This window comes from Biomphalaria glabrata, chromosome 15 (assembly GCF_947242115.1).
Source record: "Biomphalaria glabrata chromosome 15, xgBioGlab47.1, whole genome shotgun sequence".
Classification (NCBI taxonomy): Eukaryota; Metazoa; Mollusca; class Gastropoda; family Planorbidae; genus Biomphalaria; species Biomphalaria glabrata.
This window is the reverse complement of record NC_074725.1, coordinates 26,714,557-26,858,735: the sequence shown is the minus strand read 5'-3', so window position 1 is coordinate 26,858,735 and position 144,179 is coordinate 26,714,557. Positions and strand designations below refer to the sequence as shown.

The 144,179-nt window shown below is 35.7% G+C and overlaps 5 protein-coding genes and 1 long non-coding RNA gene across 9 annotated transcripts in view; 2 read left to right on the top strand and 4 right to left on the bottom strand.

Annotated features, from left to right (window-relative positions):
- LOC106055592 (growth hormone-regulated TBC protein 1-like) overlaps positions 1-12,148 on the top strand; it is a 21,537-nt gene extending 9,389 nt beyond the window's left edge. For all 4 annotated transcript variants that reach the window (XM_056011840.1, XM_056011839.1, XM_056011841.1 and 1 more), the window contains 9 exons: positions 1,860-2,014; positions 2,119-2,165; positions 2,703-2,814; positions 3,297-3,424; positions 3,667-3,763; positions 5,725-5,788; positions 5,988-6,096; positions 6,740-6,925; positions 8,308-12,148. In XM_056011840.1, the coding sequence (XP_055867815.1) occupies positions 1,860-2,014; positions 2,119-2,165; positions 2,703-2,814; positions 3,297-3,424; positions 3,667-3,763; positions 5,725-5,788; positions 5,988-6,096; positions 6,740-6,925; positions 8,308-8,394 (985 nt within the window). In that variant the 3' untranslated portion in view covers positions 8,395-12,148. The remainder of the gene's footprint in view (positions 1-1,859; positions 2,015-2,118; positions 2,166-2,702; positions 2,815-3,296; positions 3,425-3,666; positions 3,764-5,724; positions 5,789-5,987; positions 6,097-6,739; positions 6,926-8,307) is intronic.
- Positions 12,149-12,345: 197 nt separating this feature from the next.
- LOC106055593 (uncharacterized) lies at positions 12,346-46,856 on the bottom strand. Its single transcript, XM_013211907.2, has 12 exons — positions 46,699-46,856; positions 43,850-43,989; positions 34,496-34,716; positions 32,718-32,884; positions 30,904-31,148; positions 29,955-30,265; positions 28,002-28,091; positions 27,250-27,376; positions 17,696-17,856; positions 15,663-15,845; positions 15,185-15,332; positions 12,346-14,160 (listed from the first exon to the last, which is right to left on the bottom strand). The coding sequence occupies exons 2-12, from the start codon at positions 43,986-43,988 to the stop codon at positions 13,799-13,801; spliced, it is 2,154 nt and encodes a 717-aa protein (XP_013067361.2). The 5' UTR covers position 43,989; positions 46,699-46,856; the 3' UTR covers positions 12,346-13,798.
- A 12,744-nt stretch (positions 46,857-59,600) lies between these two features.
- LOC106055595 (A disintegrin and metalloproteinase with thrombospondin motifs 7-like) lies at positions 59,601-107,187 on the top strand. Its single transcript, XM_056012013.1, has 6 exons — positions 59,601-59,885; positions 90,542-90,612; positions 96,264-96,455; positions 99,379-99,543; positions 100,734-100,925; positions 101,530-107,187. The coding sequence occupies exons 2-6, from the start codon at positions 90,546-90,548 to the stop codon at positions 101,610-101,612; spliced, it is 699 nt and encodes a 232-aa protein (XP_055867988.1). The 5' UTR covers positions 59,601-59,885; positions 90,542-90,545; the 3' UTR covers positions 101,613-107,187.
- Positions 107,188-107,407: 220 nt separating this feature from the next.
- On the bottom strand, positions 107,408-123,747 carry LOC106055590 (another transcription unit protein-like). Its single transcript, XM_056012012.1, has 6 exons — positions 122,320-123,747; positions 116,781-116,855; positions 113,915-114,129; positions 113,230-113,305; positions 111,807-111,926; positions 107,408-109,525 (listed from the first exon to the last, which is right to left on the bottom strand). Exons 1-6 carry the CDS (start codon positions 123,118-123,120, stop codon positions 109,448-109,450), a joined length of 1,365 nt encoding a protein of 454 aa, XP_055867987.1. The 5' UTR covers positions 123,121-123,747; the 3' UTR covers positions 107,408-109,447.
- Positions 123,748-124,662: 915 nt separating this feature from the next.
- LOC106051341 (microtubule-associated protein futsch-like) lies at positions 124,663-139,219 on the bottom strand. The gene is made up of 4 exons (XM_056012019.1): positions 131,360-139,219; positions 127,633-127,785; positions 125,219-125,297; positions 124,663-124,688 (listed from the first exon to the last, which is right to left on the bottom strand). Exons 1-4 carry the CDS (start codon positions 139,217-139,219, stop codon positions 124,663-124,665), a joined length of 8,118 nt encoding a protein of 2,705 aa, XP_055867994.1.
- Positions 139,220-139,278: 59 nt separating this feature from the next.
- Positions 139,279-143,959, bottom strand: LOC129923061 (uncharacterized). The gene is made up of 3 exons (XR_008774981.1): positions 143,763-143,959; positions 142,133-142,306; positions 139,279-139,997 (listed from the first exon to the last, which is right to left on the bottom strand). It is a non-coding gene; the product is annotated as an uncharacterized LOC129923061 (long non-coding RNA).
- Between the last annotated feature and the right edge of the window lie 220 nt (positions 143,960-144,179).

Below are 144,179 nucleotides of genomic sequence, written 5' to 3'. Positions count from 1 at the left end.
CCTTAACAAAACAATTTGATCAATTATAAGATATCAGTTAGGCCAGGTTCACATCTAACTTTACATTCACTTTCACCTATCCTTTGTTTTATCTGAATATTAAAATACAATGTTTATGCCTAAAAAATGGTCTTATTTAATTAAGACCAAATGGATTCAAATTCTCATGATAGAGAAAGCTTTGCTGTCAGTTTATTGATAGATTATCTAAGCATTGTTTATATTTTTACTTAAATCTAAATCTAGATTCTACATCTGGAAGTAGATTTAGATTCTAGACTAGATCTTAAATCAGAAGTTTGGGTTCTTTGTTATGAAAGTACCAATAAATAATGATACATTTTCACAATTGTAGCTATGGCTCAGTGGCTCATGCCATGGGGTCATCCAGCTAATGGTGCTGAAGTACAATTTTGATAATACGCTTAAGCAAAAAACGTTTTTTAATTTTTAGATATTTTATTTTAAGTTGTACAATAGAGGCATTGACTTTTCAAAAAAGTTTTTTTTTTTTTTTTTTGTTTGTTTTTTTTTTTTAATTTTTTTCTTGTTTATGAATAAGGCCTCCATACATCTAAATGAAATAAATAGGTTATTTGTGACAAAATTAAAATTTAATTAAGTCAATAAACAAAGCTTGTTGAAACATCTGATGTGTCTTATGTATATATATAATTAAACAACCATTTGAAACAAGTTGCACAACCAATGGCCTCTTGAAGCAAATGCTATTCTGTGTAGTAATGACCACACTCAATAAACTTCAAATTATAATTGTCCAACTTTGAACAAGACACATGATGCTAAATTTCCACCTTAAGTAAAGTAAACCCTGATATGTCTATTCTACTGCAGACACTGCTCTCACCCTTATGAAACTGTCAAATAATTTTCTTAGAATGTCCCAAATTGTTACAGCTCTGATGACCCTATTAACAATCCAGTAGAACTAACCTTCAGGACGGCAAAAAGGTTCTCTGAAAGCCTTCAGCATTGACTCTGTCATCTGGAAGATGGAAGCAGATGATAAAGCATCATGGCGTCACTCTCTGAAAACTGGCGAACAAATTGAGAGAAGAGAACAGCGCTGGCAGAAGAAAAGCGTCAGAGAAAAAAGCAAGGTTATTTACACTAGCTCCAGCTGGAATAACCTGCCCAGTATGCAGCCGAACATTCCGGGCTCACATAGGTCTCACCAGCCACATGAGAAGGCACAAAATCCCAGTGCAAAGCCCTCAGCCACCTGGATGATAAAAGTGGTCATCATCGAACCATAGTGGAAAAACTTTATATACAGAGCAGCTTTCAGGATTAACATGTTGTTTTTTCATGGCACAAACTACTGAAGAGGTTAGCAGCTCAGAAGCAAAATGCTGGTTTAAAGAAAAACAATAAACATTCCTTATTTATATCCTGATTATTTTTTACATATTACATTGTAAAAAATGTTTCTTTTTAAATAATAGTGTTTAATTTTAATTAATTATTTAACCTTTTTTTTATTAGTGTAGCCACAGGTTTGCAGTAAACTAAATAAACTAGGCACTAGATTTTTAAAAAATGCACAATAAAATTAATTTCCAGTCATTGAAGATATTTTAGCATAATCTACATGCCAGGGATTACATGATGCCTGACTTGCATAGTGAACATTCTTACTAATAACCATCTACCACTTCATTGCATTATTATTTTTTGTTCCAGAAACTTCTTTGCCAATGCTTTTAAAAAACCTATTCTCTTGATTCACATCTTGAATCTGAAACACAAAAAAAAAGAACAAAGCTTGTTTTAAATGAATATTTATTGATTCCTTCACATTTTATGAACAAAATCTATTTGTCTTTGCCCTTGCACAGAAAAGTTGATCCTTATGGCTTTGAAAGGACTGCAGAATTTGACTTTGAATCGTATGAGAAGTTCATGTCAACTTATCTGTCCACACTGTCAAGAAGAGCTTCCAGGTGGAAGTCAAGCTTCAAAAAGATGGACAATTTGTCCAACTCAAGAAAATGTAAATATTTTTAGGTTCTATTGGACATTATAGTTAAGTTTTTAAAATCCTGACCTACATTTCTTGTTAATCTTTTCTTTGTTAATTTTCCTTTTTTGTTTTAGTGAAACGTTTTTGTCGCAAAGGCATTCCTGGGGACTTGCGTCCAGATGTAAGTTTACTCATTGACTATTTATGTTTTAACATTTTGTATAATGCTTAAAATAGAGACATGGGTTTCATTTAAGGTAAGTAAGGATGGCTGCCTGGTCGTGCGGTTTGCACGCTGGACTGTCGTTCGTATTTATAGACGGTCGAGGGTTCAAACCCTGCCCGCTCCCATCCCACTTCGTCCTGCGGGAGGTTTGGACTAGGAAGTAAACTATCTTCAACTCTGAAGGAACATCCGAAACATTTTACAAACAAACATTAAACTGGAAGGATAAATATTTGCTTATTTATTTGACTTGAAAGTGCTTCTAGTGTAGGCATTATCTCAATTCACTACATTTGACTTAAAAGAGCTTTACAGAGATAAAAAAAAATTTATTAGACTTAAAGTGGTTTTTAAAAAGATCTGACCTGACAACTTTATGTCTAGTTTACTATAAATTGTATTTAGTTCAAAATTAATTAGTTTTTATTGCCAAAAAAAAATCACTTCTATCGTTTGAAATCTTAGAATGAAACATTTTTTATTATTTGATAGGTTTGGATGCAGATAAGTAAAGCCTCCAAAAGAATGGCTGAAGATCCACAAAAGTACACCACACTGAGAAGCCAACGCACTGACCCTGCAGTGTCTGAAAGTATTTTATTAGGTACATTTTTATTGAATGTATTATTTTTTTCTAAAGTGAAGACTTTTGCCGCAAAAATATTTCATCCAATGAAACATGGGTTACAAAAGTAATGAAAGTGATCAAATGATAATTTTTTCCTTTGAGCTATTGGCACCTTTTTTCTGTTAACTAAACTTTGTGTTTTAGTTTACAATCATAACTTAATGGATATTTTATTCTTCTGCAATGCTAACAAATGTTTCCAGGATTTCAAATCTACATTTGATTTACTGTAATCAGGGCCAAAAACATATGAATCCATCTACAGAAAGGTGTCTATCCTTACAGATCACCAAGACTTGTACTTTTCTTGAATTGCTTTTAAACTCTTCACCTATGTTGACTTTGCTTTTTATTTTCTCGGGAAGATATTGACCAGGAAAAAAACTTAATGAATTTTATTGTCACAACTTGAATAAAAAGTAAAAATAGACTTTGCTGAACCTTTTTTTTTTTTTTAGATATCCACCGAACATTTCCAGAAAATGTTTACTTTAGTGAGCTGGCTGACCCTGGGTCATTGAAAAAACCTTTACAAAATGTTCTTGAAGCCATATCCTTGAGTAATCCACACTTAGGGTACTGCCAGGTAATGATTGAAACATGAATTATTGTTATACATTAATACACCAAACACTGACTAGAGTATAGCAACACATGAACCCAACCCAACCTTGTTATTTTTACTCACATCTTTTATACATTGCTTTTCTCTTTATAACTCTAGATTTAGTGACACTGACATTACAAAGAATAAGGTATTACAAAAGGCTTTTTCAATGTTTATTTTTTCTGTCACATTGCATGAGTTGTTGAAGTGTTTATCTCCAGGGAATGAACTTTATTGCTGGTCTTTTATTGCTGGTCATGAAATCTGAGGAGAAGGCTTTTTGGTTAATGGACACTCTGATACAGACAATATTACCAGGTGAGCTTACATACAGTGTCTTTCTTAGTTGACTTATATCCCCAGTGACAATGTGAGTAATAACCACTAAGTCCTAGGATGTCTTCATTACATTACCAACCTATGTAGTTTGTCAGAATTTACTAAGTAATCAGAACTTTGAAGTATGGGAATGGTGAAAATGAGGCCTGTTAGTATCACAAGTGATGGGAGATGCATATCACGTTGGTCCATGTTCGATAGTAAAGTAGGAGCCATCTTCCTAAAGCCAATCAATTAGAGCAGAGATCAAGATCCACCTCCTCAATGCAATAAATGCCCCAACAGCCTCCTAGTGAGCCATGGAATTCATCCATAAAAGTTGAAAAGAGACAAAATGTGGCTCAAGGAGAAGAAGGATGCTAGAAATAACAGACTGAGACCATGTCACCAACAGATAAATCCTTTCCCAAGTGAGCACTCACATCATTAGTGAAGGGACCAAACAGCAGATGAGATTCACGGGACATATCCTTAGACATATCTGAGGGCACCATCTGAAAAGAGGCTGAGGCAGTGAACTATGACGGACCTCTCTGGCTAGAGCTAGCTGCCCTATGTGCCCAACTGCACAGGAGGACCTACGTAAGCAGCATCTAATAGGATCTAATATAATGAATGGATGGACATGTGAATGAAATTCCTTGAGATAGTAGAGATCAGGGTAAAGAGCTGAGGGGATCAGAAAGTCATCACACTAGTGACAAAATGAATGGACATGAGATTAAATGATAGCCAGATGTGAAGTCGAACATTAGAAACCCCATATAAATAAACAGCTTGACATCTGACACATTGAACTGATCTTCAATCCTTTCAACACATTTACTGCAAGCTTTTAGTTATCCATGCTGAAAAAGGGTGCTGCATAAGAACCAGTTTTTACAAAGCTTATATCAACTCACTCTGTCTGTCTGGCCAAAAAGTTTTAACATTTCTCCAACGCCCAATCTCGGATCAAGCTGAGATGTGCACAATTATGTATTTTACCTGATAACACATTAATCAATTTAAAAAATGAAATAATTAGTTAATTAACTATTTTGAATAAATTATTTTGGTTGGTATCTCAAACAAGGGAAAGAAAAAATACTTGACTGAAGTGGTGTTATAAGCTGAATTATCTCCCCTTTCAAAGGGAAAGAAATAGTATTTGACTGAAGTGGTGGTATAAGCTGAATTAGTCCTCTTTATAGGGTGTTGTCTGAGGCTTATTAAAAATTTAATTACATGACTGATCCAAACTTAATATAAGCTTTTTTTTTTAAAAAAAGTTTTTTTTTGTATTCCGCTTGTTTATTTTAAAGTTGCAGGTCCACACCAAATTGCGGGATGAGCTTGCATGGAAAAATACTTAAATATTTTTACTTTTAAAAATAAGGTGTACCATAAACTATTTGCAGGGCATATTAATTTGTTATCTTTGAAAAGTAAAATACTTTCCTTGCTTAATGTATCTTTGAAGGTTTCTATTAAGTGCTGAGTACGCATTGGCTTACAAATAAATATATTTTCTTTAAGGCAATCCTAAAGTTTTTGGGATATATGCAGGCATTGAGATTATACAAAATACCTTGGGCATAAATATTTTCAACATGTGTATATGTTCAAGTTAGAACTATCTTTGCTTGGGTGTTATAAAACTTAGGTGTTTGATAAACTTTGAAAGGAGCTGAATTATGGAACTATTTTTTAGCTTAATAATTTCAACTTTGTTTTGGGTTTGTAACATTTCATAAACACAAACTTTTAAAAAGGAACAAAATAATTATTTAGTAGAGTGTTTTATTTTTAAAAGTGTGTGTCTTTCAAAAAAGAAAAAAAAAAAAGTCAGGACTGTTAATGACAAATTATGCTTAGCAAGTGCTGGCAGAGTATCAAATACCAACCTTTTATTTTATTTGTTTTTATATACTAAATGAGGCCAATCTTTTATTCTCCAGACTTTTATGCTCCAGATATGATTGCTGTTAAAGCTGAACAGGATCTACTTGGGGAACTTGTCAAGTTAGTTGAACAGTATCATAGTATTTTATGTTAGTCTTTTTGTTTGTAGATTTTGGTTTTTATCTTGATGGTGATAGATCCTTTTAGATTGTTGAGCTGTTTTCAGTTTTTCATCCACATTACCATTCACATTAAACATTGTCAAATACATTTCTTCAAAAGGCTTCTCAGGTAATCAAGATACTTTTAACTTCCCCAGGTGGAAGCTTCCAGATTTACACAGTCACCTGGAAGGGCTAGGTGTGCAGTGGTGCCTGGTGGGGATGAAGTGGTTCATCTGTCTCTATGCTGACGTTATGCCTGTGGATGTAAGTCTATCAGCTAAAACTCCTAAAAGTATCTTTTTTTTAACTGGAAGAAATCCAAATATTAAAATGTAGATCTTCACAGTTAACTTGGAGAAAAAAAATTTTTTAAGGAGAAATAAATGATTTTGTGGTATAGAAACAACAGTTTAAATTTCAAACTTCTCTGTCTGTATTCTCTGAAGTCTTGTATAGTCATTTCGCCCGTATGCAAATTACCACCCCAGTGGTCAATAGTCACATGCCCAAGCTAGCTCCTCCCCCACCTCGCCACATCCATTCACCAACAACTTCAATAGAGCCGACACAGACAGCCGTAAGCCATGTATTAGACAAATAATGGTAATTTGCATACGGGCGAAATGACTGGATCAGAAGAATGTTTTTTTGGACATTCCAATGGTCTAGAGGTTAAGTTCGCTTAGTGCGTTATCGCTAGGTGGTGTTGTCGATTCCAGGATCACTGGTTTGAGCCTTGGTCTGCGCAGTCCCTTATTGGTCCCTGGTGCTTCTGTTCATTTATGTTTAATATGTATGTATCATCATTTGTTTCAGCACCTAGCTTCACTTCTATATTTACATTTTATGTTCATTTGAGACTTATGAAATCTAAAAGTACACAAGAACAAATAAATTTCTTTTACAGACAGTGCTGCGTGTTTGGGATTGCTTGTTTCTGGAAGGTTCTAAAATTCTCCTACGAGTGGCCCTGACTTTGATAACGCTGAATAAAGACCGTCTGCTCAAGTGCACCAACTTTCCCCAAGCAGTCGAAGTGTTTAAGGACATTGTCAAGGACCCAATTACTCTAGAGTGTCACACATTCATGCAGGTGATTTTACAAGAAATCATTATTTATGTCTAGAAATTAACTCAATTATTATTCAAGTTAGTCTCTATGCTTTGCTTGAAAAAAATGTAATGTAGCTAATAAAAAAATCTAGAAATGAATCTAATATGTAATCAGCCCAAATAGGCTAACCCTTCCTCCCCATCAAACCATAAAAAACAACTTAAAATCACTTCCTTTAACATAGGAACTAAATAGAAAAGAAAAGATCTGATTACATTAAGGACCACCTTATCTTTTAGAAATAGACAACTGTCTTGCAAAGGCCAATGGCGCTTTTGGCCGCCTCAGACTGAGAGTGTGGCGTAATAGGTCTCTTCACCTAGCAACAAAAATCAGTGTTTTTATAAAGCAGGGGTTCTTACTACACTCTTGTATGGCTCTGAGACGTTGGTGCTCTATCAAACGCTTCCATCAAAGGTGCCTCTGCCTAATGGTTGGCATACGCCTGCATGACTACACTACAAATAACTAGGTTCTGCCAGAGGCTGGTGTGGACAGTATAGAAGCACTAATTACCAACTTACACAACTTATGATAAGGAATAATCTCTGCTGTTTGTGCATCTATGCCAGCATATTAAGCTTGCATCACACCTATGTAATTATACCTCATTATATCCAAATTAAAGACATTTAAAGACAATCATCACAAATGCAGAGATTAGAGACTGGGTTAGTACAGCGGTTGGATCCCACAATGACCTGCTAACTATTGGAAAACAAAATGCAAACTAAAACTCTATGGCCATATTACAAGGTCTTCAAGGCTTGATAAGACCTTTCTGCATGGAACAGTACCAGGAAAAAGAAGAGGAGGCAGACAGAGAAAGAGATGGGAAGACAACATAACAGAATGGAAGGGCCTGCCATTGAAAGAGGTTTTATCCTAGGCAAAAGACAGAGGAATGGAGACAGACGGTGGACAAATCTTGTGTGGGTCCAACAGACGAAGGGAAAGGTGAAGGTGATATCAAATTCATATAAACTAAATGTTTGATATGATAGAAGACTAATGCTTTGTCTTGTTTTATAAACCAATAATATCCAGTTCAAATGTCAGGCTGGGGGGGGGGGGGTATTTTGATTTAAGATTTTAGTAAGAACCTGAGTCCATCCAACTCTAATGCGTATTATTGGACATTGTTGGAATGATTCAAGATTAGGGATCTTCCTGGTATTCGTGGCTACATATGAAGTTTGACTTTTACACCATGAACTATAAGGTTTTGAAGTGACATTAAGAACTAGAAATTACATCTAGTTATACAGTGATAGTGCGTAATTTCTGTTCAACTGTAAAGGTAGTGTATATATAATACGAAAAGCTGTTGCAGTCAATTTGTTTTGCGTGCATTTCCACAGAACATCTTTAAAGTGACTGGGTCCATGCCTGGGGATAAAATCAAGGCCATGAGAGAGAAATGTGTCAGGCAGGCGCTACAGTCATAAATCTCAGACAGAATGTCACCATGCAATGTCCCACCCCTAAGTCTTATATAAATTTGGAAGTATATTTGTGTTCTTTCAATTTTTTATTTTTTTTGCTTGATCTGTACTTTCAACCGCAAGTGGCCAGATTTTTATCAGGATAATTTTTAAACATGGCTTTCATTAATTTTTGTTTTATCAATATATTTTTAAAATATTTATTTGAGGATATTTCTTTCACTTCATCGGTGTTATTTAGGTTGAATGATTTTAATTTGAAATAAACAAAAATATCTGTTCTTGTTATTGTAGTAAGATTTTAAAAAATAGTTACATTAATTTGAAAAATGTAAGTCATGAGAATTACCGTAAAGTTCAGTAATAAATTTTCCATAATATTTCATTGTTAAATACATTTTTTACTGAAATAGTAGTTAATAGAAAATTTTGTTATTTAAATTTATTTAAAAGTTGTACTTAAAACAAATTTACATGCTTAAAAAAAACAATCATATAATTTAATCTTGCTAATAAATAAATAGCTAATTAAAAGGTTGTATTCTATCATAAGTCTGTAAGAAATATATCTGCTTCAAAGTAGCAGCTTTAAATTGTTGATTTCCCACTTTTCATATTTGATAAAAGTTTTACTTTGACCAGTTTTGTGACAAGACTCAATTTGCCTGGTTGGGTCGTAAATTTGTTTGTTTAATTTCCTTTGAACTACTTTTTACATGTGAAGCATATTGAAACATTCTTAGACCAAATATATTTTTTATATTTACAAAATGTTATTTATTCCATGATCATAGCACATTATCTTAACCATGACAGTTGAAAAGCTGGAAGTATCTTAATAAGACAATATGAAGTTATTGTTTGAAACCAAAAATAATTCAGCATTTACACATTATTCCATATTTAGTTTGTTTTTAAAATGAATCGGTTATAGTTAATAATGAAAGATGTGGCATGTTTATTTAAAGCATGCTTTTGTTTTGGTTGATCCATTCCATGAGAGAACTATATTTTTTACACATTGTTTATTTCAAGTGTTCTGCTTTACCTGGAACATGATTGAACTTTTATTTGATAGATTTTTTTTTCCTTATTTATGTCATCGAGTGATTCTGTTATTTCAATATGTTTATTTTCAAGTGTATCACATAAACATTGCTCAAATCTTTATTTGCTTGTAACATTTTTGTTTACATGTTTTCCAGTATTCCATATTTTTTAAGAACATTGCCATTTATAGATCAAATTTATTTACTGTTTCGTATCATCATTCCAGTAAACCTAATCTACTACAATGTGTGAACAATAAGTTTTTATACCATTTATTAAGTTTATCAATTCTTTACCAAGCTTAGCAATTAATACATTCTAATTGAACAGTGTTGTGAATATATTTTATCCTATTCAAGTGATGGATCAGTTGTTTGTTTGTTTTTTTGTTTAAAAGCCGGCCACTGCAATCTGTTCTATGAACACAAGACATAGACTGGCAAAAAAATCTTTATCATAGATTTTAATTTAACTTCATCTTTAGAGTACATAGCCCAACAGTTTGTTTTTTTCAACCCATTAGCCCCTATTGTGATAGGATGTCTATTACGGGATTAGCCCAATGTGGTAAGGTATGTCGAGCCACTGTTATTATTTTAAAGCTTTCCTGTAGAAAGAGCTCATCATGTCTTGTTAGGAATAAGAGCTTTGACACTCTTTTTTAGTTGAAATCAGATATGTTTAGCTACTTTATGGATTTTTTAAACAAACAGGTTATTGAACTAATAGAAACGGGCAGTGAATAAAAAAATTATACCATATCTCAGCCCTATGCATATTTTTTCTAATTTTAAACTGTTCGTTTTCACTGAGCAAACTATTTTTGGTGCTTTTTTCAATATCACATCATAACTCTCTCCATATATATTTAGAGAGAGAGAGAGCTCAGTGTATCAAACATTTAAATTTGCATTTTTGATAGATAATGATTTTTTAAAAAATAGCTTTAATATAGCAGCTTTCATGATTATAGCATGCTCAATGCGCTATGGTCCAATCTCTTTTGTGTGGGGGAGGGGTATCTGCAAGAAGGTTTCCATCCTACTTTTAAGCGCTCAACAAATGCAACTCTGGATTCGAACTCGAGCCCCCTTCTTAGGTGGTCAAGCTGGAGACAAGCGGTATTCTGTACAGTTCCATTTGTGTTGTTGTTTCAGAGAGGATATGTGCAATATTTTGTCTTCTCCCTTTTATCTCTGGGGAGTGCATAGCCAAACTTTATTGTCCTAAACTGAAAGGGACTGCTTCTGCTTGTAAAGTGTTTTAGAGTTATCTGACTTGATGTGACCAAATGTACAACTCAAAAGTACAACTCTTAAAGTCAATGTAGCCTATATGAAAATAGATACAAGAGACTTGTTTAGGAATAAAAACATCTATTAATTAAAATATCTTTTGTTTATTTGATTATCCACCTGCACCTAATTGCCAATAGTTAGTGTTGGTTTTACACTACTATTACAGTGTGCTGGGTTCAGTCATCAAAAGATAAAAAATTTCCTAAATCTTTTCTATCTGCTCTTTTATTCTGACACATGACGTGTGTCACTTTAATACCCTCAGCCCATTTCCAGCTTCAGCACAGAAGCAATGACTTTGTTAAAAAAAAATCCTGTCCATACTCAGAATCTTGAAACTTCAAGTAACCCAACTTTATCTTTTGATGTTTATTATTATTACTATTCAACAAAACCAGATCATTTCTATTTGATGTTTTAGCTGATTTCATTTAACGCAAAAATAAATATAAAAAAACTGCATGATGAGCTAAATATATGTGTTTGTAGATGTTATCTTTTCTTTAGTATATATTTTTTTTTAATCTTTTTTTTTCTCCCAGTCCTCATTAAGTAGCTTCGTGTTCCTGGGTATAAGATCTTGTGTACAGCTCTTTTTGTTTCGCACATACTTTCGATTTCATTTTGATAACATCTAAAGAGAGCTCTTTGTATTTCAGATGTTTAGCTTGTTCCTCTTTTTCTATTTTCCTATTTCTATTTTCCAAACAATCTAAGACATAGTTTTCTGAGTAGTATGTTTTGTTGTTTTCTATTTCAACATGTTTTCACAATATAAAATAATATTGAAAGAGAATAGATTATATGTTGTTATTCTTGTTAGAGTATTTCAGACAACTGTTGGCCTCTATAATATCAGCAATTTTGTCAAGGTTCTTTTTTATAGAATTAATACATCTGACCATTCAAAAAATTGACATTGAAAGCCAATTTTTTTTTGTGGTGTTGACAAGACCAATCCCACTTGATTACTGTTCGGTTGTCTTGTAATGAATGTGTCCTCAATTTATGTGTACATCAGAAGGCGTAAATAATAGTTGGGTTAAAAAAAGCTTCATCTGAAGCAGATGTAATGAATGTTCCAATCATGCTCATCATTGTGGGACAACTTGAATCAATATTTTGTTCATTTTATTTTGGTGATATTAATTAACATAAGAGTATATATTTTAAATTCATATATATTTTAAATTCATATCATGTCTTTATGTGTCTCAAATAGTCAAATTGTTACTAATTATGACAGTAAATTGTTTTTTTTTTTACTAATGGTATAATGTAGGTGACAATACTCATATGTCATAAAATGATATTGACAAGCTTGTTTTTTGGTCATCAAGGAGTTATGAAAATACATATTATGTAAGCATTATTTCATCATTTTGAAATAAAATACTTGTGTTTCTTTTAATTTGTATTTTTTTTTTTATATTTTATAATAAATACATACTGCTCAAAGCATTAATAAAATATCTATTTATAACCTAAATATTAAAAAAACTCTTTCACTGCTATACAACTGTTTGGCAGCATTGACTGAGTCAGTGTGAGCATGTAATTTCTATACAAAGACATAGAGTTTTAAACAAACATGTCAACGAAACAATATAATCATGGAGTTTAATCATGAATAATCTTTAAACAGAACAAAATCTCACTTAGCTAAATTAATTAAAATTAAAACATTTTTAATAATTTCTAAAAAATTTCTTTAAAAAAATTTTTTAATACCGGTACTTTCATGTACTATTTGGTTCATTGATTAAGTAAAACAAACAAGCCCTGATTTTATTGACCACCATATAGCCAATGAATATTCACCTGTGTTAGTATTCTCTAATATTCAGTTTTCATGGAATGATAATTTCAAAAAAATAATCACCGGTAGAAGCATTAGCTGTGTGTGGGGAGTGGGTCCTGTATGCAGAGCATGCAGGGTGCGGGGTCTTGTGCATAGAGAAATGTGTTCTGAAGAGAGCATTTCAAATGTCAATACTTTCATGTTGATTTGCATGGCACTCACCAAACATTCTACCTGACATGAAATAAAAAGGAGATAGTAGGAAGCATTCACTCAAATTAGTTTTATATTTGTCTGTTTACAGTTGTACAGAATCACTCACTAGATAAGCCAAATTTATGACTATTTAGTGATTTTTGTTTGCAATATTGTTGTTAGGCCTGCTCTCACCTTTGAACTTTTTTTTTTAGCAAGAAGTGAAGGCTATAACAGTGTGAAATATTAGTACTAGTAAATTAGTAGAGTATTATCTAATTTGGTATAGTATATTTGTAAATTTCTTTGGTATTAGCAACAAACACGCTAATTTTAAAAATAAATCAATAGTTTGTATAGTGAGGTTTTTTTTAGTTATGATAGTATTTTAGAAAATATCATAGGATTAACACCATCAGGCTGTCACAAACTAATAACATTGTTTAACAGTGAACTAAATATGGTCTAAAACTTCTAGAATATTTGTAAAGATAACTTTTCATTCATTCCAAATAACATCATTGCTTAACATTTGAAAATGTGCACGCCAGTATTGTGTCTTGAAAGTTTTTATATAAAGACTGACATTAAGTCTTCAGCTTACATTCTACACATTTGTACATTTCACTACAGAATGAATTGTAAGTTTAAATTGCTTTAAGAGTCCACTTATAAGTAAAAAAATAACTGTCAAAGAGTTTGAATAGTATTTGGCTATAACTGCAACTAGTTTCTGTCAAGACACTTTGATGATTATATAATTTATACATTTACAGAGAAATCTGTTGATAAGTTTAGTATTATCTTAAATTCACAGAGATAAAGAAATCTTCTGTCAAGACTCATTGATGATTATATAGTCTACACATTTTACACATTTACAGAAACATCTGTCGATTAGGCCTAAGTTTAATATTGTCTTAAATAAATTCCTAGAGATTAAGAAATCTTCTGTCAAGACTCTTTGATAATTATATAGTTTACACATTTTACACATTTACAGTGACATCTGTCAACAGTCTAATATTGTTTTAAATTCCTAGAGGTAAAGTAATCTTCATCACTAAATGCTTTGGTAGCTGTGAGTCTCTTTAAGTAGCACTGGCTTGCATGTGGGGATAACTCCTCGCTTATACAAAGACACAAACAGCATTAGGCTTAAACTGACCACTGCTATGCAGATCATGACCACGCCCAGAGTAAACATGACTTCTGGTGAAGATTTGTAATGTGACCCAGTTCTATTTAGTCCACCTTGCTGGTCACTGAGCTGCCCTGGGCTAGAGTCTTTGGTAGGTTTCCAGTTTTGACAGCTGGGGAAATCCTCAGGCATGCTGGGCATTTGGTGAGTATTTCCTTCTTTGAGGATTAAAAACATTCCAAGCTCTGCGTGAAACTCAATATGGCAGTGAAACAGCCAAAACCCTTTTCAAAGAAAAAAAATAAATTTAATTAATGTCAAAACAAAAGCAAAGTTCCCCATTCACATTATATGGTTCATGGGGCAGACAATGTTAAGGTCATCCATTTCTATGACTAGGCTACAATTATGTGGTTAGCACATTGACCAATTGTCTTTTTTTTTTTCAAATCTTATACCAACTCTTGTTTATTTGGTAAAAAGTTTGTAAATGTTATTTCTCCCACATAGATCAAGTTAAAACTTAAAATATTATTTATTGATATAGACAATACATGAATCAATAAAAAAAAAATTAGTCAATTAATTACTGGCCACTAATTATTTTGTTTGATACCAACAAAAGAAATTAATCCTTCAGTACTCCCAGATATGATTAAATAATTACATAGGTTCCCTTAAATAATGTTATTTCTTCCACACCCATTCTCGAATCAAGTTGAAACTTAAAACAATTATGTATTGCACCTAACAAAACCTGAATCAATTGAAAAATTAACCAATAATTGAAATAATTGTTTTGTTTGATATCGAATAAGGGAAATAACTTCTAAATTCACAAGAGCTTTAGTTGTAAGTGTGGAGTTCTTTTCTTTAAATAAGCTTTGTTTTTTTTTAAAGGAATTTTTATACTTTGCTTGTTTTTAACTAGCGTCAGGTATACCCATAATTATCTTATTAATTACAGCTGATGATCGTTCAAAATATAACACATTAGAATATCCAAGAAAAATCACAGAAATTTCAAATCTTCATTATGATACTTGTGACCCCTGGTTCAAAAGCCACACACTTTATCACTCTGCCACCATGCCTATATAAATGGTTGAAACTATTTCATGCCTATGTAAATGATTTAAACTATTCTGCAAGTAATTTATACGAGCAGTGGATAAATGTAGGATTCCTTAGGATATCTGACTAAATAAAATAAAATTTCAAAGAAAATACAAATATACTGCTGATTACATGTCTCAAGCTTATATAGTCAATTTAGTAAAAAGTTATTTTAAAGAAAAAGTAAATTACCAGGGTTATCTGCCTTAAATCGAATGATTGTCACAGCTTCCTCTGGGACAGGGACGGAATCTTTGCGAGGCACTCTTGACTTCTTCCTCGGTATCAGACCTTTTTTGTCCAGTTCTTTGATCTCTTTCACGGTTATAGGTCGACCAAACTAAAAAGTAGGCAGAAATTATGTGTTATTTATAATCGGACGTGAATCTTCACTATATTTATTTTATTATTTAAGAGCAAAGTTTTGGTAAATATAACACCGCATAGCTACCTTAAACATAGGCTACACTTAAACATACGTCTTTAATGTATTTAATTGTAGCTTACTTCTAATTCTAATTTAGTAGCCATTGAGTCAAATATTTAGATCACAAATCATCATCACACCAATGTAAGAAGGGAGATTATTACAATAATTCTGCAGAAATTATTTCCCCTTATATAAATTTTAAAACTGTAATTTTATTTTGGTTTGGATAACATGACTTACTCGTTTCATTGTAGTAACGTAGAAGGAATGACCGTGCATGTGCATTGGGTGCACTAAAGTGTCTTTGTAAGACACCAGGATTAACTCAACCACGTCGCCAAGCTGATAACTTAACATGTGGGTGCACACACACAGCTCCTGGCTGCAGTCTCGTGCCATGGTGGCGTTGTTGCAAAGGAGATCCTGGCAAACAAAAGAAAGACGGTTCAGTTTTTCAAATGCAACTAGTGTTATCTAATAAATTTTATGCTTAAAGCTTGAGTAACAGATAAAGGATAAGCAGGACCATAAGCATGAATGTTTTCCGGAAAGAAGATTCAGACTAAAGTAGCAATAATACTTAAAATACGAACCCTAACTTACAAATACAACAAAGTTACAAAGACAGTTTGTGTGGAAACACAAACTCAAAATCGGCCCCCGAAGTGGTCCACCCAGGCAAGAAAAAAGGCAGGTTTCAATATTTTCAGAAGAATATCGGTATTAAATTCTAACCAGGCAGGTAAAAAGGCAGGTTTTAATATTTTCAGAAAGAACATCAGAATGAAATTCTATCAAAGGCAAATGACGGAGAAGAATGGAGAAAGAAGGTTGACAGATCCTGTGTGGTGCCCCAAAGGTCCAGCAGACCGAGGGATAGGTGAAAGTGAATGTGAAGTTAGATGTGAGCCTGGCCTAACTGATGTCTTATAATGAGTATCTAATTGTTTTGTAAAGGTTCAATCTTTTATTCAAAGCTTCAATATAAAAAACTTTTCCATAAAAAAAAAATTCCTTTGGTTTTGTGTTCCTTGCAATGTGTGTAGCTCTGCGGTTTACGCGATAATATGAAAAACTACTTATTAATTGTTGTTTTAAATTATGTCCAACTTTTTTGCATGGTAAATAGATTTTTTTTCTCTTTTAAAAAAATTGAACATATTTTTTTGTAAATGCAGTATTTAGAATGACAGAACTTACACAACTTAGCAATACAATGGTAAAAAAAAATATATTTTTTGTCCAAAAATCTAAAACCATTTGCATAAATGTGTTTAAAAATAGATTGTATGTTGCACTTCTTACTAAAAAGCCTCCAGTGTTTGTTACTATTAATAGTTAATAGTTGTAAAAATGGTGTATTTTTTAATGAATAAACTGCTTGCATAATTGATTTGAAAAATTAGTTTTTTCGCTTTCAGTAAAGAAAAAAAATAGCCGTTGTATCAGAACTTTGAATGATCTAAAATATCATTATTTCCGATTTTCATTTTCTCTTCTAGTTTCTGAGATCTAAACGGGACGGACGGTCAGACGGACAGTCAGGCCACACAAAACTAATAGCGCCTTTTCCCCATTCGGGGGCCACTAAAAACCTAATTAAATGACCATAAAGATAAAGGCACTATTCTTATTTCATGTGGCAGGTAAAATTCGTAGAAGTGCTACTTTTTTCTTATCGACATTATAGTATAGAACGGGTTGCTTGAATCAGACAAGAGCGCAATTTCATGCTTTTAGCTTTCCCAATAAGCTATGATCCTATCACTTGTCTGGACCAGTTGGAAAGGGGTAGTAGGAGAAAGAACGTGGTATTTGGGTGATCGCTTTTAAATTTATTTTTTTTTAAAGGGAACGACCTGAATTTGAGCTTGTGGGCTAAAGCCTACTCAGGCTTCTCAAGCAAACTCAGTAACCAATCTGCTAGCAAAGAGTCTATGAACATGGAAGATTGTATAAATATCTGTTTCTATTCAATGCTTGTGTTCACTAAGCCTTAGAGACAGCCTATTATAAAGGGGACTAAATCAGATTGTACCACCACTTCAGTCAAGTACTATTTCCTTCTCTTGTTTGAGATACCAAACACAAAAATCTTTTACCAAATGTTAATTAAATAATTTTTTTATTGATTCTTGTGTTGTCAGATAAAATAAATAATTGTACAAAATTTCAGCCTGATCCGAGACTGGGTGTGAGAGAAATAATGGGTACAAACTTTTGGCCAGACAGACAGAGTGAGTTTGATATAAGCTTTGTAACAAAGTACCAACCTTAGGAATACTGTCAAACTGGAACAGTGGAGGAGAAGGCGGGAAACGAGAAGAAATGTAATTCAGCTGGTGATTAAATGGCCTGACGTCTGCTTCTATTTTCCTGGAGAGTGATGGGGCGTGGGGAGGATCAAATCTGGCGTCAACAATCTCACTTGCTCCTGTTGCACAATATATAATAAATACATTTAAAAACAAGGTTACAAAAGACAGTTTGTGTGGAAAGACAAACTCAAAATCGGCCCCCGAAGTAAAATGTTTTACAAAATTCGGATAATCCTCAGAGTTGAAGATAGTTTACTTCCTAGTCCAAACCTCCCGCAGGACGACGGGGGATGGGAGCAGGCAGGGTTTGAACCTCCGATCGTCGATAAATCCAAACGACAGTCCAGCGCGCAAACCGCACGACCAGTGGTCCACCCAGTTAGGCTTCAATATTTTCAGAAAGAACATCCGAATGAAATTATATCAAAGACAAATGAGAGATAAGAATGGAGAAAAAAGGTTAACAGATCTTGTGTAGTGCCCCAACCGTCCCGCAGATTAAAGGATACGTGAAAGTGAATGTAAAGTTAGATGTGAACCTGGCCTAACTAGTTTGTGGTCTATAGGGCAGATGATGTAAAGTTCATCTGTTTTTGTGGCCTACGGTTAACGAGGGTGTCATGTAGCCAGCACAACGACCAACCGCCTTTGCTTTTCCCCAACTAATGTCAGGTACCCATTAGAGCTGGGTAGACTCAGAAGTTGAAAATCCCAGTCTTCACCAGGATTCGAACCCGGGACCCTCGGTTCGAACTAAATAAGTTAATTGTTTTGAAAAAGCTCAATCTCGTATTTTTTTTTTTTTCATGAGTGTTATCTTATCTTGTAGACATTTTCCAAAAAAATTAAACGAAACAAAGGGAAATCTGTAGTGTGATTGTATCCAATTAGTTTGTTTCCTTTTAAGCACTTGGCATTGTCATTGTCACTTTATGGTTAAAGGGGACATAATGTATTGATCTTGGTGGTAGTACGAAGAGGAAAAAGTGACTGATTTCATCCTAAGCCTCCATTCTGTCTCGTGAAATAGTATTTTAGACATATAATAATATTTAATTTTACACAACAGAACAACATCTTTTCTATAAAGTAATACAGAGAAAAAGGACTTCATTGATAAGTGGCCTCAGTATTTTTGTTTTAACAGTAACAATCTTCAACATAAATGAGTTTATTAACAAAGCTGCACAGCAACATTAACAATCTTTTAGGAAATTGACTTTGTAGCAATGCTATGTTCCCAGGTAGTAGCAAGTTATTAGGTAAGGCAAGCCAATATAGGGTTTTATACAGCTGCCCTGTATGCCTTGTGTATTTAAAAAGACTGATCAGGGAACAGGTTAATCCCTCTCACGACAATTTTTAAAGGTCTCCTTGAGATGTAAGAGGGCTACTCTAGCATCATCAAGGTGGCCCTTGGGTCTGTTAGAATCGTTCTGGGATAGTTAACCAAGCAAAGGTGCTGCTGTATCACAATTGTTCAGGGTTCTGTTAGGGTCATGTGTAAATTATTTCAGGATAGGGGTGTCGATTAAGGATTCTTTTTCTCTCATTACGAGGGGTTTAAAAAAAAATAAAAAATATTGATAAATAAATAAAAAAATAGTTAATTTGTCTTAAACTATTACATTATTCATAAAAGATTCTTGACTTTCAATAGTCTGCCCTTGTCTATATTCTTTAGGATTATTGGTTTTGGTTATTTTTGTTTCTAGTCTCTTCGCAGGCTCCATTCAGTTGCGTCTTGTTTTCTTGTTCCTTTGTTTCCCAGTATGTCTAGGATGAGGCTGCCGCTAAGATATAGACATTGTCATAGTGTTCTTGTTACGTTTCCACGGGCTTGCCGTGTTCTGTGAGTGTTGTACAGACACACTTGATGTTGACTTGTGACATGCTCTCCGATCATGTGATCAAAGAGGACGTAACCGCGAGGGAGAAATAATTCTTCAAAAGTGTTGACTTCCCTTTAAAAGACAGTTCTTTAGTGGTTTTCCATAGATAAATAAAGTTCAATTTGATTCCTATCCCGCATCTCTCAGCCCAAACTCTCTTTAACCCAGGTACATACACACTCTCACACACTCGCATAACCACTTAAACTAACTGACAACTGACATAATACCAATAGAGTAACTTTACAGATTGATTACAGTATTTAGATTTTTATCTCTGAGGTCTGACAATTTAGTCAAGGACAATAAATTATACAATAATTACAATTTCTATCTAACCAGTATAGTTATAAATTCTATGTTCAATTATTTTTCTAAATATTAACTCTAGATTATAAGGATTTAAAGATACATTGTTATTAACAACTTTATTTCTACTGTGCCACACAAGACTTCTGTATTCACTCACTATTATTAGATTAAATTTATGAATCATCTTACTTTTGATTTTAGGCAATTTATTTAAAACAATAGCTAGGTTAAGATTAACATTGGTGTTACAGTTTGCCTCTAGTAGGACTTTCATAGTGCATCTAACATTATCAAATATTTTACATTTTAAAAACATATGGCTTTCATTGTTACCATTATCTGTGTGACAGAAAACACATATGTGTACATTTCTTTTCTTACTTCCTACAGGGGTCATCCCGAAGATTAGTCTGTATGTTATTTCTCTGGCTTTGGGTGTAATGTGTTTGCTGTGTAGGTTTATAAAAGTGTCTCTGAAATCTAGTACACATAACTCTCTACTCCATTTGATCCTATTGAATAATCTTTCTTGTAACTGTTTCTTAAGTGTTGTATATGTGTCTTTTAATTTACTGTGTATTAGATGTTCATTGCCGGGGAGTATTCTTGATATGGATCTGTAAAATGGATGTGTGTTTGTACCAAAGTGGTGTGGGGTGTCATTTTTTATTGGAATTATTTTATTTAACCTTAAGCCGTAGTAGTATATTGTTAATGGAAAATTGTTTGGGTTCTTGGCTACTTGTCCTATGTATTTTAATCTAAGTGCTTGTATTTTGGTTCTGATGTCCTGTAAGTTTATCCCCCCCATCCTCTTTGTTTTGTATAAGTGTTGTGTGTTTAATGTTCCTGATAGTGCTTTTAAATATAAAATTCCTAATGATTGTGTTTATGCTTGGTATAAAAGTTGGTGGAGGTTCTGTGATGTTTGCTAAATAAACTATCTTCGGGATGACCAGGTTGTTTACTAGTATTGCTCTACCAAATATAGTAGTTGCTGTATAATGAAATCTTTTAAGTGTGTTTTTGGTTTTGTTTAAAATATTTTCCCACTGCTGTGTGTGGTAATATGTTGGGTTGCTTGTCCACGTGATGCCGCATATTTTAATTGCCTTCTCTATTTTAAGGTTAAAGGGGATGTTTAAGGGGATTTCCCACCTGCCTAATCCCATAATACAAGATTTATTTATGTTGATTTTTGACCCGCTTGCCCTCCCAAATTGAATAAACTTATCTATGATTGCGGCTATGTCTTTTTCTGAGGAGGGAAAAAGGGTGGTGTCATCAGCGTATGCTTTAACTTTCACTACGGGCGTGGGGCCTGGGATTTTTATCCCCGTGATTCCACTATCTAGCCTGATGGTTTCTAGAAGGGGTTCTAGGCAAAGGGTGTATAAAAAGGGAGAAAGGGGACACCCTTGTCTAACAGATCTTCTAATAGGGATACTGCCACTAAGGGTTTGGTTTATTATGAGTTTGCTTGTGGCATCAGTGTAAACTAGCTTTATGTATTTCTTCATTCTTCCATCTGTCTTCGTCTTGTCTAGTATTTTGAAAAGGTAATCATGGTCTATTCTGTCAAAGGCTTTTTCCTGGTCAATAGAAAAGAGGGCTGCTTTCAAGTCTTTGTCTTTACAGTAATATATAATGTCTCTTAAAAAATGGTTAAGTTCGTCGATGTTTTTGTCTGGGTTGCTACAGTATTGGTCCTGTCCTATTAAGTGTGGTATGAGGGGTTTTAGTCTTTAAAAAATCATTTTCGTCAGAAGTTTGTAGTCGGTGTTTAGAAGTGAGATCGGTCGAAAGTCGCTAGGTGAGGTGTTGTTTTCTTGTTTTTTTGGTAGAAGTGTGATATATGCTAAGTTGAAATCTCTAGGTAACTGTTCTGTCACTAACATGTCGCTGTATAGATTTAATAGTAGGGGTCCTATTTGGGGAAAAAAGGCTTTGTAAAATTCAAACGTCAGACCGTCTGGGCCAGGGGATTTGTTGTTTTGTGTTGTATCTAAAGCAGCCCTCAGTTCGTCTAGCGTAAAGGGAGCGTCTGTCTCTATCTGTTCTGTAATTGGTATTTCTTTGCAGTTCTGTAAAAATACTTTTTGTGCGTTGTCGTCCGTCTGTTCCTTGTCATACAAATTAGTAAAGTGTTTCGTAAATGTGTCTGTTATTTTGTCCAGGTCGTGTATAGTTTCTCCTTTACTATCAACAATGTTGTCAATAGTTCTGTCAATTTGAATGTTTTGTTCTGCTGATAAAAAAAGTTTGTTAGGCCCTTCGGTTATTTTTTTACTTTTGCACCTCAATTCCGCTCCTTTGTATTGATAGTTAAATAGTTCTTCTAGTTGTGTTAGTATATGTGTTTTGGCTGCTTCGTCTTCTTCGTGTGTTAGTAAATTTTTAAGTCTTTCCTCTTCTTTTTTCCTTTTTGAGTTAACTAGTGTGGCCAGTATTTGGCTTTGCTGCTTAATGGAGCTTTTAATTAGCGTCCATATTTGTGTGACTTTGAAATGGGGTGTGTTTGAGTCATGTATTATATTTTTGAGGAGGTTTGCGATTGTTTTTAAATAGAGCGGGTCATTTAGGAGGTCGTTGTTAAGTTTCCAGATCGGTGTTTTTTGTTTTTTCTTTTTTAGTTTTGGGTTCAGCAGTTCCACTAAGACTCCTTTGTGGTCTGTATATTGTAACGTCTCTACGAGATGTGTTACACTTTTTGTTTCGCACGCCCTTGGCACATACACTCTATCTATCCGTGTTTCTATTTGGTGTGCCTTGTCCCTGAACGTGGTGACCCGGCCCGTGACCTCTACTTCTCTATAGGCATCTACTAACCGGAAAGCCTTGATGACTCCCCCCAAATAGTCATGCGTTTTAATTGTTACATGAGGAGTAGGACCCTCTGTGTTTGTGTTTTGCTTGTCTAATTGGGAATCAATGTAATTTAAATCACCCCCTACTATCAAATTTTCTCCTGCGTACTGAGTGTGTAGAATGTCACTTAGCATTCCAAAAAACTCGTGTTTCTCTTTTTTTTGAGCGGGTGCATAAATGTTGACTAACGTGTATGTGTGTTTTTGTGAGCTTGTCCTAAGTATTACTATCCTCCCGCTATTGTCTTGATATGAGTGTGTGGTTGAAAACCTATTGGATGTTTGTAAAATGGCTGTCCCTCGTGGCTTTCTACCTAAACTAAAATAACCCTCCCGGAGGCCCATAAGAGAGACTGCTTTTTTGGCCTTGTACTCTAACTGTGTGTTGGTCTCTTGCAGAAAGATAAAATCTGGCTTGTATTTTCTTGTGAGGTGTGCTATGTAGGTGTGTTTATTGTTAAGCCCTCTGATGTTGAGTGTCAAAATTTTAATGTCTGCCATGAGTGTGTGAGATTGGTTTGCGTGTTTGTTATTCTATTGTGTGTGTGTGCGTTTTATCTTTAAAAGTTGCTTTGTTGTTTATGTGTTTGAATGTGTGTTAGGGTCCTCGCCCTCATCTATGACTAGCACTGACGGGGAGTCTGGAAAGTTCAGCTCGAGCTTGAACTGTTCTTCCTCTCTTTTCTCCTCCTCTACCCGGGGATCCTCGTTTAGATCCTCTGATGAGGAAGAGAGAGAGAGGGCCCTCTTTCTTGTTATTTTGGTTGGGGTGGTGGGTGCTGAACTTGCCCCTCCGGATGTTTTAATTTTTTTACTTTGCTTAGATTTGTTTTCAGGGCTGTTAGGTGGGGGGAGACCACTTGGAGTAGCTCCCATAGCTTCTATTTGTTTTTCCCCCTCCTTTGCTGCTTTCAACCATTGTGAAGCCATCTTTTTTTTGCTGTTGATCAATCTCGGATTGCTTTTTCTCTCCCTCCCCTTTAAGGGCCATGGCATAGGAGATTTTCCCTCCTACCTCCTTTGCACCTTCTGTGGAGTTTTGGTCCCGTCTGGGGTTCGCCCTATTTGGATTTGTTTTCAGGGCTGTTAGGTGGGGGGAGACCACTTGGAGTAGCTCCCATAGCTTCTATTTGTTTTTTTCCCCCTCCTTTGCTGCTTTCAACCATTGTGAAGCCATCTTTTTTTTGCTGTTGATCAATCTCGGATTGCTTTTTCTCTCCCTCCCCTTTAAGGGCCATGGCATAGGAGATTTTCCCTCCTACCTCCTTTGCACCTTCTGTGGGGTTTTGGTCCCGTCTTGGGTTCGCCCTATTTGGACACTGGTTTGACCAGTGCTGGTCCTGTCCGCAATGCCAGCACTGTTGTCTACGTCCTCGGATCGTCCTCATATCGTAATTGAATATAATGGGGGAGTTCAGTCTGTTTGCGGAGTTTGATCCAAGCCGCCCACTTATCTGAGTTGCCTAGCTTGATTGGCTCTATCTTGGAGCCTTCTTCTGCAAAGGCTCCAAAGATTTCTCCTATCTTTGATTTGTTTATGGTTGGTGCTACCCAGTGAAGGGTAACCCTGATTTTTTCGTCTTCTAAGGTACAGACATCTACCTTGAAGTCCTTATCATTCCCGAATGATTTCCCTAGTATACGGGTTCTCACTCGGGCGGATGTTGGGACCAGGAACCAGACAAAGGGGTTCTCGAAGCGATAGAGAGAACTCACTTCGTCCGGTGTTAGTTTCAGGCACTCTATTAGGCTCGCCATAGTGGCCTTAACAGCCCCTTGGCCTGACAGCTTTAGAAGCAAGGTACCTGGGGCGTGGACAAGTCCACCATCCAGGTCCTTTTTTTCAATAAAAAATGTCTTAACTGACATTTTTACAAGGGTTTATCACAAGTACAGAGACAGAAAAGAGACGATAACTACACTACAAACTACACAGTACTTTACTACACAACCCTCGCGCCGTCCACTCTAAACAGTAACACACAAAAATCCGCAGAATCACAAAAAAAACCACAGAAACACAAGTAATCCACAGAAATAAATCCTCAAGTGTTAGCTACTTAATCAATCTCGTATTCGAATCCTCAAAAAAAATAATAATAATAATAATTCCGTTATTAGAAAAAAATCTGCACAAAAATGATGTTTATAAGATTACTATTCGTCTTAAATTAGGTCTAACATATAATGCATACTAATTAGCTTTTTCTTATAAAAAAACTGCTTGCATAATTGATTTTAAAAATTAGAATTTTCGCTTTCAGGAAAAGAAAAAGTACCCGTTGTATCAGAACTTTGAATGGTCTAAAATATTGTGAAGTTGGATTTTCAATATCTCTTCTAGTTTACGAGATCTAAACGGGACGGACGGACAGACATTTCGCACAAAACTAATAGCGTCTTTTCCCCTTTCGGGGGCCGCTAAAAAGGTTGACAAATAACAATACACGTATTTGCTTTCTGGTATGTATAAAATTTTGTGTACAGATCCTATATAAACTACCAGCTCAAGGGCGTAGCCGGGAGGGGGGTGGAGGGGGTTTCGGGGTTTTCATTTCGTGACGGTTTTTTTTTCTTTTTGTTTATTGCAGGTGAGATTTTAATGTTAAAACATCAATCGCTGCAACGCAGCCAAGAGGATTAGAATTTAAAATTCTTTCTTCAATAAAATGAAAAAAATATAGCTAACGACAGTCACCAAATTAGATGAACGTAGCCATGGGGGGATTTTTTAGTTTAAAACCCCCCTTCCGAGTTTGTTTTTTTTAAATTTAAATCTTCAATCTCCAAATTCTATGAGCGTTATCTAAGTACATTTTTGAGTTACCCCCCCCTCCCCTCCAGAGAGTTTTGAGTTTAAAAACTGCATCTCCAATATTAAACTAAAGAAAACTACAGTCACCAACTTCAACGAGCGTAGCCAAAGGGGTTTTGAGTTTAAAACCCTCATCTAGATGGTTTTGAGTTTAAGACATCCCAAAATATGGTTTTGACGATAAAACATCCCTTTTAAAAAAAAAAATTCTAAACCAAACTTCAGTCACCAAATTCCTCGAACTACAGTCACTAAATTCCATGAGCGTGGCCAAAACCAATAATAAACTAAAGCAAAACTATAGTTACCGATTTCTACCAGTCGCTGAGCTCAATTAATAAAAGTAAAGTGAATAGTAGATTTGACATTTGACTTTACAATTTCATAAACGAAGAACAGCAGGATAATAATGCACTATAGACACGTCAGAATATGATTATTTTTTTTAGTATTAAATACCGGAAATAATGCTTGACGCCACTAATTCCAGGAGGAACATATTCAAGAGTACAAAAAAAACGACCGAAAGAATGAAGATTCCGAATGTAATAAATATGAATAGTTGCTGATCCCATGTGCCAGACTACCTACTAGTAGAACTATACGTAAAAAGTAAGGGTAGGCAAACCCTTCTAGACCTAGCAATCCATGTGGGGGGGGGGGGGCAGATTACGTTAAACCCATCTGTTTCTATTGCAGACAGTTAAGAATGTGACCAGCACATCAACAAACACATTTTTCTCCTAAACGTAGGTCAGGTACCATTAGAATAGGGCGCACTACAGGGCGTCTTATGAATCCGTAAAGTCAAATTCGAAGTCTAACCGGCTTTCCGACTCCAGACCCATTCGGTTCGAAAAGATTACACCCACGACTGCACGAGTTAAGTTTTGAATGCAGTGTCAAACTTTGTGCAGTTTGAGCCATGAAGACAGGTACGAATAGGATCGGAGGATTCAGCCTCCATCGTCTCATCCTGGCGCCTCCATGGAAACGTCTAGTGGTGAAACTAGATAGGCTGAGAACGGGAAGCGAACAAGGCCCCGGCAGTATACCCTGGATTGGGTGAGCTTTATCTTTTTTTATCTGTGAGCGCTTCTCTTCCCTTAAATAAAACCACGAAGGAGTCGTTTAGAGATGCGGGAGTCTTCTATTCTGCAGATGTGGCCTACCCATCGCAGCTGGGAATGCATCAGGATTGTGTGGATGCTTTGCTGGCCCGCTCTTCAAAGGACTTCTGTATCATGTATTTTTCTTGCCATTTACCATTCAGTATTTTCTATAAATATATAAATCAATACTGACCATTGGGAAGACATAGCTCTAGACCGCACCAGATGGAGAGAGACAGTGACCAAGAAAGCTATGGACAGTAAAAAAACATGGGTCTCAACTCAGGAAGGAGCTTGACAATACGAAAAATGGCCAGCTCCTCTACCACCGAAGCAAAAGCCACCTTAACCTGCGATATTTGTAAACGGGACTGTCTGTCAAAAATAGGGCTCCACAGCCACATGAGAAAGTGTGCTCAGAGATGAACCATAGTCGTTCTACGACTGAAGGAAGCCAACCAACCTTGATTTTCTATAAATATATAAATATTCAGACATGATAAATACTCACCAATGGAGATATAAAATTGTTTGTCTGGTTTTGCAGTGAGCACATCATTGTTTTGATTGTCCGGCAACGCGTTCATTTCTACGATGTCATAACTTTTCTGTGTAGGTCCACCTCTCATATTTAAAACCTGCAAAGACATTTGTAGACCTATTTATCTTAACAATAGTCAAGACAAAAAATATATTTTATGTTTTAAAAAGCTATACATGCGGTATTTCCCGTAGTATGCAGCCCCAGATGTGACCTACATATTTTGCCACAACTAGGTCAAGCATAACCATTGTCCGCAGGTGGTCGATTTAGATTTTCTTTTCGTCGTCTGCGTTTGTCCTCGGCAGCAGATTTTCTTTTGTTCTCAAATGTGTATCCCGCGGCCTTTGTGAGTGACCTCCAGCTGTCTCGTTCTGAGGCAGCATACAACCTGGTGCTCTCTTCTGTTTGCTAAGGCAAGTTGGCGCCTAAGCTGTTCTTTAAAGCGTTTCTGTGGGGCAAGTAGGTTACGTCGACCACCTTTTAGCTCACTAAAAAGACTGCTTTTGGCAAAAGTTCGTCCCCCATACGGGATACGTGCCCTGCCGAGCGTAACTGTCGGACCATAAGAGGGTAGAGGGACTTCTTACATACATGCTAAATAAACTTTACGTTGGCATACATTTATAAAGATGTCGAAGATACGAAGTGGTAAAAAGATCTGACACGATGCTGCAAGAAAGAAATGTTTCTTTACAGGAAAGAAAGGAATGCCAACTAACCCTTTTTGCCTTCAGTTCAATGGTGTTATTGAATGTTGCTTCTTCTTGTGGTGTGTCAAGTTGAGCTCGTTCATACTTGAGCACTGCTGCCTGAAATAAGAATCAATAAAATTAATTTTTTAAAATTAGATCTTGCATAGCCCTCGACACAAAAATCAAAGTGATGCGCTCCCTGATCATGCCACATTTGTATATGCTTTTGAGTTCTGGACCCTGACTGCAGAGAAGAAGATCCTTGCAATGGAACTATAGCAAAGTAATATTCTAATTTTATTAGAGCAACACAATTACTAAAATCACTAAACTTAGAGTCACTTCAGGACAGAAGAATATCAATTAAAGTATTTAAAATACATAAAACATAATTTACTAATAGAAAAAAAAAACCTAATGAAATACTCAGGAAGACACAAAGATAGAGGCACATTCCTTATTCTATGCGCTAGAACAAATTCTTATACGTGCACTTTCTTCCGTAGTGCCTTTAGAGAATGGAATGGGTTGCCTGAATAATAATGCGTAGGACGTTATTAACTTCTTTTTTTTTTTTAAGTAACGTCTGTAATATATAAGATCAGATAAGATGCAACATAAAGATCTTAGGTATCCCACTTATAGACCGCATCACAAATGTAGAGATTAGAGACAGAGTGCAACAGCGTTTGGGCCCCACGATGACATGCTAACTTTTGTCACGTATCGATTTAAATAAACCACATGTTAACTATTGTCACGTATCGATTTAAATAAACCACATGTTAACTATTGTCACGTATCGATTTAAATAAACCACATGTTAACTTTTGTCACGTATCGATTTAAATAAACCACATGTTAACTTTTGTCACGTATCGATTTAAATAAACCACATGTTAACTTTTGTCACGTATCGATTTAAATAAACCACATGTTAACTTTTGTCACGTATCGATTTAAATAAACCACCTGTTAACTTTTGTCACGTATCGATTTAAATAAACCACATGTTAACTTTTGTCACGTATCGATTTAAATAAACCAAAGTCTAGTTTAAAATACTTAACATATTTATGCCCAGTATCGCACTTGTATTTTATTAGATCTAATATTAATCTGAATATATTTTTTATTGAGCTTTGAAAGAAGATATTTATTTGATGCAGTCTATTTTGTATATTCTGTACATACAGTGATTCTTTGTTGTTGAATTAAAGTTCTGTATTTGATTTAAAAGGATCTACGTTTATTGAATCTCTAAGATAGCATTTAGATCTTGAGATATACATCTACAGAATCCCCGGCACCGTGCCGGCACGTCACAGTAACTTCTTGTAACGTCTTGTAACGTCTTGTAACGTCTTGTAACGTCTGACATCTCAAGAAAAGATCTACAACATTAGCAACATCGACGAATTAGCACATCTCAACAATCTTTAACAAGAATACTGTGACAACTATTGTAAAATCAAAAACAAAAAAAAACGCAAAATAAAACTGCTAAGACCTTCCTTCAGGGAACAGTACCAGGAGAAAGAAGATTAGGCAGACAGAGAAAGCGATGGGAAGAAAAATAAAAAAGAATGATCGGCCCTGCCATTGAGAGAGGTTCTATCCAAGGCAAAAGACAGAGAGGATTGGAGAAAGACGGTCGAAAGATCTTGTGTGGTGCCCCCAAAGGTCCAACAGACTAAGAGAGAGGTCAAGGTGAAGGGTCATTTCTAAGTCGCTCAAGATTTATCTGTATTCGTCTTTTTTTCCTCTGCCATCATTATTTTCAATGAAGTTTTACGTTGTATTATTAGGTTAAACCGAATTAATATCATTAATTCTTGATATAATCTCCATGGTTTTCATATTTCCACAGGGGGCACCACGAGTATACTATTCTGCTTAAAACCTCAGCTTTTGATCAAGAAATCCAGGGCTACATCTAGATCTAACTAAAATAGAAATATTATTATTAATGATTGGCACCTGAAAAACGTCCGTTGCTAGACATCGACCATGACCTTTAAATCTTATCCAAAAGACTTCTGTCACATTCTCTTTGGCCTGTAAAATGAAGTCAAATCTTTCGCCGCCATAGATCATGAGAGCGTCTACCTCAATGGGCTCAAAGTTCTCCCCATCGGAGGCAATGACTAGCATCGGGTGGTCATCGATGGTCACAAATATTGGACAGTTCAGGACACCATTGTACACCATTCGAAACCTAAACCTTTTACCAGGCTGGACTTGGAATTCTGGGTAGGGTAAGTGAACATTGTTGTTTGTCTTTCCCAAACCTGAAAACAGTATCCAAGAAAAAAGTTAGATTGTCTTAGAGTCTTGGAGGAAACCAAAATGACATTACGTTATGTAGAAGAAATTACGGAATTGAAAAAGCAACTGCTAATTGGACAAATTTTGATTTGGTAGATGAAATACTTGAGCTTTAAACGCCAAATAGTTATTTTCCTTAACTCATTTACGGAACCGGAAATTCCAAATCCCAGTATTCTTGGGAATTGAGCTGGAAGGTAAAGGCTACGGCTCGGTGCTCGGCTACCATGCCTAATTCCTAATTGTATAAGCATTTTTTTATAACAATTGTTTTTTGTAGATTTTTTAAAATATGGACTTTGATAGAGTTAAGTAGTCTATTAGTTTGTGCTTTATTAAAGTTTTTTTTTTCAAGAAATCGTCTAATGTGACGTTATCTCACATTGTTATACTAGAGAATTGTTTTGAATCTGGAGATTCAGCAGCGGTATTGTACAAGAAGATGTGCTGTATTCTATGTGAATACACAGGGCCAGCCGTGATCTAAATATTTTGCCACGTCTGACATAGACAAAGATGTTATTAATTTAATGTTTCTTTTGATCTACATAGGCCATTTTTATTAGTATCATAGAATAAAGTGTCCATGAAAGATGCCTACCATTAACCAGGATGCTGTGAATATCAGTTGTGTGTCCACCGTGGAAATCCTGGGCGTATGACTCTCCGGACATTCTCTTTGTCCAGTCGGTCAGTATGATATAGTGTTCGTACAAATCCTCATCATACAGGTGTCGGTGAGGATCTTTGGGATCACGGACCACCAGGCCTCCAAACAGACCTTCCGCTCTCTGCATTGAGGAATGGGAGTGCCAGAAGTGTGTGCCGGAATCTAAGGCCAAGAAACTGAAAAATTATAAATTGTGACAAAAAAAAAACGCAAACTAGAGACTGTATTTATTAATATTAAAATCTTATAATGAAAACCTGTTTCTTACAAGATAATACAAAATATTTATAGGAGAAATGTGAATTTTTTTCATATGCTAAATTTAACTTCTAACCGATGACAGTTTCAGAATTGTAACACGAGGGCGTGTTTCCAGCCTTATAGTTTGCACCCTTTGGAAACGTCCGTGAATAAGACATGTGTCTGAGAGGAATGAATTATGACCCCGCCCCCCAATGTCTTCACTAGCAAGTACATTTTGTAAAAAAATGTGTATTATGATTGCTGTCTTTGTAACATCTCAATGACCCAAATTACAGTCAACAAAAATTAATAGAATCAAAGAGCTTTCTAATGCTCGTATGCTACATTAAAAAATTGGCAGAATAAAACCTTAAACGCGTGTTTTTTTTGTTTTTTTTTAAATGAAGAGTTTTAATGAAAGTAACTCTCATCTCTTTTTTTTATCGTATTAATTGAGTTGGCGGCCCCGCATGAATTAAAAAAATATTTTCGCATAATGTAATAATAAATCATTTAAAAGGTTGCTATGGTGATTGTGTAGAGTGTAGACAGCAAAGAGATTCAGTGACATTCAATTGACTTGAAGCGAGCCTATCTCTTCTTTTCCAAATCATGTAAAAACCCCATGAGTAGCTTTCACATATATATATATGTATAGTTAAAAAGTACATCTTATACCTACATTTTGATAAACATTTATAAAATGGACGTCGCTCCAATAGTGTCTGTTATGGTAAGTATGAAAGTGTATATTTAAAACATGATAATGTGCTAAAAATATATGAATAAGCACCAAACATCTTTTATTACAAAGACAAGGCGTGTTAATTTAAAAGAAATGAAATTTAACATGCAGAGCAGCACATGGTTTCACTTTCTTTGTCTTGACCTTTGAGTGGGTTAGTTAACGTATTAAAACATCCCATATTCTTTGACTACACAACGCTGACCAGACGTCTGTCTAGCTGTGCGGGTATATCTCCAGAGGTAGAGATGAACAACTCCTACCCCCTTTTATTTGTTTAGTCCATCACATTGAGTTCATTGATAGACAGGTGACCACAAGTCAAATACAATTGAGTAAGCTTGATGTCAGCATATTGACCAATAAAGCAGTCTTAGTCTTGGTCTTATAATATTTATCAATAAACAAGTTACAAAGATTAGTTTGTAGTATCTGTTAAATAAAGCTGATCAACTTTAATTGATCAGCGATAGATAAAGTGACAATAAAGTGAAAATAAAAGTAAAATAAAAAGGATAAGAAAGGAATGCTATTAAGAAGTTTTGCAAAATGCTCAATATATAGTTATTTACTAGACGGTATCCGGCTCCGGCCGAATATCTCATTTTACTATCCGACCATGCCCGGCTCCGGCCAAATATAAAACAAATGCTATCCGGTGCTCCCCAAATATATATTTACACACGCTCCAATGCCGGAAACATTATTGCCAGGATATATAATGATGAGCTTTAGTATTGGAATGGACTAGACTTACTTGTATTTCATGGTTGACCAGCTGTGTATCGGACACTGGGTAATTAGATTGGTACCATCCATGTGTGGTGTTCCATGCTGCCTCATGCCATGCCAGTGGATGCTGGTTCCTTCTCCCAGCCCCATGCGATTATCAACGACAACTTCAACTTGGTCTCCTTTGCACACCTGGAGAACACATTACCAAATGCACACTAATCAAACATGATATGATGTCTGATACAAACTGATCATTTTGTTACTAGATCTAAAATGATGATGTGCCGACCAAAGACTTATATCTTAACTGGTCAACTATTGATTTTTTTATTTAATCATTTTAATGTCATCTAAATCGATACTGAAAAATAAAATGGCCATTCACTTTTCTTTTTCACCCCGCTTGCCTGGTCCAGCTTCATGCTTCTACGCCCATACTACATACAACATCAGTCATACGTTGCTGCGTAGGTTTAAACAAACAACAATTTTGTCTTCATCAGATGTGGAAAAATATGTAAGTCGCAAATGTTTTTTTCGTCATCATGTGAGATACTGTACTCATCATTCATCTTCGGAATCGTAGAAATCGCCATTTTCTTTGATTTTACTTGAACACTTTGAATAAGAGAACACTTTCAAGTCAGAGAACACTTGAAGTCATGGTACACTTTGAAGCCAGAGAACACTTTGAATAAGAGAACACTTTTAAGTCAGAAAACACTTTGAGTCAGAGAACACTTTCAAGTCAGAAAACACTTGAAGCCAGAGAACACTTGAAGTCATGGTACACTTTGAAGCCAGAGAACACTTTCAAGTCAGAGAACACTTGAAGCCAGAGAACACTTTCAAGTCAGAGAACACTTTCAAGTCAGAGAACACTTTCAAGTCAGAAAACACTTTCAAGTCAGAGAACACTTTCAAGTCAGAGAACACTTTCAAGTCAGAAAACACTTTCAAGTCAGAAAACACTTTCAAGTCAGAGAACACTTTCAAGTCAGAGAACACTTGAAGTCATGGTACACTTTGAAGCCAGAGAACACTTTCAAGTCAGAGAACACTTTCAAGTCAGAAAACACTTGAAGCCAGAGAACACTTTCAAGTCAGAGAACACTTGAAGTCATGGTACACTTTGAAGCCAGAGAACACTTTCAAGTCAGAGAACACTTTCAAGTCAGAGAACACTTGAAGTCATGGTACACTTTGAAGCCAGAGAACACTTTGGGTCACAGAACACTTTCAAGTCAGAGAACACTTTGAATAAGAGAACACTTTGAAGCCAGAGAACACTTTAAGAAGACCTATCATAGTTTGAAATATTTATTTGTTAAATAGCCAAAAACCTTATCGAGCGTGGTAACTGAGTTTTTAATCGCATGGCTTTCAAACCGATAGTGGGTCCCGTAAGTTAGTTGGGGAAAAATAAAGGCGGTTGGTCGTTGTGCTGGCCACTTGACACCCTCGTCAACCGTAGGCCACAGACACAGATGACCATTACATCGTCTGCCCTTTGGACCACAAAGTCTGAAAGGGGAACTTTTTTTTTTAACCGATCGGTCTCAAGTTTGTATCCAGGAGAAGACTGAAATTTTGAGCTTCGGGATATTTAGGACACCCCTGAGTACCCAACTCTAATGGGTACCTGATAAAGAAATGGCGGAGGGTTATTGTGACAGTTACCTGCTACACCTCTGGTTTGTGAGACATGATGCCCGCGGAAGCACACAGGACGCTTTTATTTCGTCTTTATCCTTAAATTATTATTGAAAATATTTTTAAGATGTTTTTATTGATACTTACAAAAATGTTAGGACCAGGTATCATTCGGTTAGCTGTGAGAATCCCCCTCACTGTACCATCAGCAGGCACACACTGTGGAAGTGAGCAGTGGCTCTTGTTCTGTGGACATCCATAGCATGCAGTGGACATTGAGGCGTAGAGCTCAAGGAGAAAGTAGTACCGGCAGGTCATAGAAGGCGCTCCATTCTCGCATGGTCGTCTGCAGGAATGATTCCTGTAATCTGTTTGGTAATATTTAGACTTCTTGACACAAATATTTCTTATTTTAACCCTTAAAACGCGTGTGGTAGTTTAGCCTCTATACATCAGAATTGTAATTCCATTTCATTGTAAGACAGCTCATCGCTTAAAGGGTTAAAGATGAAAGACAATTACGTTCCATGATCGACATGAATTCAAATAATTTTTGTAAACGAGTGATCATTTTTACCAAGTTTATATCAACTCAATCTCTCTGTCTGTCTTTCTGACTGTCTGGTAGAAAGTTTGAACATGTTTTTCTCCCCTTTCCCCTATGCCGTTATGAGACTCATCAAAAATAAAAGAAACCGACTAGAAATTGTTGCTTGTGGAGATTTGGGGTTACTAATTACAAACATAGAGCCGATCTTAAATGCACTTACAAAATCCTATTCAACTCATTAAAGTCAAAATTTTTTTCAAATGTATATTTTAAACGAAATTTATAATCTCAATAAACAATCCTTTAACATTTTTTTTAATTTTACATTTTTGGATTTAGGGGTCCGTGGGTAATGACTATATCAAGGGGTCCCCGGATAAAAAGTTTGTGAACCACTGCTCTAGTCTAGAAGAAATAAAAAAAAGTGGAACATAATCTTTATCAAGCAACAATACACATTACTATCCATATTCAATGATGATCAACATAAGTAGGCTTAACATAAAGCTTCAAACTTATGAACTGAACAGACTGATAAGTTAACCCTGAAACAAATCTCCTCTAATTATACGTTTTGAAGCCGAAAGTTCTCGTAGCAGTAAGTAGCTTACTATAATGAAACTTGATGAACAAGTGGTATAATTGATACAAAAGATGGTCTGGCAGAGACAGAAGAAGAGCTGGCTGACTCGGTGACGCGCATAGACAAGACTTCCGCAGCTGATGGCATGCAAATCAATGACGAAAAGCCACACATTATGATCAATAGCCAAACAGGGCTTAAAAATGGACATCAGTTTTAGAGGCGAAAAGCTAGCGTAGGTCAGAAGTTTTTAATAACTCATCATTTCAAACGAAGGAACCAAACCTGAACTACTGGCCAGAATTGCAAAGTTCAGAGCATCACTCATCATTTCAAACGAAGGAAACAAAACTTAACTACTGGCCAGAATTACAAAGTTCAGAGCATCACTCATCATTTCAAACGAAGGAAACAAAACTTAACTACTGGCCAGAATTGCACAGTTCAGAGCATCACTCATCATTTCAAACGAAGGAAACAAAACTTAACTACTGGCCAGAATTGCACAGTTCAGAGCATCACTCATCATTTCAAACGAAGGAAACAAAACTTAACTACTGGCCAGAATTGCACAGTTCAGAGCATCACTCATCATTTCAAACGAAGGAAACAAAACTTAACTACTGGCCAGAATTGCAAAGTTCAGAGCATCACTCATCATTTCAAACGAAGGAAACAAAACTTAACTACTGGCCAGAATTGCAAAGTTCAGCGCATCACTCATCATTTCAAACGAAGGAAACAAAACTTAACTACTGGCCAGAATTGCACAGTTCAGAGCATCACTCATCATTTCAAACGAAGGAAACAAAACTTAACTACTGGTCAGAATTGCACAGTTCAGAGCATCACTCATCATTTCAAACGAAGGAAACAAAACTTAACTACTGGCCAGAATTGCAAAGTTCAGAGCATCACTCATCATTTCAAACGAAGGAAACAAAACTTAACTACTGGCCAGAATTGCACAGTTCAGAGCATCACTCATCATTTCAAACGAAGGAAACAAAACTAAACTACTGGCCAGAATTGCACAGTTCAGAGCATCACTCATCATTTCAAACGAAGGAAACAAAACTTAACTACTGGCCAGAATTGCACAGTTCAGAGCATCACTCATCATTTCAAACGAAGGAAACAAAACTTAACTACTGGCCAGAATTGCAAAGTTCAGAGCATCACTCATCATTTCAAACGAAGGAAACAAAACTTAACTACTGGCCAGAATTGCAAAGTTCAGAGCATCACTCATCATTTCAAACGAAGGAAACAAAACTTAACTACTGGCCAGAATTGCACAGTTCAGAGCATCACTCATCATTTCAAACGAAGGAAACAAAACTTAACTACTGGCCAGAATTGCATAGTTCAGAGCATCACTCATCATTTCAAACGAAGGAAACAAAACTTAACTACTGGCCAGAATTGCACAGTTCAGAGCATCACTCATCATTTCAAACGAAGGAAACAAAACTTAACTACTGGCCAGAATTGCATAGTTCAGAGCATCACTCATCATTTCAAACGAAGGAAACAAAACTTAACTACTGGCCAGAATTGCACAGTTCAGAGCATCACTCATCATTTCAAACGAAGGAAACAAAACTTAACTACTGGCCAGAATTGCAAAGTTCAGAGCATCACTCATCATTTCAAACGAAGGAAACAAAACTTAACTACTGGCCAGAATTGCAAAGTTCAGAGCATCACTCATCATTTCAAACGAAGGAAACAAAACTTAACTACTGGCCAGAATTGCAAAGTTCAGAGCATCACTCATCATTTCAAACGAAGGAAACAAAACTTAACTACTGGCCAGAATTGCACAGTTCAGAGCATCACTCATCATTTCAAACGAAGGAAACAAAACTTAACTACTGGCCAGAATTGCAAAGTTCAGAGCATCACTCATCATTTCAAACGAAGGAAACAAAACTTAACTACTGGCCAGAATTGCAAAGTTCAGAGCATCACTCATCATTTCAAACGAAGGAAACAAAACTTAACTACTGGCCAGAATTGCACAGTTCAGAGCATCACTCATCATTTCAAACGAAGGAAACAAAACTTAACTACTGGCCAGAATTGCATAGTTCAGAGCATCACTCATCATTTCAAACGAAGGAAACAAAACTTAACTACTGGCCAGAATTGCACAGTTCAGAGCATCACTCATCATTTCAAACGAAGGAAACAAAACTTAACTACTGGCCAGAATTGCATAGTTCAGAGCATCACTCATCATTTCAAACGAAGGAAACAAAACTTAACTACTGGCCAGAATTGCACAGTTCAGAGCATCACTCATCATTTCAAACGAAGGAAACAAAACTTAACTACTGGCCAGAATTGCACAGTTCAGAGCATCACTCATCATTTCAAACGAAGGAAACAAAACTTAACTACTGGTCAGAATTGCACAGTTCAGAGCATCACTCATCATTTCAAACGAAGGAAACAAAACTTAACTACTGGCCAGAATTGCAAAGTTCATAGCATCACTCATCATTTCAAACGAAGGAAACAAAACTTAACTACTGGCCAGAATTGCACAGTTCAGAGCATCACTCATCATTTCAAACGAAGGAAACAAAACTTAACTACTGGCCAGAATTGCAAAGTTCAGAGCATCACTCATCATTTCAAACGAAGGAAACAAAACTTAACTACTGGCCAGAATTGCACAGTTCAGAGCATCACTCATCATTTCAAACGAAGGAAACAAAACTTAACTACTGGCCAGAATTGCATAGTTCAGAGCATCACTCATCATTTCAAACGAAGGAAACAAAACTTAACTACTGGCCAGAATTGCACAGTTCAGAGCATCACTCATCATTTCAAACGAAGGAAACAAAACTTAACTACTGGCCAGAATTGCATAGTTCAGAGCATCACTCATCATTTCAAACGAAGGAAACAAAACTTAACTACTGGCCAGAATTGCACAGTTCAGAGCATCACTCATCATTTCAAACGAAGGAAACAAAACTTAACTACTGGCCAGAATTGCAAAGTTCAGAGCATCACTCATCATTTCAAACGAAGGAAACAAAACTTAACTACTGGCCAGAATTGCAAAGTTCAGAGCATCACTCATCATTTCAAATGAAGGAAACAAAACTTAACTACTGGCCAGAATTGCAAAGTTCAGAGCATCACTCATCATTTCAAACGAAGGAAACAAAACTTAACTACTGGCCAGAATTGCACAGTTCAGAGCATCACTCATCATTTCAAACGAAGGAAACAAAACTTAACTACTGGCCAGAATTGCAAAGTTCAGAGCATCACTCATCATTTCAAACGAAGGAAACAAAACTTAACTACTGGCCAGAATTGCAAAGTTCAGAGCATCACTCATCATTTCAAACGAAGGAAACAAAACTTAACTACTGGCCAGAATTGCACAGTTCAGAGCATCACTCATCATTTCAAACGAAGGAAACAAAACTTAACTACTGGCCAGAATTGCAAAGTTCAGAGCATCACTCATCATTTCAAACGAAGGAAACAAAACTTAACTACTGGCCAGAATTGCACAGTTCAGAGCATCACTCATCATTTCAAACGAAGGAAACAAAACTTAACTACTTGCCAGAATTGCATAGTTCAGAGCATCACTCATCATTTCAAACGAAGGAAACAAAACTTAACTACTGGCCAGAATTGCACAGTTCAGAGCATCACTCATCATTTCAAACGAAGGAAACAAAACTTAACTACTGGCCAGAATTGCACAGTTCAGAGCATCACTCATCATTTCAAACGAAGGAAACAAAACTTAACTACTGGTCAGAATTGCACAGTTCAGAGCATCACTCATCATTTCAAACGAAGGAAACAAAACTTAACTACTGGCCAGAATTGCAAAGTTCAGAGCAGCACTCATCATTTCAAACGAAGGAAACAAAACTTAACTACTGGCCAGAATTGCACAGTTCAGAGCATCACTCATCATTTCAAACGAAGGAAACAAAACTTAACTACTGGCCAGAATTGCAAAGTTCAGAGCATCACTCATCATTTCAAACGAAGGAAACAAAACTTAACTACTGGCCAGAATTGCAAAGTTCAGAGCATCACTCATCATTTCAAACGAAGGAAACAAAACTTAACTACTGGCCAGAATTGCAAAGTTCAGAGCATCACTCATCATTTCAAACGAAGGAAACAAAACTTAACTACTGGCCAGAATTGCAAAGTTCAGAGCATCACTCATCATTTCAAACGAAGGAAACAAAACTTAACTACTGGCCAGAATTGCAAAGTTCAGAGCATCACTCATCATTTCAAACGATGGAAACAAAACTTAACTACTGGCCAGAATTGCAAAGTTCAGAGCATCACTCATCATTTCAAACGAAGGAAACAAAACTTAACTACTGGCCAGAATTGCAAAGTTCAGAGCATCACTCATCATTTCAAACGAAGGAAACAAAACTTAACTACTGGCCAGAATTGCACAGTTCAGAGCATCACTCATCATTTCAAACGAAGGAAACAAAACTTAACTACTGGCCAGAATTGCATAGTTCAGAGCATCACTCATCATTTCAAACGAAGGAAACAAAACTTAACTACTGGCCAGAATTGCACAGTTCAGAGCATCACTCATCATTTCAAACGAAGGAAACAAAACTTAACTACTGGCCAGAATTGCACAGTTCAGAGCATCACTCATCATTTCAAACGAAGGAAACAAAACTTAACTACTGGCCAGAATTGCACAGTTCAGAGCATCACTTGCAAATCTCAAAACAAGTAGGAAAAACAAAGCCATTGTCTCGAAACTAAAATCAGGCTGATGCACTTCTTGGTCATGGCCACCTTGTTAGTTGCTTAAGAATCTTGGACGCTGACTGAAGAACTAGAGAAAAGGATTCTACCAAAGGAATTTAGATGGATCCACAAATGAGGAGATTCGGAACAATGGCAATCGGACCCCACGATGACCTGCTGACCACTATCAAAAAACGCATAATTAAACTTCATGGTCATATCACAAGGTCCCCATGACTTGCAAATATCTTCCTACAGGGAACAGTACCAGGAAAAAGAAGAAGAGGCAGACAGAGAATGCGATGTGTAAGACAATATCAAAGAGTGAACGGGCCTGTCACTGAAAGAGATTCTGTTCAAGGTAAAAGATAAAGAGAAATGGAAAAGGCGATCGATAGATTAAGTGGTGAACCAACAATTCAACCGACTAAGGGTGATAGGCGAAGGATAGGCATATAGATGGGTCTTCATAGAATCAGTATATCTCCTGGTTATGCGTGGCCTCCATTCCTTCTCAGCTGGTATAGCACCATACAATCAAGTTATTTAGCAGATTTTGGTGTTTGGTTGTTGTTGTTTTTTTTTGGTCAGTGTCCAAATTTTACATGCATACAATGTCTTTTGTATATAGTTTTTTTTTCCTCAATGTTTCGCTTGTCCGCTGCTACAGAATGTCCTGTTACATGCTGATATTCTTCCTTTATGTCTAGAAATAGGTCATTTCTAGAAATAATCATTCTTCCTAGATTTGACAGTCTCTTCATTTTGAAATACATATTGATATAATCGCAATCGTTTTATATTCTCCTCGGTCTGATCACCTGATGTCTTTATAACATAATTAGTTCTACTGCCATTTACTATATTATATTTTAGTCAAGATGCTTCTTCAAGTTCTGTAAGAGCACTAGAAATGTTATCGGCATAAGCATGGTATTGTAGAATTGAATAGTGCCATTGTTTTGTAAAGGACTCTTTCTATCTTTAAATAGTTTGGAATTGTTCCCCTTGATTTCTATTTAATGCCCCTTTATTTTGTTTTATTATTGAACAATATCTGTATTGTAACGTCAATCGTAGTCCGTGCGTTAGGACAAAAACTTAATACGTTTTATTATAAAGAAATAGGAAAAAAACGCATCAACAAATAGAAAAACCATTCCGCTAATAGAAATACACTGTACAGTATTAACAAATAGGAAATTTTCAAAAAATCACTGATAGAGAATAGATACATCGATAAAATGCCTATAGGTCTAGCCACTAGCGGATCCAGAACTTTGGAGTGGGGGGGGGGGGGGGCGATTTTTTTCCAAACCCTAACCCTAACGCCCAGTAAACCCTAACCCTACGCATAAACGTGCATACAGCGCGCGCGCGCACACACACATACACACGCACACACATATATATATATATATATATATATATATATATATATATATATATATATATATATATATATATATATATATATATATATATATATATATATATATATATATATATATATATATATATATAATATGAGAATAAAAAATCAGCATTTCTCAACCTTCGGCGAAAACCAAAACAACTGGGGCAGCGCTATAAGGTTCTCTGGTGAAGTTCGGGGCGAAGCCCCGACGCCACAAGCGTTTTCTTGCTTTTTTCACTGCAGAAACGCATTCTCCTGACAAGTACAGCTCATTATTCATCAATGGAGTTCGGGGCGAAGCCCCGACGCCATAAGCGTTTTCTTGCTTTTTTGACTGCAGATACGCATTCTCCTGACAAGTACAGCTCATTCTTCACAATGTAGTTCGGGGCGAAGCCCCGACGCCAAAAGCGTTTTCTTGCTTTTTTCACTGCGGAAACGCATTCTCCTGACATCTACAACTCATTACCCATAAATGAAGTTCGGGGCGAAGCCCCGACGCCAAAAGCGTTTTCTTGCATTCTTCTCTGCAGAAACGTATTCTCCTGACATCTACAACTCATTACTCATAAATGGAGTTCAGGGCGAAGCCCCGACGCCAAAAGCGTTTTCTTGCATTCTTCACTGCAGAAACGCATTCTCCTGACCTGAAGCTCATTATTCATACTATTAAAAAACGACCTTTCGAATAATGTTGTACTTGAAAAATATTCTAATTTGAATTTATAGACCCATAATACATTGCAAATAAAACCGATTTGTTCCTTGAAAAGATAGGATACCCCACGTATTTAGATTTTTGCTTTGAGGATCGCCGCCGAAAAAAACTTATTCGATAAATAGTATTCAAGAAAACTCCAGCATAAATTGTGAGTTATAGTCCCAAATTTATTTAGCTAGAAAAATATCAGATTGAGTAAAGGTTGGGAAAAGGCGACTATGAAAACGTTATTTGAGTCTAGAACTCATCTCAATCATGACTCTTATACTGAAAAATTTCGTTTGAATTCTAACTTTTCCAATGCAAAGTCTTTCTTAAAATACTTATGATAACTTCATGTGAAATTACAAAAACTCTGTCTGGAAACGGGAATGGCGGTAGAGTGAAAACGATTAGTCCTCGCTCCTTTACTAATTTCTGCTAAAGATTGCATTTGGCATTAAAGAATAGGTATGGGGCGACTCGATATAAGAATTTAATTTATAGTATATATAAATTATATTAGTGACAGATTTTTTTATTTTTGTAATTTCTTAACTATAATACAAAAAGAAAAAGTATTGATTTGTCCGATGGGGGAAATGCGATTGCGTGTATCGCCCCTCCCACCTGGTACAACCCTTTTTCATTTAAATTTTCTAATGATACAATTTGAGATTAGAGTGTGGTACGACATATTTACAATGGGTCACATATCAATACGTAGTTTATATTATATAGATATTCAACTAATTTTATTCACAAACTTTGATTCTCCACAAAAATAGGACCGCCCCCCCCCAGCACTCAGAGGGCTAGAGTGGGGAGGGCAGTACTTGCAATCGCCCCCCCCCCCTCACCCCACCGAATCGGCCAAAATACCAGAAGGGGAGCGACATAATATAAAATTTATATATTAATTCAACTAATTTTGTTCACAAACTATGATTTCTCAATAAAAACGGACCGCCCCCCCACTCAAAGGGTTTAGGTGGGAAGGGCAGAAGAGGTATTCGTCCCCTCCCCCCACCAATCGGCAAACAGGGAACGACATAATATAAAGATCGGTTAAAATATCAATAACAAGTTACAAGGATATAGATATTTAATTGATTTTGTTAGCAGGCTGTGATTTCTACCAATAAATTGGACCGCCCCCCCCACTCGAAAGTTAAGGGGGGGGGGGCGGGATTGATACCATCGCCCCCTCCCGACCCCACCAAATCGGCCAAGATACTAGAGGGGGGGGCGAAATAATCTAAAAATAGGTTGAAATATAAATAATTAGTATATATTTTTAACATAAGTAATAAATTCGTATACAAATTGTGTGAATCCTATACTAAAGTTCGTCCGCCCCCCCCCCGGCGGGGGGGGGGGGGTCGGCCGAGTAGGGGGGGGGCGATCGCCCCTACCGCCCCCCCCCCTGGATCCGCCAGTGGGTCTAGCATTAAAAGTAAGTTACAAACCATAAATGTCGTAGGGGTTCCGTTTTTGATGGTCCGGGTCATCGTCAATGTTGAAATACACTGCTACAGCCACTGACCCCAGCACCAGGGTCAGGTAGAGGCTAGCCTGCATCTTCTGTATAGACATGGTCTTGGCCATCCTAGTAAATTAACATTATTACATCCCTTTAATTATATACAGTGGGTAATATACATCAATAATTTGAATTTAATTTTACATTTACTGCCAACTTTTAGTTATCCATGTTGAAAATTGGTGCTGTGTAACAACCATTTTTTTTTTATAAAGCTTATATCAACTCAATCTCTCTGTCTGGTAAAAAGTTTGTACACGTTATTTCTTCCACACCCAATCTCGGATCTAAAATTTTGCACAATTATTTAAAATTACTTGACAACACAAGAATTACCAAAAAAAAAAAAAAATTCGTTAATTAACTATTGGTAATTAATTATTTTGTTTGGTATCTCGAACAAGTGAAAGAAATTGTACTTGACAGATGTGTTGGTATAAGCTGAATTGGTTGTTGTATACTTTGTAGAGAGAAAAGTTTGAAACTAACAATAGATAACTATGAAACCTTCTATTTTTATAAGCACTTCCATGGCACAGTGGTTAGTGAATTAGCTTGAGGAGCCTGAGGAGGCTTTAGCCCTCGCGTTCGCATTCAGGTCGTTCAAATATGTATCGGGGATCGCGAGTTCGAATCCTGGTGAAGACTGGTATATTTAATTTTGGGATCTCTTGGCGCCTCTGAGTCCACTCAGCTCTAATGGGTTCCTGGCATTAATTGGGTAAAATTAAAGGCGGTTGGTCGTTGTTTGGCCACATGACACAGTCGTTAACCTTGGGCCACAGAAACAGATATACCTTTACATCATCAGCCCCATAGATCACAAGGTCTGAAAGGGGAACTTTACTTTCACTTTGCTGCGCTTAAGATTTTTTTAAAGTACTTTTTATGTTTTTTTTTTTGTTTTGTTTTTTTGTTTGTTTAGTTTCTGCATTATACCACCATTTTTTTTGTTTCACTTGGCCTTCTTTTTCTCTCTTACTGAGTGCCTAAAGCAGCGCGGAAAAATCTTCTCCCAGATACTCCCTCCCCCACCGTCCACCTGAGATTGGGCATGCTATAAGCATGGAAGTAACGCTATATAAAAGCTATATTTGTTTTCTTACTGAATTGAATTGTTAACAGAGCGTAAATGAGATCAAAGTGTAAAGTAAAAATAAAAAGTTCGCTTTTAAAAGATATAACATAGCCGTTGCACCAGAACTTTGCAGGATTTTTAAATTATTGATCATTCGGTCCATGTATTTGTTTTTAATACATTCTGTTTCTCTACAGATGTTCGGGTTAATTGTAGGCCCTAAATGTGTTTTCAGCGTCTGTGTGTGTGTGGTGCAGTAGTAATATAAATGTATTAACGTATATTAAATGTTTGTATAGTATTATGGGCTTGAATACGTTTATTATGACTATCTCGCACTACACGCAACGCTTGTTTCCTTTGTCTTTGTTAAGCCTCTAAATGTCGTCTGCTCGTGTGCGCATGCGCCTTGTTGTACACTTTTTTCTCTTTACCAAAGGGAAATAATCTCTACTTTACGCGTGGTTCTTTCTGGGGCACGGGTTTTCAGTTCAGTGCCTCGCAAGTTGATCTGACGGTATTGTTGAAGACATAGTGACCTAGCGTGGCCCGACGAGGGATAGAGTGTTATTAGATCTAGGCTCTGTGGAAAAGTTTATGTTCACAATGTGTGTAGGCTAATGTATACATCTACAATCTGTAGTCAATTACAAATTCTTTAAAGCAATAGTGAAATAATTTATTGTCGCAATTATACCAATGATGGTAATAGACAGTACAAAATATTACATAGGCCTACATAGTCAGTTGGATGGATGGACAGATAGATAGATAGATAGATAGATAGATAGATAGATAGATAGATAGATAGATAGATAGATAGATAGATAGATAGATAGATGGATAGATAGATAGATATATGGATAGATAGATAGATAGATCGATGGATAGATAGATAGATAGATAGATAGATAGATAGAGAGATAGATAGAGAGATAGATAGATATATGGATAGATAGATAGATCGATGGATAGATAGATAGATAGATAGATACCCACTAGGCACGACGGGGAACAACTAAATACTAATTAACTTCATCAATGCAAATATTCTTCGAATGCTAAAAATAAAACCATTCTATGTGGTCGGTATTTAACAACTACAAAACCTCAAGATCTTTTACCGAGCTGAACTCGTCGATATAAATATGGATTGCTGCATGGTTGTGCGGTATGCGCGCTGGACTGTCGTTCGGACTTCTCGATGGTCCCGAGTTCAAACTGTGCCCGCTGCCATCCCCCGTCGTCCTGCGGGAGGTTTGGACTAGGAAGTAGATTATCTTCAACTCTGATAAACATCCGAAACATGTAAAACATTTTTACAAACATAAACAAACAATAGATTAAATTAAAATTTATGAAAGACAGAAATATCAATCTCCAACTCGTGTCATGGGCCGCATCTAAAAAAAAAGATTTTTGTTTTTATTCCAAAGAAATCGATTCTCGTAAGATTCATTTTATACATCGATAGAAGTCGCAAGGAGTGACGGATGTGACCCGCAAGCAAGAACAAGTTTATATAAGCTTTAATTTTGTATAGGTGATAAAAGACCTATGATAGATTAAGATAACTTCCCTTATCTTTTATATTTGTATAAGTTACAGACAATCCTACAAAATAAGACAATGTGTATCCATAATACAGACTATTTTACTCTCTCTGTTTAATTAGCATCCTAATTAGTCAGACTTACCATACCAACGAAAGGAACAATTAAGTTAATATTCACATTAGAAATAAGAAACATAACGTTTCACTTTCAACCAGATCTAGTATTATATTTTTTTCTCTGCTATCCATCAACTAGGTCATCTGACTCGAATCACGTGGGTATGAAAAACGGCTGCTGACGCCCTGGTTACTCCCGCCTCCCTGACCTCATTCCCGCTTTTGAATATCCCCCCCCCACCTCAAACCTCCAGCGCGCCCATGTCTGGATCTCGGCATGATAGGACGGGACTTGATGTAATATGTAAAATCGTCTTAAAAAAACAAACAAACAAAGAACTAAGAACTTATGCATATAAGTGCAGAACACATTTGTTAAGAGTGCATATAAACAGACCAGCAAAACTCACGACTGTAAATTTGGATGTAACATTTTTTTTACAACGGCCGTGTCTATGTTAGACATACCCTACTAGGGAAGTGGATGTTCATACAAATTTAACTTATTTGAAGACGGTATATAATAAGCAAAATGTTACTTTTCAGAGACTGCAGACAGAAGAGTACAAGGTTTTCTCTTGTAAGACTGAAGATGGAGAATTATTTGAAACTTTCTTTTCTAAGAGTGCACATTAATTGGACACTCATTGAGACAAGGGGACGCAAGCTCGACCCAAACTGGACACTCACTGAGACAAGGGAACGCAAGCTCGACCCAAACAAGACACTCACTAAGGCAAGGGGACACAAGCTCGACCCAAACAAGACACTCACTAAGGCAAGGGGACACAAGCTCGACCCAAACTGGACACTCACTAAGGCAAGGGGACACAAGCTCGACCCAAACTGGACACTCACTAAGGCAAGGGGACACAAGCTCGACCCAAACAAGACACTCACTAAGGCAAGGGGACACAAGCTCGACCCAAACTGGACACTCACTAAGGCAAGGGGACACAAGCTTGACCCAAACTGGACACTCACTGAAACAAAGGGATGCAAAGTCGATCCAAACTTGACACTCACTGAGACAAGAGGACGCAAGCTTGACCCAAACTGGACACTCACTGAGACAAGGGGAAGCAAGCTCGACCCAAACTGGACACTCACTGAGACAAGGGGACGCAAGCTTGACCCAAACTGGACACTCACTGAGACAAGAGGACGCAAGCTTGACCCAAACTGGACACTCACTGAGACAAGGGGACGCAAGCTCGACCCAAACTGGACACTCACTGAGACAAGGGGACGCAAGCTTGACCCAAACTGGACACTCACTGAGACAAGGGGACGCAAGCTTGACCCAAACTGGACACTCAGGGGGTACTGGGGTAATTCGATTTATCTGTTTAAAAGACAAAAAAAAATATTTTTCATTGTAATTATATTTCCCTATTTGAATTGTAACCAAAAGTAAAAACGTTGTTATAAATTATAAACAATTTTTTAAAATAATAATTTAAGGAAAAGACGTTTTGGTGAGAGACGTCTCAAACATGATCGACTCCAAAACTTTTTTTATTTTATTACGGTACTATGGAAGTAGACATTATTTTAAATATTTAGATCTTCTAGACTCCTTATGTCATAATTAAAGGTGGGAATCGAACCCGAACTAGAACCTCATAATTGAACCGAACCGAAACTTTGAAACTGCTCGGCAAAAACCGAACGAACACATCATATCTCAACCGAGATTTGCATCTCTAAAATACACTTCACATTTTTTCCAGTACCAACACGATGGTAGTGTACCGCTAATACAATACTTATATATTTTGTCCTGTGGCATTTTTTGCGTCTCGAGAGACCCTTAGCAACTTCTTTTGTGACCAAAGAGGCCAATCCTTGATACACAGCTGCGGTCACAGGTTGGGCATATGTAATCACCAGGCGCCGTTGCATTTTTAACCCTTCTTTCGACTACTGTTGTGTATGCATCTGCAATCCGCCAAGCGTCCTCTTGCGTTCTTCACTGCCTGAAACGCATTCTCCTGATATCCAATCCACAGCTCATTATTCATCTTATTTAAAAAGGCAGGATCCACAATTATTACGCATATTTATCGTAATATTATATTAATGTAAAGCGAGACCTCTTGTAAAGGGCTTTTTTGGTCAGAATAAGACGCCAACAGAACGAGGGTTAAACGCTCTTGAGATATTCGACTGTTTTGACGCACGCAAAATATCTAATTTTTTAAGAACACTTTGAATAATGTTTTTACTTTTAAAAATTATGATGTAAATTTGTAGGCCCTAAGTACATTCCAAACACAACATATGCGTTCCTTGAAAAGAAAACTTACTCCACAGATTTAGATTAAGGCTTTAAGATCGCCGAAGAAAAAATTGTCTTTGAAAAATAATAGTTAAAAAAAAAAGGTCTACAAGTTATTAATTTAGTTCACTACGCCTGTTTGTAACTTCGTTTTGTTAATTAAAGAACAATAATATAACGCTCTGGGAGAAAAAAAATTATTCGGAACACGGAGAAGAAATCAGGTAGAATAGTTTGATTCGAATCAATTTTTTAACTTTTTTTTTAATTTTAGGATTTAAGTATAAAATTGTGAGTTATGGTCTCAAAGCTATTTGTACAATGGGAAAATCTCAGATTGAGTAAAGGCAACTAGAGAAAAATATTTGGTTTCAGAACTCATCTCAATTTTTACTCTTCTTATTAAATCTCAGATTGAGTAAAGGCAACTAGAGAAAAATATTTGGTTTCAGAACTCATCTCAATTTTTACTCTTCTTATTAAAAATTTCTTATGAATTCTAAATTTACAAAAGCATATTCTTTTAAATTCATGCGCAATTCCATAGACTCTGTCGCCATATTTAACTTTTCTGTTTACAAACGTCATGTTTTCGTCGGGGGATGGTAGAGTGGTAAACATTATCATGTAAAAGACAGTAAGAGTTCTCTCTCCTTTTTATAATTATTGCTAAAGATTGCATTTTGACATTAAAGAATATGGGTTGGGGCGACTCGACATAAGAATGTTATTTATATTAGCATATATAACTTTTTTTTGTTGGTCAAAAATTTTGTAATTTCGTAACTATAATACAAAAGAAAAAGTATTGGTCTGCCCAGTGGGGATGGGTGACTACATCTTTACCCCTACCACCTGGTATAAACCTTTCATTTTAAATTTACTAATAATTTAATTTGAGATTAGAATGTGGTGTGACATAATATACAAATGGGCTCAAATATCAATAAGTAGCTTATATTATAAAGATTCACCACTAATTTTGTTCACACATTATGAATTCTGCTTAAATCTATAGTGGGGAGGGCAATAGATGCAATCGCCCCCTCCCCACCGCCACAAAAGCGGCAAAGAAACCTGAGATGAACTCCAATTGAAAAAAACAGAGCAGGAAGGGCTCAGTCCTCCCATAGTGCTCTGGCAAGAAACTGGGCCGTTCGGCGTAATGCCTCGTAGCTACCATACAAGTCGTGTGACTTCTCAGATACGTCCCCCTACGAGCTGGGGACACTCGTACAAGACGTGCGACACTGTTTCGACGCTCTCTCCACAGTGACGGCATCGGGAGTCAAAGTTTGGACGAAACCGGGCAAAATATGCCCTAATAGGACAGTGTTCCGTCCTGCACTGCGCCATAATTGTCTTCTCTGACCTCCTCAGTCGCCACCATGGATCGTCGCGATCTGGTTTTCCTCTGGAGGAAAAAAGTAAAAGTAAATTTCCCCTTTCAGTCCTTGTGGTCTATAGGCCATCTGTTTCTGTAGCCTTCGGTTAAAGAGGTGTCATGTGGCCAGCACAACGACCAACCGCTTTTACTTTTTTTCAAACTAATGCCACGTACCCATTAGAGTGGACTCAGAGGCTCCCGAAGATCCCGAAATTAAAAATCCCAGTCTTCTCCGGGATTCGAACCCGGGACATCCTGTTTGGAAGCCAATCGCTTTACCGCTCAGCCACCGCGCCTCCCGTAGGAAGAAAAAGTGCCAAAAGAAAAACGGCTAATTCTTCTACCAAACCAAATGCAGCCCTTAACCTGCGTTACAAGTGGACGTGAGTGTCTCTTTAGGATACGGCTGTACAGTCACATGATAATTCTTCTACGAGATGAACCAGTCATTACGACTGAAGGACGCCAAAAATAGTCGAAAGTTGCAGGACCAGCCTGAGGTACGGGCAAACTAGGCTACTGCCTAGGGACTCCGATTGGGGGTGGGGGACCTCGCACAGGTCTGGAAATAATTTTTTATACAGAAGAAATCGCGAAACTTGAGCCCAATGTTGCTGTTGGAGTCACTAAGTTTTTGATACATCGCATAATTTTATTTTCGCTGTTTATTTTTTTTTTTATTTTTTTTATTTCATTTAAGGGCCACCAAATTCACTTGGCCTAGAGCCTCCAATTATCTAAGGCAGGTCCTGGCAGTTGTGGTTGTCGTAAGATAGGCCTACTTTTATACTGTCAAAATGGTGGTACATATATAGGCCTATCTATTTAATTTGTTTAGTTTAATTTATTAAAACTGATTTTTTTTTTCGTCACGTGATGAAATCCAGTTCAGGTCACGAGATAAAGTTAGGTCATGTTCATTGCTTAATTCTTGAACTGAACCATCTATTCTAGTGCATGGAAACACCCACACGTGCACATAGGCCTACTCATGCACACCCGTGCACAAACCTCACCAACGTATTCCCTAAGCACACACACCCATTGTCAACCATCTACATATGCACCTTAAGTTCTTAACACACACACATCTACTCCTTTTTTTTTTTCAAGATGTTCTTGTAATTTATCAAGGTTTTAATCCCGCGGCATGCGCATTACTACCACGTGATGTAAGCCACGAACATATATGTGTGTATCCCAACCTATCCGCTTCGTTTCATCCCCCACCCCCTCCTTTTTTTCCGCCATCGCTATTTCAAGCCAGGGACGCAAACCACGTGATGCGTGTCCCACAGCACCGAGTTTTATACAATCTCTGCCCCATATAATGCCAATTTAAAAACAAATACACCACTTAAGGCACTTGGCAGCTAAATCTGAGTAGCCTATTCTAAATTTAACAAAATCATAAGGTAAACTACATGATACTCCAAGAAAAAAACAACATAAAAAATACTTTAAAAAAAAAAAAAACAAGCTTAGGCCTATATAAGCGTAGTTGTATCAAATAGTTTGGATCAGTCATGTAATTGGATTTTTAATAGATCTAGAATCTAGACCAGTGGTTCCCAAACTTTTTTGTCTCGTAGACCCCTTGCCATGGTTTCTGATTTTTGGTAAAACCCAGCTCAGCTAATATTGCATTTTTGCAAATTCATCAACATTTTTAAAACTAATTTCTAAATGTAGTGAGTCTCAGAGTGAAAAAGTAATTTAAAGCTGCATTTGAAGTAAATACAGATGTCATTTTTATTGATAAAATTTAAATTTAAACCAAATAAAACAACAAAATATATATTTCTTGAATCATCGAACACACTGGAAGTGTTTGTTTTTTGTAGGCTCATCATCCGTTGCTACGGATATTATGTTTCATATAGAAATGTGTTGTTATATAAATTAGTCTTTGAAACATTAAATATTAATTAATTAATTTGCTTTAGGGATTCTTGTAAACTTTTTCACAAAGATCAGTTTCTCTTGTATTTCTTGATCTTTCATGTGTGGCTCAAATATTGGGTCCGAAGAACTGTTTTCACTAACAGGAGAAGTGGCGAAGGTGAGTAACTAGCACCAAAACCAGTAAGCCTTGGACAGGCGGGACTCATTATAGCCTTGGCTTTCTACCCCCTATGCAGAAGGATATCTGAATTAAAAACCTCTGCTGTCTTGCAACTATAAACATGGGTTTTGTGAGTCAACCCTGGGGAAAAATAAGGAGCCAGCAACCCTTGGGCAGTTTGCAGCAAACAGCGCTACATCCTGTCAGGGCCTGCTAGACCGCTGATCCCAAACTGTTTATGTCGTTTGAAAAGAATTACATAAGAAGCTTTTAAGACTAAGACTGCTTTATTGATCCTTACGGAAATTTGTTGTGATTACAAGGACTCTTTTCTCATATAAAGACAACACCGATGTTCCCTTGAACTGTATTGTTGCAAGAAATTCGTTTAATAATATCAGATGTAGGTTTGTTTAAGACAGTTTTTAAAACTATTTCAACGGCAGGTAAAATTAATGTTTTACCTAAAGTATTTTCCGTATTTGGCTATAAATAAAGAGATATTGTAAGTCGTTTACAAACCATCATCTTTTCTTTATGATGTCGAAGAGAGATTTTGTGGGTCTATTCTGAGCTTATCTTTTTCAAACTTTTATCTTGTTATCAGGGTGGCATCGTCTCAAATGATCCTCCAGTGTAATTAGTTTCATATCGTCATAAAAAGGCACTTAGGCAACCGCTTGTTTGACAAGGAAAGAATGAATCCCAATTTTAAATAATCATCGGTGTACAATATACATTTCTTTTTGTTAAACATAACTTACATGTAGGCAAAATTAAGATATTTAAATAAGTATTAAAATTAAATACAAACATTTTTCGTTTGAATAGCAGGATAAATATTTAAAAGATTAACTAAGGTACAGATCATAGGCCTATATCAGTTTAGGAAACAATTACATTAATGGGAGTGAAAATGTAAGTCACAAATGAAATGAAATGAAATCCATTATCGTAGACCCCCATGGACATCTCATAGACCCCCAATTTATTTTTTCACTTTCGTAGACCCCTTGGAAGTCTTCGTGGACCCCTGGGGGTCTATATAGACCACTTTGGGAATCACTGATCTAGACTAACAACAATAAATCTGTGCGATTAAGAAATATTTTTATCCATTTTTTAGCGCAATTTCATGCTTTTCGCTTTTTCAATACGCTATGATCCTATCACTTAACTGGACCATTTGGTAAAAAGGCGGGGGGGGGGGGGGGGGGTAGAAAGAAAGAAATATATGGGTGGATTTTACAGTAATTGCTATTACAAATTTAATTAAAATGACTGACATAAACTAATTGATACAATTACACTTGGCATAAGCCTTTTTTAAAAGTATTTTTAAAAATGACTTTCTTGGTTTATTCCTAAAAACAAAAAGGGAAATAAAAAGGAAGCGGGATAGGCCTAAGGATTGAGAAATAAAAGTGACGGAATAGGATTACATCAGGTTATAGGATACACACCACTCTCTGAGAATCTGAATAAATCATTTACATAATGTAACAATATAAAAAAAATATTTGGAAGTAGTTTTTTTTAAAGGGAATTTTTTCTTATGACGATGACAATAAGACGAATGTTCAAAGATAAAAAAAAAAAACAGTCAAACATTTTATTCAGATACGAAGACCCAGTAATGATCAACATATTTACCTAACGCCATTCTCTGCTGAGGAGTTTGTCTTAGTTTACTATACAAGGAGAAATTTAAATTGCACCATTTCTTTTCTGATATATTTGTTTCTGCTTTACAAAGAAAACATTACAATAAAAAATGTGCAAATAGGGCTATAGGCACAGAACAAGTTTCAAATTATTTGTAGGATCGAATATTATCTTGAATTAAGAAGGAACGTCTGAAATGTACACAATTTATAAGATAAGATAGTATTGAGTGTTAGTAAAATGTTTTACATATTTCGGATGTTCCTTCAGAGTTGAAGATAGTTTACTTCCTAGTCCAAACCTCCCTCAGGACGACGGGGGATGGGAGCGGGCAGGTTTTGAACCCGGGACCATCGATAAATCCAAACGACAATCCAGCGCACAAACCGCACGACCAGGCAGCCACCCAGTGTAAGCCTACTCGGTCATTTAAGTATGTACAATTATCATTGAAAAAATTTTTGGACAATAATTTCGTGACACAAGGGACAGAATGCATTGTCTTGTATAAATAAGCACAGAGGTTAACGTTCGTCCAACATACCATCAATCTCAACAAGAAGACTAAGTAAAGTGCGAAATTTTATATAGAAATCTAGGTGCACTCTAGACTCTAGATGTATGTGTTGAGACTTGAGAGAGCTCTTGCACATGCAGATAACAAACCTAAGTCAACTTTTGCATTATCTTAAGGCAAAGTTTCCCAGCACTCGTTTTTTTTTTAGTCTTGTGTCTGTCCATGACCTTTTTTTCTTCTTGCTGTCAAGAATGAACTCCACAGCCCCACCCTCTTCACATTTTTTTTTCTCACGTGCTTTTTTGTTGGGTCAAAAAGTACAGTGGTGGGTATTTGGTGAATACAGTACTTTGGTAGAGTGGTAGGTATTTGGTGAGTACAGTACTTTGAAATAGTAAAGAGTATTTTGTGAATACAGTGCAATGGTAGAGTGGTAGGTATTAGGTGAGTACAGTACTTTGGTAGAGTGGTAGGTATTTGGAGAGTACAGTACTTTAGTAGAGTGGTAGGTATTTGGTGAGTACAGTACTTTAGTAGAGTGGTAGGTATTTGGTGAGTACAGTACTTTAGTAGAGTGGTAGGTATTTGGTGAGTACAGTACTTTGGTAGAGTGGTAGGTATTTGGTGAGTACAGTACTTTTGGTAGAGTAGTAGGTATTTGGTGAGTACAGTACTTTAGTAGAGTGGTAGGTATTTGGTGAGTACAGTACTTTAGTAGAGTATTGTCGAGTAGCGTGAGTTTCCTTTCTTCTATAATATGTTTTTGTAGTCTACTACTGTCAATACAACAACAGATATAACAGTAATAAACTACAGCTACCGGCCGTTATAAAGAGACAATTGGGAGGAGGGGGGGGGGTAAGTGAGAGACATGGACATTCTTTTTCTCTTACATAGCTGCCTACAAATCTCATAAGCTGCTCGACCTATGAGACTCACGCATTCTGAGACACTGCGCGAGTCATTACGTGTTTTTCCCTCTCAAATGTGGAAACGAATCACAACTATTTAAACAAAAGAAATAACTCCGTCAACACGCTACAAGTCTAGTCCTGGTAGCACATGTAGACATTAAAAATGTTGGAATGCGAGCCGAGCAGTTAAATATATACATCCCTAGCGGCTAGTCCCTACATGTCCTTGACACGCAACCTAACGTCTTGAAGAAAAGATAAAAAAAAAAGTTTCACTGTCTCGTGACTTTCGTCTCTTTATATATATCTTTATTCTTAATGAGGCAATTTGTTTGAAATTTTGTGCATTGAGACATGCATTATAACTATACAAAGTACACCTTTACACTAGTTACAATCAAACGTAACATGAAAAATGTTTACATCGGCAGATATTCAATCCTATTGAATGATCTGATTGCCAGGGGAACAAAGGATTTTTTAAATATTTTTTTTTGTAAAAGGTTATTTCGTATCTCCTTTATGACGAAAAATTCTCAAAATCCTGGCCTATATTTTTTTTTTAGCCTTCCTACGAATGTTTCTCTCGAACAGATGCCCGAATGGAGTTTGCTACCAATGACTTTATTAGCAACATTGATGATTTTCTGCAGTTTATTTTAATGTTCAGCTTGTCTTATCAGGCAGTGATATTGAAACTTAAAAATACTGCAGATGTGAACCTGGTAAAACATTGACAACGTCTTTTCGCTAAAAGTAAAAAAAGGACATTTCCCATGAATGTTTACAGGAACAAGAAAAACATTTTAAAAAAATACTTTAAAAAAAATCACTTTAAAAAATACTTTTCAAAAAGCTGATATTAAGTGTAATTGTATCAATTACTTTGGGTCAGTCATGAAATTAATTTGTAATAGATCTAGACAAACAATAATAAATATGTGCGCTTAGAAATGCTTTGTACCAATTGTTTTTGTTTCGCTTAACTCCATGCTTTTGGCCTTCTCACTACGCTATGATCCTATCACTTGTCTGGACCAGTTGGGGAAGGGTAGGGGGAGAAAGAAGGGGGTATCTGGGTGATTGCTTTTTAAATGTATATTTATAAAAAAATAAAACGATCTGAATTCGAACTCGAGTGATAAGGCCTCATCAGCCTTCTTTAGTCGAAATGTGAACCATGACCACTGTGCCAGGGAAGTACTTATGAAAATGGAAGCATTTATAGTTACCTATTTTTAGTTTCAAACTTGTATCTCTACAAAGTATAAAGTGGATTCATTCAGCTTATACCACTATATCAGTCAAGCACAATTCCTTTCCCTTGTTTTTAAATTGATTCTTCTGTTGTCAGATAAAAGAAATAATTGTGTGTGAGCTTGCGCTCCCAGAGCTAGTTTTATATTCAATTTTAGCTATTTTTTAAATGTATTTTTGTTGTATAGGTTAGAGCTATTTTAATATATATTTTATTTTTATAGATTAGTGTCAGATTTTATAATTGTACTTCCGCATATTTATATAGGTTAGTGCGGGATAGTATAAAAGGGATGTACTACATGCTGTCTTAAAACAGTTTAGTGTACATTTGACCAGTGGTCAGTACCATATCTGTCTGCGTGACAGCTTAAGATCTTTGTGGTCTGTCGTCTAATTCTATTTTTATTCCTGTACCTGGGACGGCCTGCTATTGTTACTGCTTTTAGCTGCTGCAATTACTCTGCTGAAATAGCTGCTGCTTATAACTGCTGTTGTAGATCTATTCTAATTCTAGGGAATCTAGTGTTATTTTGTTTCTGCTATTGATAGTTTTTTTAATGTTTCTGACTGTAGATCTATTCTAGATCAAATTCTAGGGAAGCTAGTGTTATTTTGTTTCTGTAGTGTTGCCTTATTAGTGGTTTAGTTATAAGTTATAGTCTGTTTCTTGCTTTAGCTAGTTAGTAATTAGTTTAGTCTAGTTAGTAAGGTACTAAGACGAAGGTGTTCTTGTTTTAGTGTTAGAGTTAGGGGTTGGTTGTAGTAGTAGGATATTGTAGATCTAGACTACTTTATTGTAGTGTGTTTGTCGATCTAGGTCTAGGATAGTAGTTGTAGTGATTTAGTTAGATAGTTGGTTTGGTTAGTTTGTTAGTGTTTGTAGTGGTGTAGATTTAGAGGGTTTTAGTTAGTTGATGGGTTCAGTTGGGGAGTCCTGTGTTGCTACCCATTTAGCCTAGCCACTTCCTCTAATGGCCGTTTCCACGCGGGCGCCACGATGAGGCAGGGCAACGTGCCCGCGGATTCTAGATCTTGATCTAGTGACAGAGTTTGTTTGTTTTTCCCCTTGTTGAAGCATGCAAGGGAGATGATAAGAAATATGTTGAAAAGGTCTACAGAGTTTCTTCCCTTATAAGCTCTGACCATGTAATTATATTCTTATCTTATAAATTACCGGCGTTACTTCAAAGGAGAAGATAATTAGTCCTAGGCTTATCCAGTTGTCAATCTAGTCATACATGTTAATCTAAAACCAGTGGCGTAGCTAGGGTGGGGAATGAGGGGGGAGAATTTGAAAATTCCCCCGGGCCCCCACTTGAGGGGGGGCCCCAAATGAGTGTTGTTTTACATTAAAAATTAAATATTACGCAAAATGCAGGGGCTTCCAGAGAGGTCAAACCCCACACCCCCTGGCCCCCTAACGATGGAAAACTTCTAGCTACGCCCCTGTCTAAAAATCTGCTAAGTCGGTGTTTACCTGGCTTTTTCAGGCAACTCATTCTAGTATCACTAGAGAAGAATGAGCACTTATATATATTTGTCCTAGCTTATGGAGTAAGAAATGTGCCTTTATCTTTGTGTCTTTCAGAGTACTTTTATTAGGTCTTGTTTTTGTATTTCAAAATGATGGTTCAGTGTTTAACATATTATCGCTACACTATTTTTTAGTCTTCTGTCCTGAAGCGCATCTACATTTTGTGATTTTTTAATGATGTTACACTAATTTAATGTGAATATTCATTTGCTATAATATAGGCCTAAATCTCACACGACTCAATTAGCAATTGATTAAATTGTTTGATATCAAAATAAGGGGAATAAGTGGTACTTAATGAGAGATGTAGATGCAAATATAGACTTATCCCCCTTATTATGTTTTGTCACTATATGTTCCTCACTTCCCATTCTCGGATGTAGTTGAAATTTCTCATAACTAGGCCTACTCGTAATCGACGACAATATTCGAATCAATAAAAAAAAAATCAAATTGCAGTAATTAATTAATCTTGAATTTAATACCAATACATAGCGTTTTTTTCCCTTAAATAAGATTTGTTTTTAAAAGAGTATTCTTTTTTTCTTTTGCTTTTTTCCCCACACAAATTTGTCAATAAAAATGAAAGGTGGACTACTACCAATCTAGTCCCATTGGGTTGATTAATTAAAGCAATCGACTGATAACCTCCCCTTGTCCTCTAAAATAAAATATAATAATGATATTATTATTATTGTTTGAAAAACGAACTAATATTCATTCTCTGTAACTGCCAGGGTCGAGCTTTGTTAAAGAGAAACAAAATTCATTGTAGTCCCTTAAACAGTGTTCACTTTCTGACGATGTGGCAGGTCTGCAGAAGTACCGCCCTCTGACAGGCAGGGAGAATCTTCTTAGGGATATAAAGGGCCTTGAAGGTATCTGCGAAGTGATGGAAATAACGTGTACAATTTGTAAAAAGGTACAAGACCAGTTGGCAGTAGGTAATTTTTCTGACACTTGTCCCAAGAATTATTGATAAAGTATATAGAAATTTAGATTAATATATTAAACGTGCATATAAGCTGCATGTTTTGGTGGGTATTATAGCTAAAGTAATTCTTTTTTTTTTTTAAGTTATTTATTTTTATTATTATTAAATCTACATCCTTTTTTTTTTCCAAATATTTTTTATTCCTAATTACATTATTATCTCCTGCAGGTTTGGTGGTTATTTTCATATATTAATTTTAAAAAATCAACTTGAAGATTTATATTTCAATAGTAAACTGTTCAAGATTTTGTCAAATATGACCTTTTGAAACACCGTATTTATATCTTTCTTGACGGACTGCTTGCGTAGTGGTGTACAGTGTCAACAATCACAGCTGCTTTACTCGGCACACGGCAGAGTCGACAAGAGTTACACCACCGAGTTACACATTGTTGTATGCATCAGTGTCCTGGTACATTCCAATAGATCTATTTACTGCCACCAAGGAGTAGACCTAGTCGTTTGTGTACCGATAGCCAGCACAAAGATAACAAAACAACACACCGATCGACCGTGTTCGTGTGCTCAACTAGGCTTTTCAATTTTCAGACTTGTTAGAGGATGCAAATTTGATACGAAATTTTCCTTAAAAAGGGTAAATATTGTAGCTCTAATAGTATAGATCTAAAATCTATCTAGATCTAGTATTACTAGATCTATAAGATAAGTAGATATATGCTATAGTATAGTTTTAAGTTTAGGCTATAAGCCTATATTACTGATTTAAATTTAGTGATTAGAGTTAGAGTTGATCAGAGTCATTATGATTAACTCATGATTTAGTATTTAGATCTAGAATTTAAAGAGTATTTTAGAGTCAAGAGTATTTTAGAGTCTAGATAGATCTAGAGTCTAGACTCTAGAATTAGAATCAATCATTAGATGATTAATTTAGACTTTAGACCATATCATGACATGATAATAGAGATATTATTTATATTATTATTTTAATATTATAATAATTAGATCTAAATTATAATTACAGAAATAGATTTAGAATAGAATAATACCCTACTAATAATAATGATCAACAATACTCAATACAGATCTAATACTGTAATACTAACTAATAGATCTTAGCTAGATCTATAAAACTACTTTTAACTAGTTTACTATTTATTATTTAATATTAATAATGTTTAATATTATTCTTTCTAGTACAGATAAATATATATCTAGAATCTAGACTAGAATCACTAGATCTACTAGTAAAGACTAATGTACTATACTCTAGTTGTCTTGACCTAGGCAAACTAGTCCTAGACCTAGTCTAAAAATGTTTGTTTTACATGTTGATGTTTTGTATGTTCCTTTAGTTAGTAGGCTTTAGACACTTAAAAGTGTGGAAGATAGTGTTACAAATGAACAGTGATAGGTAGAGGTCAACGTATGACCCCGGCGAGATGACACAGCAGCTAGTGTTCCCTGGAATCTACATGTACAAACAAAGACAGGATGTGACATGTCCACACGTGTTGTTCCAGGGGACGAACAGATCTAAGTAGGGGGACAGTTACTAATGAACAGTGACAGATAAAGGTCACTACGTGTGACCCCGACTTGATGACACTGCAGCGAGTGTTTTCTGGAATCTACGTGTATAAATAAAGACAGGATGTGACGTTTCCTGACATGTTATTCCAGAGGATACTAGGAGTGTTTGTGCAACTTTGGAGAAGCGATTAGGGACTCTATATAAGCCTGAAAGTTAATGTGAAAGTCAGTCGTATGGAGTCGTGAGTGAGCCGTTACAGTCGATACAGACTATGTAAGACGTGTGCGGCTCTGTGGAAGAGAAATGTGTACGACTCGATGCAAGTTAACTAGGGTAGAGTTAACTGGAGTGGACTACTGTCGTTAAAGTCTATACAGCGAACTACAGTGGACTTGAGCCGTTACAGTCGATACAGTCGATGTAAGACGTGTGCGGCTCTGATTCGGTAGACTTGAGTACGACTTGGTTCAGTTTTGGAGACCTGGAGCGACACTGGGAAGTGTGTCGTTGGTCTGTTCTGTGGAATACGGCTCGATGCAAGTTGAGAAGAGAGGAATTGCAACGAAGTGAAGAGATGCAGTGCAACGAAGTATAGCTAACTGTAAACTGACAGATATTGTACAGTCTTCTACGCTACATGTTACAGTAATGTTAGAGTTAATAGTCATTAAAGTTATAATTACAGCTCGACTCCAAACAAAGCAAATTAAAGTCACTACCATCCAAGCTTATGCCCCTACAGAGGATGCAGAAGATACCATCAAAGATCAGTTCTATAATCAACTACAAACCACTCTTGATGAAACACCTACTCACGACCTAATTCTACTGATGGGAGATTTTAATGCCAAAATCAATCCCAACCGAACTGGCTTTGAATATGTAATGGGACCATATGGCTCTGCAGAAAACATCAGTGATAATGGCGAGCGTTTGATTTCTCTCTGCGCATCCAACAGCCTTTCAATTGGAAACACATATTTTAAGCACAAACAAATACACAAAAAAACATGGCGATCACCAAATGGGGAAACCTTCAACGAGATAGATTACATTTGCATCTCCAAACGATGGAGGTCATCTCTGTTAGACGTGCGGACCCGCAGAGGAGCTGATATCGGCTCAGACCACTACCTTGTCAGTGGCAAATGTAAGCTCCGATTGAAACGCCAACCAAAACGAGCCACACGACCCCGCCCATTTAATGTAGAGAAGCTTAAAGACGGCAATACTGCAGCACAGTTCCAATTGAAACTAACGAACCGCTTTGAGGCTCTTGCAGATATATTGACCCTTGAAGAAGAGTGGGCCAACTTCAAAGATACCACTATTGGGTGCGCAGAAGAAGTTATCGGAAGGAGGCGAGGTTCATACAAGGAACGGTGGATACAAGACAGAACATGGAAATTGATAGATGAGAGGAAAGAGGCCAAACGTAGACGAGATCAGAAAAATGAAACACAGGATCGCAGCCTAGCGGAAGAAGCCTATAGGGAAGCAGATCTGAAAGTAAAGAGAAGCTGTCGGCAAGATAAACGGGACTGGATTGAGCAGAAAGGACAAGAGGCACAAGCAGCTGCAAGCAGAAATGACACAAAAACCCTCCATCGTATTGTCCGAGATCTCACTGGAGCAAAGAGTGGACATGGGGCACCAATAAAAGACAAGCAAGGCAAAACTTTGTTAACGAAAGAAGAACAGGATGCAAGATGGGTAGAGCACTTTAAAGAGACCCTTAACCAACTGTCGCCAGACATAACTTACATATTCAAGGACCCCTCTCCAGACAATGATCTCAAGGTCAAGACAGACCCAATAACTGCTGAGGAGGTTACCATGGCCATTGCAGTGCTAAATAATAACAAAGCACCAGGACTAGACATGATATCAGCAGAAATGCTAAAATATGGGGGACAGTGCATTGTTAACAGAATGACTGATCTCTTAAATCTCTGTTGGCGAACTTCAAAAGTCCCAGAGGACTGGCAAAAGGGAGTGATTGTAAAGCTTCCAAAAAAGGGCAACTTGGCAGACTGTAACAACTGGAGGGGCATTACTCTCCTCTCTGTCCCAGGCAAAGTTTTCAGCACTGTTTTGTTGAGACGGCTTCAACAGTCTGTAGATGAAAGGCTCAGAGAAGAACAAGCAGGTTTCCGAAGAGGCAGATCATGTACAGAGCAGATTTTCGTTTTACGAAATATCATAGAACAAAGTTTTGAGTACCAACAACGGCTAACGATCAGTTTCGTGGACTTCAAAAAAGCGTTTGATAGTGTCCACCGAGAATCACTATGGAAAATAGTTAGAGAATACGGTATACCAGAAAAATTCGTCCAGATCCTACGACACCTTTACAGTCAGTCTAGTTGCTGCATTAAAACAGAAGAGGGAACAACAGAGTTTTTTACAATCGAGACAGGTGTGAGACAGGGGTGCATCTTATCTCCCTTCCTTTTCCTCCTAGCCATCGACTACATAATGAGGAGAGCAATGAACCAGACTGCCTTTGGTATTCCATGGCATGAACAACTCCGATTGACGGACTTGGACTTTGCTGATGATGTTGCACTACTCGGGGCTACAAATAAATGCATTCAAGAAATGACGGAGAGCCTAGACAGAGAGGCACCCAAAATTGGCCTCCGCATAAACTTGGATAAGACTAAAATTATGCGAGTGGGATATAAGGCAAAGGGTGTCCCCGTCAGACTTGGCGAGTCAAAGCTTGAAGAGCTGGACAAGTTCACGTACCTTGGCAGCATCATAACAAATGATGGAGACGCTTACCATGATGTAGCGTGCCGAATAGGAAAGGCAGGGAGCATTTTCCAAAGGCTGCAGCCTATTTGGACTAGCCAAGCCATTGGACTCGAGACAAAAATACACCTTCTCAACACAATCGTCATTCCAACTGCTACATATGCATGTGAGACGTGGAAGTCATCTGTCAAAATTGAGAAAAGACTAAATGTGGCTCAACAGAGATGGCTGAGACGGATTTTAAGAGTCAGATACACAGACCGGATCTCAAACAAGGAAATCCTTTGCCGAACTGGGAGTCGAACACTTAGTGAGGTTGTGACTGAGCGTCGCATGAGGTTTGCGGGACATGTTCTACGTCAAAATGAATTACGCACACCAAGAGTTGCGATAACATGGAAGCCAAAACGAGGAAAGCGCAAACAGGGACGTCCTCGTATTACCTGGCGACACACCTTCATGGAGGACCTCAGAACAGTGGACACCAGATGGGAAGAGGCTTCAGACATTGCCAGTGACAGATCATTATGGAGACAGCTTGCCGCCCAATGCGCCGAACGGCGCGGGAGGACCTAAGTCTAAGTAAGTCTAAAGTTATATGAAGCTGAAAGTTGAGTCGTCAAGTTCTTTGCAGTGTTTTTATTTGTGTGTCTACTAGTACATTTAGCCAGAAGATTCAGAAATACGTAACAATAATCTAATTCCTAATCCAAACCTCATGCAGGATGACAGGGGGAGGGATGGCAGCAGGCAGGGTATGAATCCGGGACCATTGAGATGACAGAAGGACAGTCCAGTGGGCATAACGCACGACCTGGCAGCCTCCTAGTGTATAGATCTAATCTAATCTGCTAGCTAGATGAGTTGATCTATCAAAGATTCAAGGTCTAAAACATACCTAGAGCTATGGTGCACACACTCATCTAATCATCTGTCCCCTGACTGCACTTTATAGGCAGGTCTTTTGCAGCTGGGGGTATCTCAGTTTAAAATTAGTGTTAATAATTTGTGAACATATAGTGAAGACACAGAAATATAGATCTACACTAAGTTGGCTTCTAAATGTTTGGACTTATTCTGACTGATGGCGAAGCTTAGAAATTAGATCTAGACATGATCTAGATTTCTAGACCCTTATCTGAAGATCAATAATTATTTTATCATGGTGTAAAGCCTCACATGTAACAACTTCATTCACTTTAAAAAAGACTTACACATTTAAAAGAGTTTTTACATTGAAAGAAAATATTAAGCTGGATTTAATTTTTTTTTAAATATATATTCACTTAAAGTCTTTAATAGATTGAATACAACTCTAATTTGCTATAATTTAATGAGTTAGTAAATTTAGACATCTTGAAGAAAATGCTAGATAACTTGAGATTCAAGATTAAAGAGATAAGATAGTCCAATGCTCAGATGTGTATGTGAATATCATTATGTGCATAGTAAAATGGTTTAGTCTTTGTGCTTGCTAAATTACACATCCATAACTGTTGGTCCCATAAATAATGAAGTTTTATATCATCTGCCCCATAATCTGTGGTGTTTCAAAGGGAACTAACTTCTCAGTGTTTAAGTCATAGACATAAATAAATATAGACTGGCCGATAATTTGTGACTTGCAATTTTTTGTACTTTATCATACAGCATTTATGAGCAGTATAAAAATTAAGTATTCATATCTATTTCAGCCACACACCTATATATATTGTAAATAAGGAGGCAGTGTAGTTTTGTTTAATCTCTAAGAATGAAGATCATGCAATTTTTCATTATTAGAAATCCGAATACAATAGATATACATGTTTTCAAGTTACATGAAGTTACTTCCTTCGGCCAGTCTATATTTATTGATGTCTATGGTTTAAGTATTTTATATGCTTGAAACACGTTACTATCATTTATATTACTGTTGTAGAATATCTAATAAAAAAGAATGCATATAAATAATGTTTTATATATATGAAAGTGAAGCAGGATAAAATTTATAAAAAAGGTTGAAATTATTTTTTTCTATGCCTACCTTCCAATATAGATAAGATAAGATAATTTTATTGGTCCAAACAAATAGAAAGACTTTAAAGTTATGGGCTGCTACCATGCTAAGAGCTAAAACTTTTGTTATATTTAATGAATATGGTTGATTCATTCTTCTACGAGTTTAGAGTTATCAACAGCTGAAGTCTTGTTGAATTAGCTTTAGTAGTTTTCAAGATATCTTGACATGAACATTACCTTTTTTTTATATATATATAATTTTAGCTATAAAAAAATTTCTCAAACTTCATCACATAATAAGGAAATACTATGTTTTGTTTCTTGTTATTTACTTAATAAACAAGTATGTTAAATTTTAAAACATACAATTTCTTTAATTCGGGGGGGGGGGGGTACCGGTCGTTGACTTGTAGCACCAAACTGCGGGTAGACAACTAAGCAGTTGTAGGTGTAATATATCTTAACAAATAAAAATTCTAATAACTTCCTTGTGAACAAGACTAAATAGAACTTTATTTGTAATGTAGTCGAAATCAACTTGTAATAAAATGAAATAATTGTAGTTGTAGACTTTGGTAAAAATATTTCGTAACAAGATCTAACTCACTACAATAACACAACCTTTCAGTCTCACGTCGTCTGTCCTAGCTATCAAATGGCGACAGTGCCACCTGTGTTGCATCATTCGCAACCAATCGCTAACCTCTTCCCACCGTCACCATAGAAACACACACACCATAAAAAAGCGTGTCCTCACAAACCCCTTCATAGAACGTTTTTGCGTTGATAAAACTAAAACTTTTTAAATAATGTTCAATTTTCGTTTATTTTTATTTTTTTTAGCTCTGTTTTAGAAGATCACAAGCATAAAGTGATTGTATCATTAATTTGACTGTTCAATGTGTTACAGTTCGATTTATCCTACACCAGTTCCCTAAGTTCTGATTTGACACTTTGCACTAATTCCAATTTCCCTACACACATGTTCAAACCAATCCTAACAAAACACGCGCGTGTCAAAATCTCCGAGATAACCATCACTGTGATCAGACGAATGAATCACACTTGAAGAGGCTAGGCCTTGAATAACACGATTCGATATTTCGTTGACATTCATTCGTGTGCCATTTTGTTTTGGGGGGTTTCCGGTTGTCTCCTTCTAGATCTAGGACATCATGTGCTGTCTCCCTTATTTTTCCTCTTCTCTGAGTGCGCTATCAAAGTTTAAGTTGATTGTTGCGCGCTGTTCACGCAACTCAGTAGTTAGATCAAATCGTCCTGGACTAATGTACCATTAGGACCTATTCAAGCTCAATCGATACGAAACATGCCAGCAATTTTATTAGGATATCCCACTCTCCCCCCTTTTTTAAACATAATCTTTCCTGATATCCCCCCACCCTCTCCGACGTAAATGAATCACAATGAATGGGTCATCATTACCGAGCTAAACTCTTTGATGCATTGCCTTTGTTCTATATTCAACAGTCCTGTGGAAATGTAATAGAAAATGCTTCAAACGAGAAGAAAGGATGGATAGAATAGTTTGACGGATGTAACAGAAGGAATAGAATTTATTCCTAGTCTCTTTTGTGTTCAAACTAAAATAAAAAAATATTTATTAACTCCCTTCACCCATTTGAAAACAACAACAAAACAACCGAATACTTCGAAAACTTTAAACAAAAGTTGAAGTACCCACCCCCCTTTACCAAAGTACACACACACACACACATTGACAATATTTTCTTCTTTACAGCTTTGATCTATTACTGAAATTTGATTCTAGTTCTTTCAAAAGGTCCCCAGGGTCTGGCAGTTTGAGAGTGTCTTTGGGAAAGTACCTTCAAACAGACATAATTTATGCATAGTGCTAAAAATAGCCAAGAAAATTAATAAATGAGTATCCTGGCATATTCTTCAATCCTAGAGAAGCTTATGTAGTCAGGGTAGATAACTAAGAGAAGATAATAAGAGTGGTCAGTCCAAATAGTTTCCTACAACGTCTACTGTCTACTGTTGTGAATCTACTATTGAAATTAAATTTTATTTTGTATGCTTATAATTTTGCCATTATTTCACATTGAGGATTAAAAGTGATGTATTTCCTAAAGAGGAGGCGCTTCGGCTGAGCGGTAAAAGCGCTCGGCATCTGATACAGGGGGTCTCGGGATCGAATCCTGGGTGAAGGCTGAGAGTTTTAATTTCGGGATCTTTGGGCGTCTGAGTTCACCCAGCTCTAATGGGTACCTGACTTTGTTGGGGAAAAGTAAAGGTTGGTTGGTCGTTGTGCTGGCCACATGACACCCTCGTTAACCGTGAGCCACAGAAACAGATGACCTTTACATCATCTGCCCTATAGATCGCAAGGTCTGAAATGGGAACTGTACTTACTTCTATTTCCTAAAGACTAAGACTAAGACTGCTTTATTGATCCTTACGGAAATTTGTTGTGATTACAAGGACTCGTTTCTCATATAAAGACAACACAACAGAAACATACACATAAATACAACAGACACAACGTAAAGAGTTCATTCAGCGACTACACACAGGTATCTTGGTGCATTCCATGTTCCCTGATCAATGAGTGGCGGCGATAGAGTCTGACCGAGTGAGGTACGAACGAGTTTTTGTACCGCTCCGTTCTTGTTTTGATTGACAGATCAAAAGAAGATTTCAGTTATTTCTCCACTCGTAACTCGGGCAACATGGAGGAATTTCGGGTCCTTTGGACAATACGAAGACGTTTTAAGTCACACAATCCCATCATTACAATCATCAATCACTGCACACGTAATGAGACAGTATTGACCGCATTGTGAACTGAACAAAATGGAATACTTAATGTCGTGTCTGCTGGCCGTACGAAACTCGAAACCGCACCAACAGGCCATTACCCTAAGCCTAGTGAATACAAGCTACGGCCCGTATGCCATTTCCGGACCTTTAGGCAGTGCTTTCCTGCCCATTGAGACGCATGCCGATAGTGCAAACTAAAGCCACAGAGGTTTAGTTCCGTTAAACTTTGATATTTATCTCCATGATCCTACTAGCGACGCGTGTGTGGGAAATATACAAGGTTGGCAGGCCGAAAAGGTTTGGTCACCAGCAGGGCCGGCCTTAGGCCACTGCAACCTATGCAGCCGCAGTGGGCCGTGTACTGTCATGGACCCCGCGCTTATTCTAGGTGTCAATTTTTTAATAAAACCATTATTACTTTTTTCAAGAAGTTCTTGGAAATATCTTGAAATTTGCAAAATATACGAAAAAAGTCCTGGTAATTTCTTGAAAACTCTTAAAATTCTCCTGAAAAATAAACACAATTGTCATTTTGGGGTGTCATTCAAAATGGCAAACGCCAATCCTACACGCGATAAGAAAAAAGGCATTGCCAACTTTCATTGAATAAAAGTTTAATGCCTAATTGTCTAATATAAAAACTTAATTTTCACTTAATACCGTATCCCTGCCCAGACGTGGCCTCGCGCAATTCGTTTCGCATAGGGCCCCGCAATAGTTAGGGCCTGGTCACGAGTTCTCCAAGTTTCTCCATGCTTGCTATATTCGTCTACGTTGCAATAAAGAGCTACCCGTTTCTCGATACAAGGGCGTTGGGTTGTAGCTACAGTCTGCTAGTCCAACTAGGTGACCAGACACCTCATCATACGAGACATTTCATCATTGCAACATTTTCATCATTATAGCAAATCATCAATTAGGGTTAAGGTTAGGGTTAGGGTTAACTTGCTTAGTATGTTAATGACTTAATTACACCTACATGTACTTATGTTTGCACAATGCACTTTATGCAATGATGAAATGTTATGGTGATGGAATGTTTCAATGATGAAATGTTATGGTGATGGAATGTTTCAATCATGAAATGTTATGGTGATGGAATGTTTCAATGATGAAATGTTATGGTGATGGAATGTTTCAATGATGAAATGTTATGGTGATGGAATGTTTCAATGATGAAATGTTATGGTGATGGAATGGTTCAATGATGAAATGTTATGGTGATGGAATGGTTCAATGATGAAATGTTATGGTGATGGAATGTTTCAATGATGAAATGTTATGGTGATGGAATGTTTCTATGATGGAATGTTTCAATGATGAAATGTTATGGTGATGGAATGGTCCAATGATGAAATGTTATGGTGATGGAATGTTTCAATGATGAAATGTTATGGTGATGGAATGGTCCAATGATGAAATGTTATGGTGATGGAATGTTTCAATGATGAAATGTTATGATGATGGAATGTTTCAATGATGAAATGTTGCAATGATGAAATGTCAGGGAACCGTCCAACTAAACCGCTGTAAGTGTTATTATATTCTTAATGCAGGACCTAAGGTAAATACGTTTCCTATTAGAAGCTAAATGTTCATTTCTCATCCAAATGTTTGTTCTGGTATCAAGCTGAGGCAGAGCTAGTTATCGATTGTACATGGCAAAAAGGCAAACAAAATCGTGTCTCTACGCCAAGAGTGTACAAACAAGTTTCATTTTTTTGTGATGACATTTTCTTCGTCTTTCAGAGACAATGTTTTCATTTGTTCTCAACCTTTTGCCCCTTCAAATCACATCTTGAGTAGGCTTTTTTATTTCCGCCAAGCCATTTTATAAGTCCCTCCTCGTTTCTTCTTCCCTCTCTCTCCCACTCTCTCTCTCTCCTCCCTCTCTCTCCCCTCTCTCCCCCCTCTCTCTCTCTCCCTCTCTTTCTCCTCCCTCTAACCCCCCCCCTTCTCTCTCTCTCTCTCTCTCTCACTACTTCTTCCTTTTACCACCACCTCATGAAAATCGATATCTTTCTCTTTCAGTCTCTCTCTCTCTCTCTGAGTTTAACACTCTTCCTCCTTAAAAACCAACCTCTCTCTCTCTCTCGCTTTCTCTTCTTCGGCTACTTCCCCACCTTCCCCTATTATATTCTCTCTTGAAGTCCTTTCCTCTCACTCTTTACTTCTCTGTCAGAGGAAGAAGAGAAAGGGAGATATATAGAGAGAGGATTAAGCGCTGACAATCTCCCTCTCTCTTCTTCCTCCCCTCTCGGTCCATCCTTCTATCTCTCTTTCTCTCTACCTCCATCCTTCTATCTCTCTACCTCCATCTCTTCCTCCACTCTCCCTCCCTCTCCCTTTTTCTCCCTCTCTCCATCGTTTCCTCCCTCCCTCTCCCTCCTTCCCCCCTTCTCCCTATATTCCTCTCCTCCTCTCTCCCTCTCCCATATCTCTCACTCCCCCTCCCCCTCACTGTGTTGACTTTCTCGCACACGAACAAAACTCGTAGAAAAGAAATGTCTCGTATTTTCTAGAAATTTCTTCTCCTTCTCCCGGATCCATGGTATCAAGGTGGAAATAACTCTGCTAGATGATGTCAACACATTCTAATTAATTTAAAAAAACAAACACAAACAACCTTTTTTTTTAATGTTTGTATTTCAAAAGGCCGACCTTTTTCTCTTTCTGCCCGGATAGAGTGTGACCTTTAGCTCGGGCAAACTTGATTGCACAATGGTGAACTTGAGAACCATTAAACTTGTAGAGACTTTAATTTTGAAACTCTAGCCTGAAGACATTTTTTTTTGTTCGAAATATTTGACATAGAAATGTCATCTGCTCAATGAAGCTCGTCTGCCAACTCCCAAGTTCCCGCCTATTTCCCCAATTCATTTTTTAAAGGTTAGTATTGTAGGGCAAGGTCGCATTGTGTAGCGGACAAAGGTCTTATAACGTACTTAGGTCAAGTAACGGGCTTGATCTATCTCGCTGACCCACTGTGCTTGATACTGACTGCCGTTTAATAAGTCGATATTAGTTTCGTCCTTAAGGGTCTCGGTCTGTTATCACGCTAGGTTTGCAGATTGCACATATAGACATTTTTTTCTAACTAGACACGTGCAGATGTGAAATTAATAAAAATCACGTGACACTTTATTGACACGAAGCTGGAGAGTTCACACTGTTTAAGAAAAAAAAGTAAAAGTTCCCCTTTCAGACCTTGTGGTCTAAAGATCATCTGTTTCTGTGGCTTAAGGTTAACGAGGGTGTCATGTGGGCAGCACAACGACCAACCGCCTTTACGTTTCCCCAACTAATGTCTGGTACCCATTGGAGCTGGGTGGACTCAGAGGCGCCTGAAGATCTTGAAATTAAATATCCCAGTCATCACCAGGCTTCGAACCCGGGACCCTGGTTCGTAAGGCCGAGCGCTTTACCGCTCATTCACCGCCTCCCACACAGGTTCAACTATAAATACCAGTATCTACTAAAAACAACAACAACCTAACCCTATTTTTTATTTCATAGCGGACGGCTGAGGAGGATAAAACCGCTGTTGTGATTGAGATGTCTGTCTATCTGTCGTGTAATGATTTCAAAAAGTAATAGTACTATTAAAATCTGTTCCATCATCGCCTCTATCGTGCTTGATGTAGATGCGACGTCTGCTTGAAAGGATGGCAGGATGTGACGTAATACAAAGTTCCGTTTTCTGCGTCTACACAAAAGTCGTAGTTATGTAGTTAAGACAGGGAGTAACAGGGGCGTGGTGCCCGAGTGCTTGGTTTCTGAAGCAAGGGGTCTCTAGTTCGAATCCCAGTAAAGACTGTCATTTTGAGCTTTGGTATTTCTAGGATGCCCCTGAGCCCACCCAACTCTAATAGATACTTGACATACGTTTGGGTAGTAGTCGGTTGGTTGTTGTGTTGGCCACATGACACCATTGTTACATCACCTGCTTCAATAATAGTCTGAAATGGATACCTTGATTGACGTGTATTTTATAATAACACTATATTTGTATATTCACTAGGAACTTGGTCTTACCATTGAGCATTACTCACAAGAAAACGTTGTTATGATAGCGAACGAAATATATTTTTTACATCACAGTCTCACTCAAAGACAACCTTGTGAATTTCACATTTAAAATGGTGGATTGTATTTAATGATTTCACTGCTCGGGGTTCTTGCCTATGTTTTTGTAGTCGGTGTCTTGATGGCACAATATTTAAATCGTGACATAATGGGTGTTTCTTTCAAATCTTTTTAGCTTTGTTATAAATGTTTTTCTCGAGTAGGGGTGCGGTTTGTTTGTCGCCAATGATTTTGCTAAGAGCATTTAGAATTTTATTTATTTTTTTATATTTTTTATCAAACTCACTGACCCATATATTTAGAACAGTGACCTTCATCATTTCATTTCTTGGAGGGGAAAAAAAATATCCTCGATGAAATGATGCAGACGTTATTGACGTCACCATGTGTATGCGATCACCAGACTGTTGATGAGCCCTTAGACACTTTCTGTGTGTGTGTGTGTTTGTGTCGTCTGCCACGTTCTTTCTTTTTTTTTCCAACGGAAGTTTGGGTTTTAATTGTTGGATTGGATCCGTTCTGTCAGAGTCTAACGAAAGATCAAATCGTTACAATCAACACGGGTCAGATTTGCCTTGATATTAAATTCATATTCGTTAGCTATACGAGCCATGTAGATCTAATATCCACTATGAATTCTTGAGAACTTTTGAGATATTTCAAGGGAGGTTATTATTACAAATGTCTATGTTTACAAATAAAGCTATTTTCTCAAAATAGCATCATTGTAGATAAATATTAAAATATGAATAAAAGTCAATAAAAGAATGCTAGTCATAAAATGAAAAGGCACAAAGAAGAAGAAAAAACTGCCTCTCCGTACATTTACAACTTACAAATATAAAAATAAAGGACCTTCACCTAAATAAAAAAATGTCCTCTGATGTTAATATTAATTTAAACTTGAACATATTGTTTTATCACATTTACTAAATACATATCTATCGATATCTAAATACAGTAGTACCACTTGAATGAAGTACTTTTGACTGAAGTGAATATTAGTTAAAATTATTGGTTATTATTTTAGGTTTACATATTTGCTTAGTAAGTTTATAACGTTCAATATAAAAAATACAGGACCTTTACCTAAATAAACAATTTTCTACTGAAGCTAATATTAATTTAAACTTGTAGTTTTTATTTTTTAGTAAACATGTTTGCTTACTGTTTGAATTTTTTCATTAGGCCATCTCTTACATATTCACTAGATGCTACTGAAAGCAGAACAGTATGTTGTTAAAAGCTTGTCTTGGGAGTCAAATCAAAAATTAAGGGCGAGTTTGGTGTTTCACCCGGCTACTTAGTCCTGGCTGCGATCTACAAACCTTGCCATGTCAATCATAGACAAAACCATTGACTTCCGGTGGTCGAATTCTGTTCTACTTTTGACCCATACGCATCTTTTCGGCAGTAGATTTCTCCCTTTGGTGTCACGTGTGTATTCTGCTGCCTTTGTTAGAAATCCCCAGCTGTATCGTTTGGAATCCTCCTGCTTCCATGTGATCTACTCTATACCAGTAAAGGCATGCTGGTGCCTGAGCTGTTCTTAAAAGCTTTCGGGTAAGTGGTGGGGGGGGGGGGGATTTTACCTTCATTACGCCGTCCTCTTTTTATTCTCCGGTACGGCCACCCGGCCTACCCCTGCCCAGCCGAACCTGCCCAGACGAAAGTGATTGTTGAGAAATGAAAAAGGAAAGTAATCCAATTCGGGACTCTGGGTTCCAAACAGGGGGTCCCTCGTGCGTTTTATGCATCCTGGATGCGGATTTTGGCATGAATAGGGAAGGCAGAGGGTCCACTCGTGCCCAGTTGTCTGGAGCCCAAATAAATCTGGCGGCGGGCCTGGTCTAACTTGTGACCCTCACACAGACAAGCCATACGCATGGCTACTGGCCAATCAACAGCCATATTCTTTAATGCAAACAAACCGTCTTCTGAAATTGTTTTAGAATTTCTTCTTCTTCTGTCAGTGAGAAACTTTATACCTTTCGTGGGTCCAGTTGAACTGGATGTCTCCAGTAAGTGGGCATGTTCTGAATCTCCCATGGCAATGTGAATATAAATGTTGCGTTCACTGTGTCCCACTGTCTGGTCAGAATACATTTGTGTACATCGGATTTCTAGAAAATAATTATTAAGCTTTGCGCTTTACCCGTGTGGGAGTGCTGGTTTGTAACCCGCAACCAAGGCTATCCACTGCTGCCTGTCGGAGGCAACCTGCATTTTAGCCCATCTCACTCGTCAATTTTGTTAGCAAACATTCAAAAATACGTATATCTCATTTAAGCGTATGATTGTGTGTAAATTACCAGTAAGGTGCTGTTATAGACTCTGTGGAGGATAGTGATTTGCATAATTCTGAAGTTTAACTGAGATGCAATTTTATTTATAAATACTTTAAGTTTAAATATTACACAGCTATTTCACAATTATTATATCATTATAATTATATTAACCAATTTTTTTTCATAAACGTATAATTCCGACTTTTATGACAAATAATAAACAATATAAAAAGATGTGCGTTTTTATTACTAACCACAAAAAAGTTCCCATCATATCAGTCGTCAGAAACAGCTTTTATCGCCCTTGGCTGTTTTTTTTTTTTTTCAGTATTTGCTAAATTATGTACCAGTTATTCTTTTTGTCCCAGTCGGTCAACGCCGGTGTGTAGTTAATGCGGCAAATCACATTAAACGTACGCACCATTAAGCAGTGTTGTTTAGGGCAAAAGGTCTTTCCTGAACCCCTTAGGGCGCTCTGGCGCGACTGGAATCAGCGTGAATGAAATTGACCTTGTGATGGATCTATGAGTGTTACGAGACTGCTGCTTTCAAAGTAGGCCTTACATTTTCTTGCATATGATTTTTTTTTGCATTAATAAGTTAATGTTACATCCCAAAAGAATGACCCCTAGCAATAGGTTTACTCTTGCTAGCTAGACCATTAGCCAAATCTTTCGATTGCTTACTGGATAGACACATTAAATTGGATTGATCTATTGATTAGTTCGTAACATATTTTAAAGGCCGAGTCACTTTAGGCCAGTTATTGCCAGTATTGTGTGTGTGTCGGCGTTGATTATGACACACTGAAGACTTAGAGGATATGGGAATTACCGACTTTCTACTCACAAAACATCGACGTCGATTAATCCTTTTCGCCGCGATGATGTCTTGGTCAAGAAAATCTTGAGGCGCTTACATTGGCACCAAATGCTAAGTCAATATATGCCAGCGTTCTCTGTATCTTTTCTCTCTTAATAATGCACATTCGTAGTTGACATGCAGTACATTCTTCAGAGGAGCAACAAGTCAGTAGTTGACATGCAGTACATTCTTCAGAGGAGCAACAAGTCAGTAGTTGACATGCAGTACATTCTTCAGAGGAGCAACAAGTCAGTAGTTGACATGCAGTACATTCTTCAGAGGAGCAACAAGTCAGTAGTTGACATGCAGTACATTCTTCAGAGGAGCAACAAGTCAGTAGTTGACATGCAGTACATTCTTCAGAGGAGCAACAAGTCAGTAGTTGACATGCAGTACATTCTTCAGAGGAGCAACAAGTCAGTAGTTGGCAGGCAGTACATTCTTCAGAGGAGCAACAAGTCCATTGTCTTTCAGACTTAAGGATACCCGCTACTACAAGCATTGATATCTGTTGATATATTTTTAAATTGATTCCACAAGAGAAATGCCGAAATCACTCTGTCGTGAACAAACCTCGCAACATTGTTTTCTTACATTATTTGAAGTATTCCTTGGCCAGATCTTCTTCAGTACCCGAAGAGGTGACATCGGTCAGACCTTGAACTCGGGACATACCATACGGCCAGGCAAACATCAGTGACTCGATCGTAGCAGTAATGGCCATCCCCTTAATCCTACCCAGAGCTAACGGTTGTTGCTGAAAAGTTAGAAAACATTGTTACGGAACGCTGAGAGATGTCCCGATAGTCGCCCTTGGACAAAGACCAGAGACTTGTTAACTTCAATTAAATGAGTTACCTCATTCATTCTGTTAGATCACACTCCGCTCTCCTCGCATTCGCGTGTAAATATGCGCCCACGCACCCAACACCCAACTTTGTTTATGGGATGTTTCCATGGCAACTTGTTTTGTTTATTCACGAAAACCAATTATAAGTCTATTAAGTAAACGCCACGGTGGTATCGATTTCACAGACTACCATGCCATGGTTTACCAAAGCTGAACGCTAATATACTCTCCTATTTGTTCCTCACACACTGGACGATCCGTAGAGTAGTCGTTCACTAGCATTCCCGTCAAGCAATAGATCTCAGAATACTCTTGAAACACTGTTTCAATATGTGCTTGGACAGCAGTAATTCCCTTATATCTCTACCATTACTACATTGATTCCCTGGATACCCATTCATCTAGTAGTGGCTCCTTAGCAGAGGCGTAGTGAGCAAAACGGGGCAAGGTACATTATTGGAGCACCCCCCCCCCCTCTTTCGTGAACATCACATAGAAATATAGGCTGCGCGTGGCGCACTTGCATCGTGTCCCCTTGCCCCCCCCCTCCCCCCCCGCCCTGCTTCTTAGTTACCCTTAAACTGGATTCCTCATACATAAGTAATTCTGTCGATAGGCAGCGTAAGCAATAGTTCTTTACATTCCCATAAAGATGTGATTCTTAGACACAGTGGCGTAGCTTGGGTATTTGATGCCCTGTCCGGCAGTTCCTCCTGATTCCCTCCAAAAAAAAAGTTTTAAAATAGCGAAAAGTTTCCAATTTCGAAATAAAGTGTTGTCATTATTTAAGCATTGATATTTCGCATAGAAAGGATTTTCCAAAAAGATAATACAAGTGAATCTCACGTGCTTTCTCGCCGGCAAACTATCGATAATTTTATCGAAATCAGTTTGTTTCCCATTAGGTATTGTTCAATAGACGAAATTGACAAATTAGTGAGTCGTAAATTCGTCATCGTTGATTGTAAGTATTTCTTCATCAAAGTAAGTTTGGAAAAATTTCGCTTGCACTTAGCATCATTTAACTCAATAGCAAAAAATAAATTTGCTAATCAAGAGAATCAAGATGGCAATATTCGGGGAATGACATTTTTAAAATATAAAACTCTGAAGCTCAACAGATTCCTGTTTTGGAATTCGGAGACTTCTGGAGAACTTGCGACAATTACTTGAAGCCCCCAGACAAAATTCCATCTGAGGATTTAAAAAAGGCGACTAAAATTCATATTTATCATGACTTTGTTCTTATGGGGTTATTATTTCATGAACAATACGGTCCATGGAAGGTATTTCCATCAGTAGCTCTTTCTTATGTGTTGATAGAAAATCAATCTTCATCTTTTTTTAGCCTGGCAATTTTTTTTTGTGGTCAAAATGTCTTGGACACTCTGCATGACAATGCACCATAAAATTTAGATCCAGATTTTAGATGTTAGTTGTATTATGGGAAATTATTGAGAGATATTTGCTGTTTATACTTTCTTTATGTTTTTTTTAAATGTGTTTTCGTGGTCACTAATATTACAATAAATTCGTTTTTATTTTGTTGGGACATGTACGTTTTCGGTCTCTCAGGTTATTCCTCTCCAGGATATTCTTTGTATTGCCAATTCTCCTTTAACTCATTCGCGATGCCCACGGAGTGCCATATTCTGCTTGAAGAGAAAGCGCATTCTATAGTGAATGTCTCGGATAAACACCTCAGCTTACTCTTAAGAACAAGAAAAATAAATTAAAAAAAAAACAGTACCTAAAAAACAACATCAACAAAGCTTAAGTGTAATTGTATCAATTAGTTTTGATCAGTCATGTAATTAAGTTTGTAATAGATCTAGACCAACAACAATAAATCTGCGTGATTAGAAATATTTTTACCGATTGTTTTTGATAAGCGCTATCGCTTGCTTTTAGCTTTCTCAATTCGCTATTTTCCTATTACTTATCTGGACTAGTTGGGAAATGTGTTCGATACAAGAAATAATTGTGCGAAATTTCAACTTGAGTTTGGGTGTGGGAGAACTAACGTGTACAAAGCTTTGTACAAATTACATTCCCGTTTAAATACATATATGACGAACTATTTACAAGCATTCAGACCATTCACAGCATTAGATTAATTTTCGCTTACTGTTTAACTGTAGGTCTATGTTTCAAAATATTAGGGCCCGTTAATTTCTAGAAAGCTTTTATGAACTCACTCTGTCTGTCTGGTAAAAAGTGCGTACACGTCATTTCTCCCACAACTATTCTCGGATCAAGTTGAAACTTCGCACAATTATTCATTGGCATAGACAAGACATGAATCAATAAAATAAACAGTAACCAGTCAGTTAATTAGTTACTGGTAATTGATTATTTTATCTGATATTAACAAGATAAACTAATCCTTCAGTATTCACAAACATGGCTAAGCTTGTTGGGTTTAGTCCTCTTAAATAATTATTAACGATATTTGTCCGTCACGCATTCTCCGATCAAGTTGATAATTGAAACAATTATTTATCGTATCTAACAAAAACATGAATCTATTTAAAAAAAAAACAAAAACAATTAGTCAATTACATTATTGGTAATTATATATATATACTTTTCAGGGCGGATTTCTTCCCCTTTAATTAAATAAGCTTTGTTTTTTTTTTATTTAAAGTTTTTTTTTTAAATTCTGCTTGTTTCCCTTTTTAGTCTCTGTTCCCGCCCTTTGTCCATGGCTGTCGTCAACATTGTTCTAGAATCTGTTAACTGGATCTAGTTGTAGTAAAACAGTCTCCAACTTGAATACTTGATCTACAATAGTTCAGTTGTATCGCTTTGTAGAGTCTAGTATCGATCCATTCATCCCTCACCACTTCCCTTTCAAACAGACCTGTTGTTTTCTTCCCCCGAGTCTGACGACAAGACTCCCCCCCCCCCAGGTCGGGACTCCGTATTGTCTAAGTCTTAGACTACCGTTGGTCCATTTTCCTTTCAGGATATAATCTTGTACTATCGACACTCTAAGATTTGTCATTCTATTCAGATGAACCCATTGTTGTGGTCTTCTAGTTTGACACTCACTCTGTCTGTCTGGTACAATCCTTAGTACACGTTATTTTAACAACATCCATTCTCGGATCAAGTTGAAACTCTAAACATTTTTTTGTACCTAAACAAAACATGAATCAATAAAAAAAAAACAATTAGTTAATTAGCTATTGCTAATTAATTGTTTTGTTTGGTATCGAAAAGGGAATACGTTCTACTTATTGAGATGTAGCTGTGCATGTGGAGTTATTCCCCCTTTTTACGTTTTGTACACGTTTATTTTTCTCTGCCAGGACTACTACTGGACGTCAGGCAGCCGGTAAGGCTAGAACTCGGGACCATCTTGACCATCAAGTTGAAATTTTTCGTAATTCATTATTCATAGTCGATGACAATACATGAATCAATTTACGATCTCCATCTTCCCGCCTTTTTTAGAACCATCCAATCGGGTTTCGCGTGCGTGGAATTTCCCAGTCACTCCTTCTGTGCTACGGAATATCCGTCATTAACATGCCGCCATGATCTTGTAATCTTGTGATACAAATATTCAACCAATGAAAGAATACTAAATTGTTACTCAAAATGGCCTTCTCCGCTTCCGTTTCGTGACAGTAGGCAATACATATTTACTTGAAAAGAAAAGACTTTTCGACAGAGTCAACCCTATGAATATCAAATTTTGGAGCCTCCGTGAAAACATGTAGAAATTTCGGTTGTCTCAGTTTAGATATATATACTAGATTCTTATTTTTCAAAGACGTCATTTGTAAACTAGATTTTTACTTTTCAAAGACGTCATTTGTTAACCAGATTCTTACTTTTCAAAGACGTCATTTGTTACCTACATTTTTATTTTTCAAATAGTCATTTGTTAACTAGATTTTTACTTTTCTAAGACGTCATTTGTTAACTAGATTTTTACTTTTCAAAGACGTCATTTGTTAACTAGATTTTTACTTTTCAAAGACGTCATGTTAACTAGATTTTTACTTTTCAAAGACGTCATTTGTTAACTAGATTCATTTGTTACAAAGAACTTTGCTAGGCTATTGAATATTCTGTGGCATTTACGTCTCTAGAGGTAAGCTTTTCCCTTTGCAACTTCTTGTGTGACTAGAGAGGCCAATCCTTGATACACAGCTGCGGTCACAGGCTGGGCATCTGTAATCACCAGGCGCCGTTGCACTTTCACCCTACTTTCTACTACTGCTGTGTATGGCATCTACAATCCGAGACCCTTCCTTTATGCTCGCTCTCCATGTGGATCTATCCAGTGCTACTTTTTCCCAGCTGTTAGCGTCGATTTCAAGAGCTATGTGAATATTATAACTTTATGATTCTATGCGATGAATGAAAACTATTCTAGTTTATATGTTTAAATGTTGTTTTTAATATTTGTTACTTGGGGTTAGAGTAAGCGCTTTTTTTTTCTCCATCTCTTGAAACTGAAGTATAAGAATATGTTCCTCTTGACAAAATCCTTGACATCTCCAGTTTGCAATGGTGGTGGTGGGATGGGTGTGTGTGTGTGTGTGTACTGTTATTCCGGTCAAAACTTAAGGCATAAGCTTATCCCCTTTTAATACCCGACCCTGTGATCTCTCCGGGGGTGGGATCTTTAATTGGCGCACTTGTAGCTTTACATTTATGGAGTTTCGATCATTAGAGCAATGCTTTGATTCATAGGTGTAGATGTGTTTACAAAAGATGGGGAATCCGTTTTTAGGAATGTCCTTTATTTCATTTCTAAAATATTTTTTGTTGTTATTTCCATGTTTTGACCTTTCTAAATTCTACTAGAATTGTTTGTTTCGGGGTGTTTATCCAAGTAGGTCCTGAACTGACCTTTTCCCTCTTTTCAAGAAAGTGCCTGTGTTTTTGAGTAAAAATGTCCACCTTCCTCTCCAGAAAATCGATCATTTCTTTCAATTCTAACGAAGCAGCATTGGTCTAATTGCCCTGGCATATATCATTAACGGGCCAATTAAAGAAATTTTGGATCGAGGTGTGATCCATCCATCCTCTCCATTTTCGCCCCCCCCTCCCCTTAGGAGCGTATCCTATTGGTTGATGGGGCGCCTGTCACCACAGCCCTAACTCGGCTCACATTTTGCTTCCTTTCAAAAAACCATTACGGGCTAGAAGACAGATGCGGATGCTGGGGCTAAAGCGAACCTTTCAGAAGGTAACGATCGGTCGGGGCTCGTTAAGGGAAAACGCTAAAAATCGATTTATGTTGTATTTTTTTTCGCTTTTACAAAAATGAATGTTTTGGAAATGTATAAATGTTGTCTATGTTTATCTGTGATGGAATGCAAGGCTGTTGTCTAAGTTTTTATTTTTTTTGAGATTGATTGTGTGTCTGTAGGTTGAGTTTGTGACTAAAGTGTAGAAAGGTTTGTCTTAGCTAAAATCTTCTGAATCATAACTTTGATCGAATGTATGAATATTGTATATGTTTATATATGTTTGTATGCATAGCACTCATACATGACATGTATTAAAATATGCGGATACATAGATAAGAGATATAATTAATTGCTTACGTCAAGCTTTGTAGGGGTCACCTCAATCGTTTGTCCAATTGATGTAAAATTTATTTTGTACAGATGTGTGTACGAATGTGTGCAGATGTATGTACTGATGTTAGTACAGATGTTTAGACTGATGTGTGTTGTTTGTACCTGTACTAATGTGTCATGTCAGGATGTATGTACAGATGTGTATGCTTATTTGAGTACTGATGTTTGTACAGATGTCTGTGCCTATGTGTGTACTGGTATATGTACATGTGTGTGTGCTTATGTTTGTACTGATATGTGTACAGATGTCTGTGCATATGTTTGTACTGATGTGTGTACAAATGTGTGTGCTTATGTTTGTACTGATGTGTGTACAGATGTCTGTGCATATGTTTGTACTGATGTGTGTACAAATGTGTGTGCTTATGTTTGAACTGATGTGTGTACAGATGTGTGAATGCACCGTCCTCCAGTCGAGCAAGGTTTTATGTTCTCTGTATTATTACTGTTTATGACTGTGAAGTCTTGGGGGCCGAATGGCAAAGAGCTTGAGTTTCTTTAGCAAGGGTCTCGAGTTCGGGAGTTCCAGGACACCACGGAGTCTTCCCAAAGGTACCTGACACTCGTTGTGGAAGTACGTGTGGTTGGTCCTTGTGCTGGTCACGTGACATCGTCGGTCATCGAAACAGATGAGCTTGACATTATCTATTTAGAATAGATCGCTCAGTCTGAAGTGGGTACATGCTCGCTTCCTTCATCCATCCCATTGGCGCTACAGCCCTTGGAGGGCTCCGGCCTGCATCAGCACATCCCTTCATTCAGATCTCTCCTGAGCCTTTCGTCTCCATGCCCGAACCCCAAGTTGTTGCAGATCTGCCTCCGCATTATCAATCCATCGCATTCGGGGTCTGCCTTTGGGTCTCATGCCTTTTGGTTTTTGCATGTATACAATTTTCGCTCCTGTGTTCTCTAACGTAGTTTCAAGGTGACCTGTCCGACGTAGTCTGTTCTTTTTTTTTTTTATTTCTGTCACTATCGGTGGGTCTTCATACAACTTGATATATACTCACTTGCTTATATTTAATACGATTGTGTTGGACTTGAGTTCAAATACCCTCCCCTGAAGTTTTTCATTTAAAAGTGGTGTAATTTTTTTTTTAAATCTGCTTGCATATATAATTTTAAAAATTAGATGGTTCACTTTCGGAAAATATCATGATGTCCGATTTTTATTTTCTCTTCTAGTTCCTGAGATCTAAACGGGACGCACGGACAAACAGGCCACACAAAAGTAATGGCGTCTTTTCCCCCTTTCGGGGGCCGCTAAAAAAAAGTATGTTTGTGTGTGTGTGTGGCGGGTATTATGCCTCAAGTAGAACAGACATCTAGATGGGAACTTATCATTACTATCGAGGGTGTTGTTCTTTCATAAGTCAGTGATTCTCAAAGCGCGCTGTTGCCTCCTTTCGGTGACAATTTTTGACGGTCTTAAAAGCCTCCTATAATTATCAATTAAAAAGAGGGTTGAGTAGGCGATCTTATTTGAAACAACTTTATTTTTACTTACCCTCATTTGAAATGAATTAGCAACAGAAAACAAATAATAACATAAACTTTATTTTATGTTTGTTTTTGTTTCCTAATCAAATTTATCATAAATATGTGTGTAATCGAATATTATTCAACTTAACAAATAAGGATGTAATCGAATATTATGTAACTTTACAAATGTGCGTGTCATCGAATATTATGTAACTTTACAAATGTGCGTGTCATCGAATATTATGTAACTTTACAAATGTACGTGTCATCGAATATTATGTAACTTTACAAATGTGCGTGTCATCGAATATTATGTAACTTTACAAATGTGAGTGTCATCGAATATTATGTAACTTTATAAATGTGCGTGTCATCGAATATTATGTAACTTTACAAATGTGCGTGTCATCGAATATTATGTAACTTTACAAATGTGCGTGTCATCGAATATTATGTAACTTTACAAATGTACGTGTCATCGAATATTATGTAACTTTACAAATGTGCGTGTCATCGAATATTATGTAACTTTACAAATGTGCGTGTCATCGAATATTATGTAACTTTACAAATGTGCGTGTCATCGAATATTATGTAACTTTACAAATGTGCGTGTCATCGAATATTATGTAACTTTACAAATGTGCGTGTCATCGAATATTATGTAACTTTACAAATGTGCGTGTCATCGAATATTATGTAACTTTACAAATGTGCGTGTCATCGAATATTATGTAACTTTACAAATGTGCGTGTCATCGAATATTATGTAACTTTACAAATGTGCGTGTCATCGAATATTATGTAACTTTACAAATGTGCGTGTCATCGAATATTATGTAACTTTACAAATGTGCGTGTCATCGAATATTATGTAACTTTACAATTGTGCGTGTAATCGAATATTATGTAACCTAACTAAATAACCACAATCAAAACGTTCATGGCTTCCTCATCTATAATAATCGATATCAGCATTTTTTTAGACTCTATCTCTATCTCTTACTTAGGATGGCTGCCAGATCTTGTGGTGTGCATTCTCTGGACTGTCAATAGTCCCGGGTTTGAACCCTGCCCGCCGCCATCCCACGCCGTCCTGCGGGAGATTCGGGTTAAGATATAATCATCTTCATTTCTGAAGGAACTCCCGAAACATGTGAAACAAAACATAAACCTACTCCATATTTGATACAATACTACTTAGACTAAGCTGCTCAATTTGTTAAGTAATGATCCTTACATATGTCCGTGCACTTAACAGTTTATCACGGCCCATGTTATTGGCATTTTTAGATTAATACAAATGCTATCAAAAAAAAAAAGAGAAAATTCAGTACGCCAGTACTTAGTTTAAAAAAAAAATACAATCTCTCCTCGAGGACTTTCCATTTTATAAAAATAAGAAAAAAATGTTTATTCTTAAACCTTTATAAATGATAAAATAAAAAGAAAAAAAAAAAGAAAGGATTAATGTTGAGCTGTTTGGAATAAAGAAATATCTCCATCGCCTCGCCATTTCCCAGTAGAATTACGCGAATGGACAAGACAGCCAGGGGACACTACTCTAGATTCCGTTCGGCTCGGTTCTGCTGAATTCCCACAAAAAGGATTGCCGATGAATTAACCGTTACTGCAATTCTTAATTCGTCTCCCTGAATAAGCTTTTCACATTTTGTTTTTTCAGGCCTTGCTTATTTTTTTTTGTATCCTTTTAAAAAAAAAAAAAATAAGTGCCATTTTATCTAACTCTTTAAAGATTGCTGGAAATGATTTTGTGAAGAATCTCTTTGTATAGGCCTATTTTATTTCTCTCTCTTATTTTCTCTGTATTAGAAATTTTCAAGATAAACTAAACAATGTCAAGGACACTGAACTTCAATGTTGCCAACTAAATAAAATAGATTTTAGCTACAATTTTAACCATATCTCAGTGCGTGGCAATCCTAAAATAAAAAGGAACTGCCTAAATCAGTGTTTCCCAAACGTTTTCCTTAATGGAGCACTTCTCACATTCTTAGTATTTAGCGGGACACTTTGCTTATTTGTTTTAGAGAGGTTAACGCAAATCCTACGCGCGATAAAAAAGGCATTGTCAGCTTTCATGTAATAAAATGTAAAAATCGGACGAATTTGCACCTTAATCGTAAGTTCCAATACTTTATTTACTTTTATAGTCATAGGCATATAAATAAGCCATAGGTTGCAAAGTTCGTAAAGTAAAGTTAATTTGATCGCAATTTTGTACTTAGTAAAGAATGAATAGAATTCAAAGTCGAATTTGTTTTCTAATACCAAATCTTAATTTTCACTTATTATCCTTATTCCCACCCTGACTAGGCCCCGCAAAATCAGTTTCGCATAGGGCCCCGCAATTGTTAGGACCGGCCCTGGATACAAGAAACAAATGTTGGGATGAGATTCGTATGGAAAGTACAAGAGAGAGAGAGAGAAGGGAGAGAAGTGGCAGAGAGAGAAGAAAGAGAGAAGGAAAAAGAGAGGAAAGAGAAAAGGGAAAGAAGTGGAGGACAGAGAGAGAGAGAGGAAAGAGAGAGGAAAGAGAAAGGAGAAAGAGAGAGGAAAAAGAGAGAGAGAGAGGAAAGAGAGAAGGAAGAGAGAGAATGTAGAGAGGAAAAGGAGATAAACAGAAAGAGAGAGAGAAGGAAGAGAGAAGAAACAGAGAGAAAGAGAAAAGAGAGGTGTTGGTTTAGTTAGGCGTTGATTAAGTGCTGATGTAGTATGGCACCCTTCAGGTCCAAGTCTTGTTTTGGAGACAGACAAATAAGATCAATAGTCAGCCTCTTCATACTAGAGGATAGGACAAAGTGAGGTCGGTGTTAGAGACAGATCAATGAGTCATTTATGAGTGACTTTTCTTGTGTTGGTCTTACATCTCAGCTCCGCCTCTGGTCGGAAATTAAGTAAGCATATTATTGAGAAGCTTTAATCTCATTTCAACCATTAGGAAATAGCTTTGGAAATTCCGGTAGCTTAATAATGCAAATGGTGACAGTGTCTCAATCACAGCATCTAGGTTTATGTGTGACCTCTGACTAATCTCATCTTGATTTGTGCATCAACTCATGTTGAGAGGGAAGGGGTTACTTTACATCTTGATGTAATCCTATGATGTTGAGAGGAGTTACTGGTACATCATAGTGTCATCATCTGGTCATCATTAGATGGAGTCGATTATTAATATCATCCTCTAATGGGATCAGAAAGGGAAAATTATTATCCCATCATATCATTCTTTGATGTTGAGAAAATGTTTTTACTTAAAACATCATGATGTAATCCTCTGATGTTGAGTTACTTATTAGTACATCTTGATGTATTTCTCAGGTGTGAGTAAAATGAGTTATTTATTATTCAGCTAAACTCAAACACTGCAAACACTTCGGGAGTCTATACTCTGACAGATATTGTTACACTGCTAATCACTGGGACACTGCTGATCACTGTACTGTGACACTGCTGATCACTGTACTGTGACACTGCTGATCACTGGGACACTGCTGATCACTGGGACACTTCTGATCACTGTACTGTGACACTGCTGATCACTGGGACACTGCTGATCACTGTACTGGGACACTGCTGATCACTGTACTGTGACACTGCTGATCACTGTACTGTGACACTGCTGATCACTGGGACACTTCTGATCACTGTACTGTGACACTGCTGATCACTGGGACACTTCTGATCACTGTACTGTGACACTGCTGATCACTGGGACACTGCTGATCACTGTACTGGGACACTGCTGATCACTGTACTGTGACACTGCTGATCACTGGGACACTGCCGATCACTGTACTGGGACACTGCTGATCACTGGGACACTGCTGATCACTGTACTGTGACACTGCTGATCACTGTACTGGGACACTGCTGATCACTGTGACACTGCTGATCACTGACACTGCTGATCACTGTGACACTGCTGATCACTGTGACACTGCTGATCACTGTACTGGGACACTGCTGATCACTGTGACACTGCTGATCACTGGGACACTGCTGATCACTGGGACACTGCTGATCACTGGGACACTACTGATCAATGCGACACTGCTGATCACTCCCCTATTGCTGTTCATATGAACCCTAAAGCTGAGTGTAGAAGGATGAGCTGTTGTTAATACAATAACTTATCGATCATCCTATGCCCAGACCGTCCTATGCCCAGACCATCCTATGCCCAAACTCTCATTCTACAAGCTGAGACATGACCAATTTCTCCTTGGTAGTGAACAGAATAAAAACATGTTTTAAACTCGAATTTAATTTAACAATGCGCAGAAGATTATCATTAGACCTAGTGGCCATTGTGATTTACTTGTTTATGATGCGACTTTGTAGCTGATACTTTCTTTTATATATTACATATCTAAGATCCTCCTAATTTGGCAGGTATAATCTAGCTAGTATAAAAATATTTATGAAAAATGGTTTCTAATAGATCTAGATCTAGACTTCGACTTTATACTTTTGTTTAAAATGACACACAAACCCAAAGTTATCCATTGATCTTTGTAGCATTTGATTCATTCAATTGATCATGATCTCAACTCTAATCTTGCTCTTACAATAAAAAGTGATGTTGCGATGTAAGCCATGTTAGTTTTGATTCCCAAAGTCATGAACAAAAAAAAAAATTGAATGAATCCAACGGATTTATACCTCCTTATTTTTTCACATACCCGTACAAATACAAATTTTTCTAAATATAGGCTTCATTGTGTTGGACTTAAATCTCTAGCAATGAAGATCATAAGTTTGTTTTTGGTGAAGAGTGATTTCAAAGAATGATTAAAGACCATTTCTTTATTTTATTTTTTTTACTATCTATAAAAGATGATTTTTAAACTGAACTAATAAAAATCATCTTAATGGCCAGTCAATATAGTTCTAGGTCTATGATGCTTTTAAGTAGTAAAGACACTCATATCAAGGAAACTACCAAAGTATAAAGTGAATAATCAAAGAATAAAGTGAACTATCAAAGTATAAAGTGAACTATCAAAGTATGAAGTGAACTATCAAAGTATAAAGTGAACTATCAAAGTATGAAGTGAACAATCAAAGTATAAAGTGAACTATCAAAGTATAAAGTGAACTATCAAAGTATAAAGTAAACTATCAAAGTATAAAGTGAACTATCAAAGTATAAAGTGAACTATCAAAGTATAAAGTGAACTATCAAAGTATGAAGTGAACTATCAAAGTATAAAGTAAACTATCAAAGTATAAAGTGAACTATCAAAGTATAAAGTGAACTATCAAAGTATAAAGTGAACTATCAAAGTATGAAGTGAACTATCAAAGTATGAAGTGAACTATCAAAGTATAAAGTGAACTATCAAAGTATAAAGTGAACTATCAAAGTATAAAGTGAACTATCAAAGTATGAAGTGAACTATCAAAGTATGAAGTGAACTATCAAACTATTCCTTTACATCCTATTAAACTACAAGTAGAAGTTGAGTGATACAGCAACCTACATCTATTGAAATAGAATAGAACACAAGGAATTCGAAATGAAAGAATTATGACTCACTTTGTAAAGAGCGCAACAAAATTGCAGACAATTACAGGGGAAGCCACTTTGGGTGGAAATATTTGGGGGAAAAAAAAAGAAGGGAACAGGGATGTGGAGAATATTGATTATGTTTTAACAGGTTTTGATCTTTAACCAAAAACTGATATCCTAGAAATGTATGATCTTTGAGAAATCCCAAGTGCATGTTTTGTTTTGCTTCTTGTTTACGTTTTATTTATTTAGGCAAGTGCTGTCCAAATTGCTCTCTACAGGTCAGATCAGGGTAACTCATCTGTCTTGTAGTCCTGAAAGGCAAATAGACTTAGTTTTCCCTTTTTAATAAAACATAATTAAGTTAATAATAAGAGTATCACCCGCTATCCACTTGGATTACTTTCCCTTTCCTTCCCACACAGGCTGAAAGTCACCAGTCCTTAATATCTATGTAGGATAATATATTATGTTAAACTATGCTTCCCAAAACACATTCTAAAGATAGTCTTACTCATTAATACAGTAATAATGTAGTTATCTTCTTATATAATACAGACGCTACTTCAAAAAAGAAGATGATTACGTCCCACGCGTCATGCATTTAGTCATGCATATTAACCAATGACTTAAATTCTGCCAAGTCACTGGTTTTTCTGGCTAGCTCAGGCAACCCATTGTTATAGTAAATTAAATTCAGTAATATTGTAGTATAATATGTATAACAGTTATACTGTATTATATCCCTTTTCTAATTTTTTTTGCTCTTAATATTCACTGACATTGTCAGTTTAAAGTTATTTACGTTTGAGTGAATTTGAGCATTTTCGGCTAAATAAAAAATGGATGTCATAAAATCTATCTATAGTCTATATATTTAGAACATAGAAAAATATCTAGTAAAGTTAGTAGCAACTCTTAAGCTCTTAAGACTCTCCATAATTAAGGAATGAATGAATTATTAGAAAACAGTTATGGATCATGGACCAAGGCCTTGGACAAATACCAGGGACTTCCACTTCATTTAAATAATGAGTTATTGCAGAAAGGTTTATGGATGTTTGTTCATTCTGGTTCACTTTTATATTATATAATATTAACCGGTATAAACCGGTATATATAAATATATATATATTTAGGTAAAGGAATTTTAATAGGATGAAAAGAATTTACATTAGAAGTAATAATTATATATCAATAGAATATTATTTAAATTTGTGAAAATAGATGAAAAACTTATTTTAAATGTCAACCATCAAACAAAATTATGATTTTCATTAACTATGGTTGCAAATATAATAAAAATAATAAATTATTGACATCTTGTTGAACTAACTCTTTTGGTCCAATCAACTTTGTTATATTCAAAATGTAGGCCTCCTTACCTGTATATTGTTGCTATTGTAGTGACTAAAAAAATTGTATTTCCAAACATTTGATTGTTTCATGAAGGGTAAAACGGTTTAATCTTTGTTACAGAGAGATATGTGTGTCCAAGAGATCTGGCTCCATCTACTGTTTCAGCTGTTCTTATTTAAACTATCTTCACAAGGTATGTACCATAATGCTATGTACCACAATAATATGTACAATGTTTTTAACCACATGCTTATATACTGCATTGTTATGTACCATTATTGTATATACCACAAAATTATGTGTTAGGTTATGTAACAACAAAATTCCTATTTTACTCTCTTGACAATTTATGTACTACATTTTTATGTACCAAGATGTTATCGAACACATTGTAGTGTACCACATTTTTATAAACCACATCCGTCTATTCTTTTACATTGTCTTCCCATCTCTTTTTCTGTCTGCCTCTTCTTCTTTTTCCTGGTACTGTTCCCTGACGGAAGGTGTTTGCGAGCCATGAAGACCTTGTAATATGGCCATAGATTTTTAGGTTCCCGGTCCTTTCATCCCCGGTCACTTCATCCCCCAGTCATTTCATCACTGGTCACTTCATCTTTGGTCATTTCATCCCACGGTCATTTCATCACTGGTCACTTCATCTTTGGTCATTTCATCCCACGGTCATTTCACCCTTTGTTATTTTCATCATCTGATCATGTTATCTAACAAATAGTAAAAATCATGAAATGAGCAATATTTAATATATTCATTTTTTATGACAAAAAGTGTAACACATTAGATAAGAATAAAATTAAAATTAAATGCCATTAAAAACTATAAAAATTTTATGTATAAATATAGAGGTAATGTAAAACAGTGTTTTTGTGTTCATCTACATCAATAAGATAGATAGGCTATCGATTGTGAGTACAGAAGACGATCCATCAATTCATATTGATGAACAATGTTTGTTATTCTCTTTGCCAGTGTTGCATATTTTTTCCTTGAAATTTCTTCAGTGCCGGCGCTAGCCTGTAAAACTGATGCCTTGTGCAACTGACTTATTTCAAGGCTAAAAATTACGCGCCCATTTTCAAGAAAGAGCAATTCAAAAATAAAATAAAGTGAAACATGGTCGTACTTCCACCACACTTTGGCCTTTGATGATAAGTTATCAGCGGCATGGTCATAATTATTCTAATCTCACTTCTATCTCTCAAAAGATTTCCACTACTTGCACCAAACCTTGGCCTTTGATGATAAGTTATCAGCGGCATGGTCATAATTATTCTAATCACACTTCTATCTCTCAAAAGATTTCCACTACTTGCACCAAACCTTGGCCTTTGATGATAAGTTATCAGTGGCATGGTCATAATTATTCTAATCACACTTCTATCTCTCAAAAGATTTCCACTACTTCCACCACACTTTGGCCTTTGATGATAAGTTATCAGCTGCACGGTCATAATTATTCTAATCACTATTCTATTTCTCAAATGATTTTCACTTCTTTCACCAAACCTTGGCCTTTGATCATTACGTCATGCGCAGGATAATAATATGACATCCCCCACATCCAATAGAAGGGCTATAGCTAAGTACACACCCAGATTTACAATATAATATAAGATTTCTCATCAAGAATGCAAAGTGGAAGAGGAAACACAATAAATGCATTAGTAACCTGTCAAAAAAATATCAAAAAGCATTCAATATAATCATATTTTTATATTAGATGAAATGAGGGCTTAAAGTCAAAGCCTTAATGGCACAATTAAACAATGAAAAAAAAAATTTAATTGGGGATTAAATGACAGGGGGATGAAATGACCAGGGGATGAAATGACCGAGATGAAGTGAGGGGGGATGAAATGACCGGTCACCGATTTTTAGCTTGCATTTTTTTAGGATAGTTAGCAGGTTATTGTGGGGGTCCATTCGCTGCAGTAACCCTGTCTCTAGTCTCATGGTTTGTGATGTGGTCTTTAAAGACAGTACATTGTCACATAATATATTAACCTATAAATAATTACAACTATAAATTATTACAAAATTTTTTCCCTGCCTTTGTATTTAACACACTGAAACAAATAAGAAATACATTGTACATTAAAAACAGAAAGAAATAATATTTAGTCAAGTGCATACTGAACAATTACAACTTTCTCTTTGAATCTCAAAACACAGTCTTTATTTTTAAAATCCTTCAAATTGTAAAATTATACACTCCACTGTTGCTCTTCAGAAACCGTGTAACCAATTCATCAATTTAAAAAAAGCTAATGCTACTACTGTTGGCTTAAGAGTGTATTATTTTTATTATTAATATTTTTCATCTAATTTTAAATTCATTAAATAATGTAATTATGAAGCACAAAATGAGAGGCCAGAAAACAAATCATTTCCATTACTTTGAAGTTACTTAAAGTAAAGTTCCCATTTCAGACCTATAGGGCAGATGAAATAAAGGTCATCTATTTCTGTGGCCCACGGTTAACGAGAGTGTCATGAGGCTAGCGTAACGATCAACGGCCTTTACTTTTCCCCAACTAATGTCAGGTACTCCTAGAGCTGGGTGGACTCAGATGCACCAAAGATCTTGAAATTAAAAATCCCAGTCTTCCCAGTATTCGAATCCTGGACTCCCAGTTTGGAAGCTAAGCACTATACTGCTCAGCAACCTTGCCTCCATTTGAACTTACTTATTGCTTACAAAATGATCACATCTCATGCTGTTTCTATCAAGTTTCCAACATTTTGATAAAATAATTAATGAAAACATCAAATATAATTTTCCCATGTAGCTTGCTTAACCTCTGATGTGAACACACAAAAACATTTTCTTCAATTTAGCTATGCTGGCTTCTCGTTGCTGGGAGTTTTGTGCCGGGCAACTCCTGCTTGTGACAAAAAAGTCTCTTGGGACTCCCTCAGAGGAAATGAAATGTGATAGAATGACAGCACAAAGAACTTGAACTCTCTAGAGCATATTGGGATATTTTTGTGCTGCTGTTTAGAGAGTTAACGCCCTTTATCAATGATGTGATCTGTAGATGTTGTGGAGATAATTATTTTGGCAAGTGTGACAGTTAAACATTTTAACATGGGCCAGAGAAAGTTTGCCTAGAATGGAGTAGACAAGTGATTGAAATGTCATTGTCTAAACTTGTCAAGATGTCTCTTGTTTAATTATAAATAATAGCTAGCAATAAAAAAAAACAAACACACATTGTATTGTATCATAATGATGTTCAATGTCAATGAGTGTTGAAACACAGTGTAGTGCCATCACATTGATGCTGAAAACTCAATGATGGGGAATCATAATGATATTGAAACAGAGGTTGAAATGCAATGGTGTGTTGAACACAATGATGTTTATCCTCATCATCATCAAACTCCATTTGAGTGAGGGCTTGAGAGGCTCAAATCCTCTGTAGCAAAAGCTCTGGACAGAAACCCTGCTGTATTGCTTAGTGCATACATGTCACCATCAAGGTCGAGAAGTTTTAGTTTCCCAGACCTGTTGAGATGGAGATCCGCAAGTCTGGGGCAGTAAAAAAAAGAATATGAGACACAATTTCCTTTTCTTCCCAACAGAGGGGGCACCGCCAGTGGAAGTTTGACCATAGCCGTGAGAAATATGAGCCAACAGGACAGTGGCTGCCCTGCACTGTGCTATAATAGCTTTCTCTGGCCTGGACAGCCTCCACCATGGGCAGTGTGGTCAGCGTGCCTCAATGATGTTAAAACTCAATGTTGTTGAACCAATAATCTTGGAGCACAGCAATGTTAAAACACTGATGTTAAAACACAATGATGTGTCATCACAATGATGTTAAAACACAATGATGTGTCATCACAATGATGTTAAAACACAATGATGTGTCATCACAATGATGTTAAAACACAATGATGTGTCATCACAATGATGTTAAAACACAATGATGTGTCATCACAATGATGTTAAAACACAATGATGTGTCATCACAATGATGTTAAAACACAATGATGTGTCATCACAATGATGTTAAAACACAATGATGTGTCATCACAATGATGTTAAAACACAATGATGTGTCATCACAATGATGTTAAAACACAATGATGTGTCATCACAATGATGTTAAAACACAATGATGTGTCATCACAATGATGTTAAAACACAATGATGTGTCATCACAATGATGTTAAAACACAATGATGTGTCATCACAATGATGTTAAAACACAATGATGTGTCATCACAATGATGTTAAAACACAATGATGTGTCATCACAATGATGTTAAAACACAATGATGTGTCATCACAATGATGTTAAAACACAATGATGTGTCATCACAATGATGTTAAAACACAATGATGTGTCATCACAATGATGTTAAAACACAATGATGTGTCATCACAATGATGTTAAAACACAATGATGTGTCATCACAATGATGTTAAAACACAATGATGTGTCATCACAATGATGTTAAAACACAATGATGTGTCATCACAATGATGTGTCATCACAATGATGTTAAAACACAATGATGTTGATCACAATGCTGTTGAATCAATAATGTTGACTTACTACAGTGTTAAATTAAAACACAATGATGTGTCCTCACAATGATGTTGAAACTAAATGTTGTTGAACCAGTAATGTTGAAGCACAAATTAATTGATACAATTACACTTACTATAAGCTTTATTTTTTTAAAATTATTTTTTTTATATTTTTCTTGTTATATCAATTAATTGTTATATATACACACAAAAATAATTGGTTCGTTTATGTTTCAATGAATATTTCTCTATCAAAGTGAAACGGAGGCTAGGTTAAGAGTGCTTTGTCTCAACAGAAGTCATTTGCAGCTTTTTTATTATTTTTAAAATTTCTTTTCTTGAAATAATTGTTTGTGCATTGTATCATTGAAGGAAGGTTAGTGGATGTTAATATTTCATTAAAAAAAATATATACGTGAAAGAAATATAAATGTCTAAAATTGTTATAATCAAAGAAAATCATAAAGTAAAGTTTTAGAAAACAACTAACTTTTATTACAAAATACACTCTTTATCATCAGCTATAGGGAACAGTGGCTGAGAAGTAAAGCTCTAGGCTTCCGTACCTGGTGAAGACTGGGATTTTTAATTTCTGAATTTTTTTCTTGAGTCCACCCAGCTCTAATGGGTACCTGACATAAGTTTTGGAAAAGAAAAGGCAGTTGGTCGTTGTGCTGGCCACATGACACCCTCGTTAACCGTGGGCCACAAAATCAGATGACCTTTACATCATCATCTGCCCTATAGACTACAAGGTCTGTACTTTACTACCATCAGCTATAGGGACAAGAATTCATTAAGCATTTCACAACCACTTTGCCAAGGTTGCGACTGGTTTGGAAGTCGTGTGAAATGTTGCACCCAGCCTTTGTGGTGAATAAATATTGGCTAGCTCTATCTGTAAGATATAACAGGATGTGGGTGATTGAACGGGCAACACAATATCCTAGTGCTTCAAGTTCATTAAGACTCCAGGGTAAAATAGTTTGATTCACGCACTCTACCCAGTTCATTTGTTAGTTTAATACTTTTTGGGGTGTTCCTATAGAAACCTCTCGCAAGACGGCAAGGGATGGCAGCGGGCAGGGTTTGAACCTGAGACTATTTTGACAATATCCTGAAGTGCATACCACATGATTAGGCAGCCATCCAGATTTCAGTCTAATAACTTAATCTATGTCAGTGTCTAAGTGTAAATCTGTGACATTATCTGGTCAATATCATGCTGACAAAAAAAAATTATTTCTGTCTCACTTCAAGTTTGGAAGTTTCTTCTCTATTTTCAGCCAATGATAAGGTCAAAGGTTACTGGGGTGAGTGGGGACCATTTAGTCAATGTAGCGCCACCTGTGGACCTGGTTTCATGAAAAAGGAGAGAGTATGGATTCACGACCCAGCTGATGGTGAGAAAGCACAGGAGAAGTGGACCTCTATTGTGAATTTTGCATGTGTGGATGAAAAGTACCCAAACTGTCCAGGTAAGTACTTCACCTACATGAGAAATGAGAGTTTATACTTCCTCTCCCCTCCCTTACTTCTAGACTTTATCTCAGGGGTTTTCAACCTGTGGGTCACGACCCCTTTGGGGGTCGATTGATGATTTGCCAGGGGTCGCCTAAGACCATCGAAAATATGGATTGTTATTGTTTACTCTTCTATTGCTGTGTGTGTGTAAGGGGGGAGGGGTCACGGCAAAGTGAGGAATTGTAAAAGGGGTCGCCGAGCTTAAAAGGTTGAGAACCGCTGCTTTATCTTATCTTGTCAAAAGTTTAGCTATGAGAAGTATCCTAATGTTATTTTGTTTTTAATATTCAAGTCAGATTGCTTAGCAGAAATGTGCTTCTTGTAAAGTGATATAAATGTAGTAAACTCTAAAATTTATAAATAGGGAGCTCACAATGAAACAATAGTTACTATTTGGTCATTCATATAGCTACTACTTGTTCACTCATAGAGTTACTACTTGGTCCTTCATAGAGTTACTACTTGGTCATTCATAGAGTTACTACTTGGTCCTTCATAGAGTTACTACTTGGTCCTTCATAGAGTTACTACTTGGTCATTTATAGAGTTACTACTTGGTCATTTATAGAGTTACTACTTGGTCATTCATAGAGTTACTACTTTATCATTTATAGAGTTACTACTTGGTCATTTATAGAGTTACTACTTGGTCATTCATAGAGTTACTACTTGGTCATTGATAGAGTTACTACTTGGTCCTTCATAGAGTTACTACTTGGTTATTTATAGAGTTACTTCTTGACTTAGTTGTCATTGTTTAGTACCATAGTTTGAAAGAGACATTGGTGGCCTCTGATAGTTTTGATGACAACTGATCTTTTTGTTCTGGTTATCAGTCCCTATTACTAACTGTTTCTTGACTTCTGTTGGATGTTCAGTTCTGAACTAGTTATAACTACGAGAATACAACATCAACAAATAGAAAACATAACTACAAATTGACAAGTAGAGATGTCCAAAGTCTCTGCTTCTTGACAGAGAACTGACTTCAGGCTTTAAGCCTGAACATTGAGCCAGCATGAGTTACTACCTTTAGACTAATAAATTGTGAAGTCTGAACTGAAAATCAAAGCAAACTTCATCTCAAATATATATTTTTTTTGGCTCTTCCAAAGTGAGAACAATGAAGAGGAAGCCTATGTTACTCAGAGCCACAACCCAGTTTATTTTTGCTGGACTTTATATTTCTTAACATTCCATTGCTGTCGTCATCATTACTTTACATCCTTCTATCAAATTAATACAAACAAGGTTGTTTTTTTTTATTGCTAAGTAAGAGAATTAGTTTCATTTGCTAGTCTTTCTAATCTTTTCTTTCATTGAAGGAATTATAATTTCAAGGAAATTTGTAAAAAATTCTTTGCATCTAAATTTATGAACTTATTGAAGGCTCGCAACCACAAAACTCTACTGTCATAATTTTTTTTTTTAGAGTTTTGTTGTTCCTACTATCAATCAGATTTTCAGCCCTCAAAGCTGTGTGACATTTGCTGGTTAAGAGATGCCTCTATGGTAACACCCTGAAGAAAAACAAGTGTTGAATAGAATTCATTTAGAGTTTAATATCAAACTCAATCAAATGAAAATAATACTCCAGAAATAAATTGACATTAAAAGCAGCTTAAACAGAAATATTTTTGCAAGTTTGTCGACTGAAGTACTACAGATTATAAAGATATTCAACAAAGCTTGGTTAGTATAAAGCATTCTAGTCTTATAAGGTGCCTCCCATGAGCTCTGTAAAGATCAACTCAGGTGCCATTTTGCCCTCACTGGCATAGAGGAAAGTAGCTGGCAGTAGATGGCCCCTGAGAGAGACAGTTGGAGAGCTCTCACAAAGGCTGCTTGAGAAACATTTGAGACTCAAAGTAAGCCTTATTGAAGAAAGCCGCAGATGGAAAGAAAACTTAAATAGACCACCAGGGGACAACCGCTGCACGAGATGCGAAAAACTATGCCGGTTGCAGCTGGGTATGCATAGTCATGTGAATTACTGCACTTCTTAATCTTGGGAATCAAAAGACATTGCTATTACGGTGTTTTTAAGTATAGATTATTAATGGTAGTAACATTTTAATGCAGTTTTTCAATGTGTTCACTGCTACAGCATATTGAATATTATGCCATTTTTCTAAAGGCATGTGTGCTTGACATGCTATGGATTTATGACCCGGTGTCTATTTTGTTTTGTCTCTAATGTTTTCATGGCAAACAGCTAATTAAATTAATCAACTCCTTGACTTTTAAAATGTGTGTGTGTGTCTTTATTTTTTTATTTTAGAAAAGAATATTCAGAATTCTTGTTAGCTCATTAACTCCTTTACATGCAAGCTCCTCCATTGATGGCTGTTTTGTTTGATCTTTTAATAGAATTTTTTTTTTCCCCATTGTCCACATCATCAGACTTTGTTGTTGTTGTTTTCTCTTTTTGTTTTTTCGCCAGTGGCAGTTTGTGTTGTTTGTTTATTTGTTTCTTCAGATTTCAAGCTGATAAGGAAATTAAAATTTGCTTTTTCTAATTTACAAATGTGGAACATTAACAAGGATAATTAGGTTCTTGCTCATTCTCTCATATCTATTAACTTTAATGTATAAAATGTTTATCTTATTAGTTACAGATTATCATTTCATCATACATGTAAAGTTAAATATAATATATTTCAAATATTAAAATATTATTATGCAAATTTAACAAAGCTTGTTTAATGACATAAAGTAAAAGCATATAATTTGTTTGACATACTTCTGTACTAGCTACATTGAGATATATACTGTCTGTCACTGAGTTTGAGAAATCTTATTGTTGTAAGACCAAAATCATTCTGCAGTTTCAATCAGATTCACTTCTTAAATTTGTTTGTTGTTTTTGTTTCCTAGAGGATGGGAGGTGGACAGGTTGGACTGGCTGGAGTGCATGTACTAAAGCCTGTGGCAGTGGAATCCGAGACAGGACCAGGGAATGCTATGGCCAGCTGTACGGAGGCAAGGACTGTGACGGTGAAAACAAACAGAAAGAAGATTGTAATCCAGACCCTTGTCCTCGTAAGTCATTCATAAACTCAAGCTTGAGAAAAAAGAAAAGACAACTATTTCGCTTTGCAAATTTTTTTTTTCGGTTACATATTTTTCATTCTTGTACATCTCCTTGTCAAGTTGTAAATGGTTTGGCTTTCAAATAATGTTTTTCAACAGTGGTGAAGGTGAGACTTTTTCTTCTGGAATTAGAACAAGCTCTTAAGTCCAATGGACTTAAATTAAAGGAAATTATTGCTTTATTTTACGTTTCAGATATTATTTTTGAATTTATTAAAGATTATTTCACATTAGCCCATACCTCCTGCAGGATAGTGGGTGATCGCGGCTGGCTTGGTTCAAACCCTGGACCATCGAGATTGCATGCCATCTTACTGGCCTCTTTATTACCTAATTAACCATTAAACATAGAAACAGGTGCTGCATAGATCATTTGGTCTTTAGGAAAGCTTTTACTTTTACACTCATCTACTAGCGTACTTGTTTCTCTGGGTTCAACATACAATGTTTCACTTTAAAATGAAAGCTGCCTTATCAAACTGATTCTCTTTTCTTTGCCTTGAAATGTTGTACACAGTTATCTAATTACATTAAAAAAAAAAAAGATTCACAGACATTTAAAAGTGAGGGAGCCATATTGAAAATTCTTATAATGACTTTCTAAAGCAGTCAAGACTTTAAGAAACATATATACACAAAAATGCAAAAGATAGTCATTCTGTCAATATCCTTTTCTCAACCTAGTCTGCATTTAGGTAGCCTAAATGTTAAGATTACAATCAGACATGATTTTTTCTTGTCTCAGTCATGTTATTCTTTAGGGCCACCAATAACCCAATATTTAAATGATTACTCCTTAAGTTTAACCTTCTTGATTCTATGTTGTCTCTTAGAGCAAAGATTAGATAACTGAATTGGACCAGCTGAACACTAGCATATGTATTAATAATATTTAAAATAATATATTTTATAAATGAATGCCTGTAAATTAATAATGGCAATGTCTTTGATTCAGAAGATTAAGAATGAATGTAGTGTAAATTATAGGTAAAGATAAGCACCACTGGTATTTTCTAAATAGTTTATTTATAAAAGAAATAATTGTTATAGATACAATACAGCAATATGGATGTTAATACTGAACTATATATATTGCTAGTATTATTAAGATAACTAACATATATATTTGTTTTTAATAGCATTGCCTAAGAAATTTGACTTAATGCAATGTAAAACTGACACCAACTTTACCTGTGAGAGCAAGAAGATGTGCATACCTGTCTTTCAGAAGTGTGATGGCACTGTCCAGTGTCACGACGGCAGTGATGAGATGAAGTGTTCTTTTTCTAGAGGTCATCATGGCCATATTTATTATGATCTCCGAAGAAATGGTAAGTTAAATGTGGTCTGTTAACATTTTTTTTTTTCAGTGTTTCTGTATTTTTGTTTGCTGTCTTGAGTTTCCATGCTCTTTCTTGAAGCCATCTTGACTTTTAGGTATAAATCCATGTTCATGGTAAATTGATCGCGTAAGATATGCACAATGTCCTTGCTCCTATTACATGCTCAGTGCATTCTGGTTTCTATAACATGATCAGTGCACTCAGGTCTCCATGCTACTATTACATGCTCAGTGCACTGTAGTCCAATCTCTTTTCTGAACCCTTGAAGGAGGGAGTTACCTGGTCTCCATGCTGTCTTTAGGCGCTTAGCTCAAGTGAAATCTCCAATAAAAATAACAATTCCTAGACTCCATTGTGATTTCACTTGGTTAGGTACAGATTTATACAATTTTAGTTAGTAGAATTAGTTTCATTCTCTGCTGTCATAATTTTTTTTTAAAAAGTGAATGTTATCAAAAGGAAATTTTAAAAAATATATCAGATTCTGATAATAAAAAGAATGCTGCATAATTTAACACGACATAATTGAAGCAGTGTAACATTCTCATAGAATAGTAAAATATAAAACTTTTTTTTTTTGTCATTTCCGCAGGTGGCTCTTCTAACTTTGTCAGCATTTGGTGGAGTTGCTTTGGTCTTGTTGTTATGAAACCTTTTTTCATGTTGATATTTTGAAGGAACAAAAATATGTTAAGTGTTTTCTTACAAGTAACCTCATTGCCAGATTGAACGAAAAGCATCAAATGATCATGATAAACAGTCATACTGTGTTAACTGCAGTCTATACCACTATTTATTGTGTATAGTTTAAAAACATGAAAAGCTTAGCGCCAGCATTTTTTTTTTCTTTTGTAAAAAGAATTCTTAAAATTGTTGGTTCATGTACTTGTAGGACAAAGAGATGTTAGATTCTCATTTCCCGTGACTCAAATCCCTTTTCTGTTGTAGTTTTTGGGTGAAAAAAAAACTCAATAAGGAGAGTGGTTATGTAGTAAGGTAATGTATGTTTAAATGTCAGTTTGTGTGTCCCAACATAAAAGTCACCTTCAATTTCATGTATCTAATAATAGGATGGTGCTGCCCTAGTCTGTTGGAAGCAGGGTTTTAGTCGTGAGTTCATGTGACTCCAATGGATATATAAGTTGTGAGAGATTGATAAGCAGTAAATCATTGTGGTGGCCAAAAGGCTTAACAGTTGTCACATAAATAGGCAATCTATACTTTATCTGATATTCCAGCATATTGTGAGACAATGTAGATTGATATCTGGTTATAAAGTATAAATATTTATAACTCTTATCATCATGAGTTTTGTGTGTGTGTGTTTTTTTCTGTTTACATTCCATTGCAATCTGAGTCTTTTAGAAATTTTGCTTGTATGTCATATAATCATTATAGACTATCACAAACCTTTCTGATTTTTACAATCTGTATTGTCATCATTCAGTTCTGTCAAGATTTTGATGCCAGAATGTGCAAGAAACAAGCATTTCTTAGGGAGCTTTAGAGGTGCTGTATTTCCTTGACCTTTTTAGAACTTAGTCCAAAAAAAAAAAAAGATTTTCAGCTTCAAATAAATTGCTCTAAATACCTGTATATTATTGTATCAATAAACATATAGGTAGTGGAAATTTTTTTATTTTAAGGGACACCACTCATAAGTCTTAAAACTTGAAATCAGCTCTATGCACATTCTCACTTGAAAAGCTCATAACATTTTACCACGTTCATTTGATTTTATTTTTATTTTTGTTTATTTCCAGTGAAGTTGTTTTTTTTGTTGATTTTGTATTGTAATGACCAAATTTGTGCAAACTTTATAAGTTATTTTTTGTTTGCTTTTTTTTTTTCTCTCCCCTTTTTCATGAAGAAAACTTTTGTTTCCCCTCTGCTTGGCAACAAATGAATGCGCTCTTATTTGGAAGTAACTGACACCAAGCCTGGCAGTGTATTCTTTTTCTTTTTACCATTTGTAAGAGGCTTTTTTTGTTTTAGATATCAGCTTGTGATGATTAGAAACATTGCTTTGTGATACATTTATTGTCACATATGATGTGGATATTTGAAAACATTCCAAATATGGTTATATTTATAAGAGAAAAAAAGACAAAATAACACGAAAGCACCTCATTGAGATTCAGCTCATTAGACCATAGCTCATGCTTGCTTCCTTTGCCAGTATGTCTGTGGTGTAGCTAGTAGAAAACATACAGAGATTTTAATCTTTGCTGTATAGTAGTGTTGTTTTACAAATTTGAATTTGTGTGTCATTAAACAATTGTTTTGATTTTTATTGTGATATTTTGTGAGCCTTTTGCTTTCTGTTCAAAGTCTAACAAATGTGTTGCTGGAATCATATACTGTGCATTCTACATGTATTCTTGTACTTGTCATTTTGTCAAGTGTTTCTTTACCAAAATGTGTACTTAAAATCAAGAATTTATTACAAATATGTTTTATATTGTACATATTGATAGATCTTTAATTATTCTTTTTATTAAAAACCAAGAAAAACTCTTGTATGTTTCAGTTGTATATCACTGCAGCCCATCATTGAGACAATTCTCTAATTAATGTAGTCATTGATCTTAATGGTATGTAACATTCTTTAATTAACAAAATTGTTATTCTTTCACTGCGATGCTGTTAACAGTTTCTGTAACTATTTTATGTTACATCAATAATTTCACCAGGAGAACCAACGCCCAAACAGACTGTTTATGTTTAATTTTGAAAATGATCTAAATGTTTAGTAGTCTAGTTTTGAGTTATTGATTTATTCTTACCCGACATAAATGTTCACTGCTTTGCTTTCGAGATTTTAGTCTATATACCTACCCACACCAAGATGGCAGAAAGTCACTCTCACTTCCGTGAAAGTCACAAAGCCATCGTCAAATTAAATTCATTCAGCAAAGCGTGGCAGTGATGAGCAGGATCAAAATAAATGTAGTTTTACCATTAGTACACTTCATGTTTATCAAGTACCTGTGATAGCTTTTTGCATCAATTATCAAAACTGAAAACAATAGGTCAACTTTTGGTTGACTGAAAAAAACAGGTCAACTTTTGGTTGACTGAAAGAAAAAAAAACAGGTCAACTTTTGGTTGACTGTTCCAAAGATACAGGTGTTGTGATCTTCTAATTCCTTTTGATCCTCTTATTTTTCTATAACATCAATGTAGTTTTATTTATGTTCATAATCATTACATTTCATACTGTAATATCCTAAAATTTGTCTGTCATTCTATCCTTCAAGCCTTTACAATTGTGTGTATAATTTAGTTTTTATTTTAGTTCCATGGCAAGTCTACAACATTAGGCACTTGTTTCAGTTGCTTCAATGTTTGATTGTATATTTTGTTACTGGTATATACATAATGAACACAAAATTAAAGTGCGTGATCTCAACTCACTCAAGCCAAGTTAGCGCTTATTAAATGTTAGCCTCTGTTGAGGTCTCCGTAACGTTTTATGTACTTCATTTATTCATCAAGTTAACATGCGCACAAACTGCCCAATAAGTTTCAAAACTAGCCGCTCTATTTATTGAAGAAAAAAAAAACATTTTGTAGATGAATATTAAAACAATGGAATTTGGTTTTGGATTAATATCTCATTTCCTACATGACTCATGTTTTTTATATTTAGATTTCTTGTTAAAAGCAATGCCTAGATGTAAACTCATGTTTTTACATTCAAGTATCACTTTTTAGTAAAAATGTATAGCCAAGTCCTAAACCAAGTGACACTTAGGAATAAACAGTTATTTCTTTCTATATTAGGAATAAACAAAGTTATTTCTTACTATATTTTAAAAAATATGTTATTGGCCTCCTGCAGTCATCAAACGAATATCTCATATAGCATTTTTTCGTGTGACAGTAGAACCCTTCTGGGGAGACATTCTCATCCACATGTTGTGGTGGCATTCACTTTTAAAAATTTATTGATCTATCAAGAAAATTAATTCTTGTAAGAGTTAAAAGTTTTTTTTCTCCACTTTCACTGATACAATGCTTTGTATCCTGTCATTTTATAATGAAGTCAGGGCTGTGTATTTAAAAAGGCCATCTTTATTTTCTTTATTATTTCAAGCCTAATTAGTAAATAGAACAAACACTCCAAATTGAGAACAAAAAGTTTTGATCTTCTGAAGAATGTTTTATGATGTTTATACAATCTGCTTTCATTTTAGTTAAGATTCAATTTTTAATGAGATCAACTGCTTTGTAATTCATTATAATCTTATTTGTTCTATGCTTTGCTTTTGAATGATTTTTTAAAAAATCCTTGATGTTATGAATCACCAAACGTTTATACAAATGGCTGAATTGTGTTGAGCATGAACTTAATTTATTTACTTTTTTATTAAATTATTTGCTGGATCCCGTTTCAAAGTCTATCTTGCATACCATTGTACATACAGAATTGATGGAAGAGAAATCATTTTCAAAGCTCATTTGGTGTCAAGTTTTTTTATTTTACTTTGTTTCAAAAAATTTTTTTAATCTAGTAGAATTAAAAAAACTTTATGTGTCTAATGGCATTGTTGGTATGTGTCTGTATATTTGCTACCATGTTGTGGTTCAGAGTGTAGAGCAGTCCTCAATGCTGGCTTACTCACCAGATCACATCCTTAAAAGGTGATATTCACAATGTACAATACAGATGCTATATTTATTTCAGTAAAAATGATCACTATGTACTATGTTTATTACTAACCTTTGAAAAAATCCCATGTTAGTGTTTCCTCTACTGGTGCTTTGAATGTGTACAGCTGCTCATGAAGGAGGGAAAGGTTGATGTGATCAGTTAAAGTGCAAATATGTAACTGCACCAATCAATGCCCAGGATGTAGGTAATTAATTAAGCCTCATAAGGTCTTTGGTGGCCAAAGTAGTCGAAGCATATATTTTATTTCTATATACTTTAAGTTTTCAGTGTTTATTAGTCCACTTAGTCCAGGGGTTCTCAACCTGTGGGTCGCGACCCCCATGGGGGTCGATTGAGAATTTGCTAGGGGTCGCCTAAGACCATCGAAAAAATGGATTGTTTTTGTCTATTCTTCTATTGCTGTATGTGTGTGTGAGGGGGTTCGCGGCAGAGTGGGGGATTGTAAAAAGGGGTCGCCGAGCTTAAAAGGTTGAGAACCGCTACATTCATTTGGACATCTGTAACACAAGACTAAGACAGCTTTATTGATCCTTATTGGAAATTTGTAGTGATTACAATGAATATATATATTTATATAGTATCTTTAGTTTTTATATATGGTAGTTTTGTTTTTATATTAAAATCTGGAGTAGAGTAGCTGAGTATTGGTTAAAATCCTATCACTAATGAGGGACTACTGTAAAGTCTAACATACAACTCAGCTGTTCAATACAATTTGTAGAACAATTGTGAACTAAAAAGCAACTACTAACATACCATTCAGCTGTTCATATAATTAATAGATACTTTAAATATTCCAGCTTCGTTCAGTGTCTGCTCAGTTGACATTTGTATCTGTAGGCCTATACGTTATTTCTGATTTTATTCCCATGAACCCCTTTATTCTTTCTTTGTTCTGGTGAAGGTGCTTAGTTGATCTTTCAGAGATATTCCAAGGTAGAAAAACATATGTCTTAAAAAGTTTAAATGTGTTTTCAAAATCTTATATATAGAAACCAGTTCACTTTTCTCTTTTTAGTTACAATATTATGACTAAGGGGTTGAGCTACCTAACAAATGGACATCAAAAACCTCTTAAGTCACATGCTTTCCCAACTTTTCCATACAACTTATGACCTAATTCGAATCAAACATAGTTATCACATGACCATTTCTTTTGGTGTTTTATCCATGGTCATCACATAACCATTCATTTTGTTGAATGAGGTCCATTGTCTAGTTTAAATCCTGATGAAGATTAGGATTTTAGATTCAAGTGATCTCAGAGGACAGAAAACAAAAGACATTAATTATGTGCATTCAGAACCTTAAAGTCTTTAGAGAGAGAAAATAAGATTGTGCTCAAGCTTTTGATTCATCTGTCACATAATTTAAAGTACAGTTAAGTATAAGTCAGTTTTAACACTTTGAGAGCTAATTAAGTCTTTCAAGTTTGTTTCATAGTGAACTGAATTGAACAGCTTTTATTTAGTTTCTTGTAAGAATTTTAGATTTGATTTTGTGAAGCAAACTTTTTTTATTTTTATTTTTTCAATGAAAAAATACAATAAATTTGTTGTTTTTTTTTGGTGATTAATTGTGTTCATTGTGTGTTGTAGAGCTAATGAACATTGAAAGTGAACATCTTAAGACATTTGACTCACTTGTATTATGATGTGTTTCTCCAACCTCTTTTCTGACTAGGTTCAAGTCTTGAGATCAAAACTCTTGGTCTCGATCCAGAGCCTCTCAGTTTGACAGCCAAGCAGAATTCCCCACTCAACCACACACATCAAGACATACAAGAAATGAACTTGTTTATGAATTAATTTTAATATCATTGTCTTATTGAAATCAATAACTCCAAAACAAAATGGAAGTCAACATAGGATACTTATGTGATAGACTAGAAAAGGGTTGTAATCTAATCAAAAGTATGTGGTTCAGTCAGTAATCTTATCAAAAGTATGTGGTTCAGTCAGTCAGTAATCTAATCAAAAGTATGTGGTTCAGTCAGTCAGTAATCTAATCAAAAGTATATGGTTCAGTCAGTAATCTAATCAAAAGTATACTATGTTATGTGGTTCAGCCAATCTTTTTTCTTTTTATGACAAAAAAAAAAGCAAGACCAATTTCATGACTATATTCTATACCTATAGCACCAAAAATATAATATGATAGACCTACAGTCAGTCATAGATCTAAACAAAACTACTAGATACAAAGTTCACTTGAATCATGGCAGCATCATTGAATAAAAGCATGATATTGTTGCTAATCTTAGGAGGATGCAACCACACAGAGGATCTCAAACTTTTACAAATGAACTCAACTAAAGTGGTCATAAACTTGATATCTAGATTTTACAATGAGTCCATCAAATCTTCAGGACTGTAGATCTTAAAGATTGTAAATTGACTGTTTTGACTTCTCATTTTAAACCATCAAATCTTCAGACTGTTTGTTTGTTTTTTTAGCCTATCATTTAAATATATAAATAACAAAAATGAACTCTAAGCGATCAACTGAGGAGGAGTTTCAAAATACTTAGAAACTGTCAAGAGAGATTTGTAATTTCTTCAATGTCAATTTGTTCTGTTGACTGCTGGGAAGACATGTGGAGAAAGATGGTGACAAAGAAAACTATGGACAGCGAAAAAGCATTGGCCTCAGCCCTGGAAGAAAAGCTAGCCAAACAAAAAATGGATGGCTTCTCTATCACCAAAGCAAATGTCACCTTTGCATGCATTGTATGTGGGCAGGAGTGTCTCTCCACTATAAGGGCTCTACAGTCACATGAAAAAGTGCTCTACGAAATGAACCATAGTCAATTTAGGACAAGACCAATTACATTTTCTAAGCAGAGCTGTAAATGCAAATATGCTTTCAGCAATACCTTAACTTGGGCTTTCCTAGAATTCCTAATAGTGAACTGACTTTGTACAAAAGTCAACAGAAAAACATCAAACTCTTTTTCTTAGACCCATTGGATTAGACTTCGCTATTATACATGCCAAGACAACAAAATATAAAATGAGAGTGTCTTATGACAACAGCTCTCAGCCTGTAGTCCAAGATCATCACTATGGTGACACCATTTCCAGTGACACATCATGAAGTACTTTATGACACAGGTTGAGAACAGCTGCCCTATTTTAGGACCGATTGCAATGAAAGGTTCAAGTATTTCTACCATCAGTCTAGGGTACATTAAGAAAAGACAACCCTCAAAACTTTTGTTCCACAGCAGAAGATCTATGTCATATATGACTACTTCAGCACTTTCTTTCAAAAAAAAAAATTCATGTGTTAATGATTTTTCTAACAAAGTTAGAAGCCCTACATGATGAGAACAATGCTGAAATTCCATAGAAAGTCACAAAAATCTTAAACATTTTGTGAAAACTTTTTAATAGAACTAAACATATCTCTGTATATCTGAATCAATTTATAAATCCATGTATAAAATATAGTTGTTTAATTGACCAAGCATTAAATAAATGAAGGTAACACAGCCAAAAGAGAAAAGAAAACTTCAACAGTATGAAATACCGTCACACAAAAACATGGAATCTAACTTCATTGACATTCTATATACAATTCAGGTAGAAGTTATTTACAAGTGACACAATTATTTCTTTTTACAACATATAACGAAGTCATGTCAAAATAACAAACAAATATCTATTGTTAAAATATAATAGTTACTAATAATTTCAACAAAGGTATTTAGAATGATTTGGGTTTATCTTGACTTTGTCATTGACTCTTAAGCTAAGTTGTAAACACACACATGACTACATGCTCAAGTAACTAGATCCCTTGAATAATTGTCCACATTTGTAGAGTTCCATTACACCAAGAGATCAAATAAAAAGCCACTAACGAAACCAATCCCCAAAAAATAGTTTTCTTCATAGAAAAGGTGACTCTGAAAACAAACAAATTATTAGTGAGAATAGATTTTAATACAAATTTTTCCCCTTTTTATAATTCATATGTATGGATACAATTGTATGAATGAAATAAAGAAATAGCACTGTCTACAATAAAAAATAAAGCTAATTAATTAAAGGTCTAGAAAACCCTGTAAGAATGTTTGGAGACACATTTATCTGAGCTTGAAACTAGTTCCAGACATGCCTGCATTGCAAAATGGAAATGTGTATTTCAAGACCTGGATTGGGGAGAAATTGGAGGGGTTACGTGTATTTTTCTAAATATAAAGAAATTTACTCAGGACAGACTGAAAGCCATAAAATTATTCAAGCTCATAACACAAGAAATTCAGCAATCAGGAAAATGAACACAGCATAAGGTTATACAAGACATTCTGTAAACTTTTTGTTCAAAATAATCACACAATTAGTCTTAGCTGTAGATTTGTTGGGGAATATAAGTGTCAGAATGTTGCCATTCTTAGTCAGTAGCACCACCAGGCAATGATTTTATTGTCATAGTGCCTTGAATTGTTTTATTCCCAACTAGCCTGGCATTACCCGCGGCCTGCGGGTCTAAGTTTGTGTTTACTAATGTAGTGGATTGGATTTAGATGTATGTTAAACTTAGCTAATGATCCTTTGAAGTTATTTCTCTTTCGCTACGAAAATAAAATTAGTTTTGCGAAAATGGGTTTATCCGAAGTCAATACATTCATATCTATTAAAAACGAAAAGAGCGATAGCTTTGTTAAATGAATGGGATTATAAAGTGAACAATTAAACGAAGTAATTTTTAGTACGCGATTCATGAATGAATATAGATCTAGGCCTATTCGGCTTCGCAGCTTTTGTAAACGAATGTAGTCTCTTAAAAATAATGCTTTAGAAAACCAAATTTGAATGTTTATTTGATCAAAATATGAAATGAATGGACTATAATTAGTATTTTCATGTGTTAAAGTATAAAACTATCTGTGCGAAGAGAAGTTTTATCACCTTAGAGTTGAATTAGAGTTTTAGATCTAGGGATGGGATTATAAAGTAAACAATTAAACGAATTAATTTTTAGTAAGCGATTCATTACGGTATTGTCTAATGAAAGAATGTTTGTCAGGAAATCTGCAGTCACAGATATAACGAACTAATTAATTCAAAAAATGCTTTTGAATCACAAAATTGAAGGTTAATTTTATTATATAATGAAATCAATGGATCTTCTTTTGTATTTTCATGTGTCAAAGTAAAAAACTATCTGCGCAAAGTGTATTTCTCAAAATTAGATCTAGGTCTAAATCCTTTCGATCTTTTCTATGTCAAAATTGTAGACATGGCCTAGATCCATAAAATACTATAGCTGTAATAGAGTCGGACAACTTTATTTTTTTTTTAGGGTCTTAAGTTTGTTTTAGGGCTACAATACATACACTACGGTCTAAGTTGGTACCTAAGAAACATTCCTGCCAAGTTTTATCAAGATTGGTCAAGCGGTTTTGATGTCTATAAGTAACATACATACACCTCTCATTCTACTTTATAGTATAGATTCCAAAAGAGCAACAACAGAAAATTGGGGCACAAATCTTGTAAGGTGCCCCAATAGTCCAACAGACTAAGGGAAAGATGAAATGATAAAATGATGAAGAATAAATCTGCTTCTGACAAGTAAGACTTCTAGCAACTAGAGCTTGTTAAAATGTAGATATCTAGATCTAGTACATCACATCTTTATAGATCTAGTTTTAAATACTGATTTACTTAATTTGCAGGCCTGACATTGTAAAACACAATACACTAGATCTAGACTCTATACTCTAGATCAAGCTAGAGATCTAGATTTTTATTAAAGTCCATTGAATAATAACTAAACAATTAATAAATAATTATTCCTGATCAGTTTGAAATCACAATAACTAAAGCAAATTGACATTTTGAAAGGAACTCCAAATTAGATCAGAAAAATCTACAAAATATGTTTAAATCTTCTGGCGTTAGTGCAGGGTAAAAAAAAAAAGATACTCTCATGGTAATCAAATAATAAAAATCTGTTTCTGGGCATGGATGCTGTTAGCAATGACTTTTTAAACCAATTTTTTTTGTTGGTGTTTTGGGGCGAATGCGCAACATATTCGTATATTTTTAAGTTCATTTGCAAACTATAAATGCAAGATGCATACTAGTAGGCATCTCTGTCAAGTTCTCCTATTTCTCTCTGGTACAGACCTAAAAATGTCTAAAAAATAGATAGTATTTCATAAGAAAAAGAATGCCTACCCTGTCAAAAATGGAAGTTTTATGCCTGGATAATGCTTCCCTGGCCTTGGCTCTTGCTTTGGTGATTTCTCGATCCAGTTTGGTCCAGTTGATACTCACTATACCATTATGTTGTGCCACCTGTCAAGGAATAAAAGTGTAGAATCTACTGCTATTAAGCAAATTCTATTGCTTGAACAAAACAAATTATAATACAAATTAGTATCTCACCCAACTATTTATATTACTGTCCGGAGTAGGGGTGTGTAAGATGTAGGGGTGTGTAAGATGTGAGAGTGTGTGTGTGTTTGTTGTGAGTTGAGTTTTTAGTATGGGTTTTTCAAGGGAGGTAATAAGTGTAACCAATGGTAAGTTAGTCAGATGGAGAGCTGACTGGTCTGGGTGAGGTGTTGTTTTTTTTTTGGTTATTCTCTTCTAGAGTAAGAAGATACTAATTATACCTTCTATGTGAGTTACTTGTAATACTTGGTAATGTTATAGTTTTTGATTATACATTGTTCTCATACACTAATAATGCAATGTGTATAACCCATGAAGACTTTTGATAGAGGACATAGTCTACATGTTCTGATGGTTATTCCTTTTCTGTCATCTAAAAGATTCTAACCAGTGTTTCTCAAACTGTGGGGACAGAGCCCCCCCTCCTCCCATGTGCTGGAGTTCACAAAGGCAGCCTATTTTTATTTGTACTTGCATTGTAGTTATAAATCCATATATTGTATTATTGAAGTCAAAACACCATTATTATTCATATTAAATAATTAATTAAGTGAATTCACTTCATCATCTGAATAGGAACTTTCAGGCTGTTGTTCCTAAAAGACATCTACAACAAGATGGATTCAAATTGATGTTTGAAGCCAACATTACAATAAGTCTTCCCCAATGTGATTCTAGAGTCTTTCTTATGTCTTATGATCAAATTTTTCTGGAGTGATGTACCTTCTTTCTGATGAAATCTTTCAGTAATGGCTCACCCCACCCTCTCTAAGTTCAACTTTGACCTGCGCTCTTCTTATCTGGAGATAAAGTGTGCTGTAGAAGTCAGGTGAATGAATGAAAGAATATCAGAATGCAGGAAAAAACAAGGCAAACTTGCAGGGGAGCTTTCAACATTTCCCAAGACCTCCTAGCTGTATTGGGAAAGGCAGGTACATTTTCGTGGTCGCATGAAAAAGTTTGAGAAACACTTGGTAAAAAAAAATTATGTGTAAATAAAAAAAGAACATTTCACAGAGATTTCGATACGTTATCTATCAACTATAAAAACAAATTCCCTACTTAATGAAGGATTTAGATTGATATTGTCAGACATTACATATCAACTATATACTAACGATGGATTTAGACTACTGTGATATAATTATTTGGACATTAATCCTGATCTTAAAAAACATTTCTAATAACATAAATTTCGTCTAACCAGAATGAGAAGAAGTGTCCCAGCTAAACCTGCTGCAGCCGCCTTGCTTACTTTTTGAACCAAGAAGCCGGTCACACTGAAATCAAATTTGGGAAGTATCTTAAAAATAAACTAAAATTAAATATTTGATACACATCAGCTATGGTCTTACATCAGTAAAGTGTGATAGATATAATTTATTGCAGTGAGTGTAGAATAGTGTAGATGAACATTAATGGGAAGTTCAATATAAATATATACTTTTTGAAACAACAAAACCTGTCTAAGGGGAAAACTCCACACTTACATCTATATCACTAAAGGATGTAGAAGTTATTTCCCTTGTCCAAAATCAAACAAATAAATAATTAATTACCGATGATTAATTAATTTTTAATTGATTCATGTTTTTTTTTAGGTACAATAAATAATTGTTTTAAGCTTCAACTTGATCTGAGAATGGGTGTGGGAGAAATAATGTATACAACAATTTAAGGGGACAATACTTGACATACTTAGTCATATCTGTGAATACTGAAGGATTAATTTGCCCTGTTGGTATCAAACAAAATAATTAATAACCAGTAATTAATTGACAAATAGTTTTATCTTTTTTTTTTTTATTCATCTCTTATCAACAACAATAAATAATTGTTCAAAGTTTCAACCTGACCCAAGAAATTTAAACTATTATTTAGGTCCTTACCAACCAGCAGCAGAGCCAATGAAAAACTGTTTAGCTGCTGACTTTTTGGTCACATCTCCCAATATTCTTTCGTAGTAGACATCAAAGCTGTTTCCGGGAGCAGTCTCCACAATGACTGCTTCGGCAATTTCCTTTATTCCTGCCATATCGTCGTCAGACAGTGAAGCTGTGCTCTCTGAGGCACTTTCAGATTCCAGTTCAATAAGATACCCGAACTGTAAGGTTTAAAAAAAAGAGCATATTCATTTCCTTTTGCTGTTGGGATGTAAAATAAAATAATCTTAATTTACAGAATAATAATATTTAAGTGACTGAACGCAAGCTTCATCTACCTGCTTCTTAACATACAGCTACACTATGATGAAATCCATAAAGTGCATAGTAAGATTATGTGAACCAACTCCAGAAAGGTCAGCATTTAGTTATGAAATTTCCATCCACCTGTTTGTCATTATTCAGTCAAACAAGGATTATTTAAATTGCTGTATCACTGCGGCCTGTTGGATTAATTTTGGGCATTTGTCTATGACTTAACAAACGTGAAATTATATTTCCATATAAGTTTAAGAATTATTATTAACAAAATGCAGATTAGAAATATGGCATTTGTTTTTGCCGCTGGCAAATAGTTTTCAATACCTTTTTTTTTTTTTAAATTTAATATTGTATTACCGCACCCTATAATCTTTTTGTAGCTTTGCCATTTTTTCTTAAGGGCCAAGATAATCTCCCTTGTTTGACCTTTCAACACTTTTGCCCATTGCGTTTCTTGCTGTCTTTTTTTGTCTTTTAATTGTTAAGGAATAAAGAGTTTGGGTTTAAAATAAGAAAGGGTTATATTGTCAGTCTTTACTTGAAAGTGCAATATAGACATCAATACACATGAGCTGACAAAGGAGATCAATCTGCTTTTTTGTAACTCAGTCACCCAGTGTATGTATCTGAGCATGTAATACCAGATTTGAAAATCTTTACAAGTTACTATGCAAGTAGCCAAAAATAAAAAGCTAAAACAAACTTTGTGTTTTGAAGGTAGAAATAAAACATGAAAAACATTTAAAAAATACCTTTTAGAAAAAACTTATACGAAATGTAATTGTATAAATTAGTTTGGATCAGTCACGTAATTAAATTTGTAACAGATCTATACCAACAACAATAAATCTGTGTGATTTACAATAGTTTTACCATTTCTTTTTGTTTAGTGTTATTTCATGCTTATAGCTTTCTCAATACCAGACAGACAGACACAGTGATGAATATAAGCTTTATAAAAAACAAGTATGCAAAGCATCAATTCCAAAAGTAGCTACATTATTTGTTCAGAATCCATTGATACCAATATATCAAGAAAAATTGTCTCTATATATAATCCTTTAGACTTCTTCCTTAAAGATTCACTAAGAATACTTATATTTTTTTACAAAGCTTAAATCACCCTCACTTTGCCTGTCTGGTAAAAAGTTTGTACATGTTATTTCTCCAACACCCAATCTTGGATCAAGCTGAAATTTTGCACAATTATTAATTTTACCTGACAACACAAGAATCGATTTTTTTAAAAATTAACAAATTAGTTAATTAACTATTGGTAATAAATTATTTTGTTTGGTATCTCGAACAAGGGAAAGAAATTGTAATTGACTGAAGTGGTGCTATAAGCTGAATTAGTCCCCTGTATAGGTCTTCTGAGTGAAGACAAACCTGAAAAATAGGACGAGATAATAGAAACAATCATCATCATCATCATCATCTAACTCCATATGAGCCATGAACAGAAACCTTGCTGTCCTGCACAGTGCATACATGTCACCATACAAATCGAGAATTTTTGGTTTCCCAGACCTTTCGAGATGAAGATCAGCAAGTCTGGGGCAGTCAGAAAGAATAAGAGACATGGTTTCCTCTTTTTCCCCGCAGCGGAGGCACTGTGAATAAAAATTTGGCCATAGCCGTGAGAAATATGAGCCAACAGGACAGTGGCCTGTCCTGCACTGTGCTATAATAGCTTGCTCAGGCCTGGACACCCTCCACTACAGGGACAGTGCCCGCCAACCTCCTTGTGGTGTCCTCTGGTAACTGGAGCAAGTTTACCCCGTTGCACTCAGGGTGTTCTGAAAAGGGCTAATGTTGCGGGAGCCCCAACTTTCCTAGCAGATTCTCACACTTTCCTGGTGCAGAGCTCTGCTGATAAGGTTTGGGGAAAATGCTAAGCTCTGACATAGCCCCTGCATGCTTGTCTGGTGTAGAGACTGTGTCTGTCGGGGTCTATAGCTTATGCTGAACTGATCAGCTGCCACCCTGAGGACTAGTGAAAGGTCAAGCCATTAAAATCTGCAGCTCTAAACTGGTGGTTACAAAAAAACGTCTCCTGCCTCTCTCAACTTTCGTGGATTAAACCATGCCCACATGAGTGAGTGGCTGAATTGACTGGTCTTTGAATCGTTTTATAGTCCAAGGTTAATGTCTGGACTGTTTTCATAACTCGCTCTAAGAGGCAACGAATATCTTCTCCCCCTGGAGGAACCCATGCTTATGTCGAAAATAAATACTATAGAAACAATAGATAACTATACAATCTTTCATATTCATAAGATGTCCACTAGAAGAGTAATTACTATGTTGGCTGGCTAAGCCTGAGAAGGCTTGAGCCATGAGTTCAAATTCAGGTTGTTTCCCCTTTCTTAATTTTTATCAATGTTTTTTTTTTATTGTTGGTCTAGATCTATTACAAATTAAATTACGTGACTCATGTAAATTAATTGATACAAGTACGCTTTATATAATCTTAGTTTTAAAAAAGTTTTTTTTATATTTTCTTGTTAGATATTTATTTTATAAACCTGGAATAAGGTTATAAGGTTACCTCTTTCTCGACCTTGTCTGATTCTTTGGGTTTACTTTTCGATGGTATCCTTCTCTTGCGATCACTTCCACTGCTCTGTTTCAAAATGGAATGACAAGATGTTAACTAAAGCATCAAACCAATTTTTAAAATAAGTAAGAAGTTTCTTTTCATTTTTTTGTTAAATTTTACCTGTATCTACATCCCAAAAATGAGCAAGTTTGTGTTGAATGAGGTCGTGTGGAATGCAGGTTTGAACCCAGTGATCCCCTGCTGTGATACAATAGGAGGCGCAAAACCCCAGTGCAAATCCCTCAGCCCCTTGGATGACAAAAGTGGTAATCATCGAACCACGATGGACAAACTATGCTCTATATGAGTTAGGATGAAATAATCTTCAAATCTGAAGGAACATTAGAAACATGTCAAACAGGAAACAAAGTGAATGCATGTATGAATTTGTTTGTAGCCTTCAGTTGAAGAACATCCCATAGAACCAGACAAGGAAAGCCTGAGCATTAGCTTACGATTTTTTCTCAATGTTAACTCCAAAGCCTTTCACCTGTTTGGGTTTAGCAGCAAGGCAGCAGAGGAGAGGGTTTTTTTTTCTCCTGAGTGGGTAGCTAACCAAGGCTAAGGAACTCTTTCTGCCCAAAAAATTTCTGCTGTAGGTTGCAGGTAATTTGGTTCTTTTCAAGTCTTCTTGTATAAAACAGTTCACAACTCAAAAATGAAATGAGTTTTCAAAAGGCACTTTGCAAGCACCCTGGTGGTGCAGACACAAAGGATCATACAAGAATATTACTCTCACCATGTGGGCAAATCATGTTTATTTTTAACTGTCAGTAAATACAATTCTAGAAAAATGATAAAATCTTATATGCTGTACTTGACACATAGGCACAATTCTGGCCGAGCCATACATTGTAAATATAAACAGGTAACAGATATTTATTTTTCTTAAAGACGATGCCTCATTTATAAAGCTGATAACATTTGGTAAGAGTGATTAATCTACTCTTAATGACTAATGACATTAATGACTAATGAAGAGTAGATAAAAAGAAATGGAGAATTTTTTACCCGTCCCGAAAAATGCAGATATACTATTATTCAAATTATTCTATCGTTTTGTGGAAATATCTAATATTTCACACATTTTTTTTAAAGCCTTTCTTTGGTCATTTTATTGTTTACATTTGAATATACCATGGTATCATTTTTCTTAAGTTATTGAGTGTTAAAAAAAACTAGGACATCAAGGTTGACAGAAAAGTGTAAACAAGACACTTCTTGTAGCTTCTAAAAAAAAAAGTAAATAATGTAGGGGAGATAATAATATATATATTTTTTTGTTATTTCTAGAATCAGAAAATTTGAGAACTTTCAATTTCTGAGATTGAGGAAATGGATTAATAGGAGAGATAAACTTGTAACAGGGAGGTAATCCATTCATTGTGTTTGAAAGTTTCAAGCTTTATGTTAATTCTACTACAGTGAATTTATTCTTGAAACTAAAGTCTAAAAGTAAAGTTCTTCTTTCAGACCTTGCCATATATTAGGAAGATGATGTTTAGGTTATATGTACTTTAGACTATGGTTAAAATGAGCAGGTTGTCATGTGGCCAGCACAACAACCAAATTTCATTACTTTGCCCAAATTAAGTTAGGTACCATTGGAGTTTGTGGACTCAGGGGCACTCTAAAAATCACAAAATTTAAAATCCCAGTCTTCACTGAGATTCAAACCCAGGACCCTTGGTTCAGAAGCCAAGCCTTAACCACTCAGCCACTGCACCCCCTGAAACTAAATTCTATTGTGTGTTATTTATGATTTCAACTTTAAAATTTTAATTACTATATTGGGTCATTAGATTCAACTTCTGAAAATATCAAGATGTCTTCACCATGAGAAGTGAATACAGTTTTACAACACCAATTGGATTTTTTTTACATTTTCCTTGTTATTTCTTTGGTTATCAGATCTAAATGTAGAGGTGTGGAACAATTCCTTTTATGAGATTTTAAACTTGACTGTAAGGTTTTCTGTTATATAATAAGTCAATAGAATAAAATTGAAAGCAGTCTTTTTACTAAAGGCAAAAATACACATACACACGTTTTTAAATTTTGTTGTGCAAGAACAGAAATAAGAAACATCTTCTTTGTTACAGATTTTATTGTAAAATAAGATTTCTATAATGATAATAGAATTATATTAAGACATCTATCAGATAAATTAGCAAGGTCTAGACCAAACAAACTACACACACAAAAATTATGAAAAGTTGACTAATTGTTTTTAGTTTAGTATAGTCTCTCTTTTTTTAAATTGCTGATTAACTTTTAATCCAACTACTTTTAAACTTACTTCTAGTTTAATTTTACAATTTTGTGACAATCAAGTGACAAGGGCCCCTTAGACCCCCACACTAAGTGACAAGGGCCCCCTAAGCAGCAACATCAAGTGACAAGGCCCCTTAGACCACCACACCAAGTGACAAAGGCCCCCTAAGCAGCAACATCAAGTGACAAAGGCCCCTTAGACCACCACACCAAGTGACAAGGGCCCCCTAAGCAGCAACATCAAGTGATAAGGGTCCCCTACACTGCAATACAGTGGCGTAGCTAGAGTGGGGGGAGGAGGGGAGAGAATTTTAAGATCCCCCAAGTGGGAGCCCCCAAATGAGTGTCCGAAATTTGTTTTAATTTGTTTGTCACTGTCATGTAATATTGCATTTCATGTTGTTATACAAGTTAGTGACCCTGTTGTATGTCTTCCACATACATTATAAACACTTTACGTTCGGGGTTACTCTCAATTTCAAGGAGTAGCGCTGACTAGTGACGTGTTACTCTCAGGAAGTAACTTGGTATATAGGGTAGTTTATTTCATTATCTTTATTATTTAAGAAGAAACCTGATAAGAGCACTGAAAACAAAGGGGACCATGAACGTGTCGAAGAAAAGTAACACTATTCAGATGATTCATACAAAGATACAGCAGTCGAGGAAGTGAACATGTCTCTTGATGAGAGAAGTTCTGCTGAAGAAACTCCAGGGGAAAACCTTTTACCACAGTCAGAGAAAACATCTGAAGTAAGTGATGATGAGTCAAGTGATGTTCTTCCAAAATCACTTTCTTCAGAAGTGGAAGAAGCAGGGCCGGTCTTAGGCCACTGCAAGCTATGCGGTCGCAGTGGGCCCGGCACTTTCACAGGCCCAGTGCTAATTCTAGGTGTAATTATTAAATTGCAAAATATATATGATAAATTCCTGGAAATCTCCTGAATTTATTAAAATCTGAAAACTCATAAAAATCTCCTGAAAAATAAACAAAATTGTTATTTGTGGGTGTCATTCATTGTGGAAAACACCAATCCTATGCGCAATAAAAGAAAAAAGGTATTGTCAGCTTTCATGTAATAAAATGTAATAATGGGGCGAATTTTCACCTTAGTCAGAAGTTCCAATACTTTATTCACTTTTATAGTCACTGTCATATAATTTATATGACAGTGACCATAGGTTGCAAAGTTCGTAAAGTAAATTAAATTTGATCACTATTTTGTACTTAGTAAAGAATGAATAAAATTCAAAGTTGAATTTATTTTCTAATACAAAATATTAATTTTCATTTATTATCCTTATCCCACCCAGACTAGGCCCCGAGCAATCAGTTTCACATAGGGCTCCACAAATGTTAGGACCGGCTCTGGGAAAAGATGTAATTATGTACAAAGACTTCAGATAGATCCAGCCTGGAATTTTGTCTGAGAAACTGCAAGCAAAGATTGTGTTATAGAGTAGCTTATTTATCCAAAACAAAGAAGAACGATATTTGTTTCCGACAGAGTTCACCCAAAATAAATCACCAAGTTTGACATTATGCTTGACTAGAAAGCTTCCAATAGAAAAAATTTGCAACCAATCTTGGCTCCTCTTCTCTCCACACTTGGGATGTCCATTTTGTTTTCCATGTGTACTGTTTTCTGAGGCATCAGAAAAGACATCTAGTGCATTAATCAAACCTGGAGCTGGTTTCACCAAATGGAAGAAACCCAATAGACTGAAAGAACATAAAGAAGGAGTCCGCCACAGACAAGATCTTTTGAAGAGGAAGTTAGAAGAAGAAAAGCTTAAGGCAGAACCAGATGAACTGTCACATGTTTCATGCGCACATTTTGAAAAATCCACAGTATTGGAGAGATATTCTGAAGCATGTAGCAGCAGCCATTAAGTACTTTGCAAAAACAAACTCAAGCTTATGTTGTCACAACGAAAAACCCAATTCTGGAAACTTCCTAGCATCTTTGAAATTTCTTGCATATTTCTTGATGGGCAATAAAGTTAGGGAATCAATTGTTGGGAAAGTCAAGCAAGTTTGTTACTTTTCTCTGATGCTTGATTCAACCCCAGATGTTTCTGATCAAGCACAGGTATCAGGTAATTCATTACTTGAATGTTGATAATTTCGAAATAAAAGAGTCATTCATTGGTTACTTTGAAATTTTGAAACCTGACAGACATTTTGAAGAACTTGTTCTGAAAACTCTTAAAGACATTGGACTGGAATTTGATCTGTGCAGAGGTCAAACACCTTTGGGTTTCTTCTTGAACCAAGACACCTCTTAGAGTCTATGGATGATGACACGCTGATTAAAAACTGTGTTACCTTTTCTTGTTTGATGAAATACAAGCAAATCGCTTGTTCAATGATGTCATTGATGCACAAGCACTTTTCATCAACAAAGCAGTGCCAGAATCACTATTTGACATATTGCGGAAGCTGGCTTTGTATGGTAATGATGTGTGCTCAAACCTTCCAACCTCCATCCAAATACTGCTAACTCAGACCACTTCCATTGCGTTATGTGAGAGATCATTCTCAAAGCTTAAGTTCACCAAAAACTATCTCAGGAGCACAATAACACAAGAAAGGCTTAGCATGGCTTTAATGTCAGTGGAGTCACAACTCACAATTACTAGACAGTATCGAAGTAGATGATGTTATAGATGCCTTTGCTGCACAGAAAGCACGACATGAAGCTATATGAATTGAGATTTGTTCCTTGTGTATTATTTCGCCAATAAACAATGGTATTATTCATTAAAAGATTTTAAATGATTATTTCTTGCTAATTTTACCAACATACTGTACCAATTTGAATGTAGGCTTATGTATTTATTAAGTATATTATCTCATGTCATGATGTAGAATGTCAAAATGCAAGAAGCCCCCAAAGAGGTAATTCCCCCCGGGCCCCCAAATCCCTAGCTACGCCCCTGCTGCAATATCAAATGAGAAGCCCATTATGTACTTTTTTCAAGATCTTATGAAAAACTGTTCAATGTGTTTACTATAGCCACAAGTTTCAGTTTTGGCTTGCATTTCAATGCAATAACAAAAAACAATGATGAAAACTAAAATCTGACAGCACCAAGACCAAATAAAACACAGATATGACATATATGTATGGCCAAACGTTTGTATCCTGATCAGTTTGTACCTCAAGGGTAAATTGCAAAACACCTCTGCTAATATGAAACTAATACTAACCTGGGAACTTTGCGAAGAAAGTCCAGATGCAACAGAGCTTTTCCTGCTACCCGGGCCTGACCCCACTTTACCGCCTGAAATTTGACCACTTCCTAACTGATTCTGTCGTTGTGAGAAATCTGCACTTGCTGTGCTCTTATAGCTGTCTGTAGGGCTCTTGTTTCTGACTACAGGGTTCTTGTTTCTGACTACAGGGTTCTTGTTGCTGCCTACAGGGTTCTTGTAGCCTCCAGTGGTGCTCCTGTTGATGCCTACAGGGTTTTTGTAGCCTCCATTGGGGTTCCTGTTGATGCCTACAGGGTTTTTGTAGCCTCCATTGGGGTTCCTGTTGATGCCTACAGGGTTCTTGTGGCTGCCTACAGGGCTCTTGTTGTTGCCAGCTAGGCTCTGTTTGCGAACCGCAGGGCTCATGTTGCTGCCAGCAAGGCTCTGGTTGCGAACCGCAGGGCTCATGTTGCTGCCAGCAAGGCTCTGGTTGCGAACCGCAGGGCTCTTGTTGCTGCCAGCAAGGCTCTGTTTGCGAACCGCAGGACTCTTGTTGCTGCCAGCAAGGCTCTGTTTGCGAACCGCAGGGCTCTTGCTGCGAACCACAGGGCTCTTGCTGCGAACCACAGGGCTTTTTTTGCTGCCAATGGAACTGTTATCATTTTTTAATTTTGATTCCTCAGTTTTGTCTTCAGGTTTGGAGGTCTTTCTTCTAATCATATCATGTGCTTTTTCTAATTTTTCTTTAATAGCTTTTTTCATTTTGTGTAAAGACTGACAAAAACTTCGACTGGATTTTAGACTCTTAACAAACATCAACAATAATTCTTTTGCTTAGGGTTTCTGTTCTGAATTTTAGACTTCATTACTATTGTACTATTTATAACAGTATTAGTATTTTATTTAATAATGATAACTTGATGCATATTTTTTTTTAATGTTAAATCAATTTTTTTTGTCACTACATAAATAAAATGGAAAAAAAATAATTTTCTTCTTACTTTGTGATTTACATTAGCGAACAATAGAAAAGGCAAAAGTGAACATTTAAAGTAAAAATAGAACCCCAAACAAAACAGAGCACAAATAAATATAGGGGAGACTACTCTTTTCAGATTTACACTTGAGAATGAGTTCAATCCATCTCTCTGTTTGCAATATCAGTGGGAGAAGTGTGGCTGATCCATTTACTGGACGCATCACAAGACGCCTGCTACCCAAATATACTAAACTAACATAATCTCAAGACACATACCTGACCTCGGGATACATATGAGACTCAGGATTCAAACATGACCTAAATTTAAAAACATGACCTCAAGATACAAACAAGACCTCAGGATACAAACATGACCTCATGATACAAACATGACCTCAAGATACAAACCTGACTACAATTTATAACAATGTCTGAAAAATAAAGCTTATATCTAACGATCGAGTATTAGAATTATTATTTTTTTCGGCAGAATGAGAATTATTTTTGCTGATAAATATTTGGCCTTGTTGCTTTTGTTTATTGAATTCTTTTTTAAAGTTAGTGTTACCATGATTTAAATTGAATAAGCTTTGAAAAGATTACATTAATTATCATAAAAGAAAAGAAAACTACATCTAACTCAAAACCAAGTCATGGCAAACTTTATGAGACTTCATAATTTCATGCAAATTTATATCAAGGAAAATCGTTCTAATAAAAATGGATCTGGCCCTGGATTCTACTGAAAAATAATGTGAGTGTTTAAATATAATACTGTTCAATTTTATTCAGATCTGACCAGACCATCAATTTTAGGTAGGGTCTAAAAGAAATACAGTCGAATTAGGTTAATAATCTTATTTTGATATGTTAAATTGATGAGCTAAATAATGATGACTTATTTACAAACATTATGAATAAACAATAAATATCTCAACCGAATTAGCATTTCTCCCACTGATATAAAAAATTTGAGTAAGGTCTTTAACTACTCTCTCTTTCAAACGTAGAACATTAAAATGCAGACAGAATATCTATTATTTAAATGTATGAATAAAGGGTACCAACTTTATAGTTTTTGTGGAAATATCAAATGTTCCAAACAATTATTCTTTTTAAAAATTTTTTGTCATTACAAAGCTTATATCAACTCACTCTGTCTCTCTGTCTATCTGGTAAAAGTTTGTACACAATATTTCTCCCACATCCAATCTCAGATCAAGGTGAAATTTTGCACAATTATTTCTTGTACCTGACAAAACAAGACTCAATAAAAAAAAATTAACCAATTAGTTAATCAGCTATTGGTAATTAATTATATTCTTTGGTATCGAACAAGGGAAAAAACATATGTCACAGATATGGTGGCACATGTTGAATTAGTCCCCTTGAGTAGGCTTGATCCCTGAGTTCAAATTCAAGATGTAAAAATTTTTTTTAATGCATTTAAAAAAACAATCACGATAACATTGACACAGATAACCCATTCTTCCCCCAAGCCTCTTCACAACTGGTCCAGACAAGTGATAGGGTCACATCACATTGAGAAATCTAGAAGCACGAAATTGCACTAACCAAAAACTATTGGTAAAAATATTTCTAATTGCATAGATTTATTATTGTTAGTCTAGATCAATATTACAAATTTAATTACATGACTGATCCAAACTAAGTGTTACAAATAAACTTGATACAAGCTATGTTTTTTATTGATTTTTGTGTGTGTGTTTTTCTTTTTTTTACTGTTTATATTTCAATACATCATTTTTGTAAAACTGTTGATACTAAGACACTTAAACAGGAAGAAAAGAAGATACAAATGGAAAATTCCGCCAGAAAAGGAATATGTTCATTCCCTTTCTCCTCAAATAGCTTTGATAAAAATTGATTAGCCCAAAAATAATACAAATGATTGGTTAATGTGTGGCAACTGACCTGCGCACAACAGCCACTCTGATCTTCCAAGAGTGGAAGAAATGAATAAAGGAAACTGGCAATCAGAGGTGACTTCAGACTTGACAGGTGTAGATGAAAAACAAGAAGAACAAGAAGAGGTTCAAGTCTTAAGTTCAAGGAGATAACTTAACAATTACCCCCCCCCCCCCCCCAAACAACAAATGATTTTGGTTTTACAGTCAGATCAAAATCCTCTGCATTCAGTCAAACAATGTTTCAAACTTTCAACTATAGAAAACTGCCAGCTAGAACTAAAAAAAACAAAAAAAAAAGACACCAATGTCTGGCTGCAGAATTTGAACACAGCTTAAAGTAATCATGTTTCTCAAATTAAAAAAAAAAATTCAATATAAACGAAGGAAAGAGTTGGTCCCCTTATTTATTGTGTCTGCATTTTTTTGTCTTTTAAATAACCAAATCTTAATTTTTTTTTCTAAGAATAGAGAAAAATAAATAAAAAAACTGTTGAAAATCTGAAGACGTAAACAAAAAACAGTGTTTCTCAATCTACGATCACTAAAGTTTTGAAAACTAACAATTTTTTAAACACAGCATTAACACATTCAAGAGCCCAATTTTCAGTGGCTATTTTCTCAATCTACGATCACTAAAGTTTTAAAAACTAACAATTTTTTACACATAGCATTAACATCCAACAGCACAATTTTCAGTGGCTATCCAATAATCTGTAAAAGTTGAGAACCACTGTTTTAAATAGTTTCATACAACAAAAGTAAAGAACAAGGAACAAAAAAAAAACACGAATGCTTTTTTTTTTGTCTTCACCCCTTGTGAGTTTTGTCTAGAACTATTTGGTAGAGTATGTGACCAAGCGGTGTTGAACAGATGGCCTACTGCCTAGAGTATGTGACCAAGCGATGAGGAACAGATGGCCTACTGCCCTGTATAAGGGGAGCAAAATTAATCCTTTGAAATGGATGGAGGCTACAAACCTCTTCAGCTACAGTTTGAAACTTTTAAACAGATTAATATTAGCAATGCCCAAACTACTACCATGAAGTGGTGCTATCTCTGGCCCCTCCAAACTTTTGCGGACAGTGTATAGTAGAGAATCAGTTCCATTGGAGTCAACATTTTTTTTTACAATCTGTATAATACATGTTGGAAACTAATATGACCCCCCAGGACAACATTTTTTGGGCACTACTGATCTATATTGTGCTTCACCACTACACAATGCAGCTTTCGCTGCTTTGATATTTCAAAAATGTTCAGGGAAGTTAAATAGGAAGATAAATATTTTAGTACATTTTTACATGAAAAATCTCAAATTTGTATACAAAAATATAAAAATCTACTATTAATTCTAAGATGATACCCTATGCGCCGCCTCACAATTGTAAACAACGCATGAATGGTTGGTAGCTTGCATTTTATCCCAGCGCTTGATTGGCTTAGTACAGTGGCGTGTGCGCAAGAAAGAGATTTATTACTTAATTATTCTAGTTTTACTGCATTTTGTCTATCGTAGCATAAAAGCAAGGGGTGGGATTATATAAAGCCTGATTATAAAGTACAACTACTATTTAAAATATTCAGTTTCTACTAGACCAGATTTCGGTTATTGCGGGTGGTTCTGGAACGCATCTCTCACAATAAATAAAGGATCAACATAATTACTATTTGGCTAATTAAAATGTCCCAATGACTATCCAACACAGTGACTAAAAAATGAGACTGAAATTAAACTAGTCCTCTTTAAACAATTTCAATAACTTAGACATTATTTAAGACAATTAAGTTAACTAAGGTAAAATTTATAAGATGCAACCAGGCATGGTATGAAGCTAAAAAGAAAATTTTGGTCAGTCTGGTCTTTGTGCTGGCCATGCTATTCCTTTGTATGCTATTGAGTGTGAACTCTTCCTTGTGCTGCTTTGAATAGTTGAGTTGAGTTTAAAGTTGAGATAATTACAAAACTGAAAACAAATCAAATTCCCTCTCTACCCAGAAGAAATGATGAAAATAATAGAGTAATGAGAATTGAACCAGCACACACCCCAATTAAAAGAAAAAGGACGCCTATTATAAGCTATCTAGACATGACCAAAGCATAATTTTTCGACTCAGAACCGGACACAACAGAATGAGACAACATATGTTCCGGAAGCTTAAAATTGGGACGAGAGAATCCTGCCCTTGTGGAGCATCACCAGAGAATGCCGACCATGTCCTTCAAAGCTGGATACTATATAAAGAAGCCCAAACAAGACTCTGGCCCCAAAACCTTCCCATAGAACAAAAACTATAAGGAGAACTGCCTGATCTGGAAACCACTGCACGGTTTATCTCAGATATAGGATTACTGATCTGAACCCTCTGACATGTAAAATGAGAACGAAGAAGAACAAAACTGAAGTCACATCACTTACCAATTGTTTGTCTAGACCCTGGTGAGATTCATCATTCAATGATTGTGAAGAAGGTCTTGATCCTGAGCGATGGGCAGAAGATGGATTGAGATTGTGACTGTCTGAAAATGTAACAGATTCTGAATTTTTCTTTCGAGACCTTGGTTTTGAGTTCTGAAACAAAAGTATATAAAAACAGGTATTCCTACAAGGACAAATTTGTGATGTTTAGGTAAAATACTAAAGGGGAGATAACTTAAGATTTAAAAAAAGTGAGACTTGTATTTCTAATTGTGTGAAATTGAAATTTGTTGACCATTCATACGCAGAGTGCCTATGTGGTGGACTGATTTAAAACATTGGTGTAATTTAAGATCACTTGAGATATAGTCTGTTTAAGGCTCACTAAATTTTGTTTTGCTAGTCGGCAGCAATAGATGACTGCCTGGTCATGTGGTATGTGCTCTGGACTGTTGTCTTGATGGTCTCACCATCCTGCAGGAGGTTTGGGCTAGAAAGTAATAAATTTCAATTCTAAAGGAGCATCCAAAACATGTACAACAAAACTAAAAACAATGCTTTAAAACTCTTGCATTGTACAAAAAAGGTGTTTAATATCAACTATAAATAACACTTAAGATTTGTAGATCCACTATCACAAAAGTATCAAGTTAATCCTGGCTGCCATTGTGGTGAGATAATAAGGTACGTCCTGGTTAGCTTTTTTTTTTGTGTGTGTGTGGGGGGGGGGGGCATAGACAGTGAGGACATGTGACTTGTACATGTATTTGCAGTGTTTATGTGCTGACCAGTGCTGTCAACAATTTTTCTTTGTAAGAGTATCTACATCTAGTAGTAGATTTTTAGATGAGTGATGTGTTATGAGCATATATAATGACTTGTGCTTAAAAAAGTAAAAGCTGATCTGAGATGGGGTAAGTCATTAGATGATAAACGAAGAAATTTAAAAGTCTTCTTGCTGGTCTGAATTATTAAAGAAAAAAAAAAAACTTGTCACAATAAGCATCAACATTGATGAGACTACATCAATAAGATAAGTTAATTATTACATTAAACCCTGCTGTCATAACTCTTAGAATGAAATCTATATTTCTAAACAGCCAGCTCTTCAGGAGAAAAAGTTTGGTTTGGTAAGGTAAGATTGAAAACCAGTTTCAAACTAAACAAAAAAAATAATGCATTCTATGTGTGCCAGAGCAAGGAAAAAAAAAAACATGATTTTTTGGGGGGGGAGGGGTAAAAAATGGTCCATTTTTGTTGAATTCTACTCATTAGTTACTGCACCATCATTAGGTCACAGCTTTTAAAAGCACCATCATTAGGTCACAGCTGTTATGAAACAGTCATGAGTTTCTTAAAGGAGGAATTGTATTTTTTTTTAATATTTTACGTACTGTGATTAGGATTTGTGAAGTTTTCTTATTGGATCTATGGATTTAAACTTTTCTGAATTTTTATTCCAGGGTTTGTTTTGAAGTCAATTTATAAGAGAACACAGAACCAACGGAATTTTTAAAATTACAAATGAATACACTCAAAGTATATATACAACGACATCTATTTTTAACTTGACTCGATGTATATCTCACGATTACTGCTTTTAGATTAAATAATCAGGGACAACCTCAAAGCTTCTCTGAAAACCTTCAGAACCAAACCTGCCACCTGAGAGACAGAAGCACATGATAGAGCATCATGGCGTCATGCTGTGAAAACTGGCGCACTAATTGCAGAGGACAAGAGTAACGCTGGCAGAAGAAAAGCGTTAGAGAAAAAAAAAACAAGGCCAGTGACACTAGTTCCAGCTGGAACAACATGCCCAGTTTGCACCCTATCATTCCGGGCTCACATAGGTCTCACCAGCCACATAAGGAACCACAAAACCCCGATGAAGAACTATATATATTATGGAAAACAGCTCACCCTAAAAACAATTAAACAATGATGATGGTAAGGTACATTTAAGCTTGTCAGAATGGTTTGGACAACACAAACTATGCTAACAGTAGATCATCTTTCAAAAAGTTTACAACAAAACAGCAACTAAATATACACAGTAAATGCAATGTTCGATTTTGACAAAGCAATGAGACTTGAGATTTGAGTAAAAATAAAGTCTTTCATGCTGACGCTTGGTTTTAAAGAGAAAATAAAGAAATGAGGCATTACTGTTACTCTATTACTATCAATGTTTTACTTAGAGATGACTTGTTAACTGAAGGAAGCTGTCCCTTAAAATCCTTTTTTAAGTTTCAAACCAATAAACAATAATTTCAATTAACACAAGCATACAGGTTTGTTTCATTTATGTGAAAAAATCTCAGCAGCCAGCACATTTTTGTGTAAATAATGCTAACAACTATACCAATGTACATTATGTGTATGCAGACACAAAGCATAGACAATAAAACAAACACAAAAACACAACTTCAAATTTAAACATTTTGCTTTTGAAAATGCACTGCAGTTTTAATTGAATTGTTAACATAAAGTCATTCACATGAAATTAAAACTTACATTTTTTTTAATTTTTTAAAAATTTAGCTATAAAATCATTGTTTTCAAAAACAGAAACCATGTTTTCAAAAATTATTTTTAAAAGTAACAGAAAAATTACAATAAAAAAATTGTTTAAAAGTCAAATAAATATAAACAAACAATGAACATAATTATTGTAATAACATACTTTTAAAACTAACCATCGGAGAGCTGAAAATATTTAGTGGCTTTAACTGACAAAATTAGTTCGTTATGATCTACTATAACTTAAGCTACTTTTATTAAGCCCATCATATTTAAGACTAAAAAAAATATTAACTGTTGCTAATTTATCCTCTGGAAAAAAAAAAAGATTCAAAAACTCTAATAGAAAAAGGAAATGTACAATCCAGATTTCAAGCAGCAGAAATATTAAACACAGTGAGATAATGAGCAACATATGGAGAGGTGACAACACTGTCTACCCTTCAGACCCAATACAACAGGTTTATTTCAATTTAAACCGCACAATTTTAATTTTTAAATCCTTACACTAATTCTTTGTGCTTTTGTGTGGAATTTAAATGTTAGAAACATAGGATCAACTTTTAAGACATATTAAAATATAATAATAAAACTGTACTTGAGTTATCCTTTATATTCATTTTATAACGAACCATTATGTGCTTATGAAATATAATATAGCAAAATAATGTAAAAAAATAAATATTTTAAAGTTTTAACATAGAGTAACTTTACTTATTTATCCATTTTAATTTTTAAACGTACTGAAAATTAAATTTAATACTGTTTTTTGTCTAAATTTCTTTAGTCAAGGTGTACTTCCAAAATCAAATTTGCACATAAGTAGAAATGATGGCTAGTCTTGATTTCTTTTCATCCATTTTCAGTTAAATAAATTAGCTTGGTGTAAAACAAAAATTATGATCTGTCTTGATTACTTACATTTTCTAAAGTATGTATTATTCCCCCCCCCCCTCCCCTTTGTTTTTCTTTAAAAAAAAAGAAAATCTATAAAGCAAGGGAAGCTAAGTTTAGTAGTTTAAAAATCTAGTAACCAAGAACTTTACCCTTACTGGCATATCCAAAATAACATCTTTAAACAAAAATCTGCATTACAAGGTTTCAAAACAACATTACAAGTTGATCCGAGAGGTCAAGAAAAGTAGACACTATTCAACTGAACAGCAATACAATTAGAACAATTCTTTTCTTCTGCAAATCTTACCTCAGTTTTGGACGGACCATCCTTTTTCACTAATGTATCATTGCTGGTGACAGCTTGCTCACTTTCAAAACTTTGATGCCTGGATGGTTTCTTCTTGAGTCCAGCTGAAGCTGTTTCTTGACTAGGTTCATAAGATGTTTGTGTAACAGATCCTTTCCTAGAGCCATCATTGGACAATGTTTCTATGAGGCCTTCTGGTTTGTGAGCAAGAGAAGATCTCTGAGATTCCAATTCTTGCTTGGAATCTTTCCTAGACTGACTGGTACCAGTTCCAGATACTTTCATAGATAAGGAAGCTGTTGTAGTTTGTGAATTGATACTTGATAATTCTTTTGGTTCAGATTCAAGACTTGGTTCAATTTCCTTTGTAATTTCAGTTTTGTTACTAGCTTCGGATTCTTTTCTAGATTTGACATCTTGATTGGGTTCAGATTTCTTTCTAGATTCATCCTCATGACTAGGTTCCGATTCTTTTCTAGATTCATCCTCATGACTGGGTTCAGATTCCTTTCTAGATTTCTCTTCATGACTAGGTTCAGATTCCTTTCTAGATTTCTCTTCATGACTACGTTCAGATTCCTCTCTAGATTTCTCTTCAGGACTAGGTTCAGATTCCTTTCTAAATTCATCCCCATGAATAGGTTCAGATTCATTTCTAAATTCAGCCTCATGACTAGGTTCAGATTCCTTTCTAGATTTAGCCTCATGACTAGGTTCAGATTCATTTCTAAATTCAGCCTCATGACTAGGTTCAGATTCCTTTCTAGATTCAGCCTCATGACTAGGTTCAGATTCCTTTCTAGATTCAGCCTCATGACTAGGTTCAGATTCCTTTCTAGATTCAGCCTCATGACTAGGTTCAGATTCATTTCTAAATTCAGCCTCATGACTAGGTTCAGATTCCTTTCTAGATTTAGCCTCATGACTAGGTTCAGATTCATTTCTAAATTCAGCCTCATGACTAGGTTCAGATTCCTTTCTAGATTTCTCTTCATGACTAGGTTCAGATTCCTTTCTAAATTCATCCTCATGACTAGGTTCAGATTCATTTCTAAATTCAGCCTCATGACTAGGTTCAGATTCATTTCTAAATTCAGCCTCATGACTAGGTTCAGATTCCTTTCTTGATTCACCTTCTTGACTAGGTTCAGATTCCCTTCTAAATTCAGCCTCATGACTAGGTTCAGATTCCTTTTTAGCATCAACTTCTTGAATAGGTTCAGATTCTTTAATAGATTCACCTTCTTGACTAGGTTCAGATTCCTTTCTAAATTCAGCCTCATGACTAGGTTCAGATTCCTTTTTAGAATCACCTTCTTGAATAGGTTCAGATTCTTTAATAGATTCACCTTCTTGACTAGGCTCAGATTCCTTTCTAGATTCAGCCTCATGACTAGGTTTAGATTCCTTTCTGGATTCAAGTTTTTGTTTGATTTCAGAATTTTTTCTTGAATCAACTTTATCCTTCAACTCAGATTCTTTTTTTGATAGGGCTCCTAGATCTTGTGAAGTTACTTTAACAGAGTCAGAAGATACATCTTTGGATAAAAAATCATTTTTAGGTTCAGAAGTTATCAATGATTGAGATCTTTTCTGAAATTCAGATAGTTTGTGGGAATTAGATCCTTGTTTTATTTCAGATTCTTTTATAGATTCCAGCCCTTGTTTTAATTCTGTTTGCTTTGTCGATTCCAGTCCTTGTGTTGATGACTTTCTAGAATCTAGTCCTTCTTTTGGTTCTGATTCTTTTATAGATTCCAGCCCTTGTTTTGATTCTGATAGCTTTCTAGATTCCAGTCCTTGTTTTGAATCAGATGGCTTTCTAGATTCCAGCCCTTGTTTTGATTCTGATAGCTTTCTAGATTCCAGTCCTTGTTTTGATACTGATAGCTTTCTAGATTCCAGCCCTTGTTTTAATTCTGTTTGCTTTGTCGATTCCAGTCCTTGTTGTGTTGATGACTTTCTAGAATCTAGTCCTTCTTTTGGTTCTGATTCTTTTATAGATTCCAGCCCTTGTTTTGATTCTGATAGCTTTCTAGATTCCAGTCCTTGTTTTGATTCTAATAGCTTTCTAGATTCCAGCCCTTGTTTTGAATCAGATGGCTTTCTAGATTCCAGCCCTTGTTTTGAATCAGATAGCTTTCTAGATTCCAGTCCTTGTTTTGATACTGATAGCTTTCTAGATTCCAGTCCTTGTTTCGATTCAGATTCTTGTCTAGACTTAAGTCCTTGTTGTGGTTCTGATTCCTTTTTAAATTCCAGTCCTTGTTTTGATTCTGATAGCTTTCTAGATTCCAGTCCTTGTTTTGATTCTGATAGCTTTCTAGATTCCAGTCCTTGTTTCAATTCTGATAGACCTTGTTTTGGTTCTGATAAATTTCTAGACTCTAGTCCATGTTTTGATTCTGATTCTTTTCTAGATTCCAGCCCTTGTTTTGGCTCTGATTTTTTTCTAGATTCCAATCCTTGTTTGGAGTAGGATTCTTTTCTAGACTCAAGTTCTTGTTTTGATTCTGATAACTTTCTAGATTCCAATCCTTGTTTTGAATCTGATGGCTTTCTGGGATTTAGTCCTTGTTTTGGTTCTGATTCTTTTATAGATTCCAGTCCATGTTTCAATTCTGATAGCTTTCTAGATTCCAGCGCTTGTTTTGAATCAGATGGCTTTCTATTTTCCAGCCCTTGTTTTGGTTCTAATTCATTTCTAGATTCCAGTCCTTGTTTAGATTCTGATAACTTTCTAGATTCCAGCCCTTGTTTTAAATCAGATGGCTTTCTAGATTCTAGTCCTTGTTTTAAATCTGATAACTTTCTAGATTCCAACTCTTGTTTTGGTTTTAATTCATTTCTAGATTCCAGTCCTTGTTTTGATTCTGATAGCTTTTTAGAATCCAGTTCTTCTTTTGGTTCTGATTCTTTTATATATGATTGTTCTTGTTTTGATTCTGATAGCTTTCTAGATTCCAGCCCTTGTTTAAAATCAGATGGCTTTCTAGATTCCAGCCCTTGTTTAAAATCAGATAGCTTTCGAGATTCCAGCCCTTGTTTAAAATCAGATGGCTTTCTAGATTCCAGTCCTTGTTTTGATTCTGATAACTTTCTAGATTCCAGACCTTGTTTTGGTTCTAATTCATTTCTAGATTCCAGTCCTTGTTTCGATTCTGATACCTTTCTATAGTCCAGTACTTGTTTTGAATCAGATGGCTTTCTAGATTCCAGTCCTTGTTTTAAATCAGATGGCTTTCTAGATTGCAACCCTTGTTTTGGTTCTAATTTATTTTTAGATTCCAGTCCTTGTTTTAAATCTGATAACTTTCTAGATTCCAGCCCTTGTGTTGATTCTGCATTTTTACTATATTCCAGCCCTTGTTTTGGCTCTGATTCTTTTCTAGATTCCAGTCCATGTTTTGGCTCTGATTCTTTTCTAGATTCCAGCCCTTGTTTTGGCTCTGATTCTTTTCTAGATTCCAGTCCTTGCTTTGGCTGAGATTCATTTCTAGATTCCAGTCCTTGTTTTGGCTCTGATTCTTTTCTAGATTCCAGCCCTTGTTTTGGCTCTGATTCTTTTCTAGATTCCAGCCCTTGTTTTGGCTCTGATTCTTTTCTAGATTCCAACCCTTGTTTTGGCTCTGATTCTTTTCTAGATTTCAGTCCTTGTTTTGGCTGAGATTCATTTCTAGATTCCAGTCCTTGTTTTGGCTCTGATTCTTTTCTAGATTCCAGTCCTTGTTTTGGCTCTGATTCTTTTCTAGATTCCAGTCCTTGTTTTGACTGAGATTCATTTCTAGATTCCAGTCCATGTTTTGGCTCTGATTCTTTTCTAGATTCCAGCCCTTGTTTTGGCTCTGATTCTTTTCTAGATTCCAGCTCTTGTTTTGGGTCTGATTCTTTTCTAGATTGCAACCCTTGTTTTGGTTCTAATTTATTTTTAGATTCCAGTTCTTGTGTTAATTCTGCATTTTTACTATATTCCAGCCCTTGTTTTGGCTCTGATTCTTTTCTAGATTCCAGTCCATGTTTTGGTTCTGATTCTTTTCTAGATTCCAGTCCTTGTTTTGGCTCTGATTCTTTTCTAGATTCCAGTCCTTGTTTTGGCTCTGATTCTTTTCTAGATTCCAGTCCTTGTTTTGGCTCTGATTCTTTTCTAGATTCCAATCCTTGTATTGGCTCTGATTCTTTTCTAGATTCATGTCCTTGTTTTGGCTCTGATTCTTTTCTAGATTCTAGCCCTTGTTTTGGCTCTGATTCTTTTCTAGATTCCAGTCCTTGTTTTGGCTCTGATTCTTTTCTAGATTCCAGTCCTTGTTTTGGCTCTGATTCTTTTCTAGATTCATGTCCTTGTTTTGGCTCAGATTCTTTTCTAGATTCCAGTCCCTGTTTTGGCTCTGATTCTTTTCTAGATTCCAGCCCTTGTTTTGAGTCAGATTGTTTTCTAGATTCAAGTCCCTGTTTTGGCTCTGATTCTTTTCTAGATTCCAGTCCTTGTTTTGAGTCAGATTCTTTTCTAGATTCCAGCCCTTGTTTTGGCTCTGATTCTTTTCTAGATTCTAGCACTTGTTTTGGCTCTGATTCTTTTCTAGATTCCAGCCCTTGTTTTGGCTCTGATTCTTTTCTAGATTCCAGTCCTTGTTTTGAGTCAGATTGTTTTCTAGATTCCAGTCCTTGTTTTGGCTCTGATTCTTTTCTAGATTTCAGTCCTTGTTTTGGCTCTGATTCTTTTCTAGATTCCAGTCCTTGTTTTGAGTCAGATTGTTTTCTAGATTCCAGCCCTTGTTTTGGCTCTGATTCTTTTCTAGATTCCAGTCCTTGTTTTGGCTCTGATTCTTTTCTAGATTCCAGTCCTTGTTTTGGCTCTGATTCTTTTCTAGATTCCAATCCTTGTATTGGCTCTGATTCTTTTCTAGATTCATGTCCTTGTTTTGGCTCTGATTCTTTTCTAGATTCTAGCCCTTGTTTTGGCTCTGAATCTTTTCTAGATTCCAGTCCTTGTTTTGGCTCTGATTCTTTTCTAGATTCCAGTCCTTGTTTTGGCTCTGTTTCTTTTCTAGATTCCAGTCCTTGTTTTGAGTCAGATTGTTTTCTAGATTCCAGCCCTTGTTTTGGCCCTGATTCTTTTCTAGATTCATGTCCTTGTTTTGGCTCTAATTCTATTCTAGATTCCAGTCCTTGTTTTGAGTCAGATTGTTTTCTAGATTCCAGCCCTTGTTTTGGCTCTGATTCTTTTCTAGATTCCAGTCCTTGTTTTGAGTCAGAGTGTTTTCTAGATTCCAGTCCTTGTTTCGATTCTTCAGATTGCTTTCTAGATTCCAGTACTTTGTTTGGTTTCGATTCTTCTCTAGATTCCAGCTCTTGTTTTGGTTCTGATTGCTTGCTAGATTCCAGCTCTTGTTTCGATTTTGATTGCTTTCTAGATTCCAGTACTTCGTTTGGTTCCGATTCTTCTCTAGAATCCAGTCCTTGTTTTGGCTCTGATTCTTTTCTAGATTTCTGTCCTTGTTTTGGCTCTGATTCTTTTCTAGATTCCAGCCCTTGTTTTGAGTCAGATTGTTTTCTAGATTCCAGCCCTTGTTTTGGCTCTGATTCTTTTCTAGATTCCAACCCTTGTTTTGGCTCTGATTCTTTTCTAGATTCCAGCCCTTGTTTTGGCTGAGATTCATTTCTAGATTCCAGTCCTTGTTTTGGCTCTGATTCTTTTGTAGATTCCAGCCCTAGTTTTGGCTCTGACTCTTTTCTAGATTCCAGTCCTTGTTTTGGCTGAGATTCATTTCTAGATTCCTGTCCTTGTTTTGGCTCTGATTCTTTTGTAGATTCCAGTCCTTGTTTTGGCTCTGATTCTTTTCTAGATTCCAGCCCTTGTTTTGGCTCTGATTCTTTTGTAGATTCCAGTCCTTGTTTTGAGTCAGATTGTTTTCTAGATTCCAGCCCTTGTTTTGGCTCTGTTTCTTTTCTAGATTCCAGCCCTTGTTTTGGCCCTGATTCTTTTCTAGATTCATGTCCTTGTATTGGCTCTAATTCTATTCTAGATTCCAGTCCTTGTTTTGAGTCAGATTGTTTACTAGATTCCAGCCCTTGTTTTGGCTCTGATTCTTTTCTAGATTCCAATCCTTGTATTGGCTCTGATTCTTTTCTAGATTCATGTCCTTGTTTTGGCTCTGATTCTTTTCTAGATTCTAGCCCTTGTTTTGGCTCTGAATCTTTTCTAGATTCCAGTCCTTGTTTTGGCTCTGATTCTTTTCTAGATTCCAGTCCTTGTTTTGGCTCTGTTTCTTTTCTAGATTCCAGTCCTTGTTTTGAGTCAGATTGTTTTCTAGATTCCAGCCCTTGTTTTGGCCCTGATTCTTTTCTAGATTCATGTCCTTGTTTTGGCTCTAATTCTATTCTAGATTCCAGTCCTTGTTTTGAGTCAGATTGTTTTCTAGATTCCAGCCCTTGTTTTGGCTCTGATTCTTTTCTAGATTCCAGTCCTTGTTTTGAGTCAGAGTGTTTTCTAGATTCCAGTCCTTGTTTCGATTCTTCAGATTGCTTTCTAGATTCCAGTACTTTGTTTGGTTTCGATTCTTCTCTAGATTCCAGCTCTTGTTTTGGTTCTGATTGCTTGCTAGATTCCAGCTCTTGTTTCGATTCTGATTGCTTTCTAGATTCCAGTACTTCGTTTGGTTCCGATTCTTCTCTAGAATCCAGTCCTTGTTTTGGCTCTGTTTCTTTTCTAGATTTCTGTCCTTGTTTTGGCTCTGATTCTTTTCTAGATTCCAGCCCTTGTTTTGAGTCAGATTGTTTTCTAGATTCCAGCCCTTGTTTTGGCTCTGATTCTTTTCTAGATTCCAACCCTTGTTTTGGCTCTGATTCTTTTCTAGATTCCAGCCCTTGTTTTGGCTGAGATTCATTTCTAGATTCCAGTCCTTGTTTTGGCTCTGATTCTTTTGTAGATTCCAGCCCTAGTTTTGGCTCTGACTCTTTTCTAGATTCCAGTCCTTGTTTTGGCTGAGATTCATTTCTAGATTCCTGTCCTTGTTTTGGCTCTGATTCTTTTGTAGATTCCAGTCCTTGTTTTGGCTCTGATTCTTTTCTAGATTCCAGCCCTTGTTTTGGCTCTGATTCTTTTGTAGATTCCAGTCCTTGTTTTGAGTCAGATTGTTTTCTAGATTCCAGCCCTTGTTTTGGCTCTGTTTCTTTTCTAGATTCCAGCCCTTGTTTTGGCCCTGATTCTTTTCTAGATTCATGTCCTTGTATTGGCTCTAATTCTATTCTAGATTCCAGTCCTTGTTTTGAGTCAGATTGTTTACTAGATTCCAGCCCTTGTTTTGGCTCTGATTCTTTTCTAGATTCCAGTCCTTGTTTTGAGTCAGAGTGTTTTTTAGATTCCAGTCCTTGTTTCGATTCTTCAGATTGCTTTCTAGATTCCAGTACTTTGTTTGGTTTCGATTCTTCTCTAGATTCCAGCTCTTGTTTCGGTTCTGATTGCTTTCTAGATTCCAGCTCTTGTTTCGATTCTGATTGCTTTCTAGATTCCAGCTCTTGTTTCGATTCTGATTGCTTTCTAGATTCCAGTACTTCGTTTGGTTCCGATTCTTCTCTAGAATCCAGTCCTTGTTTTAATTCTGATTGCTTTCTAGATTCCCGTACTTCGTTTGGTTCTGAGTATTTTCTAGAATCCAGTTCTTGTTTCGATACTGATTGCTTTCTAGATTCCAGCTGTTGTTTCGATTCAGATTGCTTTCTAGATTCCAGTCCTTGGTTTGATTCTGATAGCTTTCTAGATTCCAGTCCTTCATTTGGTTCTGATTTCTTTCTAGATTCAGGTGCCTTTGTTGCCTCAGATTCTTGACTAAATTCTGGACCTTCAAAAGATTCAGATTCCATTCTAGAATCACTCTTTGTTTTTTGTTTTTTTTTTGTTGTTTTTTTTTTGTTGTTGTTGTTTTTTTTTTATTTTTCTTTTTTAGATTTGGATTTTTTTTTTTTTTAGAATTTGGATTCTTTTTTTTTTTTTAATTCTGTACCCTTGCTCAGGATGGATTGCTTTCTTTGTTCAGGTATTTCTTTAGCTTCAGTTTTTGTTTTTTTCTGGATCCCTGACACAGGTTCACTGGTCTGATTCACATTCATCACTAGATTCACATGCTTTTGTGTGTTGCTTTCTACTTTAAAAAAAAAAATCAGATTCCTTTCTAGATTCAGGTTGTTAAATTCCTTCAGATTCTTTTCCAGATTCCAGCTATTTGGGGTTCAGACTGCTTTCTAGATTCATGTCTCTTTATGCTAAAGGATTAGCTTGCTTGATTCTTGTCCTTTTTTTAATCAAACTGTTTTCTAGTTTCAAATATTTCTACTTGTACTGATTGCTTTCTGGCTTCAGATTGCTTTCAAGTTTCAATACTTGATTTGCCAGAGATACCTTTCTAGAAAGAGGATCTTTCAACAGTTCTGATGCTTCTATGGATTCAGATTCCTTTCTTTCAGTTTTAAACTATTTTCTTGATTCAAAATCTTCTTCAAATCCAAATACCTTTCTAAATCCTATTGGCAAGTATTATATTTGAGAGCATATAGGATTCTGTAGGCATTCTTTCCTTGAATCTGATCTTTATTTAGGTTAAGATTCATTTATAGATTCAGATTCCTGTTTGGATTCAGATTGCTTTCATGATGGGAAAGGAAATTTTATATAATTTTAACTCAGAATGAAAGACAAAAAATAAAATATGCCATTGTCACATTCACAGGGGCCAAATCTAATCTTGAAATTGTTATTTAATGAGGAAAAAAATGAGAGTTTTAACATCCAACATTCATGAGGTCTAACTGGTGTGATTAGAAAATGACCTGAAATTTCTATTCTAGATTAACACTATAAAAGTAAATGATATACAAAAGCATAATACAACTAGTAGCCATGTATGCAAGTGAGACATGGAAACTGACAACTCAAAATCTACTAACTACTTAGGAACAGAAAATATTTAGGAAAACCTATGGTGGTGTACTATAGGAAACTGGGTGGAGGACTAACAAGGAGAGATACCAATTGTATGAAGACAAACCTATAGTGCTGAAAATAAAAAAGAACAGACAACATTGGGTAGGTCACCTTGAAAGAATGTCAGACAACAGAGGAGAACAATTGTAAATAGGCAAAAACCAAAAGGGAAGTCACCCTAAGGCAGACCAAGAATAAGATGGTTTGACAATGAGGAGGCAAATCTACAACAGCTTGGGCTTCAGGCAAAGATGAAAGGCTCAGTAGAAAGGATGTGCTAAAGTAGTGCCACTGGGATGGATGGATCGTTATGCAAGCTAGAAGGCAGGAGTGGAGTAGTGTCTATTAGTTTGATTAATATAATTAGTTTGGATTAAAAAATCTATTTTTTTAAGTTAGCATTCTAACTGAACCTTTTATTAATATTGGATTTAATTAGTTTAATTATTTCAAATTTCTATTCTTGAATTTCTTCTGTGCTTTATTCATTTCTGAGTTTTGTTGTGCATATGGAAGAAAAGCAAACTATGGTGGTGAACTTTGTCTTTGAGTAATCTAGCTGGAATACCATCAGGTCCAGATGCTTTATTCGGTTTGATGTTGGCTAATAGTTTTTGGATTCCCTTTTCTTGTACTTCTATATCTCCTATGTTATTTTCTTGGTTCAAATTAAGTAATATATGTCTTTGTCTCCTGGGGCTAAGAATGCTGATGCAAAGTATGTCTTCTCCTTTTAATGGCGCTATACCTGTTGTTTACATTTTCTTAGTCTTAATGTATGACCATAGGTTTTTGTTGTAATCCTTAGATATTACATTGTTTATGTATTCACTTTGCAGCTGTCTGCTTACTTTTTGGGTTAGATGTTTAATTTTAATATACTTTTTATAAACTCTTTCTGCCTTAGTTTCTTTAAATTTTCTATATAGGTTTTCCTTCTGTTTACAAAGCTTCTTTAATCTATTATTAAACCAGCATTTATTTATTTTGTTTGATGTGTATTTAGTTGGTATTTGATTTTCTGTACTGTTTTTAATGAAATTCCATAGGTCATCGACTGGTTGGTTAATGTCTTTTTCTGATAAGAATGTTTGTTGAAAGTTTAATGCAGCTTGGTGTAGTTGTGTTAGGTTGCTTTTGTTCCAGAGTAAGATTTTTCTTTTAAGTTTTATATTGGCTACTTTTTATCTGTGTATTTTAATGATATCATGGTCTGATAGACCAGGGATAATTTCATAATCTACTACTAATCCTGGTCTGTCGGTGAAGAAGAGATCTAATGTGTTGTTTAATCTAGTTGGTTTTTTAATGATTTGATATAAACTTAGGTTGTCTAAAGTTTCTATGAAAAGCTCATTTATGTCCTTAAGGTTTTGGTGTTTTCTCTACAAAATCACATAAAATTAGTGTTAAAGATTTTACTAATTACTTAATGCTCTAAATGTTCATGCTATATAGAGATAAAAAAAAGAAAGTTCCCCTTTCAGACCTTGAAATCTATATAGCTGATGATGTTAAGGTCATCTGTTTCTTTGGCTAACGTCTAACAAGCAGAGTGTCATGTGGCTAGCACAACGCCCAATATCCTTTACTTTCCCCAAAAAAGGTCAGGTGCCCATTAGAGTTGGGTGGACTCAGGGGCGCCCTAAAAATTCCAAAACTTAAAATCCCAGTATTCACAGAGATTTGAACCTAGGACCCCAATTATAAAGCCAAGCACTTAACCACTCAGCCACCGCGCCCCCTCATGCTACATACCTGCAGTTAAATATCTAAATTCATAAAGTGTCACTTACCTTTAATATCTAGGTAAAAGAGGTTTAATAAAGCTTTCCCTCTGTCCTTATCACTACCTTTTGAGAAATTTCCACTTAAGCCTTGTGTAAAATATTTTCAAACTTGGTAAGATAAGCTTGAAAATGTCTAGTCGCTTTAGTATCATCAAAGTCACTGTCTCTATAGTCTTAAATCTGAAACATAAAATTATAATTATTTTACATGCTTTGGAGGTTCCTTCATAGTTGAAACTATTATTACAACCAACCCAAAACCTTTCACAGAACAGAGGGGGATTTCGGTGAGTCCAGAGTACATACCACATGACCAACTAATGAAAAGACTTGGATTTTAAAAAAAAACTTTATTTATATAGCACTTTGAAGGCCAATTTTAAAACAATGAAGCTATTAGCATTTTATTTATATTTTGGTGATAAAATAAAAATACATCATTACAAAAAAAAAATTTTCACAGACAAGTAAAAACTGAAAATGCAAGTGTTAACATTTTTAAAATAACAACACAAGTAGTTTGTCTGTACGCACAGGAGAATGATATCTAGGGTGTATAATAAAGCATAATGACTTTTTTTTTTACAAAGCTGACATCAACTCACTCTGTCTGCTAAAATGTTTGTACACATGTTATTTCTCCCACACCCAATCTCAGATCAAGCTGAAATTTTGCACGATTATTACCTGATGAATCCATTTTTTTAAATTTACCAATTAGTTCATTAACAATTATAATTAATTATTTTGTTTGGTCTCTTGAACAAGGGAAAGAAATAGTACTTGACTAAAGTGGTGGTATAAGCTGGATTAGTCCCCTTTATAAGTCATCGCCGTCTAAGTCTTAGTGAACACAACATGAAAAATAGGACGAGACTATAGAAACAATAGATGACTATACAATCTTTCATAGGCTCTACATTAGCAGGGGTTACCAATTTGGTTTAAGAAACCTGAGAAGACTTGAGACATGAGTTCGAATTCAGGTCGCTCCCCTCATTTTTTTAATTTTTAAAATTATAATCCCTGCTATAGAATAATATTTAAGAGGGGAGATTTTATGGCAAAAAACTCTCGGGGGGGGGGGGTAAAATAAAACCCTCTCTATATGGGGGTAGGGAGGGTTAACTCAAAACCTCCCTTGGTTACGCTCATAGAATTTTGTGACTGTAGTTTTCTTTAATTTTATATTGAAGACCCCGCTGGTCTAGTCTATGTCTCTAGTCTTAGTCTATCATCTAAATCATTAGTAGTCTAAATCCATCATATGATCATGATGAGTCTATAACTATAGAGTCTATTTTGTCTGTTTGTTCCAGTTAACTGAGTTATTCCAGGCGCAGATGGAGCTAGTGTCGTGAGACTACTAACCTAAAGCCTATTAGTAAGTACAAAGAAAGTAGTACTAAGTCTAAGACTTAGTGTCACTTAGTCATAGACTATGATAATGATAGACATAGTAACATAGTTGACATAGACTGACATAGTGACAGTGTCCTTCGATGTAAAGTTTTACCCTTAGATTAGATCTATTATTCTATATATTTATTATTTTTTATATATACTAATATACTAGAGATCTAGATTCTAGTATATGATTAGAGCTGACTGGATTTAGAAATCTAGATTAAATTACCTAAACGAATGTCATGATACAAGTCTAGATCTAGAAATTCTAGATATAATAATTATTTTCTCTTGTACTAAAACTAAGTTATAATGATTGTAATGATGAGAGTTACTGAGAGTGTAACTGAAAAAGAAGTTTTGAAAAGTCTATGTCACTGATCTATGTAATAGAACTAGACTCTATAGATGTAGGGATTCTATATATAGATCTATAATTCCATGATAGATCTAAAAGTCTAGATCTAGATATCTAAATTGTATTTCCAGATCATATGATTTAGATCTATCTGTATATAGATCTAATAGATCTATAGGCCTATCTAGTATGAAACTTAAACATGTAGCCTGTTACTAGATCTATATTTCTACTGCTGCAAAAAAAAGGGGGTGGGGGGCGGTAGACGGGCTTTAGATAATTGGAAGT

Coding starts and splice junctions, on each gene's coding strand:
- LOC106051341 (XM_056012019.1), bottom strand. CDS start 139,219: ATGGAATCTGAATCTTTTGAAGGTCCAGAATTTAGTCAAGAATCTGAG. Junction 127,786..131,359: donor ATGGTCCGTCCAAAACTGAG/GTAAGATTTGCA, acceptor CTTTTGTTTCAG/AACTCAAAACCAAGGTCTCG. Junction 125,298..127,632: donor AGGGTCTAGACAAACAATTG/GTAAGTGATGTG, acceptor ACACCTGTCAAG/TCTGAAGTCACCTCTGATTG.
- LOC106055590 (XM_056012012.1), bottom strand. CDS start 123,120: ATGTTTGTTAAGAGTCTAAAATCCAGTCGAAGTTTTTGTCAGTCTTTA. Junction 114,130..116,780: donor CAGACAAGGTCGAGAAAGAG/GTAACCTTATAA, acceptor TAAACCTTACAG/TTCGGGTATCTTATTGAACT. Junction 109,526..111,806: donor AAACTTCCATTTTTGACAGG/GTAGGCATTCTT, acceptor GTTTGTTTTCAG/AGTCACCTTTTCTATGAAGA.
- LOC106055593 (XM_013211907.2), bottom strand. CDS start 43,988: ATGGCCAAGACCATGTCTATACAGAAGATGCAGGCTAGCCTCTACCTG. Junction 31,149..32,717: donor TGGTCAACCATGAAATACAA/GTAAGTCTAGTC, acceptor ATAATTTTTCAG/TTTCTTGGCCTTAGATTCCG. Junction 30,266..30,903: donor TCACAGCATCCTGGTTAATG/GTAGGCATCTTT, acceptor TACTGTTTTCAG/GTTTGGGAAAGACAAACAAC.
- LOC106055595 (XM_056012013.1), top strand. CDS start 90,546: ATGTGTGTCCAAGAGATCTGGCTCCATCTACTGTTTCAGCTGTTCTTA. Junction 90,613..96,263: donor ATTTAAACTATCTTCACAAG/GTATGTACCATA, acceptor CTCTATTTTCAG/CCAATGATAAGGTCAAAGGT. Junction 96,456..99,378: donor AAAGTACCCAAACTGTCCAG/GTAAGTACTTCA, acceptor TTTGTTTCCTAG/AGGATGGGAGGTGGACAGGT.